Here is a 144,179-nt window from a genome sequence, read left to right as displayed (position 1 = left end):
CGCAAGCAAATAAATACAAGACTACTCGAAACAGTAAGCTGAGTTTTTCTGGGTCCTGGGTGTTGCTATCTTATTTTCCTTAATTCGCCTTCCTACTGCCACTCCTCCGTTTAGAATAAGTCAACTCCCCAAGCGTTCTTTAGGAGCACCGTCACAGATAATTGAGTGTAAATCTGGAACTAGAAGAAGCACGACAAGGCGAGAATATGGGCTCTGGCTCATAGTTTAGATCTTAGGGCGACGTCATATTTATACTTGATCAAAAGTGATCTGCGATTGGTGCTATTTCACTTAGATACTTAAAGCTTTAGGCCTTGTTAGGGTTCAGCGATGAGTCAGGTTCGGTATTGGTGAAGCAGATTCTCAGGTTCCCCAGGCTGGGCTACTACAGGACACGTAGGAAACCTTGGATTTTGAGTTATGAAGGTTCTATTCTATTCTCAGTTGTGGAATTATACTGCACTCCAAATAAACTTGTGATTCTGACTAGAGTTAGTAGGCACGGTGCTAGTCTTTCACATATCGGGTCCATGAGTTCAAGTGCCGTAGCAGTCAATGAAAGTTAATAAGCAAATACTTCCCTACTAGACCAGGTGCCGATCCACGGTGGCTTAAAAATTGCGGGCCACGCTTATTTCTAAAAAAATACTTGTTGTATCCTTCAGCTATCTTACGCAAGATTGGACATCGCGACTCCCTTGGCAGCGGTGCTACAGAAAGAAAAAGAAATTGGTTTCTATGGATCGATTGTGCGTAGTTAAAAGTTCCTCTTGGCCAGGTTTCTAATTCTTCTTTTCTTATTGTAGTGATTAAAATACAACCCGAAGGTTTTGTGAAATGTTGGCGATGTTGATTGTCTTTACCCAAGTTTAGACCATTCAAGTGCTAGTCCAACCATCTCGGGAACGATTTGATATGGTTACGTCTCTTATGAGCTTCTAGGTTAACCATCCGCATCTCTCTGTGAGGTGCTGGGGTCGCCTAAACCGCGAAATATTTATAAGATACATTCATATTTCCAACAGAATTCGCATCGCCTACATGAGGTTGACAAGTGGGTTGGGGACGCTACAAACTACACTGCACAAGGGCGAAATTTGTCATCCATCTATAGTGTGAGAAGACTTAGGTTTCCATTCGAACATTCGTCACTCCCTCCACACTTTTCTCACACGTGAACCATGGAATGCTTACAAACAAAAATCACATGGTTATGCAAACAAACAAAAAAAAAAACAAAAACAACAACAAAGCGCCAGTAAAATTACAAATTCAGTTAATGTACTGGAAAAACGAGACGCAAAACTGCGGCGAATTACAAACAAAAGGAATGTATGCAATAAAGATTATAAGAAGCAAGTTGCTCAAGAAAAAAGTAGAATTGAAAGTAAACAAGTAAGGAAGCCTAAGTTCGGGTGTAACCGAACATTACATACTCAGTTGAAAGCTATGGAGACAAAATAAGGGAAAATCACTATTTAGCAAAATGAACCTAGGTAACCAAGGAATGTGTTTGTATGACATGTGTATCAAATGAAAGGTGTTAATGAGTATTTTAAAAGGGAGTGGGCCTTAGTTCTATAGGTGGACGCCGTTTCGAGATATCGCCATAAAGGTGGACCAGGGGTGACTCTAGAATTTGTTTGTACGATATGGGTATCAAATGGAAGGTGTTAATGAGTATTTTAAAAGGGAGTGGGCCTTAGTTCTATAGGTGGACGCCTTTTCGAGATATCACCATAAAGGTGGACCAGGGGTGACTCTAGAATTTGTTTCTACGATAGGGGTATCAAACGAAAGGTGTTAGTGAGTATTTTAAAAGGGAATGGGCCTCAGTTCTATAGGTGGACGCCTTTTCGAGATATCGTTATAAAGGTGGAACAGAGCTGACTCTAGAATGCGTTTGTACAATATGGGTATCAAATTAAAGGTATTAATGAGGGTTTTAAAAGGGAGTGGTGGTAGTTGTATATGTGAAAGCGTTTTCGAGATATCGACCAAAATGTGGACCAGGGTGACCCAGACCATCATCTGTCGGGTACCGCTAATTTATTTATATATGTAATACCACGAACAGTATTCCTGCCAAGATTCCAAGGGCTTTTGATCTCGCCCTGCAGAACTTTTTCATTTTATTTTACTTAATATGGAAGGTGCCACACACATTTTACAAAGTTTTTTCCAAAGTTATATTTTGCGTCAATAAACCAATCCAATTACCACGTTTCATCCCTTTTTTCGTATTTGGTATAGAATTATGGCATTTTTTTCATTTTTCGTAATTTTCGACATCGAAAAACTGGGCGTGGTTATAGTCGGATTTCGGCCAATTTTTATACCAATACAAAGTGAGTTCAGATAAGTATGTGAGCTTAGTTTAGTTAAGATATATCGTTTTTTGTGCAAGTTATCGTGTTAAGGCCGAGCGGAAAGACAGACGGTCGACTGTGTATAAAAACTGGGCGTGGCTTCAACCGATTTCTCCCCTTTTTACAGAAAATAGTTATCGTCCTAGAATCTAAGCCCCTACCAAATTTCACAAGGGTTGGTACATGTTTGTTCGACTTATGGCATTAAAAGTATCCTAGACAAATTAAATGAAAAAGGGCGGAGCCACGCCCGTTTTGAAATTTTCTTTTATTTTTGTATTTTGTTGCACCAAATCATTACTGGAGTTGAATGTTGACATAGTTTACTTATATACTGTAAAGATATTAAATTTTTTGCTAAATTTGACTTAAAAAAAAAATTTTTTTTTTAAGTGGGCGTGGTCGTTCTCCGATTTTGCTAATTTTTATTCAGCATATATATAGTAATAGGAGTAACGTTCCTGCAAAACTTCATCATGATATCTTCAACGACTGCCAAATTACAGCTTGCAAAACTTCCAAATTACCTTATTTTAAAAGTGGGCGGTGCCACTCCCGTTGTCCAAAATTTTACTAATTTTCTATTCTGCGTCATAAGTTCAACTCAGCTAGCAAGTTTCATCGCTTTATCCGTCTTTGGTAATGAATTATCGCACTTTTTCGATTTTTCGAAATTTTCGATGTCGAAAAAGTGGGCGTTGTAATAGGCAGATATAGAGATCTGAGATGAGTGCCCATGAACCTACATACCAAATTTCATCAAGATACCTCAAAATTTACTCAAGTTATCGTGTTAACGGACGGACGGACATGGCTCAATCAATTTTTTTTCGATACTGATGATTTTGATATATGGAAGTCTATATCTATCTCGATTCCTTTATACCTGTACAACCAACCGTTATCCAATCGAAGTTAATATACTCTGTGAGCTCTGCTCAACTGAGTATAAAAAGAAACAAACAAATCCGCTAAGTGTATGCACCAAAAATTTCAATGTCAGGAGCACGATTTATGCGTCTGTGCGCATGCGCGCGTGGTTTGTTGCGCAGGCGTCAGGAAGGCAATCCCTTGCAATGTTTGCAGTTCGATGACTTGCTGGCTTTTGGTGCTGGGGTTCCAATCTACAATTGCATATTGTGCATTCTATACATGTGGCTCTACGCTTTAAATTGTCGGTTCACGTAACAAGCAAATAAAGCCAAGGATAAGGATGAAGTTGATTGAGTGATTTATGGAAATTGGATTGATTGCTGAGTTGGGTAATGACTGCCTCAATTTTTTTTTTTGGAACGCATTTGAAAGTTATAAAAAATGATTTCAAAGTGTGGCATGTTATATTTGGAGCTAGTATGAGCATTTGAGGTAATTGAAGTCACTAGGAGGTGACCTAAGGACTCCAGGCAGATCGGAGCTCCCCAATTAATTCGCATATTGTAATTGTACGTAAGTGTCGGGCCACGCTGGCGAGCATATGGCATCTAATAATCTCACTTCGCCACTGCAATATCGAAGGATAAACAAATTGGGGATAATATCAGCAGAAATGCTCCGAAATGTGCATAAACGAGGACGAAAGCTCTGTGCGACCACCATTGGGTGATCTTCAAAACAAACCGGGAAAATATACAATTCGAGTAATAAACTTTACATGGACCTATCTGGATTATTGCGAGGCTTCGAAGTCCTTAGAAGCATGTTGGGATAGGAAAGTAACGAACTTCCTTCTCCAATGAAGGATGTGGTAACAGTACTTATCGCTTTCAGCACAGGACTTGCGGTTTTGTACTGATAATAAGATCCCTCTGTCTACCAATAAGAGCCCTCTGCAGTGACTGATTGTTATGAGGCTATGCACTGCAACCTATAGATCTATGGTGTCCTCATTCTCTTCACAGCACCTCGTCCAAACCGAGTTCCATGAGGAAATCCAGAATAGTGCTCGGCGAGTGTGTATGCCCGCTTTCTAATTTCTGATTCTAATGCATCCGCGTCGCGTTTGCGTTGCACTCGAGTAGAATGTGCAGTCTAATCTTCTTTGTCACAGGCTTGACAGAGGCTATTAGACATATACCTATTTTACCCTTGTGGCTTTTTAGTCTGCAGTGACCTGTGAGTATGTCTGTTAAAATACTTAGGCTTGGGCTTTTAGCTTTTTAATTATGACTTTGTACTGCTATTGCGCTTATCAACCCCTTAATTGCCATGACGATAGCTTCGGTTGGGAAAATGCTCCGATATTTTCAAAGTGGTATGGATATTTTAGTTCTGCGCACTAGGATCAACGCTCCAATGCCCCCTGGAGGCTTAGAGCCATCGGTGTACCATAGGAGAGTATGACCCTTGTGGTGAAGCGTCGCTGCTCTGGAAGTGTCCATCGTACATTTATTCACCAGCTCTATTCTGAAACGCTTCTCAAACCTAATCAACTTCCTTCTGTCATCCCTGGGAAGCTGGTTGAGTGGAATCTGCTCTTTCAGTCTCTGTGAGGATGAGGAGAGAGATGAGTTGGTATATCACTTTCCATATCTAAAGCTACAAACAAAACGACTTTTGGGTGAACGATAAGGAAAATGGTTTCATTGGAAGATATTAAAAAATATCTTATTTACGGAACACAAAACCAAAATATCTCTCAGTTGAAATGTTAGAAATTCCCACGCACTTACGACTGATCTAACCTAATTAAAGGCTGTTTGGAAGATCCCCTTTCTTTTTGGATAGACAGAGGACGCGTAAACTCCAGCTTTCAGGTTTGGACTCATCCATTCGTTCTTGCGTAGACTAGCTAGCATGTGCCTTACTAGCACAATGTCACCAAAATCGAATAGATCAGCAAACAAGCCGTCACCGCCTACATCTTTGATGTTTTTGAATAAAGATATTGCTTTTCCTATTTCTTCATAGTCCTGTTTGCCGAACATTAATGCCATCATCTTAGACTCTTGGTTTCATTTCTTCAACCTCTTTCAGTACTTACTTTCGTTGTTGTTATTGCGATAAGGTTACTCCCCGAAGGCTTTGGGGAGTGTTATCGATGTGATGGTCCTTTGCCGGATACAGATCCGGTACGCTCCGGTAACACAGCTCTATTAAGGTGCTAGCCCAACCATCTCGAGAACGATTTATATGGCCACATTAAACCTGCAGGCCATCCCTCCCTCCCCACCAACAAGTTCCATGAGGAGCTTGGATCGCTAGAGCCTCGTCTGTTAGTGAAACGGGATTAGCCGCTCGAAGGTGAGGTTGGCAGACAGACAATGCGTGCTTACAGGAGTCCCTGTCTTCGTAGACCTACCTCCGGTGTAAAACACAGATCAATGTCCGTTGATCTTCGGCCCAACAAGTTGGTACCAATCGGTGAGCTGGGGTGATCAAGTCAACCAGCCTTGGTTTGGCCGAGGAGGACTATCCATCCTCCTCTTCCATTTTCGGGTAATGGCACCCGGTTGCACGGCAACTCCACCGCGAGTTCCGTGCTTGCCTCAGAATCCCTCTTTCATTGATTTTGATATCTCGATATCTGAATAACAAGTTAACCAGATTGAGATATTGTGTTTTTGTCGCAATTTAGGAATGTGACCAACCTTTTCTGTCCTGCAGTGTTACAACAATGTATAAATACATTGTTAACGACGGAGCTTGGTTTTGCTTATATATTGCTTAAAGGGCCGCACTACGTTGACAAACAGAGTGAGCTTGGCATCAAATTATGCTCCGTCTTAAAACTCCATCACAATTAAAATCAAGGGATGTGACCAACCTTTTCCGCACACAGACCTGTGAGTGCCGAGTGCCCGCCTCAACAATGCCCCTCGACATCGCTTGAGGCCACACTACGTTGACAGACATTGTGTGCTATATTGTGCTACTATTGGCTTCCATTTTTGGTACTAATTTCGCTCCAATTTTCACTCAATTACGCAACAATTATGCTCCATTATGCCTCCAAATAAACTCCTACCACAATTAAGGGATATGTCCAACCTTTTCCGCTCACAGACCTGTAAGTGACCGAGTACCTGCCCCAGCAACATCCTTGCATTGCAGTCCGCCACACTGCAGTGATTTGACAACGTCAAATCTTGCCACATTTTGGATGTGGCCATCCACACCGCGAACGCCTCCTATTCGCTTACGCAGTCTAAAGCAGCCTCAAACATCTCAAAAGGCGAGATGAGCACCGGCCCACTCGTACAATTATCGATTCTTTTTCGGCTGACGATAGACATGCGTTCCTTCACCATCTTTCGTCTTCGTTTTACAACATATTTAACCGGCATCTCCGGTTGCCACAAATTAAGGGATGTGACCAACCTATCATCTGCCCCTCAGGGTCAGTTTCTCAATGAAATTGGGATTGCCGTGGCAAGCATGAGACCGAATTCCCTTGGGTTTGCGCGCCCCAAGGGAAAACAAGTCTACTCAGAGCGTGTGTCATAAGTGAACTCTATTTGAAACCACAGCCACCGCGATTCTCCCACAAGGGGGCCATCCGCGTCCACCCTGCTGCCTTTCGAGTAAAACACCTTACTTATGGATTGGGTACCCATGGTATTATGGTCGCCTTTTACGACCGGTATACCTACCGTGGGCATATTCTAACCCCTAACCCACAGGGGGTGGTGAGGTTGGCAATTGGGTTTGGAGAAGCTATATATATTGCGCTGGCAACCTGAAAAGGTTGCGCTACACAACCCCTTGAATCTTGTATTTTAGTCGCCTCTTACAACAGGTATAGCTACCGCGGATATATTCTAACCCCCTAACCCGGTGGGGGTTCAATATATAATCAATATACTGTCTGCACCACGGTCAAAAGGACGACGTTTTTGCTGCAATAAATTTTCCAATTAATTTTTACAAAAATAGTATTCGCAAAAATCCTTCAAGGGCACGGCCAAAATGAGTAAATTTCTGCTATAAAAGTGTATGTATCACACAAAAATCTCATTAAAACTGAAACTTATGTGTGGGTATTATAAAAATTCGCCCTGGGAAATGAGCATACGCTGGTGACTAATATTTTTCAAATTAAAATTTTAAGTTTATGCGCGCATGACTCATACTTGCCTATAACATACTTTGAGGGCGTTAGGAGTAGAGATAATACGGTGCTTCGATTCCAATTCCGTGACATGCGAACTTCCGATTGATTTCCCTTCGACAACGAATGCTTGGAATCGAAGTAATAACTTAAGTCGGTTAATGTGTGATTTTGGGCGAATGACTCATACTTGCCTCTAACATACGTTGAGGAAGTTGGAATCAAAGTAATAACTTAAGTCGGTTAATATTTGACATTAGACAAATGACTCATACATTCATATAACATGCATTGAAAACGTTAAGAGAAGAAATGTTACGACGCTTCAATTCGAATTACTAAACATCCGAACTTCCGAATAATTTTCTTTCTATAACGAATATTTGACATTACATACCTTGAAGACGTTATGAGTAGGGATGTTACGGTGCTACGATTCTGATTCCCAAACATCAGAACTTTCAAAGCTGCAGTGAGTTCGTGTACTTTGCCCCCAAAACACAACAACGATGCTATGGTTACATATGCAATGGATCTATGCACTTTCTCGCCGGTGCCTTCTGGCTCGCATTCGCAGTGTACGGGTCCCCCTCTAAACACTCCTCTAGAAGGTTCACAGCTACATATAGCTGATAATGCATCGGCTATGCTCACACCTACACCCCTCTCTGTGCCTATCCCACCTTCGTTTTCGTCAATTGTTATGTCACCGTCCGCTGTCTGCAGTGACGCCAGGCTGTCTACTGTTGAAAATTCTGGCGCCGCTAATTCAAACAATTTCACCGCCGCCGATAAAGTACATACTGTCGTCCCACAGACTAATAATGATGCCGTCGACACCTCAAGTACCTCTTATGCTGTAAATACCAATGTTAAGCCTTCGACTGCTAATAACATTTCTGTTAACCTTAATGCTAAAGACGTTACCAAAAAAACTGCAAAAACTGCACATGCCCACGCTGCTGCTGAACACATAGCCGCTGATAAGGTAAACACGAATGCTAAACCTACACCCTTGGCTCAAGTTCAAATTACTGCTGTTAATGATATAACAACCATTAATAATGACAATGCTGCTTCCAGCTCCACCTACACTGGTGGTGATTCTACCTCCGCCGCTGTGCGTTTGCCAAATGTTGACAATGGGCAACCGAGGCAGGTGACTGCCGTGCCGCCTCGCAGGACAATTTTTGTATCTCGTCTTCATTCTTCGCTTATGGAAAATGATATTATTAAGTATATAGAAGATAAGCTAGACCTTTCACAACCTATTAAAATAGGCGTTTATAAATTTAATTTTAGATATGATAGGGATATTTCATCATTTAAAATATCAGTGCCAGACGCTTATTTTGATAGAGTTCTTGAACATACATTCTGGCCGGAACATTCAGTTGTGCATTTGTTTACAAAAAAACCTAACGCCGCAGGAGCTTCAAAAAACTCAAAAATCCCTGCGGAAACAGTGAAAAAATAACCATCACGTACCAAAATGTTCGTGGCCTAAGATCGAAATTAAGTACCTTTTATCTGAATAGTTTTATTTTTACTTCTCAAGTTATAGCTTTTACTGAAACCTGGTTAAAAGCTGACAATTTTAACTCTGAACTCTTTTCACGTAAATATGTAGTTTATCGGCGTGATCGTGAATCTAGAGCAGGTGGTGTCCTTATTGCTGTTGACTCGACGCTTCCATCTGAGTTGCTGCTATTGGACACCACAAATGACATTGAATTTATAGCAGTAAAGCTTGCCTTGCACAATTTTAGTTTGTTTATCTGCTGCTCGTATATACCGCCACGATCGGATATACACGTTTATACATGTCATAGCACTGTTATTTGCAGTTTGTACTCGCAATTGCGAGACAAAGACCGCCTAGTAGTTCTTGGTGATTTCAATTTATCATCAGTAAATTGGATCAATACCATCGACTCAAATTTCATGACTCCCACTACTCAGCACGAGTTTTTAAACAGCCTGCTAGATACATCTCTTCTCCAAATTAATAATGTTTTAAATTCCAAAAGGAAAATCTTAGACTTAGTTTTTACAGATGACTCTGCGGGTATTACTCTAACCCGAACTCCCTCATTATCCCTTCCTGAAGACCCTCTTCATCCTACGCTTGAGATAGTACTGGATGTTGTTCAACCTGTGATGCTCGATGTTTCTAAGCCCAATTCCCGACCCCGGTCGAGATGTTTTTCAAAGACGAATTTTAGTGAGCTCAATAATTTGATCTCTGCCCATGACTGGTCGAGTCTTTATGCGTGTACAGACGTTGAAACAGCGACTTCCTTGTTTTATAGTTCTCTTGATGCTTTGTTTGAAAGCTGTGTCCCCCTTCGTTATTCCAGTACCACCACGGGTAAACCACCTTGGTTCTCAAAGCAACTATTAAGACTTGATAATATTAAATCTAGACTCTATAAGCGTTTCAAAAGATCTGGTAAAGCTATTGATTTATCTAAATATTTAGTGGCGCGCTCCAATTTTCATCGTCTTAACCAGCAGTGTTATAAAGGTTACTTATCATGTTGCAAATTCCAATTTACTAATAATCCGAAACGTTTCTACAGATTTGTTAATTCCAAAAGGAAAATTTCTGGTTTCCCATCTACTTTTATTTATGGGTGCAAAAACGCAAATTCTGATCACGAAATCGCTGATTTATTTGCTGAATTCTTTAAATCAACCTATTCATCCCAATGTGTCCAGTCTAATCTTTACCCATATTGCTTGGAAAGTTCTAATAATATTTTAAACCCATTTATTGATAAAGATACTGTTCTTAATAAACTTCTTGCATTGAAACCGATATCTTCGCCGGGTCCGGATGGTGTTCCTAGTTGTGTACTTAAGTACTGTGCTGTCAGCTTATCAGAGCCTATCTTTAAATTATTTAAACTGTCTCTGGAATCCGCATCATTCCCATCTATTTGGAAACAATCGTTTATTATACCTTTGCATAAAAAAGGTAGTAGGTCTAATATTGAGAACTACAGAGGCATAGCTAAGCTCTCAGCTATCCCTAAAACTTTTGAGCAGATAATTACATACCAGCTTCAATACTTGTGTAGCTCTTTAATATCACCTTGTCAACATGGTTTTATTCATCGGAGATCAACTACTACCAACTTGCTTGAATTTACGTCTTTTGTTATGAATGGTTTTTTAGTTTGCAAACAAACAGATGTAATTTACACCGACTTTAGTAAAGCATTTGACTCTGTTAATCACGAGCTCTTAGTTACCAAACTTGATCTTCTGGGTTTTCCAGCGCCTTTATTAAGTTGGATTTCAAGTTATCTTGAAAATAGGACTCAGCGAGTTTTCTTTAACAACAATCTTTCAAAGTCGTTTGATGTAACTTCTGGCGTGCCCCAGGGTAGCCATTTGGGTCCATTACTCTTTAACCTGTTCATTAACGACTTACCAAAGGTTATATTACATTCTAGAGTTTTTATGTATGCAGATGATGTAAAACTTTGTTACACATATCTACCTTCGAACTTGTTCTGTTTTAATCAGCTTCAGGCCGATCTGGACTCATTTCAAAGCTGGTGTACTGCAAATTTACTTTTTTTGAATTACTCTAAATGTAAGCAAATGACTTTTCATCGTGTGAAGCCGGTCCTATCATCTTATACACTTAACGACGACCCCTTGGAGCGGATATCTATTGTTACTGATCTAGGAGTTATTTTTGATCCGAAATTAAGTTTTACCACACATATTTCAACCGCTATAAACAAAGCAACTGGTGTATTAGGTTTTATCAAACGTTGGGCTAAAGAGTTTGATGACCCTTATTTCACAAAGATCCTTTATACCTCGCTGGTACGTCCTATTCTCGAGTACTGTTCATGTGTCTGGTCTCCGATTTATCAAATCCATGTTGATCGGATTGAGTCGGTCCAGAGACGGTTTTTAATTTTTGCATTACGAGGTCTCAACTGGGAATCAAGTACTCATCTTCCACCATACAGGAATAGACTTCTTCTAATTAATTTGCCATCTCTAGAGAATCGTAGAGTATTACTTGGCGTTATGTTCATTCACAAGCTCATCATTGGTGTGATTGACTCCCCTGACCTAATCAGTCAACTAAATTTTGCGGTTCCTGCTAGGGCGTCCAGGCATTTTGTGCCTTTTCATTTACCTCTATGCCGGCAAAATTTTGCTAGAAACAGTCCCCTGCGCCATTGGTGCTCGCGGTACAATGATTTGTATAACTGCATTGGCTTTGAATGTTCGTTTGCTGCTTTACATACTGCTATACTCTTATGTTTAGCCTGATATTTTAATTTTATTTTTTCTTATACAATGCGATGTCAAATGTTTATAACATACAAATTTTCTATGTACCTTTTTTGAATTTTTTAATTTTAAGAATGGCTCTGTATTTTACATATATATCTGTCTATTACAATAATTAGTCGACCGCTTTGTGTTTGCGTCGACTTTAAATAAATAAATAAATAAATAAATAACGAATTTTCGGAATCGGAGTGATAACTTTAGTCGGTCAATGGAAACGGTCTTTGTCAAATGGAAGCAAAACGCCTTCCATTACAGAGTTTTGACAGTTATGAGGTGAATATAGTTTCACTTACTCGCTACTTAGTACTCAACATTTTTTCACCACATTAAAAGATATTTCACCATTGTTGGCCTTAGGCTGATCAACTACTGTTGAACGAAAAGTTGTTTGAGAAATTGAACAGAAAGTTGACTCGTGCAAAGACAACTTTAGACATATTGAGAAAATTATTCGATTTACAAGTGTTAATGATAGCTTTAAAGCAGGCATCGGCAAATTGGAAATGCAGATGTGTTAGTGAGAGCGCGATAATCGCGCACATCACTTGATGCATCGGTTTGCTTAGTTCATTCGCTTATTAGCAAGCGACAAGACAAGATCGTTTGTTATTATATATCTAATGCGCACAATGGGAAGCAAAAGGTTTTTACAATTAAATACATTCAGCCCAATTCTAAACGAAAATTCCGTGCGAGTTTTCTCCCTTCTCCCATTCCTCGTATTCTAAATAAAAATTCCTTGTGAGTTTTTTCACTTCTCCCTTTCCTCCTATTCTGAACAATGTTCGAAAAAGCGGAAACCGGTTATGGGAGAAAAGTTATGAATGTGAGGGAGAGGGAGATTTCTCTGCCATTTCATAGGAGTTTTTTCACTTGTTAAATTAAAGGGAATGCATCAAAATAGTTAAAGGAAATTGGTTATTTTAAGAAAGAACACTTATTTGTACAAATTTGTGCTAAAAGATGTATTTATATTCTACCACAATATTCTCACTGTTAATACAACAACGACTACAACCACAATATTCTTTATTTTAAGTCGAAAAGTATATCATAAGCAACGGTAGAGCTCTTGGTATGCAAATTTGATGCAGCCATCCAGAAATTGCGCAAGGATTTTTTAATAAGGCTTAAATAGATTTTGGCATATGATGAAGGACGAATTCAACTCAACTTGGCCGCCAGAAAATTGCTTTGCTGAATGAAAGCAGGCAACTCCGGCAGATTTGTGTTATGCGGCCGTCTTCTTCTTATGTTCCGCTGTTGATGTTGCTGTGGCACCAATTCATTACTCATTTCAGTGAATACCACATGAAATGCAATAAATACTGTGTAATGTTTATATTTTATTTCTTAATTTCCAACAAATTTGCAACAATAATTAAACTTTTCAATTTTTTAAACAAAATAAGAAATGTGCAACGAAATTTCAATTGACAAAACAGCTGACTTCGAAAATTCGAAATTCCTATTCCCCAATTATTGTTCTCCCTAGGAGAACAGAATTGGAGGATTTTTTCCGCGGGAATAAAAAAATCCGCGAGAATATTTAGAATTGGTCTGATTGTCTTTGCGTAAAAGGGTTGGTCAACATTAGATATTTTTCGCTTGTGCGCATTGAAAAAATTAACAAGCGATCTTTGCTCGTTGCTTGCTTATAACATACGTCAACATTGCGAGCGACGCACACAATTCATGTTACTGCGCCAAATGCTCAGTGACTACTAAACTAAAGACAATAAGAATACGTGTGAATTGAGTGTGCACAACTGTGCCACTAAATGCCGATGCCTGCTTTAAAGTCTCCTTTTGTATGACGCTGTGAGACGAGAGCAACGCAGTCACTCATACTCACATTAAATACTATAAACTTTATAGTATAAAGTACCACCAGGAAGCAGTGTTGCCAGGTTAGCCTTTTCGAGGCTAGATTTAGCCTTTTTTTTTGCCTTTAGCCTCGAAATTTTGTGTTTAGCTTCGTGACTTTTTTCTAGCCTTTTTTACTCCGAATTTATTTTTAAAAATTTCTAAAATAAAATAATTTCAATAGTTCCTGTGAACACCTAATACCTAATAATATGAGTTCTCTACAAAAGATTAATTCTTTCTGCTGAAAATTTCAAAGCCAGATGTATTTTCTTACTTTGAAAAAGAGAAGTATAGTTATTCTTCAAGTCAAATAGCATTAATAGAGCTGCAGTGGCGAAAACTTACAACTATACAATGGAAAATGTACACTCCACCATGGAATTTTGGTTGGAAGTCCGAGAACATAAAAATTAATTAAACGGACCTCCTTTTTTAGAACTTGTCGAATTCATATTTAGTTTTTTAGTATTTAGTTAGTATTTAGTTTTTAGTGGCATGAAAATTCTGAAAACTAAATTAAGGAACAAACTAAAAATTAAAATGCTTAATGCGCTGCTTAATATTAGATGCTCGTTAAAACGCTTATCTAAATGTTGTAATGACTTTTAAATTACCGATGATCTCATATCTATGGTAAATAGCCAAACTTTATACCCATACATAAGCTCTTCTGATTCTTCAGACGGGGAATATTTTATATAAATAATTAGTTTGTAATATTTTTTTTATGTATATACACATATGCAATCATTTAAAGTAATTCCATGTGTTAGTCAAAGAAAATGTGCCTGATATGTTTTGAAACAGTAAGTTATGCTTAAGTTACGTTTATAAGTTTTTATTTACAAATGTGTAAACTAAAATAAAAAAAAAATTTAATGAATTAACCAAAAAAATTCTGGCCTTTTTTTAGCTTCTTTTTTTTCTAAATTTAGCCATTTCAAACCTTTTTTTTTGCCAATCTAGCTTCTTTTTTTGCATCACCTGGCAACGCTGCCAGGAAGTTTTACAAAGGCACTCAGGCTTACTAACATTCACAGAAGTGAGTGTATGTTCTTATAACACACGAATTTTGGTTGACACGTGAGAGATATTACTCACTGCGCCGAGCCATTGATTAACATTATGTGTGTTTTCTTTACATGTATATACATATGCACTTAAATTTTATATGAACTGCTAAGTGCAATACTTTATCTACACTTATGAAATTGTTGCGCAGACAATAAGTACTGCTAAATTTCAGTATGCATTATACTCATTTGCAAGTGTGTCCACGATTCATTGCAACCGATTCAGCTATAGGTTATGCACCATGGCCAAAAGAGGTGCGTACCTTCACTACTACGCCCAACCCTTTTTGTAACTAGTTATTTAAACACTGCATCAAGACTTCAATTTTCTGCCGCTATATGGCTCTCCTAGACATTATCTAAGTGATCATAAGCGTTTATTTTTACCAACAAATGTAGATGTATACACATGTAAAAAAACACGGCTATTATTTTATTTTCTATATTTTATTCAACACCTTCGACTATAAATGCGTCTCTTGTATCCTTCTCAGGCTTCCGATTCCGGTTTCGAATTAGATAAATCAAATTTGTAACATCCAATCCCAATTTCGGTATACTCACTTCCGTATCATCCCTAGCATGGAGCACAAAAATATTGAGGGAGGAAAAAGTATGTGCTTACGTGTAACATTCACATTAAAAATTCAAGGATACTTTCACCCAAATTAACACAAAACTTAAAAGAAATGAAAACGCATTTGCATGTGCCAGTAGACGAAATAATAACTCAGATGATATGGGATAAGGGAGTGTGAGTCATCAGCGGTGAGATTAAAGCAAAGTGAGGGAGTTTGCCAAAAAATAAATTTAAAATTTCCGAAATGTAATGTAGGCATAAAAGGGAGGAAATTTATGAAAATAAAATAAAAAAGGTTACAACAAAAAATGTGTGCAATGGCTTTACGAAGAATGCGAACAAAATTTAAATAAAACAAAATAAGGAGAATAAAATACAAAACACGCAAAACAGGAACTTACTTTTAGAAGTAGAACGCTTAAATCATTACAATTAAGAGTAATAACAACAAAAATCAAAATATTTTGCAACCAACCCCCATTTATTTTATGCAAAAAATGCATATGAGTGAATATTGAGTGCTTGCCACCAAAAGGGTTAATTAAAGTTAAACAACAGCAAATTAAAATCAACAAATATAACAACAAATATTGCATAAAGGCACGCGCGCTAAAAGCTACCCGCTTTGCTTGGCTTTGAACACACTTTCCAGGCGTGATACAATGAATTAAATTTGAGAGCCTCAACAACAACAATGCAAGATAATCAATACACCGCAGGATAATCTAAAGGACTTTTTTTTTGCTTGAGAACAATAGAATAAATTGACTTGACAGTTGGGGCCCAATCGAAAAGCATGTGCTCGCCACATGCCATGAATGAGATAAAATAATGTGCTCGTAAAAGATGATGATGATTACGCTGTTGAAGTATAGGTGAAGAAGAAAGGTAAACAAATATGCCGAGGTGGGGATGAAAGAGATACGTGAGGCACTACTATAAAACCTAAAAAGGTGAGCCTGTTAGACAGCAAAATGCTGTAAGATAGCATTAAACTGTTAGTGTAACTGTAAAGGGAGAAGCAAAGATTCTAACTGCTCATAAATAAAAACGTTTGAAAGAGGCACTAAGTAAGAAATGCATTATCCACTAAAGTTTAAATGCGTATAATCGTGATTTTTTTTCACAATGACCTAAATAAAGCTTTAACGCAATAACTGACTGATTGTGACAATCACAGAACCAATCACAGCTGTTGTCAAGGGAAAACCGTAGTACAAATCACAGTTTCTTTGATTCATATTGGGACAGCTAGGTGTACTGCTCTGAGGAGCGAATTGACTAGAACTGTGATTTACCTTATGAGTAAACATGATTGTGTACTAAGATTACTGTTACATTGTTCTACCTATCAACGTTCACATTCACGGACAAAATCACTGTGACTGAGAAATCGCAGTCCTAAGTCATGTTGGTCCTCAAACAGCACGGAATATTCTGCCTACATTTTTTTTTCATATATTTCTAATATGGAGTAATAAAAGTCACAGCATATAAAAATTCCAACACAATTAATTCAAGTTTATCATTGAAACTCTGGGCCATTCAACAGCCAACCGCTTTAGTATCGGTCTCGTGTAGGATGAAGACGAATTCAAGTCCGGTTTCCGATGGTGTTCAAAGTATATTAACTAACTCATTGATATGGCGGCCACCGTGGTGTGATGGTAGCATGCTCCGCCTACCACACCGGATGCCCTGGGTTCAAACCCCGGGCAAAGCAACATCAAAATTTTTAGAAATAAGGTTTTTCAATTAGAAGAAAATTTTTCTAAGCGGGGTCGCCCCTCTGCAGTGTTTGGCAAGCGCTCTGGGTGTATTTCTGCCATGAAAAGCTCTCAGTGAAAACTCATCTGCCTTGGAGATGCCGTTCGGAGTCGGCATAAAATCATGTAGGTCCCATCCGGCCAATTTGTAGCGAAAATCAAGAGGAGCACGACGCAAATTGGAAGAGAAGCTCGGCCTTAGATCTCTTCGGAGGTTATCGCGCCTTACATTTATTTATTTTTTATTCATTGATATGGGATCATGAGAGGGACGCCAGGTCAGATGTCGTTAGTAAAATTTTCTGTAACGTTTTCATACATTCACATAAAATGGCCTAGCTAGTGAAATTCATTGGGCTTTAAGTGGCTGTGATTTGTTCTTATCCACAAAGGCCATGATTTCACACTGTCCGTGACTACTGGTAGGTTGAGTCAGGTGAGGCAAGATGGGCCTGGATCTTCTACCTTTTCAAGACTATCAAAAAATGTGCACAAGAAATCTGAGTCGCTTTGTCTGTAGTTCTGGACATCCTGATAGCATATTCAAAATGAACTTGATGGTACACGCCCTCGTACTTTTACTTCAAATTCGTTTAACATAAAAAGTAATCTTGTTATTTTTATTCAAACACGGCCATGCGGACCTTGAAATCTCGCAATCTTCCTAGTTGGCTAATGACAATCCGTTTCCCTAAGTGGGTACCGCTCGATTACCTGCATGAGAAAACCAAATGGTGGTCGTACAGAGTAGTAAATCTTATTTGCGTCTATTTCGAAATTTTGCCTGACCACCTCATCTGCAAATTCGTTCTCGCCGTACCGGACTATCATGAAAAGAGATAAATTAAGATATCTTACGTATGGCCGCCATGGTGTGGTGAGCTCACGCCCCGGGAAAAGCAGCTTCAAAAATTTTAAAATAACTTTTTTCAATTAAAAGAAAGTTTTTTTTATGCGGTATCGCCCCTCGGCAGTGATTTGGCAAAGACTCCGAGTGAATTTCTGCAATGAAAAGCTTCTCAATGAAAACCTTGCAGATGCCGTTCGGAGTCGGCGTAAAATATGTAGGTCCCGTCCCGCCAATTTGTAGGAAAAATTAGAAAGGAACACGACGCGAATTGGAAGAGAAGCTCGCCCTAAAATCTATTCGGAGGTTATAGGTGCTAATGACCTTAAGGCAGCCTGGCTGTAACCACTTTTCACTTTCATTCTTCAGCTAAACATCAGGGCCTAACGTTTGTTGTCCATTATCCTATTCCGATTTGCGAAACTACCCTACAAATCTTTGATAATGACGACTTCCTGTTATCAATATAACTGCAAAAGTTTCTATATCAGCCTTCTCTTTAAATAATTTGTCCCTTATACCCCTTTACATCGGCGGCTGCAGTGCAGATTCAACAAAGAAATATCCCGAAAGAGAGTCTCCTTCCAATATACTTTATTTTTTTCATATAATGTGAATGACTAGGTCAATCTCTCCTTATCTTCAGTGGAAATTCTGAATTCTTGTCTTCTCCAAAGACCTCAATTATTTATAACAAAATCATAGCTCTTTTTGTAAAAGTCATATATAAAATTTCAGACTGCCATTTGGCACAACTTTTGCACCATCCATTTGTGCTTTAACTACTGATTCTCATTTACTCCACACCTGAGACAATTCTGTAACTCAAAGCTAGATATACGTACGTAACTACAGGTCGGTTATCCGTAGCAAACTCTCAAATGGAAGGAAGATTTTTGTGCGCACGCAGCAAACCAAAAGAGCACCTAAATGTCTCACAAAGAAAAACTCAGCAGTCAGCACATCTACCGGCACTTCATAAGCAAAACATCATCCCAGTTTATCAATGTTATTGATTTTTCCAAATTCTTCGCGGTTTTCCGTAGCAATAAACGCTTCAGGGTGGCTGTTGAGCACCTGTACCAGATTTTCTACTAAAAAAAAACAACAACAAAACTACAATTTGCTATCAAAACAAAAATGCGCAACAACCCCCGAAATCCTATTTGCAGAACTCAACTTTACACACCGGCAAAGGAAGGAAGGAATTGAATAACAATAGAAGGCTAAAGCAGCTGAAAGATAGTGGGGAAATAGGTTTTTTGTATTTGTACATTTGCAGATTGTAGATTTACTGGGGGGAAATTGTGTCACAAATTTCACAGAATACAATATTTAACACAACAATAAAGCAAAGGAACTGCGTTGTGTGGCATTGTGGGTTCGTTCATGTATTGTTTCCGGTTTGTTTTATTCCTCCATTCATCTTAATGTTGACCTCTTACTGACGAACAAATTAGTGTGCATTGAACTCAATTCATGAGATTTTTATATGTAAATTGGCAGTGTTAGTTATAACGGGCATTTTTATGTTTTTATAAATCTACTACTTGAGTAGTAGCGCATGGGTGATCTTACGGGATCAAGGCTTTTCAACTAAAATTAACTCAGGAGGACACTCAACTAACAGTTAAGCCAGGAAGTGGTAACACATTCTCGAAACATATAGACTGTGGCGAATATTAGTGAAACTAAGTGATACTCACATCACTAATCTGAAACTAAGTAAATAAAGCCACAAAAACAATAAAGCAAGCTGCCACACTTGTATCTACGTAAACAAATTAATCATTACTAGTATCGCCTGTGGTCGAAATTCGACCAACGTGTATTTTTTTCAACTCAGATGCATCGTGTTGGAAATATAGCAGACTGGTCTAACTTACTTGACTTTTTCTGTAAAATTTTGAATTTTATCTAAGACTTTGTACTTTTTGATTTTATTTTCTTAAATTTTCTACAAACTTTTCACATGTAATTATAACGTTTTGGTATGGAGCTCCTTAAACAAAAATATAAAAATTATGTATAATCAAATGAAATTGACATAGAATTATGGTGAAATTACTTGAAATTAAGTCAAGTGAACAAAACAGTTCCATATAAAAACGCAATAAGTGCACTTAGACTTTTTTCCGGGTTTTAATTTGATCATTGTGGAAATATGAAGATTCTAATCTTCGGATATTTAATGTTGGGATTCCCATTGAGATCTATGTACGTAATTAATTTGTATTAAATTTGTAAACACTCCATTTCATGAATATATATGACCATATCTACCATAAAATATCGTCTGTGAACAATATAATACTAAGATATAACAAAGCAGAATAAATTAGAAAGAAAAGAAAAACAAACAAAAACATTGAAATTATTCACGCAAACATATTTACTAAAATAAAATTAATTTCATAACTTTAAGCGACATAAACAAATTTGGGTTAAGGGATCTAAGCATCCGATTAATGGATATATAATCCAACAAAGTTAGCCTAATAATAAATGAAGTGGGTAATATACTGCCTATGCAATACGGCCGCTATGATGCCGGTTGCCGTTTTTTTGGGACCTTTTTTTGTTTTGTTTAATATACAACGTGAAACTTTCCGATTTAGTCAAGTTGCATTTAAATAATAATAAATCAATTTGAAATAAGAGAATATATAATAAAATAAAATAAGAACTAAAATAAATTAGCATAAAAGGCAATATAAACAAGTAAGGAAGGCTAAGTTCGGGTGTAACCGAACATTACATACTCAGTTGAGAGCTATGGAGACAAAATAAGGGAAAATCACCATGTAGGAAAATGAACCTAGGGTAACCCTGGAATGTGTTGTTTGTACGATATGGGTATCAAATGAAAGGTGTTAATGAATATTTTAAAAGGGCGTGGGCCTTAGTTCTCTAGGTGGACGCCTTTTCGAGATATCGCCATAAAAGTGGACCAGGGGTGACTCTAGAATGTTTGTACGATATGGGTATCAAACGAAAGGTGTTACTGAGCATTTTAAGAGGGAGTGGACATTAGGTCTATAGGTGGACGCCTTTTCGAGATATCGCCATTAGGGTGGGCCAGTTGTGACTCTAGAATGTTTGTACGATATGGATATCAAATTAAAGGTGGTAATGAGTATTTTAAAAGGGAGTAATCCTTAGTTCTATAGGTGGACGCCTTTTCGAGATATCGCCATAAAGGTGGGCCAAGGGTGACTCTAGAATGTTTGTACGATATGGGTATCAAACGAAAGGTGTTACTGAGCATTTTAAGAGGGAGTGGGCATTAGGTCTATAGGAGGACGCCTTTTCGAGATATCGCCATTAGGGTGGGCCAGGATGACTCTAGAATGTGTTTGTACGATATGGATATCAAATGAAAGGTGGTAATGAGTATTTTAAAAGGGAGTAATCCTTAGTTCTATAGGTGGACGCCTTTTCGAGATATCGCCATTAGGGTGGGCCAGGGGTGACTCTAGAATGTTTGTACGATATGGGTATCAAACGAAAGGTGTTACTGAGCATTTTAAGAGGGAGTGGGCATTAGGTCTATAGGTGGACGCCTTTTCGAGATATCGCCATTAGGGTGGGCCAGGGGTGACTCTAGAATGTTTGTACGATATGGGTATCAAACGAAAGGTGTTACTGAGCATTTTAAGAGGGAGTGGACATTAGGTCTATAGGTGGACGCCTTTTCGAGATATCGCCATTAGGGTGGGCCAGTTGTGACTCTAGAATGTTTGTACGGTATGGGTATCAAACGAAAGGTGTTACTGAGCATTTTAAGAGGGAGTGGGCATTAGGTCTATAGGTGGACGCCTTTTCGAGATATCGCCATTAGGGTGGGCCAGGGGTGACTCTAGAATGTGTTTGTACGATATGGATATCAAATTAAAGGTATTAATGAGGGTTTTAAAAGCGAGTGGCCCTTAGATGTATATGTGAAGGCGTTCTCGTGATATCGACCAAAATGTGGACCAGGTGATCCAGAAAATTATCTGTCGGGTACTGCTAATTTATTTATATATGCAATACCACTAACAGTATTCCTGCCAAGATTCCAAGGGCTGTTGATTTCGCCTTGTAGAACTTTTTCATTTTCTTCTGCTTAATATGGTAGGTGTCACACCCATTTTACAAAGTTTTTTCCAAAGTTAAATTTTGCGTCAATAAACCAATCCAGTCACCATGTTTCATCCCTTTTTTCGTATTTGGTATAGAATTATGGCATTTTTTTCATTTTTCGTAATTTTCGATATCGATAAAGTGGGCGTGGTTATGGTAGGATGTCGACCATTTTTTATACCAAGATAAAGTAAGTTCAGATAAGTACGTGGACTAAGTTTAGTAAAGAGATATCGGTTTTTTCTCAAGTTATCGTGTTAACGGCCGAGCGGAAGGACAGACGGTGGTCTGTGTATAAAAACTGGGCGTGGCTTCCACCGATTTCGCTCATTTTCACAGAGAACAGTTAACGTCATAGAATCTATGCCCCTACCAAATTTGAGAAGGATTGGTAAATTTTTGTTCGACTTATGGCATTAAAAGTATTCTAAACAAACTAAATGAAAATGGGCGGAGCCACGCCCATTTTGAAATTTTCTTTTATTTTTGTATTGTGTTGCATCATATCATTACTGGAGTTGAATTTTGACTTAATTTACTTATATACAGTAAAGATATTAAATTTTTTGTTAAAATTTGAATTTTAAAAAAATTTTTTTTAAAAAGTGGGCGTGTTCTTCATCCAATTTTGCTAATTTTTATTTAGCACATATATAGTAATAGTAGTAACGTTCCTGCCAAATTTCATAATGATATCTTCAACCACTGCCAAATTACAGCTTGCAAAACTTTTAAATTACCTTCTTGTAAAAGTGGGTGGTGCCACGCCCATTGTCCAAAATATTACTAATTTTCTATTCTGCGTCATAACGTCAACCCATCTACCAAGTTTCATCGCTGTGTCCGCCTTTGGCAATGAATTATCGCATTTTTTCGGTTTTTCGAAATTTTCGATATCGAAAAAGTGGGCGTGGTTATAGTCCGATATCGTTCATTTTAAATAGCGATCTGAGATGAATGCCCAGGAATCTACATACCAAATTTCATCAAGATACCTCAAAATTTACTCAAGTTATCGTGTTAACGGACAGACGGACGGACGGACGGACGGACATGGCTCAATCAAATTTTTTTTCGATACTGATGATTTTGATATATGGAAGTCTATATCTATCTCGATTCCTTTATACCTGTACAACCAACCGTTATCCAATCAAAGTTAATATACTCTGTGAGCTCTGCTCAACTGAGTATAAAAACAAGTAAGGAAGGCTAAGTTCGGGTGTAACCGAACATTACATACTCAGTTGAGAGCTATGGAGACAAAATAAGGGAAATCACCATGTAGGAAAATGGACCTAGGGTAACCCTGGAATGTGGTTGTATGACATGTGTATCAAATGGAAGGTATTAAAGAGTATTTTAAGAGAGAGTAGGCCATAGTTCTATTGATGGACGCCATTTAGGGATATCGCCATAAAGGTGGACCAGGGCTGACTCTAGAATTTGTTTGTACGATATGGGTATCAAATGAAAGGTGTTACTGAGCATTTTAAGAGGGAGTGGGCCTTAGGTCTATCGGTGGACGCCTTTTCGAGATATCGCCATTAAGGTGGACTAGGGGTGACTCTAGAATGTGTTTGTGCGATATGGGTATCAAATGAAAGGCGGTAATGAGTATTTTAAAAGGAAATGGGCTTTAGTTCTATAGGTGAACGCCTTTTCGAGAAATCGCCATAAAGGTGGACCAGGGGTGACTCTAGAATATGTTTGTACGATATGGGTATCGAATGAAAGCTGTTAATGAGTATTTTGAAAAGGAGTTATCCTTAGTTCCATAGGTCGACGCCGTTTCGAGATATCGCCATATCAAACGAAAGGTGTTACTGAGCATTTTAAGAGGGAGTGGGCATGAGGTCTATAGGTGGACGCCTTTTCGAGATATCGTCATTAGGGTGGGCAGGGGTGACTCTAGAATGTGTTTGTACGATATGGGTATCAAACGAAAGGTGTTACTGAGCATTTTAAGAGGGAGTGGGCATTAGGTCTATAGGTGGACGCCTTTTCGAGAAATCGCCATTAGGGTGGGCCAGGGGTGACTCTAGAATGTTTGTACGATATGGGTATCAAACGAAAGGTGTTACTGAGCATTTTAAGAGGGAGTGGGCATTAGGTCTATAGGTGGACGCCTTTTCGAGATATCGCCATTAGGGTGGGCCAGAGATGACTCTAGAATGTGTTTGTACGATATGGGTATCAAATGAAAGGTGGTAATGAGTATTTTAAAAGGGAGTTATCCTTAGTTCAATAGGTGGACGCCTTTTCGAGATATCGCCATAAAGGTGGACCAAGGGTAACTCTAGAATGTTTGTACGATATGGGTATCAAACGAAAGGTGTTACTGAGCATTTCAAGAGAGAGTGGGCATTAGGTCTATAGGTGGACGCCTTTTCGAGATATCGCCATTAGGGTGGGCCAGGGGTGACTCTAGAACGTTTGTACGATATGGGTAAGAAACGAAAGGTGTTACTGAGCATTTTAAGAGGGAGTGGACATTAGGTCTATAGGTGGACGCCTTTTCGAGATATCGCCATTAGGGTGGGCCAGGGGTGACTCTAGAATGTTTGTACGATATGGGTATCAAACGAAAGGTGTTACTGAGCATTTTAAGAGGGAGTGGACATTAGGTCTATAGGTGGACGCCTTTTCGAGATACCGCCATTAGGGTGGGCCAGGGGTGACTCTAGAATGTTTGTACGATATGGGTATCAAACGAAAGGTGTTACTGAGCATTTTAATAGGGAGTGGGCATTAGGTCTATAGGTGGGCGCCTTTTCGAGATATCGCTATTAGGGTGGGCCAGGGGTGACTCTAGAATGTTTGTACGATATGGGTATCAAACGAAAGGTGTTACTGAGCATTTTAATAGGGAGTGGGCATTAGGTCTATAGGTGGACGCCTTTTCGAGATATCGCCATTAGGGTGGGCCAGGGGTGACTCTAGAATGTGTTTGTACGATATGGATATCAAATTAAAGGTATTAATGAGGGTTTTAAAAGCGAGTGGCCCTTAGATTTATATGTGAAGGCGTTCTCGGGATATCGACCAAAATGTGGACCAGGTGATCCAGAAAATCATCTGTCGGGTACTGCTAATTTATTTATATATGGAATACCACTAACAGTATTCCTGCCAAGATTCCAAGGGCTGTTGATTTCGCCTTGTAGAACTTTTTCATCTTCTTCTACTTAATATGGTAGGTGTCACACCCATTTTACAAAGTTTTTTCCAAAGTTATATTTTGCGTCAATAAACCAATCCAGTTACAATGTTTCATCCCTTTTTTCGTATTTGGTATAGAATTATGGCATTTTTTTATTTTTCGTAATTTTCGATATCGATAAAGTGGGCGTGGTTATGGTCGGATTTCGGCCATTTTTTATATCGAGATAAAATGAGTTCAGATAAGTACGTGTGCTAAGTTTAGTAAAGATATATCGATTTTTGCTCAAGTTATTGTGTTAACGGCCGAGCGGAAGGACAGACGGTGGACTGGGTATAAAAACTGGGCGTGGCTTCAACCGATTTCGCCCTTTTTCACAGAAAACAGTTATCGTCCTAGGAGCCAAGCCTCTACCAAATTTCACAAGGATTGGTTAATTTTTGTTCGACTTATGGCATTAAAAGCATCCTACACAAATTAAATGAAAAAGGGCGGATCCACGCCCATTTTGAAATTTTATTTTATTTTTGTAATTTGTTGCACCACATCATTACTGGAGTTGAATGTTGGCATAATTTACTTATATGCTGTAAAGATATTAACTCTTCTTTTAAAATTTGAATTTAAAAAAAATTTTTTTTAAAAAGTGGGCGTGGTCGTTCTCCGATTTTGCTAATTTTTATTAAGCAGACATAAAGTAATAAGGGTAATGTTCCTGCCAAATGTCATCATGATATCTTTAACGACTGCCAAATTACAGCTTGCAAAACTTCTAAATTACCTTCATTTAAAAGTGGGCGGTGCCACGCCCAATGGCCAAAATTTTACTAGTTTTCTATTCTGCGTCATAAGCTCAACTCGCCTACCAAGTTTCATCGCTTAATGCGTATTTGGTAATGAATTATCGCACTTTTTTGATTTTTCGAAATTTTCGATATCGAAAAATTGGGCGTGGTTATTGTCCGATATCGTTCATTTTAAATAGCGATCTGAGATGAGTGCCCAGGAACATATATACCAAATTTCATGAAGATACCTCAAAATTTACTCAAGTTATCGTGTTAACGGACAGACGGACGGACGGACGGACGACTGTGTATAAAAACTGGGCGTGGCATCAACCGATTTCGCCCATTTTCACAGAAAACAGTTAACGTCGTAAAATCTACTCCCCTACCAAATTTCAAAAGGATTGGTTAATTTTTGTTCGACTTATGGCGTTAAAAGTATCCTAGACAAATTAAATGAAAAAGGGCGGAGCCACGCCCATTTTGAAATTTTCTTTTATTTTTGTATTTTGTTGCACCATATCATTACTGGAGTTGAATGTTGACAGAATTTACTTATATACTGTAAAGATATTAAATTTTTTGTAAAAATTTTACTTTAAAAAAAATTTTTTTTAATAGTGGGCGTGGTCCTTCCCCGATTTTGCTAATTTTTATTAAGCGTACATATAGTAATAGTAGTAACGTTCCTGACAAATTTCATTATGATATCTTCAACGACTGCCAAATTACACCTTACAAAAGTTTTAAATTACCTTCTTTTAAAAGTGGGCGGTGCCACGCCCATTGTCCAAAATTTTACTAATTTTCTATTCTGCGTCATAAGTTCAACTCATCTACCAAGTTTCGTCGCTTTATCCGTCTTTTGTAATGAATTATCGCACTTTTTCGGTTTTTCGAAATTTTCGATATCGAAAAAGTGGGCGTGGTTATAGTCCGATATCGTTCATTTTAAATAGCGATCTGAGATGAGTGCTCAGGAACCGACATACCAAATTTCATCAAGATACCTCAAAATTTACTCAAGTTATCGTGTTAACGGACGGACGGACGGACGGACGGACATGGCTCAATCAAATTTGTTTTCGATCCTGATTATTTTGATATATGGAAGTCTATATCTATCTCGATTCCTTTATATATGTACAACCAACCGTTATCCAATCAAACTTAATATACTCTGTGAGCTCTGCTCAACTGAGTATAACAAAGAATCTGTTAAATAAAGACTTATGTATTTACGTGTAAGTGAAATTTGCCACAAAAAATGGGCAGGTCAGAAATTAATTCTATTTAAGATTTTTTGGTACGCTACAAATTATTTTGGAACAATTATTTAGGATTTTGGTAGAGGCTATTATAGGTAAGTGGCAACAATGGGAAACCATGTTTTAATCTTTCACCATGTAGCGTACGCTTATGTAGGTTTGTGTCTTAGAGCACTTACATAATTTGTCCAAAGATGGCGCGCTTTTGTGCAAGAAAGTAAATATCCATATTTGGAGATAATGTTGGATTTACAAAAAACTTTTTCTATTAATTATAAACAAATAGAGTAATATTTGTTAACAAAAATAGGCCTATGCACTGCGGCTGATCTATACGAATTGATTCATATCACTTTTATATGACGTATGCTAACTATGCGAAACCGCCTGTCAATTGTTTGTATGGAAATTTTGTTAGCGTATTAATATATAGATGCCTACACATAAGTCCATACAAGCAGCGGAGAGAACAGCACAAACACATGCATATATCTGAGATACTCCCAAAAGTAGGCAATCATCGGTGGAAGTATCACTCACATATACACGCGCATATGAGAAGCTATAAGGTGCATCTGTAGTTATAGCTGGTATTTTTATAGCTGGTAAACACGTAGCAAATTCTAGAAATAGAAACGCCTAGAAATATGTCAACGAGGAAACCAAAGAGTATAAAATCAGCAGCTGAAGCACGACGAATCAGTTTAATTTAAGCACGCTATCTGTTGAGAAGTAGAAGTGTTATTGTGAAAGTAGTCTAATAAACACCATTTTACATTATTGGATATTGGAGTTATTTATTCAACAGTGACAGTATTAGTGATTCGAGCGTTAGTAGAAGGTTGCAAAGGTTGGAATTGCACTAAATTCGTTACAAGACTTTATGGTGTCTAAAGCCTATGCTTTGCTAGTGTTTATAAGACGAAACACCAAAGAGTTCAAGGATCCACTCACTTTAAAATCGCTATATATTTTTCTAGTCAGGAGCCGCCAGGAATACTTTTCCGTAATTTGGAGTCCCTATTATGTTGTAGACATTCACAAAATCGAACGCGTGCAAAGGATATTTACAAGATTCGCATTATGTAAGCTTCAGTGGAATAGTTTCCTCCCTTCTTATGATGGGAGACGTAAGCTGCTAGGTCTGCAGTCCTTGCATGACAGAAGGAAATATTTCTCAATTATCTTTGTGTATAATATAATTAATAGACTTATCAATTGCACAGCTCTAGAAAATCTGTTCATTTTATATATTCCTCCTCGTAGTTTAAGGAACGTTCGTATATTTGAAAATACAACGGCATTATACGAATTATGGTGATAATGAGCCAATTACTAGATGCATCAAGCTTTGTAATACTTACTCTAATTTCATTAATTTTAATTTGAATATTGATAGGTTTAAATTAAATCTGTTTTTGTTATTTAATTAATAATTAGCTTAAAAAGTTTTCTAATATGCCAATTAGTCTGTAAGGATTGTATTCTGTAGAGTGGATTAATAAATAAATAAATAAATAAAATAATTAGATAAATAAAAATACCTTTCTGAATATGAAGCGGGATCTGTTGAGGTAATATTACACCCTCTCCTACCTTTCATGCCTATAAACAACACATTCAGACTTCAAGGTGTGTGATTGTAAGGCCCGGTTTTTCAGTAGCCGTCATCCAGTGAGTTATCTAGCTCCGTCCGACATCTACTTTTGAAAAACTAGAGTTAATAAGAGGCAGGCAGTGTTGTCAAATAAAAGACAGGAAATTAACAAATTATTGGGCTCACAAATTGAACCAGACTTCTATCTGGATTTATCTGGCTCAAATCGCTGTTATTGCATTTACATGAAAAATTGCTTATCTGGCTTCGGATCATTACGACGGGATGATGGCTAGTGAGAGTTTCAACTCCAGTTAAAGTTGAAAAATTTTATGTTATCGAACAAAGTAGCAAGGATAGTCAAGTGTAAATGCGAAAACTTCACTTCGATATTAGAATAGTCACTTGTAAATAAGAAAGCATCAATTGAAATTTCGAAAGCGTCAATTGCAACTGTCAGTTGTAAATGAGATTAATCAATTGTAAAAGCGAAAGCGTGATATGAAAATGCGAAAGCGTAATTTGTAATAAAGAATATAAAAGTGGTAACAGAGACAAGCTATGTATGTGGCAACGGCCATATCTTCTAAGGAGAACAACAATTCATGAGAAATTGCCTATATTCCCTCTGACATATCTTAGAGTGAGAGAGCATATTAACGGAACGAGATTGAATGCTGGCATGCTCGCGAGCAGTCTTCTTCAGTTGCTGATCTTTTCGCGCCATCGCACACTGTCTACATAAATATTGCAACTGTTGCTCCACATACAACATACGTTTGTCAGTGGTATGTGTGTACCTGCACCTATGTTTTTTACTTATCCCTAGAGAGTCTCCATGGGGATCAGGATTAGCGAGCACAGTTCTAAATGCAGCATTTCCCTTCGGCCATTTTAAGCATCAGCTAACGCTGACTCGGTCCTCGAATGGCATTGTTCAACAAAACTAAGTCGCTTAAATAGTTGGCCGACTCCTCCAATCGTCGACAAACTGACCTTACTGTAGCAGCGCATGCACTCACGCTAAACGGACCCTATGTATGTCGATTGATCGACGAGACTCCATAAACTGATGTCGCGCCGAATAAATGAATGTACGGGCCTCTTGTAATTACAAGTGGCACTTTCGCATATTTAGTTTATGCTTTTTTATTTACAGCTAACTATTATCATTTCTATATAATGTTTTCTCATTACATCGGACGCGTTCTCATTTATAATTAACGATTTTTCTTTCCATATGACGCTATCGCATGCACATCTGACGCTTTCTCATTTCCAACTGACCTTTATCAAATACAAATGACACCTTTGCATTTTCATATGACGCTATCTCATTTACAAATGACTCTTCTCACATCGAAGTTACGCTTTCGCATTTACATTTGACGCTTTCTATTTTACAATTGTCTAATCTAATTTATACTTAACAAATCCTATTTCGAACTGATGCTTTCTAATTTTCAAGTAACTATTATCATTTCCATACGACCGTTTCTCATTTACAATTGACTATTCTAATTTCCAAGTGACGCTTTCTCATTTACAGTAGAAAATGGTGTACAAGTGTCTCGAAGTTTCTACTTTTCGATTTTTTAAGCTTTTTGTAGTAGTACCTTGCATGGAAGTCTATAAGTAGTGATACAAATTTCTGGTTCAGAACTAAACCTAAAGTACGAAATAAGAACTAGTTTGATAGTAACTTGGATTTCTCTATTTAAAAAATTGACATCGTTGATTTTCATATTTTATATATATCATATACTTGTTTGATAAATATACTATTCACAAAAAATGGATCTTCGATATTTCGGGACATTTCATCAAAATCCGGGACATATCCCGGATTTCCTGGACGCATGGTCACCCTATATATATTAGAACATGAAATCTTAATTATATATTGCGTACAAATGTCCCACCCGTGACGATTGAACATCCTCAGTGCCAAAACAACCAAAAGTCGAATGTGTTCCGGCCTTACGTGATCTGAAATTGTCAATAATCCTTGTGTTCCAATGGATGGTGATAAAGATCCAAATAAAAATTTAATATGCAAATCCAACAACAAATAGATTCATATGGATCACTATCCATTGGAACACGTGTTGTTATAAAGAGGGATGCGTAGATTTACGATTTGATGATGCGATAAATTTTAAAACTTTTAGTATTAAATATAGTTATTATTGCTTTATTTTGTACAGTTTTTTACGAAATCTTACCTTTATACGCTATAAAAGATGCCTCTTAGTAATATTTTCGAAAACAATTTGATTTATTCGAATTTTAACTATATTCTTTGGTTATAGCTATATACTGGAAATTTTCTTTTTTTCTTTTTTCAAGAAATGTGTTAACTAATGCCAAGCTTTTTTTACCGCTTAATTTTTTTAAGGTTTTAATTATTATCTTAGATAAAATTTTTTATTTAGTTTTGGAAAATTTATTTATATAAGTTTTTTGAATAAATATTTTTTTAAATTATTTTTCTAGTATAATTATTTTTACTTAAAGTTCTTTGTTTCATTTTAATTTCTTGAACTCAAAATCGTTTTGTTTCTTTTCTTGATTTCACGTTCTGTTTTATACTTATTTATTAATTTAATAGTTCTTAATTTTGATTTAATTTTTTTAATTAATAATTTTTTTTTTTTTTTTTTTGACTTGTTTGCTTCACTTCCAATGCGAAATTGTGGCATAAAAAATTGGCATTTCTCGAAATCTGCAGTGATTTGTTTACTGTAATTTGTGCATTTATTTATATTAACTTAAGAAACGTTTATACGCAGCTGTAAATTCACTTCTTTTCAATGCCCTTTTTTATAAACATTAATTTATAAACAATAACAGTTTATTTGCGTATTTAAACAATTCCAGAAAATTATGTTTCGACGCTGGAAGAAGAGCAAAATACACATTTGCCAATAAAATATATATGATTCAACGTGCGCTTATGCGCGGGTTTCAACAAAAGTTCGCTTAATTTGTAACTCTTACATATTTTTTCTAAACTTCAGAGTGCTGTGCTAAAATTGAGTCAGGAAAATGCATTTCTAACATAGACTAGACCTATGTACAATTACCGAGTTCTGAGTATTCTCTCTAGCGTCATTGTAACCAACTTACTGAAGATCCACGATTGCCGTTATATATGATTGTTAGTGAGTCGGGATTGAAGAAGCAGAAAAGCGAAGGATTCATAGCGCAAGCTCACACTGCTGAAATGCTGCGTAATTTTTCTGTAATCTCTAGCATCGAAGAAATGCAGACCTTACCTTATTTTGTGAAACTTACACAAAGGCAGAGCACGCTAAGTGCCATACCGAAGGTCGTGGGTTCAAGTCCCGGGCAAAGTTACAGTTAAAATTTTTCTAAACGACGATTTTTGCGAGAAGATAAATACACCATACGACCATCTTAAAGACCTCAGGCGAATTCGGCATCACCATTATTAAAAAATAAAGACTTCAAATTATCTGCATCAGTAGAATTTAGAGTAACAGCACTACAATAAATATATATAACAGAAGCTACCCCAGAGTTGGCAATGGGTACTAACATACAAGAGATTGTAGATTGATAACAAAGGATTTAATTAAGAAATAAACGTCTACCTTCACTTGCTCTGCCATTTTTAATCTTGCCTGAACTTGCACACTAAGTCTACGGACATTCTAATCGTGACGTGGGGCAGACCTATGCTATCCACTGTGAATTACCCCTTAGTATTGGGTACTTTACTTGTCTATAACAGATCGCCCTAAAGCTTCTAAATCGATATTGTCTTAATCTTCTTTATAATGTTGCCAAGGTCATGTATTGCGAATGGATTAACGCGCTACGGGTCAGAAGGTATTCCTATCGACACCTAAATTTCACAACAAGGAATGAAAAGAGCACTGATTTTAAGGGTAGTAACGTGCAACTGATATGGCCCCCGAGTTTTTCTTACCTTCCAGTGGTAGTGCTTATTTGACTTTGCGGTCCAGGGCTTATTTAGAAAGAATTTCTCAAAACGGGGTCAACTTTCCGCAGTGTTTTGTTAAAATCTTTTCTTTTTGCTGTCAAGAAAAGTTTGCGGGCAATAAGTTCATCCACCTTAGCAAGTATGTGCCTCTCAGGAAAAGATAAATCACCTCTGAGGTACATAGCGCCAAATTACTGTAACAACAACCCCCCAGCGGGTTAGGGGTCAGAATATACCCGCTGTAGGTATGCCTGTCGTAAGAGACGACTAAAATACCAGATTCAAAGGGGTTGTGTAGCGCAACCCTTTCAGGTCGCCAGCGCAATATATAGCTTCTCAAAACCCAATTGTCAACCTCACCTATCCGTGGCGAATCCTGTTTCACTAACAGACGAGGCTCTGGCGACCCCAAGCTCATCATGGAACTTGGGGGTGGGGAGGGAGGGATGGCCTGAAGGTTTAATGTGGCCATATAAATCGTTCCCGAGATGGTCGGGCTAACACCTTAATAGTGCTGTGTTACCGCAGCGTGCCGGATATGTATCCGGCAAAGGACCATCACATCGGTAACACTCCCCAAAAGCCTTCGGAGAGTAACCTTATCGCTACAACAACAACAACAACACATCGACTAAAGTTACAGACCTGCCGGCACGCAACTCTCCCAACTATTTTACTTACTTATGTGTTTAATTGGCCTATTTGGGAACAGATCGCTTGATACAGCCATCAACAGCATTCCGAATTAGTCGGTCCCTTCTTTCTCAAACTCTCGCCAGGCGTACCTATGCGGTTTTATGTAGCTCAACCACCCAATAACCAGTCTACCACGTATGAAGAACTCAATCTGCAAAAACCGAGCAAAATTCGGATCTGGATATAGTTTATTATTTACAACACCCAGCAGGTTTGGGGGCTTTGAATATACCCGCGGTAGATATTTTTGTCATAAGAGGCGACTAAAATACCAAATTGATTCAAATGGTTGTGTAGCGCAACCCTTTCAAGGGGTTTACAGCGCAATATATAGCTTCTCCAACCAAATTGTCAACCTTACCGACCCATGGCGAATCCTATTTCATTAACAGCCGAGGTTCTGGCGACCCCGAACTCCTGATGGATCTAGGGGGTGGGAGGGCGTCACGGCCTAGAAGGTTTCATGTGGTCATACCAAATCTTTCCTGTGTTGATCGGGCTAGTACTCTTATGGTGCTTGTTACCGGAACGTACCGGATCTGCATCCGGCAAAGGAGCATCAACTCGATAACACTCCCCAAGGCCTTCGGGGAGTGTCCTTATCGCTACAACAACAACATTAGGACATTTATAAATAATCGCAGAGAGGGGATTAAAAAATAGTTGCCGAGCTAGTCGGGAAGCCACAGAAGAGTACCGTATTTCATTCGGAAAGCTGCTGCCCATATTCTAACTCTTCTGACCTACCAATGTCACTACGGGCCAACTCCATGAAACGTCACGTTTCACAAGACTACAGTTAATGTAATGGACTACCGCAACGACTACAACAACAACAAAGTATGTATAATAATTATTCAAAAATTTTCATTCCTAGTCATTTAAACGAACTTTTGTTAGTCCCGTCGTGTAACACACATACATTCTGTATAATAGAGAAAAGGGTGTGTATTTTCTGCGCACTTTAATAACAACAAGAACAACACTGCAGTACGCGCTGCAATAATATGTAACAACAACAAAACGTGCAACAAAATTTTATGCTTTGCCGCTTCCTACTTTAAGAATTTTCGCCATTTCTGCAGCACTTAAATTTCTTTTTTTTGTTTTCAGGATATTTTTATGGGCCTCGCTATATTTCACTTCCGTTACGCAAACTGCCGTCAATCACGCAAAGAAAGGAGCTCAACTGGGAATAACGCACTATAAAATTTTAAACATTTTCTTTACGTACACTAAATATTTTCCTTATTACACACAGCTGCTGTCACGGCTACTGCACGTCAAACGTCAATTACGAACGCAGCTCCCGACCAAAAAAGGCCAAAACTTCTTCAGACAAGCAAATGAACGAAGAATCACGCCGGCTAGCGACGCAATCAGGCAATCAGCCTTAAAAGTAACACACACACACAGTTAAGCACAAGATCCACTTAATCCTTGGTGCACAAAATTCACTTCCTGAACTTTTTACAAATAAGGAATAAATCGAGCTGCCGGTCAACCGGTCGTGATATACGTGACCGCGATCATCCAGCAAAAACTATGCTTACAAATTTTGTAGTTAGCCTAGAAAACTCGGCCGCCCATTCGCCTCAATCTCTTACAACAATATTGCACCCCAGTACCGTTTTATTGCCGACAACAACCGCATATACATATCTATGTATGTGTGTTGTTCCTTCAGTTTCAATTCACACACACGCGTGTTCTCTAAAACGTTACCAATTGAGTGGAAAGTCAATCAAGAACTGTTTGTTGAGCATTGTACTTTTGACAAACTGTGCTCAGCTGTGCGGTCTTGTTTTGCTTATAGGGAGTTGTGTTGCTGTTCGTGCGCACATGTAACGAGTCCCAGAGCAATAACAGCTGTCGCAGAGCGGTCAGAAGTAACGGCAACACACCTTTTGGCTATAGGAATTGTTTTTTTCGCTCGCTTGATGATGGCACAGTGGGTGTTTTTCTTAGGATGGATTTGAAGGAACTGCACATGACGCAACCATACAAGGTGGCAGCACGGTGACATACCTACAAACATAAATAAAAGTTCCATGTACTTTGTTTTTAAAAATCGATGGACTAATGTCAAACTCGTACTGCGCCGGAAGCTGAAGTGTCAAATAATAATAAAAACGTACCAATCAGCTGACTTTCGGCAGTCACGTGTTACTGGTTCCGCCAAGAAACTGCAAAAGCCGATTTTAAAAATCTTCTTTTGAATTGCATTTTTTCCAGATATTGCATATAACGGTTAACCAGAAAAAATAATACGGTTTATGAAGCATAACAACAGATCTACAGAACCAAAAAAGGTCGTTCTCAGTGATACATTTTTATTTTCAAATGTTTTCTCATTTTCACTGAGATCTTGTGGAAAGATTTATTGCCTGGGGTCTTTTAAAATTGTTATTATGCTACCAAAATAATTTGCGAAAATGATATATCTCTCGTCTGCTATTAACATATTGTAAACTTTCCATAAGTTATTGTAGGTTATGCAAATGAATGTTATTCTTCAAAATTTATATTAGAAAAAATACACTATATTTCGTAAATTTCTGGGGGCAGGCGGAGACTATTTCCTGCACCAATTTTAGATTAATTTCTGGGCCGTTGGATCCCTTAAGAAAAATTCATTTACGAATTCGGAAAATTATTGGACCGTTATTAGAGTCGGATTGTTATCGGCATATCGATGATGGATATTTTTTGATAACTTTGCTTTAAGAAACCCGATATGTTTTCGATAACCAATCCAAACTGTTTGACGAAAAAGTGGTATTTCTTCGGTAACAAGTCAGTAACTAATAAAATATCGATAATTTTTCGAAAGCCAATCAGTATTTTTTCCATAGCACATCGATAACATTTTGGAAAAAATTGGTATTTCATGGACGAAACTTTTCGATAACTAACCGATAAATTAACGATAACGTTTACTATCGATAACAAATACGGACTACATATGAAAGCCATCCATATCGCATAGTTTCAAGTTTATTTTCATTTGGATATTCCAACGATCTTGGAGAAGCTAACCAAAATTTAGGCCATATTATTCATAAATTATTTCTTTATTCTCTATACAGATACTCCCAGAAATATTTCAACCACGTCCGTTTATTTTCTAGAATGGGGAATAGGAATCACAGTGGGACAAAGAAAGAGACGAAAATAGAAACCGGAAACTCTTTCCAAAAGGGAAGAGTGATAGATACGATGAAGGAAAAATAAAAAAATAGTCACCGATTCACAGGACAATTTCTTATTATATGTTAAATACGACTAACCACTGGCACCGATCTAACCTTATGACGCTCAAGTACACGGATCCAAAAAAGCTTTGATAAGAGCTAAAAGTTTGTACCAATTGACGATACGCGCTGGACCCATTTAGCAGTTTGGTGAGGTTGAAAAATTATCCAAACCAGTGATGTTCTATGGGTCGTTGCACTGCAACGCCGTATTTAAATATCAGCAGCAAACTCCGTGGGTGACACTATTCTCCGTCGTAAATAAAGGCACTTACCTATATGTTAAGTCGCAGCAAACTCCGAAGGTGCCCCTATTCCCTCTCATGCTAGCAGTTACTTCTCTGGTCGTACTTTGCAATCTAAACCATAGCTGGGGAATAATGATTAGTAATCTTAATGATTAGTAATCGGATTAGAAACTTTTATTTTGGAGAATAATTGATTAATTAGTATTAGTTGGCTATACTAATCGATTACTTATTGATTAGATTAGAACTAGTCAAAAATCTAATCGCGATTAGTGACGATTAGCATATCTAATCAAAACTAATCAAATAAAATTCGATTAGATTTCTCGATTAGTTTTGATTATATTTGATTAGATCATTTGCTGGAATAGTCAATACCCCAAGACCGAATTCATTGTCTGAATTTTCTTTTGAAAAGTTGGTAGTAATGAAGTCGAATATAAACTTTTTGTGATACATATGTAATATAAATCAGCATACATTTAAAGCGTCGAGAATCTCATGTTTTTTTTCAGAACGTGCCTTTAATTTTTATACTACAACTAGTATGAGAAAAAGTGGAGATAGACCCACCAATAAGTGTACCGAAATGACCAGGGATATGCCCCCACAACACAATCCCGTCCTTACTTGTTTAATAAGATTTATGTTTACAGTGAAATTTTGAATAACAGTTCTTTTAAGTTTGTTACTTTATGAATTAAATGAAAAAAAAACAACAAAAATATTTCAAAATAGTGGATCTAATCAAATTTAATAAAAACTAATCGAGAAATTTAATCGAATTTTTTTTTTTGATTAGTTTTGATTAGATATGCTAATCATCACTAATCGCCATTAGCTTTTTGATTAGTTATAATCTAATCAATTAGTAATCTAAAATATTAAAGAATCAAAAAAAACGAATGATTAGATTATTTTATTTTTCTAATCGCAATGATTTCTAATTCTAATAGAAGTTCCCAGCTCTGATCTAAGCCATAGGGGTTCAATATCCAACTGCGACCCAGATATTGAAAAAAAAGCCTTTTATTGCACGATTTCACTAAAATTTTTACTTGATTACACCATAGAATTTGCCGGAGTGTAAATATATAAATATTTAAAGGACAGAAGGAGGGTCAAAACCTAATATTAGGAAAATGTTAAAATGTTATGTGAAAAAGAGGTTAAAAAGGGATTCCGGGAAATTCGACAAGGTTAAAATGAAGTAATCAAAGATAAGCAGCAAAAAAAGATAGGGTAGGCGTGGTGAAATAACCTCGAGGTTCTATCATATTGTTCTCGAGACAGACTGCCAAATAACTTAAAGGTGCTAGTTATCGGAAATTACCTGGTTTATACCCGACAAAAGACTATCAGCATCGATGACACTCTCGAAAATCTTCTGGTAGTATTTTTATCGTTACAACAACAAGGAAAGGTTGTAGTTAATTTGAGAGCTGCGAGAAGGTTTTGTTCAAAGGAAATTATACTTGAAATCCTATTAATTAATGGCATTGTTCGAAGTAGCGACATATCTAGGGTCCATATGAAATAGATTCGCCACGGCATTTTCGATGTTTTATTTTACTAAGAAAAAACCATTCTCCATCCACTGTTCCACGGCACCCAACAGAGGGCATCATCAGTTATTCAAGGGCTCTAGCAAACGGCATCTCAATTAAAATACATGAGAACAGGCATTTGAAAACAACAGCTAAAATTAGAGCTGGTCAAATATGGCAATAAACAGAAACAGCAGAGAGGACTGTGACAGTGTGACAATAGCCGTGTCTTTTTTTTACACGCGTATCGTTTCGTTTGCGCGTGAAAAAAAACGCCTATCCTCGCTTAGATAATGCTTAGGATACCCATCTAGCGGCTGTGGTAAAACAACTAGCTACAGCAACAGGGTGTACCGGAAAGCGGAGACACAACGCTCTGATGGCCATAGGGTATAACATATAGCTGAATCAGTTGCGATGAATTGTGGACACACATAGAATACATAGAATTAGTGTAGAGGGTGAAACAAAGACACATATTTCAGTTTCATCTGAGTATAATGCGTATTGAAATTTAGTAGGACAAAATTTATGCGCAGCAATTTCAGAGGTGTATTTAAAGTTTGTCGCTTATCAGTCCATATAAAGTTTAAGCGTAAACGGATATACGCGTGTTAAAAAACACGGCTAATATGACGCTAACATCCCCAAGTACCTAACATATGTATTTGATAAGAGGGCAACGAAATCAAATTCATAGCAGCATGGAAACTGTAAAATGTAAATCCTATATATTTATGTATATGTTCAAGGATGTAGATACATATCTACATTAGTAAACAAACAACTAAACAAATAACAACATGAGAAAAAACAACCACTAAAAATAAACAACACAAGACCAGCTGCACTGTAATGAGAAAGAATAACATTAAAAATTATTGAGTAAAAAGAGTGGACTGACTGAGAAAGCCATATCGACGAACTCGTAGGGAGCAATAAGATGCTTCCGCAATTTGTTGACGATTGTTTCTATAAGTTTTACAATGTTGTTACCTTCAACTATTATGAAGATTGTTTGTTTATTGTATATGGTATATGGTGAGTTAGTGAGACCGACAAGCCAAATAAACAACAGAGAGGCAGAGAACAATTTACTGTTTTGTGAGCAGATTGGGGAGTTGTTTGGGTACATCTGAGTATTAAATGTTAATTTATATGAAGAGTTGTGTTATACAGGGCCCTGCTAAGCAGTTTACAGTCATATGTTAAACTAACAGAGCTAACGGAAAAATGTCACGGGGAAGATGTAAAACTGCTGTTGATATAGTGAGCGGCTACACTATGCAACCATTACACACGTTTTATATATTAAAACAAAACATGAATTATGTAAATAAAATAAAATTAAACAAATAAAATGAGATAAATAAAATAAAACTGAATATAAAACATTTAAATAGAATAAAATAAAATTAATAAAATTAAATAAAAAATTATATAAAACAAAATAATATAAAACAAAATAATATAAAAAATTAAATTAAAAATAAAATTAATTATTTTATTTTATTTTATTTTATTTTAATTTGATTAAATTTAATTTTATTATTTTTAATTTAATGAAAAATAATAAAATTAAATTTAATCAAATTAAAATAAAATAAAATAATATAAAACAAAATAAAATAAAGCAAATTGAAATAAAATAAACAACAATAGAAAATAAAATAAAGTCAAATTAAATAAAATAAAAACAAACTAAAATAAATAAAACAATAATTATTTAAATAAAAGAAAATTAAATTGAAAAAGTAAAATAAAATAAAACTAAATAAAACCAAATAAAATAGAGTTAAATTAAATTAAATTGAACTAATTTAAATTAAACCAAATTAAGTTAAATAAAATAATATAAATAAAATAAAATAAAATAAAATAAAATAAAATAAAATAAAATAAAATAAAAAAATCTAATTAAATAATATAAAAAGAATATAAAACAAAGTAAGAAAATAAAATAAAATTATATAAAATAAATATAAATAAAATGCAACAAGATTAAACAAAATTATATTAAACAAAAAAACTTAACAAAACAACATTAAATTAAAATTAATAAAAATAAAACAAAACAAAATAAAATGAGAAAATAAAAGTAAATAAAATAAATAATATAATAAATAAAAATAAGTTAAAATAAAGGAAAATAAACTAAAATATAACAAAATGAAATAAAATAAAATAAAATAAAATAAAATAAAGTAGAATAAAATAAAAGAAAATAAAATGAAAAAATGAAATTTTATAAATAAATGAAAATAAAATGCAACAAGATAAAATAAAATTATATTAAACAAAGGAATTAAACAAATTAAGTTAAATTTCAAAAATAAAGAAATAAAAATAAAAATAAAATAAAACAAAATAAAAAGAATAAAACAAAATAATATAAAATAAAAAAATTTTATGAAATAAAATTAAATGAATAAAAACAATTTAAAATAAAATAAAATAAAATAACATAAACTAAAATTTAAAAAAATTAAATACAAAAAAAAATGTATAATAAAATAAAATCAAATAAAAAAAATAAAATAAAATAAAATAAAATAAAATAAAATAAAATAAAATAAAATAAATAAAAATAAAATAAAATGAAATGAAGTGAAATAAAATGAAATAAAATGGAATGAAATGAAATAAAATAAATAAACTAAAACGAAATAAAAATAAAAAATTAAATTAAGTTAAACAAAATATATTAAAAAAGATTAATATAAAAATAAAATAAATAATAAAACAGAAAAAACATATGTATATGAAATAAAATAAAATAAGAAAATATTAATTTTGAAAAAATTTAGTTTGTTTCAATAAGGTGAATATACAAATTGAATGTTTATTGTTTTGTTTCACATTCCAGCTCCAACTCTCCACTATTCCCTTCAAAAGCCCCTCTATTTTGCATTCAGTACAAATTAAGCTTTCCAAAAAGTAAGAACGCAAAATACATTTTTGTTATTAAAACAAAATTCTACAAATCATGTGTTTCGACATGAACAGTTATTATAATGCCCGTACCATGTATCATATGGTATTGGTTGATATTGTTTTTATTGTTGGCGTATTTTCAGTTTGTTTCTATTGCTATGTAAGTGCGTACCAAAATTAGTGAAGACATACTGATTTTTACAAAAAAAAAAATTTCTAATTATTGAATTATATTTAAAAATTGTCCTTATATGTTAATAGATTTAATATTGTGAAGTTAAGTACAAACAATTTTGAAAATAAAAATGCCACATAGTCATCCAACGCGCATCATAATTGTGCCTATACTCATTCTAACCTCAATTTTGGAGGTGAGGTTGAAACATTTTTTTATATCGTTTAGTAGTTACTACTGGAAGTGATTAAGAAGCTATACTAAACATTCAATACTTCTTTTTGTTTGTTTTAACAGCAACAATTTATCGGCATTTCAGCGGAGAACTCAGCTCTATCTGAGGCAAAATTAAAGGAAATCGCAAAAATACGCGCTGAGCTCAATGAAGCTTTAGATACAGAACAGGAAGATGCTGCGGATAAGGTGAGTAGGATTGACAGGATTTTCCATCTAAGAGAATAGCTAGAGTTTTTGATGGACGTGATATTTTTAGTTAGATTCATCCTATGTAAATCCAAATAAAAGTCATTATATAATTAGAAAATGCGGATGAATGAAACTTCTATAGGATTAAGCGGAGCAAGCACAGGAAAGTTCTTTGTCTCATAGCAAATTGCAGCTTATTCAGTCTAGATTGCCCCATATTAAGTATTTCAGAAACAAACAGAGGTCCTTCCCAACAATAAGTTAGATGAGATTTAGCCCGTATCGTCTGAGATATACAAGTTTGTAGGCACTATTCTGCGGCTGGGCTCGATTGGTGACTGCCAAAATCTAATCTACTGCACCTCGTTCACATTATAGGCTATGCTATATCAATTCTAAGGTATGGTAAAGTGAGATAGCAGCTACCTCATAATAAGAGAGCTGCTTGAATGCAATTGCTGTTCCTGTTGATACCACATTGTCTAATAGCGACACTGTATTTGGGTTATTTAAAGAATCAATGCTTGTCATCGATATATTTAGTTACAATAAGACAGACTTCGACTATCTGTCGATATTGAGACAAAAGCTTATCAGTTGAGCGCGAAATTACTTCATGATTCCACCTTATACTCTTCCATACACATGATATAACTGGGGCTTTCCAAAATATTTAGCCATTTTATTTAATGATTTGCTGTTCTGAATTTAATCTCGTTCATGTGGTTGTTGTTGTAGCGATAAAGTCAGTGGGGGATTGTTATCGATGTTGATGGTCCTTTGCCGGATATAGACCTGGTATGTTCCGGTAACAAGCACTATTAAGCTACATGTCCGACCATATTGGAACCGACCATAAAACCTTCTAATAAGCCCCCTAACCCGCTGGAGGCAATCCTCGTTGGGAATGCGCAGCTGTGATCGGCCCTCATTCCTGGCTAAACCCGAAATTTCAATACAATACCTCTTCACTCTCCCCTCCGGCTTTTATCCTTACTTGAACATGTTTACCCTAGTGATCCTCCCACCCCTTTCTTCCGTTCCGGGCATATCTGGGCTAAGAAGCTAGCCACCGCGACTCAATCCAGTACACAATAAACTGCTTTGGTAGGGACGAAGTCCAGAGCACTGGCGTTCATATGGCTGGCGAGTTTATATCTCACATCTGGAACCTAATGACAATCCGTACTGTTGCCATTTTATTTGTTGTAAAAAGAGCTTTGCAATTAAAAGCCAATTAGTGCATAGTTTCATACTTTTTCACAGCGGAAGCATGTTTCTAGAGAATTTCTACAGACCAAAGCTCCTTAGAACAAACCAGTGCACCACCATTGTTGAGATGCGTTGTGTTTTCCTGCGAGGAAGAGTAATGAGCGATGAGGTACATGGTCGTGCAAATAACCAACTCCATGTCATTGCTAGCCCTGTTAAACTGCACACAGGGTGCTCAACAGTTGCTCCTAGTGGGTATTGTCAACATAGACTACTACTTGGGAGGCAGTTTACGACCGCGACAAAAAGGTGTGTTGCTCCACCCTTCTAAAGGTCACAGCTTCTTCTCGCACTGTTACAGCTCTTCTGCCGGTCAAAAGCCTCTTCATAAATACACACAGAGTTCATTCTACTTCTAATGCTAATAGACGTTTTCGATAACCACTGACAAAAACTTCGGCTACGTCATGAAAGACGGTTGCACGAGCTTTTGGCGCCCCTGTCACTTATCTATATGTTTAACAACCAAATATAGAGCCAAATCCATATACAAGGAATTCCATTCCGTATGTAACTATAGTCTACCTCAAACTAACGATAACAACCTCATTGGTCTAAAATGCATTAAAAAGGCGGAAGAACATTATTCTGCCTTTGTAGTGAGAGCGACTTGGTTTATATTCCAATCAAAGGGCTATCCAACTTCAAAAAATTGGCATAGATAGAAGCCAACCAGGAACAGAATACTCCCAGAGACCCCGGAGTAATATATTAGCAACAGCAACATAGACATTTTTGTGTAATATTGGTGAATTTAGTTTCTAATACTCCGCTGACGTTTCAGTCTTTCATCGCTTGAGAAAAAATTAGGTTGAGCTGGCTGGTTAGTAAAGACTTCACATACTCTGAACAAGTTAATATTGTTCACTGTTTTTTGATATCTCAAAACCAATACCTCCAGAGGTTCTCTTGCTAAATGTTAAGCATCTGATGGGTTTATAATTTATTTTATCTCTTTTCAGGGCGTCATTGTACAGCCCGGCTGGACTGCTGGCAAAGAACAGAAAACGGACGCCAAAATTCAAAGTAAAGTCGAAGTAACCAAAGAGCGCATTGAGGAAGTAAAGGCGCTACGCGAGGAAATAAGTAAGTCCCACATACCGCATGAAGAAACAGTTAAGCAGCTGGTTAAAGAGTTCGAGGCACAAAATGCCGGACGCGAAGCACTAGAAAAGATCGTTGGTGCAACAAAGGACACTGTCAGCGAGGAGTTTGTAGGCGCTGCAGAGCAAAGTGACACAAAGGACAAACCGAACTTGGTCAACGCCAGCGGTCAAGATGAAGTACATGAATTCGATTTACGTAAACTGCAGCGGCTGGAGGTGTCAAAACGACGTATGCGTGAGACGCTGATACTCCAATCAGTGGAGGAAGATTTCACATTCAATCTTGGTGAAGATGTACAACAATGGGCGCATATTATGCACAATGGATCTGAATATTTTGTGGGACGGCGTGAGCAAAGTCTCCTTGTAGTACATAAAGAAAGCGCTACCTATGAAAAGGGAACCATTATCGATGTAGGTCAGCCTATTAGCTACTTACTCACCTACTCTTTCTGGAATGATGAGCAAGCGCAAACGGAAGGCATTACGCTGGTGGCGACTGCAGACCGCGTTTTATGGTATCGCGTTAATAATGAGACAAGCAATGTTGAACTCTACTGGCGGTGGGTGGTGGGTAATACAATTACTGGGCTCACTTACTTCACAGTTGAGGGTAAAGATTATTTGGTGGTATCCACGGATAAATCTTCCTACACCGGCTTTTTTATGCTGAACATCTATCAGTTCGAGCTTGCGTCGCGCGAATTTTGGATTGTTCAACGCATGCAGCTGAAGTATCCTTGTGTGGAAACCACACTACTCGATACAGGACGTGATATTTTACTCGCTGTGCCACAAAATGATACAGCAGCTATTTACAGCTTCAATCCACGTGCCGACGACTCGGACCACTTACGTTTCCAACTCAAGCAACACGTACAATCTGCGCTGTGTGAGTATGTCGCTGGTTTCAAAATGGGTGGACGCAGTTATTTGGCCATTGGTGGTGAGAGTCCTCAAATCTTACTCTATCAGCAGGGTGAGCTGGTACAGAAAACAATTTTAGCGCATAACTTTGGTGTTGTAGAGCTCTTCTTTCCAGTGCCGGTACGCACTTATCGTGATGATCTCATACTACTCGTACAACATCGTGTTGATTTTAGCACACATAGTCTTACAGTGCTAGAAACCTTAATATGGGATGGTGAAGCATTTGAGGCTAGCATACCAGTGCCATGCAAGCTTGGCCAGCACACCGTGTATGGCGTGAGTTGTATGCTGGATGTACAACTTGAGGCTGGTCTAAAAGGTGCTGCCTACTTTCGTCGTAACGATGAAGTATCTATTATAGTACCGCGACGCAATGCGGAATCGGGTCTCTTTCGTTTGCACACCCAGTTGCTGGCGCGGAATTCGGAGTATTTAGACTTGCAAGAGATTTTTGCATTCCTAAAAGATTGGGTTAAAGAACAGGATGATTTGATAGCTTTGGCGCAGCAGTACCTCGAAATGTCGGATAATGCTTCGACACAAGCGTTACCAGATCTTTCCGAACTTGAAGAGCTACAAACGCCGGAATTCGTTTTAAACTCTGGCGAGGTAGGCGAAATCTACGTAAACGATTACCACTGGACGGATGCAGACACACAACTTGACCTTAATGAACTGCTAACAGCCATCGAACAGTTGGATACATACGTGCACAGCGCGCGCCACAGACGTGAAGTGATAGGAGATGAGTTGATTTTTGAATACCTCGAACTTGATAGTTTGGATGTGGATGAGCTTTTTGTGCAACAACTTAATGGTGAAAAGTTCTACGTGCAAGATGGTAGCTTATATTTGAATGGAGTTTTGAATACGCGTGAACTTGAAGTTTTAGAGCAATTTGAGGTCCCACGCGTTTTAGCCGCAGACGATGAGAGCCTCGCAGAGGAAAATGAGACACTAGTATTCGATGGCGATATGCAATTTGAGTCTATCAATGGTGTCCGCTGGAAAGACTTGCAGGAGAATATGATTCTTACAAATTCGCCGTTGAACTTTACGGAGCTTCAAGTGGATGGGGTAAGTTTGATATTTATTTAATTATAGCATACCCGGGAAACGTTATCCTGGCCGACAGTTGGTTTGTCTACCGTTTAAGGTGGCTTCTACTACCCCTCCTTATCACTTCCTTTTCGATTCTCTTCTATTTCTCCTTTTTATTTCTGTCCTTCCACTCTATTTCTCTCTCTCCCTACTACTTTCACATCACCAATCCTACTCCCATATCCGCTTCTACTCCTCCTCTCACTCTCATTATTACTCTCACTCTCACTCCCACGTCTACTATCACTCCCACTCGTACTATCATTCCCACAATTACCCCCATTTAAACTTGCCATACCTTCCTCACCTATTCCAAATAATTGCGCAGATGTAGCGAATTTAACTTTCCTTTTCTAAAATACCGAGTTACTAGAAGAGCGTAATAAGGTAATTTCGTCAAGTTCGGCTTGAGTGCATACACAACTTAATTTTTATTCGTAAGATTGGGAGGGGAATCTTTGGAACAACCAGATATTTCTAAATACTTTCTTTTGAACCATATCCGTCCTCAAGTTAACATACTTAGCTTTACGTAAAATATATAGTTCTCTAACTTCCGACAGACTTTTGAGAGAAAGCACACCCAGAAATTTCACTCGTTTTATCTTCAGCCCTGGATATCTAAAAAAGAAGTGCTGAATGAAGTCCTGCCAGCTTTTGTTCATCACATCATCGTTATAGTGTCGTTGCGATATCACAGAGTCCAGAAAATGTTGGTCCGTAGCAAGTTCGTTGTCCTTACAGAGTTTTAAAGGTTATTTTTTTTTTTCAAAAGATCCTCTAAGCTCTCACATCTATTAATTTAAAACCCTCTCTTGCAAACTCCTCAGCGTTCTAGTGCCCTTCGATATTACTGAGTCAAGGAACCCAGCAAGAAGAAATTTTGAGATGCTCTAAAGACGCCAAGGAGACATTGCACTCGCGCTTAATTTCAGCCTTCTTCGCTTTAAATTCAGATACCTTTAACGCTGCCTGGTTTCGGGGATTTTGCCATCTTGTAGCAGTCCAGTAGGTTATTCTTATACTATGAACTCCACCTGGAAAACACTGCAGGAGTCAGTTTTCCTCTTAGGCTATAACTTCCACACCTCTATCAAACCCTTCCTCACGTTCCCTCTCGTAGAGTACTCCTCTCTAGAGAACCATACGTCAATATCAGTCGAATTTCTCGAGATAAAAGTGAAGACCACGGTTTGGGAACTTCAACATTTTTATAGTAGAGATACTCTGCAGGAAACATGGTAAGCCAAACTGACTGCGCCAGTTAATCAAAATGCCTAAAAATCATCAAGATGATGCTCAGATCCTTAGAAGAACTTATACGTGGCCAACACACTATAACATTTAAGTTTTTCGTTCATGGCGTTCGACGATATAGAAAGGAGATGTCGCAACTGTCAATGTTTTGGGAAACTCCCGGTGTAGGAATTATTACATTGAAGTTACTACTGATACTTAAGGGCATAGGTAGTGGAACGGTTACTCCGGGCGAATGATCAAGAGCAAGTTACCAGTTTTTGCTATGATACGAAATTCCTGCATGGCCTGCATGACTAGGTGCAGCAGACTTTCTCCCGCAAGCGCAGCCATTAGCGCCATCCTACGCCTTCATCGTCGACTGCTGGTTCACTTACGTAGCGGTCTCCCACACAAAAGCTATCATCTCTCAAACAAACCACCTCAGAACTTTAGAGATACGCCAGGTATAATGTATTAAAAGAAGTGGGAGTGAGACAAAGTGGTGGCTTCATCTTCAAGCCAATCTTATCAGTCTGTACATACCAACTATCCCAGGTATGTTAACTTCTTTGCAGAGTTGCATCAGCTATCAGGGCCAGTTCTCGTAGAAGAGAAAGCCGGACATTCGATTGCAACACACGCTCTTCTAGCTCTACTTTTCGATTTAGATACTGTATTGATACATGATTGAAACAGAATCAGGGACTCTAACAGCAACAGCAACCGATATTGCTGTGCTACTCAAGGCTGAACGCAAAATGAGATTTTATGACTTTCAGGTCTAGCACAATATTCTGCATTTAGTTAGACTGTTCTACCACGACGCCTGTGAAAAGTTTATTTCTGCGCACCTCACAATCAAGATAGGGCCACCAGCTCACAGTAAGGATGCGCTTAGACAGAAGTTGCCTTATTCATGATAATGTTTACCTTTAATGACACGCTTTCCAGTGCCAATTGTGCTTTTCTAAGCCATTGGACCAAATTTTCTCTTTTTATTCAACCTCCGAAGGTTGTGGGGAGTTTAAGCAACGCTGATTATCCTTTTCCGAATACTGATCCATTACGTTGAGCCTGCTAGGTCATCGCACCCCGTGCTTCCATACGAAACTAAGAATCGCCATCGCGCTAGCTGACACCGGGGGGAGCACCAAGGGTTATCATGTTTTCTGCCCTCTGTTTTCCCCAACAAAGTGCAGATCTTCATCTTCGTCTGCTTCCAAATACGAGTGTCGATAGGAATTCATTAGCTCGTCATTATACCTCCATCGACACTCGCCGTCAACATCGCGAACAGGATCATACATCTCATGGAAAAATTTTCGCTTGCACATTCCAAGGGCCATCCCATCTTCTCTGGGGCTTGCAGTTATGTAAAGAATTTCACATACTGTCAGAAAATAAGTAAAACTCTAATTCCCAACTACCCTTTTTAATAATAAACATTTTGATGCTTTCAGGAAGTAGTCGTAGAGAATAAACTATCACTGAACGCTTTGAACTCCCTCAACTTCCCCGATGATTATCTCTGGTCCAGTGGACCCACCGAGAGCGTTGTGAATGCAGAGAAAACTTTCACACAAACGTTAAGCGTAAATGCGCTCAAAACCGATGGTCTGCTCAACGGCATGAACGCCTCAGATGCTATAACACTAACGGATGCACAAGAATGGCGTGGGACGCCAACATTTGCGGATCTCAAAGTAACGGGAACTTTAGAGGTAAGATCTTATTGAGACAGGTGAAGTCTTTTGCTAAAATTTTATGTTATAGATTGTCAAATTTTCTGCGATTCCTGCCGCTTTTTGGGCTTGTACCCTCTTCAGTGTAATTTTTGTTCAAATAGGAAATGACAGTGACGACAGCGCGATGCTGTGAATGATTTGTTTTTAAAATCAGCTCAAAGGTTTTCATTCGAAACCAAACCTTTTCAAACTTACTGAAGACGGAACAGCGCCGAACCTGGCTTTTGTGATTTTGGTGTTGTGTTATCCTCAGTGTGATATTGATTCAAGCAAAAGATTACACTGAAATTAGTGCAATGCTTAAATCAATTTTTTTCGATTTCGAGCCCAAATTTGTTCGAAGGAAGAATGACACTGAAGAAGGCACTGCGCCGAAACTGTTTTGTGTTCTTGGAATTGTGCCATCCTCAGTATAATTTCCATTCAACCGAAATATTACAGTGAAAATAGCGCGACGCCAAAATCAATTTCTGTTCAAACCCAGTTTCGTTCGAACTATGAATGACTGAAGAAGGCACAATGTCGAAGTGGGTGTTTCTGTAAGACAAATATATTTATAGCGCAAAATGACACTGGAAAGAGTGCAATGCCGAAAATGGTTTGTGGTTTTGGGGTTGTGTCATCTTCAGTGTAATTATGAATAAAACCAAAGATTTCACTGAAGAGTGCGTGATACCGAAATCAAATTTTTCAAATTCACTTTCGTCCAATCCCAATTTCTTTGGAATGAAAAATTACACTGAAGAGGGCACAGCGCCAAAACTAAGTTTGACAATTGCGTACGGAAAATTCTTGCAATATACTTTATTGAACCTCAATCCCTTTTATTTACAAAAACTCTCGCCCAACTCAAACAGCTCAACGGCACAACGCGCGGTCGAGATATTGGTAATATTCCGAACAACCCTTCATTAAGGGATGCGAAGCAAGTGGAAGGTATTTGCAGTTTTCGTGAGTTGCACGTAAACGGACCCTTGGTGGTGAGGGACTCATTAGATGGCCAGCCGTTGGAGTTGGTGCTAAGTGATGTCCTACAGCGACCTTCCGATGCTGAGAGAGTCGTCAGTGTTAGAGCTAAAAAATATTTCGCCGATGTGAATATGCCAATAGACTTCCAAATTTTGGATGGCAAAGTAAACGGAATACCAGCGGAGCAATTTGTGCCTGCACACACAAAGCAAGATTTGAAGTTAGATGTGCTTAAGGCGTATGTTTATTTCGCAAATCTAACGCTAAAAGGCAAATACGATGGTGTGGACATAGAAGAGCTTTTACAAAATGCAATTAAGATTAATGAGCCTCAGACGGCTTTGGATACACATTTATACCTTGCGCATGGTTTGGAAGCGAAGCACCTAGAAATTAGCAGCAGTCTCAATGACGTAACGCTAGCGACAGGTTATCAGACAATTTACGAAGACATGGATCTACCATTTGCGCATTTCGAGCAACTTGAAGCTAAGGAAGCCACTATTCACGGTAATGTAAGTGGCAGCAATGGCGCGACGTGGAATGGCGCAAAGTCTAAGGAAGCAACCGATCTTACTGAAGTAGGCAATATCTATATAGAGGAACTTGAGCTCGAGGATGGAATCGAAGTTGATGAGATTCAAGGCTTAAACGTTTCATTAGTTTGGAATTTTCTCGATGAGGTCGACGACATACTCGAGATGGTGTTGGATGGCAAAATATTAGTTGATCATGTTGTTGTAACCGGTGATGTGCTTGTGCATAAGCTTAATGAACAGCGCTTTGATGAAGATCTACAACTTACCATTATATGGCTAAATCGTCCCAACTTTCTGAGCACCAGTTTGCGTTTCAACGCACCTCTAATAGTACATGAAAAACTTAATATTGAGGGACGCTTTAATGGGCGCGATTTGCCAGCGCTCCTCAATGATATAGTTTTCCGTGAATCCAGGCTTCACACAATTGAAGTTCTAGCCACCAAAAGTTTCACCCAAAGCGTAAACGTTTTAGGTGATACACATGTGGAGGCTTTGAATGGCATTCCCTTCAGCGATATCGCCACCAAAAAATCGATTTGTAGTTTCGGTGGCTCTGTGCGCGTACATGGCAATCTAGTCGTGCGCGATTTGGAGCTCAGGGGCGCACTCAACGGCTATGCGATGTCTACATTCAATAACCTCATACGTTACGATACTGCGTTTGGCGCTTTCATCGTACGCGGCGTGTTGAACTTTACCGAAGCGCCAATGTTTTTACAAGATCTAACTGTGCTCGGCAAACTAAATGGCATGCCCCATTTGGCGCAATTCTTTGATGAATTGATTTATAAAGACCGCGTTTCCATATTGAAGGGTCATAACGCTTTCACAGGTCGTGTTCGCATTGACAAAGGCGCTTACATAGGTCGATTAAATGGCTTGAATTTGTTGTCTCTGTTTGAGAATATCGTCTATGTCAATGAGCCTCTGCCAGTACTCATGAGTGCGCCTGTAGTCTTTAACGATTCAGTTCGTGCCAATAACTTATTTATTGGGGATTCGCTTGCGGCTACGAAATTGAATGGAAATATGCTGGAGGAATGGTTCAACGATACCTTGCGACTTGACCGACCTCAGGAAATAGAAGGTGAGTATTAACTTCAAAGAGCCATAAATTTAGGTTAGGGTAAGATTATGCTGAAAAACCACTTGTTTTGATCGTGGAAACTCTGACTCATGCCGGTAGGCAGAACTGTTTGTGTCCTCTTCTAAAACCTCAACTCAGTCTTGAATGCAGTATTTCAATTATTTAACAAAGAAGGGTCTTCGGCAATTAAAGACGAGAACCTACCAAATCTCTATTCAACATAGTCAAAGTGCACTTAAAAGCTCACGGAAACTATGAGTTAGGCCAACAGTTAGGTTAGTGTAGGTTAAAATAAGAATTTTTCACGCTTCCACTAGGAGACATTTTTCTGTGAGTGCCGGGTGATGGTACGCACATTCAACCAAGTTACTTCCTAGTGGTCCTCAAAGAACCACTTGCTTTCTCTGATGAACTTAAGTAGGCGTGAAAGATCCAACTTCCCAGCCTCTGCCAGACTGTCGAAAAACCGTGCGCCCAGAAGCCGGAGTCGTCTTGTTTGCAGTCCTGGACATCGTAAGAGAAAGTTATGAATCGCCTCCTCTTCTCTCTTATGCTGACAGCTTCTGCAGAGTGAGCTTGTTGGTATGCGCCATAGTCGCAATGACCTGTGATGACACCCGTAAGTATTCTCACTGCAAATTTTATTTAACTTGGGAAGGAAAGTTGTTCCTTTCCAATCCAAACATTGTCACAAGTACCTTGAGAACTCGCAATCAACCCGGTTGATTCAGAGCAAGTCCGTTGTCCTAATTTAATTTACCTCGATTTTCCTCTATAGATAACGGAGTGGTGGTCGAATGAAGTTGTCCGCCTCGCTTATGTCCATTTCAGAAAATTTCCTGGTCATCCTTCTACAAATTCACTCTCTCTAATAGCAGTTTGGCCAGGGAACCAGCAAAGGGACACATTGAGATGCCTTATGGGCGCCAACAAGGCTCGACATCTTCGCACGATATCCGGCTGTATCACGTTGGATTCGAACTCCTTTAAGGCGGACTGGCTGTCAACAAAGATCTGTACATTATTATCTGGAACCGTACTATTCTGGAGCAGTATGGCTGCTCTCTCTATTATATAGACCTCCGACTGGAAGACACTACATGAGTCAGAAAGTCGGCGTGATTTATTTACCTGCAGATGCTTTGAATACATTCCAGCTTCAATTCCCTTTTACGAAAGATTACAATCACTGTTCTTGAGGAGATTGTTGTACTGTTGTATTAAGGCATTAGTCTTTGGTTTACGAAATTTGCATTCAACTGATGGACTCATTTTCCTCCACTCATAATTCAAAGGTTTCTTGTAAAGAGAAGGCTTTGATTATGTTTATTGATCGGTTTCTTATTTCTCTTCTCTATAACTCGAAGGCTGTTGTCGGAAGCACGGAAGCGAGAAAACTCAATCAGGGTAGAGCTTTTAGCTCGAAATATCCTACCTGTGAAGTTTTTTAAGTTGAAAATATTCTTGACGAGCGAAGAGCTATTCAGCGATTCCGTGCGCACTAAACCTCTTCCACGCCGCAAGCTCCTTATTCTAGAGACTGTGAAAGTTACTTTTCTATCCTTCCTTCCTTCTCCGTAGACCAAGGTGACAGTTGTTTAAATCAAGGAAGTTTAAGCAAACTGGACAAGTTTTTTTGTAACTTTCTATGGTAAAAAACGCTACTAAAACACACACTAGGAGTAGAAGTCCAGACATTTGAAATGTTATATCAAGGTTTCCATCGAAATGCATCTAGTATTAGCAAATCAGGTAAAAGCTTCTGAAATCATATCTCTACTGTGCTGAGCAGTTCTCCTTTTATGAGCTTGGGTAAACTTAGAGGACGAAGTCAAACTACGATCAAGTTCCAATAAAAAAAGAAACCCAAACAAAGCCTCGGACATAGAATCTTACTGCGAATTACATACAATATAACAAGCTTCTGAAAGTAAACATCTTATTGTATTGTATTGTATTATGTATTATCTCCTTCTCAGAAGAGCTCTGCATATTTAGCTCCCTACGTATTTCGAATTTAAATTTATTTATCTAAACCATTCCAGATGATCTTATCTTTGCTTCGCGCACTTTGGACGGTAACAGCTTCTTTGTAAATCGTTTAAACGACATTGACCTCTCGGAGATTGTCACTTTATATACAGCACAAAATCTTACTGGCAATGTCTCTTTCTCCGAGCTTCACTTGGATGGTGAAATTAGGGTGAATGGCTCTGTGAATGATGTGGATTTGAAGAAGGAGTACGAGAATACTTTGATGGTAAGTAGACAGTTGTTATATCTCTCATAAAAGGAACTTACGGCTTCTAGATTTTTTTTAATTTTGATGATAACAAGAATATTGTAGAAAGCTTTCGCGAAATTAAATATGTGCGGAGAATATGTGCTTGGAAGCTCTAGGCTTCGTGTATCGCGTGCAAATACCAAACCTACAAGTAGAGTCCTACGATTAGATGATCGCGTAGGCGGGTTAAAAATTTTCCCCTGTATCATTGCCGGAATGATAATCCTTGGCCAGATTAATTTAGGTAAGGTTAGGTTGTGGTGGCTGCACGTCAGCATGACGGAGGCATACTTGGGCCGGCTGGCTCTTTTTGGTTTCGCCAATATGAGGTAGCCTAGTTAGGAAGTGTTTAATACTTTCTATGTGCTTATCGTGCCTTCAACTGAACCAAAAGTCATCAATTGGAATTCCTATACTTTAACTATTTACTTACATCAGGAAGGACTCAGGCCCTTTCCCAACTAGCAAGAGGAAGCGAAGTGTTCCTCGAGTGGATCCACATGATTACTATGGTACAGCTCACTGCAAGCCTATAACGACTGTCCGCATAGAGTATCTGCCTTTTTGCACTGGCTCATAGTCACGGGCCGAAGCGACCTGCTTCACGGCTGCTAGGTCTGACTCAAAATACTGCAAAAACTCGTTACACTTAAGGAAAGCGGTATATATTCCGAGGAGAGAAGAGATGTTCTCCCAAGTGTACTTCAAAGAATCCCATTTCAGAAGTAAAGGGATGCATTATTAAGTCTCCTTGACACAAATTTTCTGGTAAAATCTTCTTAAAACTTGTATGTTTCTTAATGTGAGTGCATTACAACTTAGTTACAGCTTACTATATTACGAGATCTAACAGCTGAATAAAGCTTTGGACTTACTCGTTTCGTTCGTGGTCGTTTTGAATCCATTTATAACAGGACAACGCTATGAAGGCCCATCAGGCAAACTAAAAAACTTGATAGGTAAAAGATTTTGTAGTCGAGGTACTCTTTTGTCATACAATTTAAGGTCTCCTTATAGCCCTTAAACTTGCCAAGCTGCAAGTTTGGGAAATATTGCGACTTCGGAAAGCCAAGAGGCGACCAAAGCCTTTTAACGTGGAAACCCCCAGTCGGATCAACGAACCTTTAGAGAACACTCCGAGTATAAAGAATATTGGAAAAGTATGGATGAATTTTGCTCAGACTTTTGATAAGACTCGAGCCGTCGCTTAAAATCTGATGTAACAAATTTTCTACTCAGAGAGCGGACTATAATATTTTAAGAGTTTGTGCCTAGTGAACTTCTTTATTTTAAAAATAACCTTAACATATTAGGATAATTGAAGTACCGGTTTGGTTCGATTTTGAAGTAGCTCTCTAAAGAGTGAAGAATGGCGTCTCAAGTTGTTTGGCTCGGATGTTGGTATGAAATACGTGAAGTAACTTTTCGAGTAAAAGTTGGCCCTGCTGCACCTATCGGTGCTTTCACATATAGAGCCACATTAACCAACTACCGCATTGACGGAAATGGTAAATTTGGTACAGGAATGCATCCGCACTAACACGAAAACCAACAGCCCTTCTGACACTATCCCAACAAAGGCTGCTTTTACCTTTTGTTGGTACGACGCCAAAATCATCGAAATCTGCTCAAAGTCCTTCTGGCACTACCCGAGTGACGGTGTTAGTGCACCGGCTATATTGGATATATGCACCATTATGGTTCCGACGCCTTGCAGTTCATATGTATTTACATATTCAGCTGCTCCTTTTATGGCCGCCTTTTAACGTGGAAACCCCCAGTCGGATCAACGAACCTTTAGAGAACACTCCGAGTATAAAGAATATTGGAAAAGTATGGATGAATTTTGCTCAGACTTTTGATAAGACTTGAGCCGTCGCTTAAAATCTGATGTAACAAATTTTCTACTCAGAGAGCGGACTATAATATTTTAAGAGTTTGTGCCTAGTGAACTTCTTTATTTTAAAAATAACCTTAACATATTAGGATAATTGAAGTACCGGTTTGGTTCGATTTTGAAGTAGCTCTCTAAAGAGTGCAGAATGGAGTCTCAAGTTGTTTGGCTCGGATGTTGGTATGAAATACGTGAAGTAACTTTTCGAGTAAAAGTTGGCCCTGCTGCACCTATCGGTGCTTTCACATATAGAGCCACATTAACCAACTACCGCATTGACGGAAATGGTAAATTTGGTACAGGAATGCATCCGCACTAACACGAAAACCAACAGCCCTTCTGACACTATCCCAACAAAGGCTGCTTTTACCTTTTGTTGGTACGACGCCAAAATCATCGAAATCTGCTCAAAGTCCTTCTGGCACTACCCGAGTGACGGTGTTAGTGCACCGGCTATATTGGATATATGCACCAGTCTGAGCAGTTCCTGAGCCAACAATCCCCATTCGCTACTACCTCGCTCTCATTTATATTATAAATTAAGTCGAGGAAGACTTTGGAACAAGCTCTCAAAAGTCACATCTTGGCCAGTCCTTCAAAGGGCTAAACTTTTAGACTTTTTCCAAATTCCTCCAAATTTTCTCCTTAAATATTCGGTCCCGTTAATTCAATTTCGCTTTCTGTTCATCTTTTCAGACGCACGGTAACCAACACGTCATCACACCGCTAACTCTACTTCACGCGACCTTGGTACAAGGAAATTTAACTACAAGCGCACCCATAAATAACGATATAGATCTCAGAGAGCTTGCGACACTACAAGGCGATCAACATTTTGAGTCACCGCTCTTCTTTGAATATCTTGAAACCGAGCAAGTCAAAACGAAATTTCCTATATCAGGCATTAATATGGACGTATGGTTTCAGGCGACGCTGCAAAAACGCGGAAAGGAACAACAATTTATTATCGGTAATTGGAGTGTGGACACATTGAATGTTAAGTCTGGGCCGACCCTACCCAGCTATGTGAACAGCTTGCGTCCGAGTTTGCTACCCTTCGATGGACTTGTACGTAGCGCGCGGGAAAGAGACGGCTATGTAGATTTGTGCGAGAAGTTAAAGCAAGCGCTGAAGATGCAGCAGAAGCGCGGTTACTATTTGAAATATTTGGAGCAGAGCTTTGAGTTGAATGCGCAAGAGATAGCAGAAGATGAGACAGCGAATGCGACAATACACACGGTGTTTGCGCTCGCTAAAGATGGCATCAGTTATTTGTTATTAAATATAGAAAATCGAACGCAAGTCATGACATGGAATGCGAAAAAGAGCAAGTACGTCAAAGTTGCAAACATCGAAACTGGTCAGATCGATCAAGTGCTCGGAATATCAGGCGCACCCGCCGAGTACTCAAATTCAATGGACTTTGTTACGAACAAGGCGCGCGAAAATAGCGCGCTACGTTATTGGCGTCTAGCGAATAAAAATCTTACATTGATGAAGACCTTCGAAAATCCTGCAGCAGATTTAATGCTTTCGAAGCGCAAACCCACAAATTTTTATGCCGTACACAACGATATTGTGTATGGCTATGATTTGAATCTTAACTTGCACACGGACACATGGTTCCTGCCCAATTTTCTGGGCAGCGATCAATATCGCTTCGTGCCGCAACACGAGCATGGTTTGATGTTCACCAACGGCGGTATCATTTTGTTGTTCGGCGATAACGATGCAGATGGTGACAACGACGATGAGCATAACATGCGCGATAAACGAACCTCTATACCGCGTTACAGCCTACCGCTCTCCTATCAGCGTGTTATGAGTCCGCAACCTTACAAACTCAACGAAACGCTGCTCAAACCTAATGCTAAACAGCAAACACATCGCTATCGCTTATCAGACTTTCGCAGCGTAATCGGACACATACTGGATGATCTGAATTATCGTTTGAGACTTGAAGTGAATATAACGCAACTTAGCATACCCGAAACAGATTTGAGAGATGAGCATTTATTGCGTGACACCTTATCTATAATGGAAGAAATGAGACTACAGCAAATATATCCGAATATCAGCTTTGCACCCATTGAGTTAGATGGCCTAAAGCGCGCTAAAAACCCAGCGCTCATTTTAGCAGCGCGTACAGCTCAAATTCTATGGCCATGCATTGTCGACATGGAAGAGATACACGGCTACTTGCATAGCAGCGATGATGAGGGTGATGTCACTGTTGAACGCATAATAGCTGACTTTGGTGCTACCGTGCATGATGTACTATCAATAGCAAACAGCAAAGATAATGAATTTGAGTACGCTGATGACAATACGCATGCGCATGAGCTGGCTGCAGTTATAGAGCGCATACGCTATTTGCAAGATCAATTACAGAATACACTGCGTGAGCTTAAGCGGCAAGAACTCAATGAAGCTTTATATACAAAACATGCGCTGTTCGATGATGAAGATTTTGAAATGTCTGCTAACACCCTTGTCAATGCCACGCAGGCGCCACCAGCAAAAGCGCCACCTACCGCTGACTTTGTTACATTGACTTTAGCTGATAGTACATGGTTGAAATATGCCAATAAAAACTTACCCTCTTATGGTAATGGCGAAATTTTATCTATTTTAGTGCGTCCACAAACAATGGCGCCACTTGAGCTTTTGGCCGTCACTTTTAAAGTTTCGCCAGTAGCGAGCGCGCAATCGGGTGAAATAGTTTTGTATTCGAATGTACTTCAGAGCCAACGCTTCCAAACTATCAGCGCTCGTGAAGCGCGCTCTCTTATCACTTTTCAAATTGCCGCCGACACTTTGTTCGCTTACGTGGACGACTGCTGTATGGTACGTGTGCTCATCTATAGCGGCGTACAAGGATTTGTGGAGTTCGCGCGTTTTACGAGTCATGCGCGCGTGCTCAAAATTTTCCATGTCATGCTGGCAGGACGCGAAATGCTCGTACAACAGCCGCACCTAGTCGTCGCTCATGCCGAAAGTTTGGTATTTTATCGCTTCGTTGGCGCGGGATCGTTATTGCATATTCCTGAAAACTTTATATGTAATTAGTTATTCGATTCTTAAAATTTTTTTTGTAAATATTATCAAATCTTTTGTAAATAAAAATTGTTTATCGATTTTTTCTTGTTTAAAAATCGGCTATTTTATTAATTTTATCGCTTATGACTTAAATATTAAGACTCATAATAATTTGACTCAACTTATTCACTAAGATGCACTTGGAAGGTATCTATGAAAGTACAACTGTCCTAGAAAGTGCTCGAACTAACAGTCCCACAAATAGGTATGTTAGCAAAGACATCAGTGAAGAGAGGGCGATATCTCGCTTTGACAAGTCTCCTAAAAGCACTTAACATTACCCAATATTATCTTGAGCCTGCTCGTAGAAAGATCTGAAAAAGTGGCCTCTAAAAAGAAGTCTTCCTTTATGGGATCTCATAGTAACTTTTCTATATGGAAATCGGCGAATGAGCATTCCTAACATGGCCTAGATGAGTCCGCTCAAAGATATGCCTGCCTTGAACGGCCACATACTATATTGGAACAAGGAATCATCGATTAGGAACTTGTGTATTTGGCTCAAGAACTCTTTAAAGACAAGTATTTTATATTTTAAATACAAATCGACAAATGTAAATGCGTGTACGCAGCCTACCCGAGTAATTACGAATCATAACCGAATTATTGATTTGACCGCTCCTGGCTCTTTAAAGAGAACTTTGATTATATTTGTATTATTCTATAATATATTGTGGCGAATTTTAGCATCACTATGCTGTTAGTAAATAATCACAACAACAAAAACAGCAAGCAGCCACACTTATGTACATGTACACATTAAAGCAAGCGGCCACACTTATGTACAAGGCAACGAAGAATATTCCATACATAAAAATAGCACCTTGAAACAGAGAGATTATGTAGCCGGCAGCTAAGAGCAGAAGTTGTTACTCACACGTAGACAGGCATATGGCTAGAAGAAAAAAATAAACTACACAGGCACTTCTATATAGCTAAATAACCAAGCATGAGATACAACTGTTCTAGAAGGTGAAACATCTAGAACTTAGGAGAAATGGGAGAACGAAGTAACCGAGAGTATAAAACCAGCGCAAGCTGCGGAGTCATGCTGTATTATACACGTTATTAGTGAAGTATAATTGTGATTGTGAAGTACTACTCCGAAAGTAGTCTGCATAAAGACCAGTTTGCAATACTGAATAATGGAGTTATTTATTCCACAGTTCAGCGATTCGAACGTTAGCAGAAGGTGCAAAATTATCAGGAACTCCCCAGAAATCGTTACAATATATATTTTCTCCAAATGTTACCATAATAACTTTGAAACTCACTAAGCAGCCTACAGAGTCTTAAGTACCACCGCTGAGATGAGTTAGTAATACTCTTACTTCGAGTAAACTAGTTGAGTGTCGAGGTATGTTTATTTCACCAAGTTTAAAATTAGTTATCTCAAGGAAACTACCCAGGACCTTTCACTTTATCCTGGTGAAGTTTTCTCCCACCCCAGGTTGAACCGACCGGGCTATGTGTGGTTTCACATAACTTTAAACCAATATTTTTTGGATTTCAGGCTCTAAGCTCAGCTATGATGTAGACATTACCTTTCCGAGGACATTTTTGCTTTGGAGTTGCAAAGAGAGTTACGAATCGATGGTCGGAAATTAGTGTCAAGCCGCATTAAGGAAACACCTACTTCGGCTGGTCTGCCGAAACTTCAAATTGAAGCTCAACGATTCCTGGAGAGAAAACTCTTTACTTGAGACGGCCCAAAATACCTCTTACATCAATAACATTCCATTAAACCGAACCTATAAAATATTCTGGCCATTCTCTGAGATTTGTCTTTTTAGTTTAATACTAACCGCAGTGAATTAGCGGGATGTCTGGGCTAGACTAGTGCTCTAAGGGGAATTATTGATACAAGCGTACGCAGAGTTAGTCTGAAACAACGAATTGGTCGCTACAAGTATGTGAGAAAGCACTTTAACGATCTTGATCTATATATCGCTGTGAAAATGAAGGGTGAAACACTTGCTGAATCGACAATAGACGTCCCAATCCGTTTGGGAGAGATCAAAAAGAGACAGGGGCTGCATATGATCCAGCAAGCAGGAATGGCGTGAACAAAAGCCCGGGGCAGCAAAATTTCTAAGATCATGTGTAAAGCCTATGATATTAGACACACAAAGTGGCTCATATCTCTGAAGAGAGAAGACTTAAGGCTCACGATGCGCATACTAACTCGACACTGCCTTCTGGCATTCCATGCTTATAAGTTAGGCCTCATTAATAGCAGATGTGGGAAGTGCGAGCTGCAGGAAGAAACTGTTGAGAATGTTGTGTGTTCATGTCCTGCGCTCGAGCCTGGTACCTAAGTTTATAAATCGCTACAGTTTGCGACAGTCAGTTCAAAGATCGTTTTAGAAAATATGCGTGATATTTATCAAATATATCGTTATGTTCCATAACCAAACCCATTTTTGATTCGGCAGCATCCTCCTAGGGAATCCTTAATGGCGCTTCACTTAGAAGTCGCTGAGGTGAAAATGGAGCATAAATTAGGACCGACCTCGAGTTCCATCACTGCACTAAGCTCCATAAATAAAAAAATCAACCATAGAATTTTTCGGTTGAACAAACATCGCATTTCAGGTCAGCTCCCACCAGGATGGTATAAAGCTTTTTTTACTATGAATGATAACATCGTCGATCAGACTAGTTACGAATTACAAATTGGGGACATAATTCCAATTTTTAGCTGGGTTGCCCTAATATGAAATGAGTTGATCGCTGTCTGCTTCATATGGCCATCAATACTATCCACTTCCTTCCGTCCTTTGCAGAGCTTCAGACCAGCGGGGAAGTTGTCCAAAAAACATTAAGCTTTTCCAGAAACAATTTTTTTTAGATATTCAATAACTTTCACGAAAACAAAACTGATCTCCGAGCCCCGGCGTTCAATTTAAACCTGAATTTTTTTTAGCTGAGAGCTTCATAAGGCCAGAGAACTGCAAAGTGTCACTAGTCTAAGCCGCCACCCTACCCCACAAACTTCTATTGCACTCGACGCCATATAGACCCAAGCAATCTTTTCACAAAAATCGGCTTACAACTAACATTAATTATAATAAATATTTACAAAAGTTTAAAGTTTCGTTCTACTGCTTAGTCTCTAAAGCCTGCCCTAACATATTTTATGGAATTTTAACTGGTATAAATAGCCTAGGATCGCCAATTTTCGGACTCAGACGCACTATCACTTGATCGTCACCATCGCCCACCTCCAAGAAGGAGTTCCAATCAGCTAAAAAGTAAAAACCATTTTTACGTTTCGGTGGCTTTGGCTCCTCCTTATTTGTATCGGTGCCCCCGAAAGAGTCCTCCAAATCGGCAAGCGAACCATTGCGCGACTCTTCCGTAGACGTCGTTGTTGCGCTATTGCTACTACTCTCAGTGCTGTCTTCTGTCGCGCTGTCACTTGAGACAGTGGCTTCCTCTAAGTTGGTATCAGTGCCTTCTGTTGTCACTTCATTTGCTGCACTAATTGCTGTCACTATAACGGGTGTATCGCTTTGACGCCGATTTTGGCTCCTATCATCTGCAAGCGTCTGTTGTTTACGCAATGTTTCCAAGTATTTAGCATCCGCTTGACGTAGCAAATTTGAAGAGACAGTAAGATTGAGACGTTGAAGCTCTTGTAGATTACTGATTAAACGCTGGAGATCACGCAAGTCCTGTCCTATATCAGCGGGCGCTGCAGCTGCTTCTGTTACCTGCTCGTGTGTGTCAACGTTGCGCTTTGTTACTGTTGCATCAGTATGTTGCACACTTGCATTTACTTCCGGCGCTGCCAGCTGATAGTTCATCTCACTGAATTCACCCATCAAATCATCCATGCTACTTGGATCCATGTCCGCATACACGTCTGTATCGGTGCGTCGCTGAAAACTCAGTGATGACTGTTCAGTGGATACGCCGATTTTATTTGCAGCGCGCCTAATGGCGGCCTCGATGATTTTTGTAGCGCTGAAAACTGGCAGATCTAAGGCACTGGAGGTGGTGGTTTTGGGTTCTTTAGGTGTGAGTGACTTTGGTGTGGTCAACGAGAAGAATGCCTCTTTTTTGCTGGTACCTTCTGCTTTTGAAGCGCTTGTTGTCTGTTCCTCCGTTGCTGGTAGTATCGTACCGGAAACCTTATGGTCAGCACTCGGAAATGAATTCAGGAAATCCTCTGGTTTTGCCCTTTCCGCTGTGACAATATGCACTGGTCTTGCAGTAGACGTCTCGAGTTGTATCTCGGCGCGCTCATTATGCGCATGCTTCGTCAGTTTAGTCTCAATTTGTTGCGACAATTCTGTTGGTAGTGTGACACCCAACTTTTCTAACTGCTGCGCATTATTCAAAAGCTTCTGCAGCTCTTCGAGATCACCGTTTTGTTGTCCACCACCATTATTTTGCTTATACACCTCGTTTGCCTTCTGCGTTTCTATGAAGCGTGGCGGCTCTTTTGTCACAGTTTTATAAATCACGGGAGGCTTCATATTTTTGTACGATGCACGCTCTTCATCCTCAAGTTTAGCGAAAAACTGTTGATATCCCTCAAAGTCTTTATCATAGGTTGACCCCTTTGGGTTAGCTGGCGCCGCCATAGCTAATTCACGCAACTCCTCGCTGGATGTTGGTTCCGCCAGTGCACCCGCTTCCGCTTTCTTGCTCACATGCGACTTTGATGGATTGAAGTTTGCATCAGTTGATTGTTGATACTCTGGTTTCAGTATATCTTCGAACGGTTTATAGTCGTGCGCCTTCTGGGCGTATACAATCTGCGCGCCATTGGCATTTTGTACGGCATGCATTTGCACAGAAGCGGAAGTTACCAAATTCGTCAAGCTTGCTAGATCTCGCGTGTATGAGCCAACAGTTGGTGTAGGGGTGGCGGGTTGCAAAACGCCATGCACGCCATGTATCTTCACGCGCTCTAACTCCTGTACTTTACTCAATAGCTTTTGTAGCTGCACAAAATCGCTGGGGTCCACCTCTTGTAGGCTACTACCCGTTCCAGTATCATTAGTGATATCGATAATCTTTTGCGCAAAATTCTGTGTGCGCTTAGCGGAAGGTTTAGATGCAGTTGCCGGTGTTGAAATTTCAATGCGTCCAAAGGAGCCCTGCTCGGGGCTTGCGACCTGCTGGTAGAGTTCTTGCAAGTGCGCAAAGTCATTCGACGACGAGTGGTGGTAATCTTGAGATTTAGTTTGAGGCGAGTTAACTTTGCGCGTAGTGAAACCGACGAAAGGTATGGGTGTGTCCGTTGTGGTTGCGCGTACGCTGTTCGCAATCTTTGCTGCATTCATTCGTTCGAGCTGTTGCACGCGATTGATGAGCTCCTGTAACTGATTGTTGTCCACCTCCGTCTTTTTGGGTTTTTGTGAGCCTAGACTACCTGTGATGCGCTGCGTTATATAAGCTGAACTTATCACTGGCGTGGATGGGGGAGTTGTTGTTGTTGTAGTAGATGTTGTTGTTGTTGTAGGTTTTGGTGTTGTCGTAGTTGTGGTAGTGGTTGTAGGTGGTGGTGTTGTCGTGGTAATCGTAGTGGTAGTAGTGCTGGATCTCATGCGCTCCAATTCCGCAAAATACTTTTGTAGTTGCTCGAAATCGCGGTAGCTGGGCGCTGGTGTGCGTGGCGTTGTAGTGCTTGTCGTAGAGGTCGTGGGCACAACCGTTGTACGCGCTTGATCAAACAAACGTTGTAGGTCATCATCAGTTAAACCACCAAAAGGCAAAGCACGTTGCGTCGTCGGTGTAGTTGTTGATGGGGGTTTAAGTGTCGTCGAAACCACAGATTTTCCAGCTTGCTTAGAGCGCGCTTGTTCATACAAACGCTCTAGCTCACGATCATCGGTTAGCAGCTTTTGCAGATTCAGTACATCATTGCCGCCTAGTCCACCACCAAGACCGCCGAAACCACCAAGCCCACTGAGTCCACCCAATAGTCCACCTCCAGCCTTCACTGGTTGCGTTGTTGGTTTTTTAGTTGTGCGCGCATTCGCCTGTTCTAGCGTCTGTAGTTGTCGCAGCACTTGTTGTAGCTGCGCAGCATCTGTTAGTGTTGTGCTGCGTGTTGCTTGAGTTGTCTGGGACGCCACCTCGTTGAAGCGGTTCAGCAAACCTGCTGTGCGTTGTGTGGGTGTTGAATACTGCAGCGATCCTGCACGTGCCGCAATCGCTGCGTTCGCTGTGGGCGCAATAGTTTTCAGCACATTATCGGGGTTGATGCGCAATTTTTCAAGTTCTTGCAGATTCTCGAGCAGTTTACTCAGTTGATCTGTAGTCGATCCTTCAGTCTGATGATTACCTGTATTACCAAAGTTAATATCGAGATTGGGATCGATGCGTCGTCGAGGTTTCTTTGCTTCAATCAACAAAGGCGCACCATTTGTTATCAAACTCGGTGTTATGGGCGCGCGTGTAGTTGTGGTTGTGGTTGTTGTCGTGCTGCTTGTCGTTGGTCGTATGGTTGTGGTGGTACCCAGTGCTTTGGGGTTAACATTCAAGCGCTCAAGCTCTTGTAGGTTTTGTAGTAACTTCTGTAATTGACTACTTGCCGAGCTGCTCGAATTTGCGGGTATGCCGCGTCTGGGTAATTTTGTAGCAGAAATCTCACTTTCACCCACTGTGAGCTCTGTTACAAGTCCTTTCACATTATTGCCTTTTTTTAAATCCTTACGCTTGCGCCCACCTACAATGCCGAAGCGCGTTAAATAGCCTTCCACCTCGGGTTTAACGCGTATCTCTTCACCAATATTCAGTGGTTTGAAGCTTGCATAAGCGTCGGGTTTGATTTTCGGTGAGAGACTATATCCGTGCAATTCTTTAAGTTCCGAGAGCCCAACAGTTTGTGGCACATAAGTCGATATCACCGGCTGTGGCGCACTCTCCGCACCGTAATAATCATCAATCGTTAAGCGATGTCGCGTTTGCGCTTGTCCCACAATACCTAAACTCTCCAAAATATCAGCAACTGGGCGCACAGTTGACGTTTCGGGTTTTCGTTTGCGAAGTTTGAGGAACTCTGCATTCTTGGCGCTATAATGACTGCTGTAGCGGTGTACCGGTTTCGGTGTTGGATTACGTTCCACATTCACATCGTATTCCGCGTCGTTTATGCTATTAGTGACGGGTTGAAAATCAGTAGCTCCATTTCGCACTGGTGCAGTCATTTTGTACATAACATCTGCTGGTGGCCTTGGATGATATGTCGTAGGATTGGGTGCAAAATTTTGCTGCGTTTTTCGCGAAAACACCGGTTTATATGTGGTCGCTTCGAAATTACCTATGGGTGCAGTTTCAGTTTTCAACGGCGCATTTGGATCGTGTGTCAGAAATTTGATGGGCTGATGTGATGTATACGCATCGATGACCTTCGTCACAGGTGGGCGCGTGTAGAGCTCCTACGAAGAGTAATGAAATATATTACTTCTGAAACACATACGTACAAAGGAATACTGATCTTACCTGCATATTCTCCTCCGTATTATTGTCCGTATTGTAAGGTAATACCAACATGAGCGCACGCATGCTATCCGCTCGCCCAATATCGCCGGCCGCAATACTCTTTTGGTACTCTTCTCGTGTCACCTTCTCATAGAGTTCCTCGATTTCACCTCTGCAATGACAAATGGTATATTTATTGAATGAATATTGCCAGATCTTGGTTAGAGGAATATCCAAAAGTGTGTGTCAAATAGTTTTAAAAATACACCAAGGTTCTTCTACTACTTTCCTTAACTTGCTCCATCAGATGGCAATCTGTTATTGTTTCGATGTGCTGTTGCTAATTTACTCCTATCGATTCGCATAGAGCTTGCAGCTTTTTCGAGATTCACCGCCGACGACTACCTCTGGAAAGGCAGCCACTCTAAAAGATAAAGCCGTACAGACCTCCGCAACTGCGACCGTTTGCCGCCCGCTATCATACCACAGCCCAACTTTTGCCATCGTGATACCCATTGCAAAACGGGGGCCGGTTTTCGCTTGCCATCTTAATGATGCCTAGCTTTTACTGACCACTGATCATCACGCCGTAAGAATAACCTGCTATACCCTGCACCCAACTACTTTTCTATCGAATAGGCTGACCCAGGCCATCTCGCTCTTCACTCTCTTTGTACGGAAACCTGCAGCTCTCCTAGAACTCTGTAACAATGTCTAAGCCGTCTGATAGTGGACACTTTTTGGGAACAGAATTGGTTTATGATATAAAAGAAGTCCTTCAGGAACTGATACTCGAATTGAACTTTTTTCTAAATAGCTATATACCGAATACCGTATACTCACAATCCTTCTTTCGACTTTATGATTATGGGCATCGCTTGGCCCAAACGGGCACATTCGAATCGTATGTGCTCGTCAGAACTTCGCTCACCACTTGCATGAGTGATATTCGTATAAGCTTAACAATGGCTCGGCTTATAAAACCTCTTGCCAAATATCTTTGTTAATATGGTAAAGGTTTTGTTGGCAGTCATTGCCGGATATGAATCGGAGATGCTGCCCGTGCAATATTTGTTTACCCCTGGATCTTTCGCGTATGTGCATTTAAAGCTCAAATGCGGCAGGTACGCCTAACCGCAGGGGCTTGTGTTAGTGTCGGAACCCTGATGGAGGATAAGGTGCAGGTATGTGCATTGAGATAATGAAAGGTCTTTACAGCAGCCAGTACGCGTGATGGGGCTCAATCTTTTGAACATTCCCATCAACGTCAGTTTCCCAGATTTGTCAAAGCCGAGAAAATATTTCAGGTGAAATTTCATCAAACTCTCGTCAGCCTTATTGCCAATCACTGATTCCCCAAATAACAGGAAGCCCATGTACAAATGTGTCTCTCTTCATTTCAGCCACGGCCACTTAACCTAATATACCTGTAAGGTTGTTGCTGTAAATACTGTCATCGGTACCTTTGAAAAGCCTTACTGATGCGAGGCGGGACGTAGGCGTGATATGTAAGATAGGCAAGCTAACCCTCTTCGACACTGCGAAGTGACTGAAACAAGCTGGTAACACTCGACTAGATTGGCTGAGTTGCCCATATTGAGCAGTGGCTAGTTCGCCGGAGCATTGCCTTAGGAATATGGCAATAGATGTACCGACAGGTTTATGCTTCAACAGCGACGCTCAAGATAAATTACAGCCCGATATACTCTCACGTCTTCTGATACGAATAAACAAGTCACCGTACGTAAAAGCTATTCCTTTCCTTGGCAGCCGGTTCTACTTACAGATTTCTGATCATTGGAGAAGTTTCATGAAGCCGAATTGCTCCTAAATTGCTTGCTACGGGCATGGTTGCACGAATCCTAAGCTTTCGTATTGACTTTATCTATTCAGGTTGAGGATGATACCCTAAAATATGTTTCCCGGACTTGACCCCCTTGTGGGAGTTGCTATTTTGCTACTTTTGACTACATTTTCTAACAGCTACACTTTTCGCAGCGCCATGTCTTCTCAACAAGCAGTAGATATGCTGCTGAACAGGCCATATCAGACTCGTGCCCCACTGCACATGCAGATTCTTCGTCTGATTTACATAACTGCAACGTAGATGATACGCCTCTACGGCTAGGGATAATAAAGATCAGCGGCCCCATCACCTACTCATTCGTTTTTGTCAAGAGGGAGAGCGAGAAAGAAGGGAAGAAAAGGAGGTAAAGGGAGCGGGACGGGGACAGGGTCAAAAAAACTGGAGGTAAATTTAAAGAAAAACACACATGGACAGGAGAGGAGCAGGGGCTGGTACGGGAAAGAAAGGGGTATAGGGGAGGAACCGGAGGAGAGCAATAGGGATTTGGGGGACTTACGCAGAGAAAGAGAGAGAAAGAGAAAAGGAAGGGAAATATATGGGGTTGGCATAGGTTAAGGTATAGGAGAGAGCGTTTGACAGAGAAAGAGAGAGAAAGAAAGAGGCAGAAAGAGGTATAAGGATACAGTAAGGAAAAAGAAGGAAGAGAGAAAGTGGCAGACACAAGATAGGAGAGTATTAATAATAATAAGCAAACGCGCCGGATAATAGCAAGTATCATATAAAAAAACCGCGTTTATCTTATTTATAACCCCATCAACTCACCTGGTCAGCCGCGGCAGTGATGAGTCCCGTGCTAATATTCTTTGTACCTCTTCGATAGTTTCCTCCAATTCGGGTGGTGTGAATTTTGGATGCTTTTCATTTTGTCTCAAATAATTACGAGAATCAGGAAAAGTTTGTTCAATGGTGGGAAACGTGTTAAACTGTTGGATTTGTAGTACAAAAAGGTAGAGTAGCAATATTTTTGGACGATGATACATTATGGCTGAAAAGAAGAAGAACAATATCATAAGGAAAGAGTAAATCGAATACGAAAATAAGCTCTTAAATTTTGAAATGTAAATATTTGTATGTAGAAGGTGTGTACGACAATGATGAACGCTAAAGCTTCAGAACAAAGGAAGGATGAGAAAAACAAGGCGATGGCATCGTAAGCCGGGGAAGAGCAAAGCGTTGTCAGCGATGATTCGGGCAATGATAACGATGCTAATGTGCAGTCAGTACGCTCGATAAAGGAGCGGTCTGCCAGTATGGACAAAGAATTAACGTTAGGACGGATATGAGACAGGGGTGTAATAGAACGCTCTCACAGTACAATGACAAGGACTTTGCTAGAAGCAGTCCTCAACATTGCGAAGGTATCGAGGAGGAAGAAATCCCGAGAGGCAAGAGGCAAAGATCGGCTCAGTCCGACTCCTTCTTTTAAGACCCAATCCCATAATCAGGAGCTGACATAGCCAGAATTACAGGAACTGCACCTCCAAATCTGCAAAGTAGAGCAAAGATTCCAAGTACTGAAAAGCCGTGTGCCCCAGAAGCTGCAATGTAGAAAGGGCTATAGGTAGGTAATGATCAGACAGCAGCTTAATTGGTGATAATTAAGAGTGATAATTAAGAGTGCTAACGGTTTTCAGCGAGAAAAAGATTAAAGATGTGGCGAAGCATTCCCTGACTATCGTACTAGTAGACTGTAGCAACCGAAAAGGGAGATGTCTACCGAAAGGTGAAGATCTGTAGAAAGACAGCTGATTGATGCATAATGATTCAAATAAACCGCTACCACCCTTCGAACTAGTTGGATGATACAATAGCGTTAAACTGATGCTCTGCCCCAATAACATGACTTTAGAATAGCTGCAGAGAGTTGCTCGAGACCTTCAAAGTCAAGAAAACGCAAGGTTGAAGATTGTGAATAGAGCCCCACGATACCAAAAGGCAAGGTTTCGATACCACGTAGTGAAACCGGAGGATACGCTAAACATACTGCAGTGTAAAAATACAAATATATCAATACGGGAAGGTATTTAACAAGTTCCCTGTCCAATGGGTCATATGTGACTCACAAGCGCGTATTGAAATAAGTTCACATGTGACTCATTTCTTTATACAACTTAAAGGCGCTTTCTTGGATGAACGTGTCGTTATATATTTGTGAATCCTATGTGAGCGTATATCAAAACACCTAAACTTTAGGAAAATGAAAGAAAATTTCGAAATATTTTTTCTTATACCTTTTACTCATTTTCTTCAACTTTTGTATATACTTCTAAATTCAATTAAACAAAAAAGCATACTAATACACGCTTTTGACATTTATATATCAATTTACCGTTATTGCGATTCGAAAACTTATTTTATTTCTTATGGTCCTATATGTTCATATGTGAGTTATTGAACGTGGTAAACAAAATTGTTTTTGCTACGTTCAGGAGTCACATTTGACTCACAAAATAAAATAGCCAAAATAAGGTAAATATATGTCAAATTATTTATAAAAATAATATTTTATAATATATATTCATATTATTCAATTAAGCGATACAAACAAATAATGGGCGTGGGGCATTCTCAAAGCGCTTTGTATGGGGACAGGGAAGTTGTTAATGTATCTAGACACACGAAGGGGGCCAGCACTACATCCTCCAAATCAATAAAGAATCGGGGGATGTATTGCACTAAGAGGTGGGGAGAATGTCTTGGGTGTTTAAAGTATTTATATGCACCTTAGGAAGAGGAGTCTTAAAGATAATAGCTTCAACACGCTAAAAGCAGGTTAGTTGGAAAGGTACTTAGAGAACTTTGAAGTAGCGGCAAATGACAAGTGTATAGCCGTACAGGCTGAGGTGTTGGAAGTGGACAAGCAGCTCAATGATGTTGCGAGTCTTACGAATTACCATAAGATGCCATGAAGACGAAGAAGAAACGGACCTCCAGAACCTGAAATCAGCGTCAATAAAACCATTACGAAGAACTTGAAGAGAGACAATCAGCTCAATGGCGCGGTGCGTCTTATAGATAAACATCCAATACAGTAAAGTGGTGGCAAATGAGCTCCTCCTGATTCTTGAGGAGGCTTCGTTTGATGTCGCGCTGATACAAGCAGTAAATGCGTGGAAAAAGGCGCGCGGTTGCAAAATTTCTAACATCATATGCAAATCTTACGCTATCAGACTCACAAAGTTGCTCATATCTCTGAAGAGAAAAGAATTAAGGCTCATAATGCTAACTGGGTACTGCTTTCTGGCGGCACTTGTATGTAAATTGCGTCTCGTTAGCAATGAACTGCAAAAATCGAGCACAACAACGTTCGATTACATTCGGCAACATGATCGTGTTCAATGATCCAACTTGCTTAAACGAACATAATCGACATTGATTTAAAATCAACCAACTTATTGCATGCGTGAATATAATCAATTCAGGCGTTTGCTCGTTTGACTCAACGGCGATTACATTCATCGGAATGAAAAGGCATATATGAAAATTCCATGCGTCTGAATATTTGCATGATTCTTCTGCCCTTACGTCCCGGCGACAAGCTACATATAAACACACATATAAACATTGCCTACAATTCTGTTTGTTTGCCGAACTAAACGATCTCGTGCTTTGATTTTATTCTCCGCTTGCCTTCGTTTGATTAATCCCATCGTACGCAAAACCTGTTCGGTCATTCGAGCGCAATCATGCTAAAAGCATCTTGTAAAGACAGATGATGATTTTATTCAATTACGAGTTTATTCAATTATGAGTTTATTCGCATGATTGAATGTGAATGCAAATTTTAGTGCGCTTGCGAGGTCATATCTCCAGCGGCTAGGGGTGCCAGAGTTGCCAGATCTCAGGCAACTATTCAGCTAGATCCTAGAAAAGGTCTAGCATTTGCCAAGACGACGGAGTTCTTTTATAACAGTCCTGGTACCTTTTTGTAATTTTTCCGTTTGGTTTTCAACAAATTCTGTTAACGCTATGGACATATTCAGTCTATGTGAGGTTTTTATTGACCGGGTAGTTCAATTTTATCTAATTTACCCCATACTCAGTTGTAGCTGAGCTTCAATCTAGAACAGGCATCGGTATTTAGTAGCACAATTGTGCACACTCAATTCACACATATTGTTATTCTCCTTAGTTTAGTAGTCACTGAGTATTTGGCGCAGCAACACCGATTGTGTGCTTCGATCGCAATGTTGACGAATGTTATTAGCAAGCAACAAGCAAAGATCGTTTGTTAATTTTTTCAATGCGCACAAGCGAAAAATATTTATTGTTGACCAACCCTTTTGCGCAAATACAATATATTTAAGCTGGAGACATTGGTGCTTTATCGGTAACCGTATCGTTAACCTTTTAACAGCTGATTCGACCAACCTTATGAAAATCAATGCAATCGATTATTGGTGCCGCTAAGGTCGTAACCGTATCGCAGCCAACCAATTGGGTTTTGGTTTACCGTCGTAACGATAAACAGCTGATTACGTTAGGGATACGACTACATCGATACGATAAACGGCACCAATGACTCCAGCTTTAATTGTATAAACCTTTTGCTTCCCATTTTGCGCATTAAAAATATAATAACAAACGATCTTGTATTGTTGCTTGCTAATAAGCGAATGAACTAAGCAAACCGATGCATCAAGTGATGTGCGCGACTATCACGCTCTCACTAAAGCGCCAAATACACGACACGAACATTTCCGCGAACATTCCCGTTATGTCATGCTTCTGCGACCTTTTCTGTCGTGTATGGTGGTGTTTGCCAGTTCGCGCAAATGTTCGCCAAAAATCAAAATATTTTAATTTTTGGCGAACATTTGCGCGAACTGTTCGTGCGTGTATGGCGAAATAGCTCTTAATCGCAGTAATTTCTGAACGGAACAGACGTGCGCGGAAAAGTAAAATGGACAATAAAAAATTTCTGAAAGAGAACTAATGGTCGGCCAAAATTTCGTATGGTGTATGGCCAAAGCTGCGAACAAGATTGCGGAATGTTCGCGGAAATGTTCGTGTCGTGTATTTGGCGCTTAACACATCTGCATTTCCAAAATGCCGATGCCTGCTCTAGAACTCATTTCAGCTAACCGTCTTAATTAACAACAGAGCAATTCTCTCAAAAATGCTCACTCGCTATAGTAAGTAAATGAGCAAAGCCTAATCGACATAATCGTACATACAAACATATTATCAATGCATACATACGTACATACAGAAAATGCCGGTATTGGTATTTCATAACATGTCAAATGCCAATCATAATTTTTAATAACTTTTAATAACATTTAATTTTAGTTTCGAGTCAGTGGTGCACAACGCCAACAGAGCTTCGAATACAAACGTAACGTTTTTTGTGGTAGTATGTTTGTGTGTATGAGATGTTGACAGCTTGAAGTACTAGAGCTGGATTTCGATTCGATTCTTAATCGATTTAATCGATCTTTTTTTTAGAAATGTAGAATTGATTTTTTTTTTTTTTTTGTAAATCGTTCGATTCTTACGCATCGAAATTTACATCACTATCTACTTTACGAACGCTTGAGGAAATACATATTCTGTAGTTTTTGTTTTCATAAATTTAGCTTTAATGTTTTGATGGCTTCCAGGGAGAGGAGAACGATGAAGAAATTTCTGCGCACTTCTGGTAAGCAATATATGGAACATGTGTTTATCTATTTTGTGGTATGATCATATACGTAATACTTGACCAGGGCAAATACATACGCTTGGTATACAAAATTCTTCAGGAACAAGTGATGTGTAAAAACGTCTGGAATATATTTTAGATTCTTTAAAAAGTACAATAGAAAGAAGGAATTAGATTTTTTCTCAATTTGCAGCATTAGTGCGTCTAATTCATGGTGTTCTTTGTATGTATACAACCAAAACTTATACGGACTATGAATCTACAAAATAAATTATTTGATTAATAATTAATAATATTTAAAAGAAAATGTTGTCATAGCTATCAAGGATATATGCAAAAAAAGGCTTAAATATATTTTGTTTGTTTTTAAAGTCAATACATTATTTGCAATATTGTTTTTATGACATAGACAGACAGCAGCAAACACGAAAACAGAAGAGTAAATTTTTATGAAATTTCGTCAATTGAATTCCTTTTTATTTTTTATTTTCAATAAGTTAAGAAAATACTTCCATAAAGTTTTTAACTGAAACTACACAAACCATTGCCACGCACACACAATAGCCACTCCGATGAAAGGATCAAGTGAAGACCTATGAGAGAAACTGGCAAGCTTTATTTGTCGCAAAAAATCGAGTAAATGATTAAGTACGTAAGTAAGTACACTGTTACAAAGAATAAGCAAAATTAAAATAAACTTTGTTCGATTCGATTCAATCGATTAAATCGATTTTTTTCTGGAATCGAATCGAAAAAATCGATTCTTAACAAAATCGAATCGAATCTGGCTCTATGAAGTACAAGCCTAAACTGATTTTTTGTTTACTGAATCTCTGTCGCTGCGCTCACACGACCCTCGTGTTCCAATGACACATGAACCAGATACGGATAGAGATTTAAATTGCAAATGCAACAACAATGTGATCCATATGGTTCACGTTGTTGTTGCATTTGCATGTTAAGTCTCTATCCGTATCTGATTCATGTGCCATTGGAACACGAGGGACATGTAGATGAACGCCGAATAGTTTTCCGAAGCTCTACAAAGCTCCTGAGTGCATCACTGATTTGAGTAAACTCAAAAGCGCTGCATCATATTAGAAAAAATATATAAGTGTGTTTGTTCATAAAAATATAGTTACTATGTATGTATGAATTTATGTTTTCTGCTGAGCTAGACTTAAAGCAGTTGGACTCTACTCAGCATCGATCGTTAAGATTTTGCGCCAGTTTTTCAGCATCAAGACGCCAACAACAGCAAAGTAATCCGTGAACTTAATCGCCTAGGTACAAAGTGCTGGAGTTTTTTGCTATGAACTGCTAACAGCAAAAAAATTTAAGATTTTTATGTTGTTAAAGTATTTGATGTGCCTAGTATTGCCTTTAAACATAATTGCACTATGAATTAGTGTTGATAGTATGCTTCTAAAAATAGTTCCCATTAAAGACGTAAATAGCCACTCTACTGATTACCTACTCCACTCAAAATAATATCTGAGTGCTAGCTGTCTTCTTTAAGCAAGTTCAATAACCAAAATTTGATAATAAAGGAGGTTCCGGTCAAATGTCAGACCTTACCCCCGTTCAGTCAAATGTACGTGAAAACCATGCATATTTAGCATAGCTGCCACACTCTACGACAGGTAGTGTTATTTTTGTTGTATCGATAGGTCTTGGGAAGTGGTTTCGATGTTGATCGTCTTTTGTTAGGATATAGATCCGGTACATTCCGGCAACAAGCACCATTAAGGTATAAGCCCAAAGATGTGAAAATTTAATATGACCACACTGAACTTGCTAGCCATTCCGCCCCCAACCCTTAGTTAGGTGAGGAACTTTGGAGAGCCAGAGTCTGGGCTGCTAAAGAAACAGGATTTGTTCCGGGTAGGTGAGGTTGACAATTGCATTAGAAAAACTATAAATTGTGCTGACATTCTCTTGGGTATTATAGTGCTTTTTACGACAGGCATACATGCCACAGGTATATTTTAAGCCCCTAACCCGCTGGGGTTACGACAGTTAGTTCCTCAGGCAAAACTTGAAACTGTGCGCCATTATTTTTTCTAGGGGTCTTTTTGTAGTCTTGATTAGCAATGTATTACTCCCAGAATAGGAATACGAATCGGAATAGAAATAGGAATAGGAATAGGAAAAGGAGTTGGACTAGGCATAGGAATTAGAATTAGAATTGGAATAGGAGTAGGTACAGATCAGAAATATGAATAGGAATAGGAATATGAATAGGAATAGGAATAGGAAAGGAATGGAAATAGGAATAGGAATAGAAATAGGGATAGGAGTAGGAGTAGGAATAGGAATGGGAATAGGAATAGGAATTGGAATAGGAGTAGGAATTGGAATAGGAATAGGAACAGGAATACGAGTACAAATCGGAATAGAAATAGGAGTAGGAATAAGAACAGGAACGGGAATTGGACTAGGAATAGAAATAGAAATAGGAGTTAGACTAAGAATAGGAATTATAATTAGAATTGGAATAGGAGCAGGTATAGATTAGAAATATGAACAGGAAAGGAATAGGAATAGGAAAAGGAATAGAAATAGGAATAGAAATATATATATATTTCTAGGAAAAGGAATAAGAATAAAATTAAAATAGGAATATGAATAGGAATAGGAATAGGAAAAGGAATAGGTACAGCAATAGGAATAGGAATAGGAATAAGAATAGGAACAGGAATAGGAATAGGCTACACCTCCCAGGGGCTTAATGGGTCATCTCCGTAAGCATTATGAGGAAATACGGCACCTGAGAAAACAGCCGCCTGAAGCAAAAAAGCACAAGCAGGTCCTCAGTTATATCCACAAACAGGCGTCGGACCTCTATGTCGGGAATTGCCCGGCGAATCCAGTTCTTAAAGAAAAATACTCGCAGACTAGGAACGCTCTCTCCCTAGGGAAACGCGCGTCACTCTAGCTCAACTTCGATCTAGATACTGTAGCAGCTTAAACTCTTACCTATCCAGAATCAACTCCGACATACAAAATATTTGTCCTCCTTGCAATGTGTCCCAACATGACACCAACCATCTCTTCAATTGCAATGTGGAACCAACGCCTCTAACACCCCTCTCACTATGGTCCATCTCTGTTGAAACTGCAAGTTTCCTTGGACTCCCGTTAGAGGACATTGATGACAATTTGTGACCGGTCGCACCTATTGCATAGGGCGAAGCACTGCTACAACAACAACAACGAATATAAGTGAAAATATGAGTATGAACTTAAAGCATATATAATTAACTGTTCCACATTATGGAAAATTGCTTTGACATTTAAATGCTTAATAAAACGTTTTAATTAACTGGCATTTTTACGTCATTAAAAATGAAAGTAAATTGTGCCACGCCACTTTTAATAACAAAGGCAGCATTCATAAATCGAAAATAATACTCATCTTAAAGCGGAGGGAAGCGTTGATATTAACACTTTCTCGAAAATAAGACCGAAAAAAACTACTTAAATACGTAATTACAACAACTACTTACACGCAGGTGTGTTTCTAAAGTATACAAGTCATAATAGCAACAATTTATAAAAGCGTAATTATAGGCAGCTGAGGTTAACTCATCAGCAAATCACAATGGAATGCAGAGGAAGTAATCCAAAAAAAAACTCAAAGGGGATTTTTAACTTCTTTTTGATAGAAAAACAGCTTAGGTATAAACGCTGAAAATATTTGTTCATATTACATACATATATAAGATGTTCAATTAAATGTTTTGGAGAGCACTTGCGCATGCGCAACACTGGTGTCATTTAAGCGTGCTACCAAGCGTGAGCCGAATTCGGCGAAATACGGCAGAGAACTTCAATTTATTGCTAGCAAAAACATGCATAGTTCAAGAAATTAATGCTAAGGTGAAACTTTTCAGGGCGCACGTTTTTTTTTTTTTCTTTTTTGTTTTGGGAACAATTTTTGGGATATGAGTCAAACATGTTTTTGACGGTAAATCAATCATGCTTTCATTGCATTGAGGAAGTTATGTTTAGAATTTAAATTTCGTAAATGAGTTACAAGGTTTGACTACTTACCTTACATTTTCTTCTACTTTCCTTTTCCTGTGCCTTCTCCCTATCCTTCTAAGTCTATTTACACTTTCCAATTTTGTTTTTCCATTACTTTCTCCTTTTCTTATCTTCCTCTCTCCATTTGAACTTCTACACCCCCTTATACTTCTATCTCTACTTCTAGTTCTACTTCTATATCTACTTTTCCTTTAAGTAGATACTACTGTTTCTTCTGTGAGTTACAAGGTTAGACATACTTACCTTAGCTTCTCTTTTACTTTCCTTTTCCTACGCTTTCGCCCTAACCTCCTTCTTCTATTTACACTTTCCACTTCTTTTTCCAATTCCATTTTTGTTACCTTCTACTTTTCCTTATCCTCTTCCTTCTATTTGAACTTCTACACCTGCACCTACTTCTACTTCTACCTCTACTTCTAACTCTACTCCTATATCTACTTCTTCTTTTCCTTATACTTCCACTTTTAATTTTACTTGCTCTTCTACTTTCACTTCCTCTACTTCTATTTCTACTTATACTTCTCCTTCGCTCCCTCCTTCTTATTTTCCTTCGCCTCCTCCTTCTTCTTCTCCTTCAACTTCTTTTCTTCTTTTCCATATTCTTCTTCTTTTTCTTCATTTTCTCCTCCACTTCCTTATTCCTCTTATTCTTTTCCTTCACCATCTCCATCTCCTGTTCTTTCATTTTTAACTTCCCATTCCCCTTCACCTTCGCCTATGTCTCCTTCTCCCTCTTCTTGTCCTTCTTATTTTGCTTTAACATCTTCTTGTTCACCTCCTTCTAAATCCTTTTGTTTCTTATCTTTCCTATTCCCATTCTTCTTCTCATTCCTCATTCGTCTTCCATTTATTCTTCTTATGATTATTATTCCTTTCCTTCGCCATTTCCTTCTCCCCTTCGTTCATCTTCTACTTCCCATTCCCATTCACTTATCCGTCTGCTTCTCCCTCTTCTTGTCCTTCTTATTTTGCTTTTACATTTTCTTTTGCTCCTCCTACTACATCCTTTATTTTTCTTATTCTTCCCATTCTCCTTCCCCTTCTCAATCCTCTTCTCATTCCCCTTCGCTTTCGCCTTCTTCTTATTCTTCCTCTTTTTATTCTTCTTACAATTATTATTATTAGTTTCTTCTCCATCTCCTTTTCGTTCATCTTCTACCTCTTATTCCCATTCACTTCTCCGTCTCTTTTTCCCTATTCTGGTGCTTCTCCTTTCGCTTTAATATCTTTTGCTTCTCTCTTCTATTTCTTTTTTTCATACTGCTTCTGGTAATAAATCTTTTCCTTCTTCCCATTCTTCCTGGGCTTTCGATAGTTCATCCCGTCTTGCGCTTTCCACCCGACTAGAAGTCTTTACTTTCAAATGAATGTTTTGTAAACACCACGGAAGATGTTCGCGGTATTCACAAAAGCCTGTAATTCTTTCAGTAGGCTGTCTTGCGGCGTCTTTTTTAATCTCTCGTCTGCATTTACTCTAACCTCTGTTCTCTCTGGATTTCAGAAGCAGTATATAGTAAACAATGACCTGTCCATCCTGCGTGCTACGTATAAGATCCAGAGCCTTCTTAAAATTGACCAATCTGATTTCAAGATAGGAAAGATGAATGTGGTGGGAAGTGTTGCAATGATTCCCTAGCTCCTAATCCACAGGACAATTTGCATTCGTAATGGTAAATAGAATATTTTTGCTTTTCAGTCAATAGCACTAGCTCCATTTTAGGGTGATTTGCCTGATCCCGTTCTACCATGCATATCATAAATTGTTTACAAAAGGTTGAACAGTCATTGGCATAAATCTTACCTCATCACTAACTGAATTTACAGTGTATCCTACTGATCTCGTTCTCTCTGACTCTTACTTACGATGTTGGCTCGGTAGCTCCTTTAGTTGCGTGATGAGAAGTCAATGTTACTCCTAAATATGGCCAAAAATATTACGTTAGCAAACATAACTTTAAGGCCTCGTGACAGCTTTGACTTACACAGTCATGTGGCCATAGCATTGTATATAGGGCAAACGAACTTCAAACTGACTGCAAATACGTATTGGAGAAACTTGCATACCGCGTTCACGTTCGTAAAGGAATAGAAAGTAACGAAAAAGTCGATGAGTTTGCAAAAGAGTGTGCAACACTCGATGGAACGACGGTAGACGTCCCAATAAGTTTAGGAGAGATCGATGGATGATAAAAAATGCATATAATATATCAAAGAGGATTAGGTGCAAATCATACGTCATTATACCAACAAGTTTGCTCATATATCTACAAAGAGAAGACTTTAGGTTCACGATGGCCGTATTAACTCGACTCGGTGTCACATGCTTATAAGTTAAGCTTCGTCAGAAAGAGCATATGGTGTTGTTGTTGTAGCGATAAGGATACACGCCGAAGTCCTTGGGGAGTGCTATCGATGTTGATGGTCCTTTGCCGGATGCAGATAGGGTACTTTCCGGCAACAAGCATCATTAATGTACTAGCATGACCATCTCGGAAACGAATTGGTATGACCACATGAAACCTTTCAGGCCATCCCGCCCTCCCACCTTATAGATCCATAAGGAACATGGGGTCGCCAGAGCCTCGGCTGTTAAATAAACAGGATGCGCCTCGTGTGAGTGAGGTTGACAATTGGGTTGGAGAATATATAGCTTCTCCAACCCGCTGGCAACTGCTTAAAACGGTTGTGCTACACAACTCCTTGAATAAATTTGGTATTTTAGTCGCTTTTTACGGCAGACATACCGGCAGGCGGTATATTTTAAGCTCCTTAACCCCTGGGGTGAATTGCTAAATTGCTTCTAATGAATTCAGCAGATGTAGAAAGTGCGAGCTGCAAGAAGAAACAGTTGGGCACGTCCTCTGTTCGGGTCTTGCTCTCGCGAGGTCTAAAATCCAGGTACTACGGCGGCAGAGGTGCCAGATCTTGAGGCAGCAATAAAGCAAGTTCCCGGAAAACTTCTACTATATGCCAAGAGAACGGAATTATTCTATAACATAAGTCCTGGTAGCTGATTCAAGTTTCTCCGTTTGACCGTCAAACAAATTCAGTTAGCACTATGAACACATTTAGTCCATAAAATATTTGTCGTTTGCGGGTTTTATGACCTAATAACTGGGATTAGTTTTTAAACAGATAAAAATTTTTGGAAAGAGAACACTGAAGCCCCAAACTACTTTAGAGCAGCCCTATTTCTTTGCTGGATTACGTCAAAGCTCAGACTATCGAGTATGAAGTAGGGATGAGACAATTTCATTTGTTTTGTTTTTAAGTAAATTTGATTTTCAAATTTAAGTCCCCTTCGAGCTAAAAGTTTAGGCAGCAAAATTTAGCTTCGGTTTAATTAAAAATTCGTATATTACAACACAACAGTTTGGATCTCAAGCAAACTTATTCCAAATATCAAAATCTTCGCCAACAACATTTTCCCAAACTGCTGCCTCCAAAATGATGTCGTTAGAGATCTTTTGGGATGAATACAAAAATGTTGCAGTAGACGAGAAACAGCGTAATGTACTCATACGTGATATACCACAAAAATGGCTGCTGCGTATCTGTGAATATATGGTGGAGCACTCATTTCGTCCCAATCGCATCTTCCAACACTTAGGTATACTCGATATACCAAATGTCGTTGATAATTATCGACGCATTGTAATGCATCTGCTACGCGACGAATGTAGTCTTATGGTAATCGATGTGAACACCGAAGAAATATTGGGCGTAGCCTTGGTCAAGCTAATGACGAAAGAATGGCGTTCATGGATCAGTTGGTTACAGCTGTTGGATATGACATCTTTATATGGTGAATTTATGTTGCTGCAACGTATGCTCGTGCTCAAATACGACAATGAAAATTCCGAACATCATATCGATAGTTTGCATCTCTTCGAATATTATCTAAAACCCGAACTGTCCAATGATAACATCTTTATGTCAAAATTTTTTAATAGTATTTGTACTACTGCACGTCATATGTTAATGTCGCGCGTCTCTTTTATAGCAGTTACGCTCAAAGAGCAACAACAAGCTGAGTTGTTTAATTTTGAGACACTCACTTTTCTCATTTATTCGCTAGTAGAGCATCAGGGCGTGCGTCCGTTTCAGTCATTGCGTGATATTGATGAAATGTATTTGATATTGTATGAACGTCAGGTGAAACCGTTAACGCCATTCTACCGTATGCCACCGCCAGATGCGTATGATGAGGCAGATCGTTTGAAGCATGAGCCGCATACGGCGCTAAAGGATAACACGGACGATGAGAGTGTCAACTCAGAGTTACATAGACCGGTTGTGTCGACACCACTAAAGTAACGAGCGGAGATGGTACGGTGTTCTTCAATGGATAGAGAGGTTTTAATTTGAATAAATCTTCCATGAGTAAAAGTTAAATTTAAGTAAATAAAGAAATTCTAATAGCAATGTTGAAGTTTATACAACAGCGAAATTCACAGAGGGTGCCAGTCCAAAGAGATGATTTGCCCAGCAGATATAATGAGATGGCTTGAAAATACATGGAGGCCCGGTCCAGCATTGCAATAGAGTATATAGTGACAGTATCAGAACGAACTCTTTCGTACCACCGAAGCAAACGCGTTGATTAAGAAGTTAGAATAGCAAGCTAGATAAGGTCATGCGACTAAAGTCGATTTAGTCGCCACTACTTTGTATGCGATCCCTTTCAGCATGCATCAATTTCGTCATAACTATAAAGGCCATCTTGTTCACAGCAGTCCAACAATCTATTTGTCCGCACATTCGGGGAACTAAATTCCTAATGGAAGGCTCCTCTTCAAAAAATCTGTGTACAGAGGGTCTTTCGCCGTGAAAACGAGGACAGTGAAACATTACATGTTCTGCGCTTTCCAATTCGGATGTACAGTGTGGACAGAAAGGATCCTCCTCTATCCCACGCTTATGTAGATATTCCTTGAAGCCGCCGTACTTGCGCAATATCTGTGTGAGGTGGTAATTTAGTTCGCCGTGTTTTTGCTCATACCGTTCCTCTATATTCCAAACTAGCATGAAGGTCCAGCGCCCTTTTCTCGATTCTTCCCACCGTGCACGCGACCTAAATATTGTTCGTGACCTTCCTCTTGCCTTAGCGTATTCAGATGGTTGGCTGATTCCAATGACATGCAGATCGGTCATTTCATCTGAGAGTAGATCTACTGGGATTTTCCTGGATAAAACATGGTTCGCGTCGTCGGACACCGTCCTATAAGCACATGCTACTATATATCTTTTTGGTGGACCAGTTTAGATCCGTGCCATATTGGTGCTGCATATAATATTATAGAGCTGGCTACGTTGGATGATAGCTGACGGGTAGCTTCGCCTAGGCCGCCGATGTTGGGCATTATTCGTGTTAGGGCTCCACTAACTCTAGAAACTTTCCCCCCACCGCTCTAAAGTGCTTCTTAAAAGTTAGTTTTGAGTCAATGATTACTCCTAGATATTTCAAGGATGGCTTTGATTTTTTTTGATAATCTCCTATGGTTAGGACTAACTTATCCACAGTCCGCTTTGAGCCAAAACCACTTCTGTCTTATTGCTAGCCATCTCCGACAGCTTTGACCAGATATGCGTATCGGAGTTGAATATGTGATACTACATGTGGTTGGTTGGTTGGTTGGTTGGTTGGTTGCTGTGTTGCCCATCGACTAAAGATGTGAGCCCAAGTAGCGTATGAGAGCGTCATTTTGATGCACTTTCTCCTAGAATCAATTACTGTTGATTTTTAGTCGGACTAATCGGTGCTCACGTCCAACCATTTGGTTCGGTAATATATCTGAAGTTCCGACAGTATATAACAACTCGTAGTTTTAAACTTGTTATGTGCTAAAAAAGGGGATTCGTACATGCAGTGCACAACTATTTTTTCGCAGCCTTTCTAGACAAATCTTCTGAAAATGTTGTTAAAAGTGATCCCCATTATCTAACCATGCGGGCACAGCGGCTAGTGTTCCGTGATTGTGGCAGTGGCCCTACATGTTTTCACCCTTTGACCTCTTCAGCAGGACCTCTGTTCTCGTACCATCGTAATTTGGCCAAGTTTGCAGGGTTATCTTGCAGGTGTGCTAGTAGTACCAATTGGAGACCACTGAGCTTTGAAACTGCTAGATATGCTTCTGTTGATTGACGTGAGTAGATGATCAATTTCGAATGCCTCCGCAGCATAGCAACAGTGTCCCTATCTTTGCGAAGTGCGTCTGTCATGTTGTTGCTCTCAATGTTTCTGTGACAAGAAACTCAAAACAGCATGAAGCGACCTTCATGTGGTACTTGTATCTAGACAGTGCCGTGATGTTACCAGTGCGTTTATAATACGCAATGCTTGGAGACGAAATAACCCGAAAATTACACTGAAGATGGCACAACGCCAGCACTGTTTTGTCTACAAACCGTATTTATCAAGGGATGACCTCCCAGGACCATAAGGAGTCATCACTGCAAGCACGAAGAAATTCGGCACAAAACAATTGAGCTGTTTAAAGCAGATGAGCATAAGCACAAAGAGTCGGACAAGTGTTATGCAGAGGAGGAAAGCAGACCTCCTGCACATTTGACCAACCAGATTACGTCCTAGCAGTCCTCAACGAACCACTTGCTTTCTCTGATGAACTTGAGTAGGAGCAAAAGCTCCACCTTCGCAACGACTGCTAGACTGTCAACAAACCGTGTGCCCAGAAATCTGAGTCATCTTGTTTGCAGTCCTGAATATTGGCAGAGAAAGTGATTAATTGACTCCTCCATGTCATCCTGACATCGTCTGCAGAAGGAGCGTGTTGGTATGCGCCACCGTCGGAGCATTGGCGCAATAGTGAAATGACCTGTGATAAGTATTCTCACTGCAGATTTGCTTAGCTTGAGAGCGAAGTTAGTTCCTTTCTAACCCAAACATGTCCAAAAGGACCTCGGCACTTCGCAGCTATTCCGATTGGTGCACAGCAAGTCTGTTGCCCTTATCTCAAATTCCTCGTTTTTGGTCAGGAGATAGCCCAGCAGTAATTGTACGGTGCCGTCCGCCTAGCTTATGTCCATTTCGGAACCTTTCCTGGCCATCTCATCTGCAAATTCATTACTTCCATTGTCACTGCGCCCACAAATCCAGCAAAGAGTGATATTCAGATGCACTATAGACGACAGAAAAGCTTGGCACCTCGGCATGATATCTGACGTTATTGCATTAGATTCTAAAACCTTTATAACGGGATAGCTGTCTACAAAGACCGTTACATTGGTGTCTACGATACGGTACTATCATGGGGCAGTCTAGCTGGTCTCTCAATGGAAGACACTGCATGAGTCAGGAAGTCAACAAGTTTGAAATTTTTGCTAAAAAGAGCAAGAAAAAGAAAATTTCTAGAATTTGAAAAAATTTGTCCAAAATTCGAAACGCAAATGCACAATGGTTATGATAATTTCGAAAATCAATTTGTTGTTGTGCTTTATTTTATTTGTGTGGCAACGAACGCATGACTGACTGTCTGTCTCTCTCTCTTCTTTTGTGTAGCATTCGAGCTGCTAATGAAGCCAAAGAAAAGTCTGCGTTTTTTGCTTGAATGATAATGGCAGCATCGATGATGATGGTAATGGTTATGTGGACTAAAACATAAACTCAATTACTGATAATTACTTATATTTATTATTGCTATGGCAGCGTAACTATGAGATGAAAATATTAACGATGTGGGGGAAAAATACTAATGGTGTAATGGAGACAGTTCAATGAGGTGGAATTCTTTATTAAAAATTTGGAGAATCATTCAATAACACAAAGGAACGCATTGACAGAGTCTTCAGAATTTGTGACTGGAGTCAACTAAACTCCGATTAGGTGGACCAAGCTATATCGCGAGCTCTGATCTTTAAACTTATATCGATTGCGATATCCAGGGGGATAACGTTCTCCCAATACGTTTTTTTAGATTACAATCTACCGTGAGGTGAGCAAATTTATATTATCCAGCTGGTTTGATGGGTTAGTTGGTTGTGAAATAAAAGGTTTAGTTAGGTTATGTTAAACTGGTCGATCAATTAGGAACTCACATAAGCTGAATGTGTCCAAAGTGTTACCACAATTTGTTTTACCTCCAAACGTTATAGAATATTTCCGTCATCTTGGCAAGCACTAGAAGCTTTCTAGGACCTAGCTCAATTGCTGCCTCGATATCTGGCAACTTTGTCGCCTCTAGTAGCTTTAGCTTGGAGCTCGGCAGCGCAGGAGACGAGCACAGAACGTACTCTTCCTGCAGCTCGCACTTTCTACATCTGCTGTCATTGACGAGGTCCTACTTTTAAGCAAGTGACACTAAAAGGCAGTGTCTAGTTAGGTATTCTCTCCTTAGAGGTATGAGCGAATTGTGAGTCTAACATCGTAGGATATGCACATGATCTTAAAAATTTTGAAGCCGCACGCTTTTGTCCACGCCTTTCCTGCTTGATGGATCATATGCAAATCCTGTCGTTTATTTTTTTTTTTTTGATTTATCGCAAAAAGATTAGGACGTGAAATAAAATGGTTTCCAAGCCACCTAGGAGGGCACAGACTTTTCCCCGCCAGAAAAATTGCAGCTACTACCTGAGATTTTTTGATCAACACCAGTGGGCAAGTGCAGAGAGACGGCTTTGCAGGAACCTTCTCTGCCTTTCCGGCATCAAGAGCCATGCCACTGTATTGGCTAAACGTTTCATTGCATGCTAAGAGCCTACGGTGAACAACATACGAAACGAGTTTTTTGAAATGTAAAACCTCCTTCGAATTTTTGAAGGACTAAGGGTTGCTAATAAAAACTACTTTTCTTCGCAATGTCATCTGTCATTGATTATTCCCAACAGATAACAGTCCTGTCAGGACACAACCAAACATTCAATTGCTTATGAGTTGTGCCGTCTTTATGTCGACATGGCGCGAAGTTCGCATAGTATCGCGAGATGTTGTGGAGGTTTATGGCTAGTTCGTTTGCACGGTCCCAGCAGCTCAGCTTCCCGGGATATCTCAGAGCTCTGACCAGTCTGTCGTGAATGCACTTATGGTACCTCTTTCGAGCCGACGATTGGGGAGCGCAATGGCTGAGTACATAGGGCAGGGTCTCCAAGACTCTTCAGCGTTTATCCGCATCTATTAGCGACTTCTGTGGGGGCGTTCAGCGGTAGGATGATTACGCGTGTCCGGCGTGTATAAAGAGCCAGCCGCAGAGGCGGGTGAGTATTCCTGTTCGGAGAAAGTGATTCGATTCTGGGGGTTTCCTTGTCCCGTAGTCTTTGTGTTGGTTTGGTTTACTTAGCAGTCATCTCGTAGTACTGAGTAGTTTATGACACTGACACAAATAAGACCAGATATTATCGTTTCTGACTCGTAGGACAAAATAACTAGTATATTGGCAGTATTGTTTGTATCGAGCTGTACATAAGCCATTTTTGATCCATACGTGGAAACTGAAGTACAAGCTTGCATTGAAGAATGCTTACTTACTTAATTGGCGCTTAACCGTCTAAACGGTTATGGCCGTCCAACAAGGCGCGCCAGTCGCTCCTTCGCTCCGCCAACCGGCGCCAATTGGTCACACCAAGGGAGTTTAAATCGTTTTCCACCTGGTCCTTCCAACGGAGTAGGGGCCGCCCTCTACCTCTGCTTCCATAGGCGGGTTCCGATAGAAACACTTTCTTGGCCGGAGCATCATCTTTCATTCGCATAACATGGCCTAGCCAGCGCAGCCGCTGCGTTTTAATTCGCTGGACTATGTTGATGTCTGCGTATAGCTCGTACAGCTCATCATTAAAACTTCTTCGGTACACGCCATCGCCAACGCGTAGAGGTCCATAAATCTTTCGAAGAACTTTTCTCTCGAACACTTCCAAAGCCGCTTCATCTGCTGTTGTCATGGTCCATGCTTCTGCCCCATATAGCAGGACGGGTACGATAAGTGACTTGTAGAGTATGATTTTCGTTCGCCGAGAGAGGACTTTACTTTTCAATTGCCTACCTAGTCCAAAGCAGCATTTATTGGCAAGAGTGATTTTTCGATCGATTTCAGAGCTGATGTTGTTGCTAGTGTTGATGCTGGTTCCCAAATAAACGAAGTCCTTTACTATTTCGAAATTATGGCTGCCAGCAGTAGCGCATATGCGCTGACTCTTTGCTCGATGACAGCAGGTACTTCGTTTTGTCCTCATTCACCATCAAACCCATCTTTACCGCTTCTTTTTCCAGTTTGGAGTAAGCAGAACTAACAGCGCGGGTGTTTAGGCCGATGATATCACTGTCATCAGCATCTGCCAGTAATTGCACGCTTTTATAGTATATTGTTCCAGTGCGGTTAAGTTCTGCAGCTAGTATAATTTTCTCCAGCATCAAATTAAAGAAATCGCACGATAGGGGGTCACCCTGTCTGAAACCTCATTTAGTTTCGAACGGCTCGGAGAGGTCCTTCCCAATTCTGACTTAGCTGATGGTGTTGCTCAACGTCATTTTGCACAGCCGTATAAGTTTTTCGGGGAAACCAAATTCAGACATAGCGGCATATAGGCAGCTCCTTTTCGTGCTGTCGAAGGCGGCTTTAAAGTCGACGAAGAGGTGATGTGTGTCGATTCTCTTTTCACGGGTTTTTTCCAAGATTTGGCGCATTGTGAAAATCTGGTCGATGCTAGATTTACCAGGTCTGAAGCCGCACTGATAAGGTCCAATCAGCCGGTTCACGGTGGGCTTCAATCTTTCGCACAATACAATTGAAAGGACCTTATATGCGATATTAAGAAGGCTGATTCCACGATAGTTGGTGCATTTTGCAGTATCCCAGGCATAGGAATACGGGTCAATTCAACTGAAATTTCTGTCAATTTTTATCCATTCCGTTGATTTTACCAGTATTTTTCTTTCAGTGTGAGCACAATTTTGCCTAACCTGATGTTGGCGACACAAGAATTGGATCCTTCTCAAATATGGACCACAATCTGAACATATTTGGCAGCCAAGTACACTAATTGGCCTTATGAAGTTAGTGGAGGCGTACCAACGTCACAGTATTGAATTCAAGATTGTGGAAAAGGCCCTTGTGCACGTGCTCCACTATGTCCGAAAAAAAGCTTTATAAAACGGAACCACTGCATTTTCTTGAATTGGTATCTTGGGATAGGTACTTATCACGGACCTTTATTGACCTCTGTTCTTTTTAAGCGTGAAAACGCATCAAAAATACCAAATTTCCCGTATTGTTATTATTTTCTTAGCAGAAATAAACAATTTAGGTTTTCAAATCAACTCGCACAGTTTTGACAGCTTCTTCCTAAATTATTGAAGTGCTGGAATGTTCCAGTGGAATATTAGTTTAGGTACCTAAAATTTAGGCGAACTCGCACCCAGCCTAAATACAATAAACTCTACATTGTTAATCAGTTATACAGAGCAGGCCAATTTTGGGCAGTTGTTTATTTTGCATCAATGGTAATCTGTTGAGGCTATCTTAAATTGAAAATAATATTGTGTCTCAATTCAATGCGCATACCTACATATGTACATATGTACACTATGGAGCAAAACTGAACACTTAAGAATCAATTTTGCTGGTTATGTCATGCACAAAACGTAGTGTTGTAATATGATAGAAATCAACCAGGCTATTAGCATTGCCATTGTTTTTGGTGCAAAAATTAATTAATAAACAAAAACAACAACAAATGCATTTAACACAATTCGTCTTTAGGTAAGGATAGGTATAGTTTTCACTTTTGCACTCATTGAAATTTTTTGCATTTGAATAAAGTAGGAACGTCGTTTAATACCGTTATTCGGTATTTTACTAAGATAAGGGGTTGACTTGGTATTTGCTATTCCAGCTATGATCAGTTTGTCCTAGTTCGCTGTGAAAAGTGGAAATATTAACCTTTATTTACAAAATGAAGCCACGTAACAACAAAATGATTGCGGAGGTAGAAAATCTGCTCCAACTGGGCAAGTCTACACGGGAAATTGCAAAACAACCTAAACTCTCTCAATCACAAGTGCTGAAAGTGAAGAAATTTAAAAATTTGGCCTCTCAGTATTGCAAAAATGACCGATCAAAGAAAATAAAGAGTAGCGAAGCGAAGCTTCTGCCACGTTCATTAATGACCGGGAAAGCAAAAACAACAAAAGAGGCAGCGCAAAGTATTAATTGTGAAGCTAGTGTGTGGACTGTCCGGTGTGCGCTTAAAGGAGTTGGTTGTTTTCCTGTAAAAAATGCCCAAGAAGCTCAAGCTTTTGGCAAAAAACAGATAAGCTTGGATAGCGTTTGAAGCACGTCTACATAAGTCGAACAAAAATTTACCAATCCTTGTGAAATTTGGTAGGTGCATAGATTCTATGACGGTAACTAGCTTCTGTGAAAATGGGCGAAATTGGTTTAAGACACGCCCAGTTTTTATACACAGTCGACCGTCTGTCCTTCCGCTCGGCCGTTAACACGAAAACTTGAGCAAAAATAAATATATCTTTACTAAACTCAGTTATCTGCACTCACCTTATCTTGGTATAAAAAATGGCCGAAATCGGCCTATGACCACGCCCACTTTTTCGATATCGAAAATTATGAAAAATTAAAAAAATGCCATAATTATATATCAAATATGAAAAAAGGAATGAAACATGGTAATTGGATTCGTTTATTGACGCAAAATATAACTTTAGAAAAAACTTTGTAAAATGTGTGTGACACCTACCATATTAAGTAGAAGAAAATGAAAAAGTTCTGCAGTACGAAATCAAAAGCCCTTTGAATCTTGGCAGGAATACTGTTCGTGGTATTACATATATAAATAAATTAGCGTTACCCGACAGATGATGTTCTGGGTCACCCTGGTCCACATTTTGGTAGATATCTCGAAAACGCCTTCACATATACAACTAAGGGCCACTCCATTTTCAAGCCCTCATTAATGCATTTCATTTGATGCCGATAACGTACAAACGCATTCTAGAGTCACCCCTGGTCCACCTTTATGGCGATATCCCAAAATGGCGTCCACCTATATAACTATGGCCCACTCCCTTTTAAAATACTCTTTAATACCTTCCATTTGAAAACCATGTCATACAAACACATTCCAGGGGTACCCTAGGTTCATTTTTGTACATGGTGATTTTCCCTTATTTTGTCTTCAAAGCTCTCAGCTGAGTATGTAATGTTCGGTTTCACCCGAACTTAGCCTTCCTTACTTGTTTTTTTTTTTTTTAAATACTGCCAAAGTCCCCTCTAGTACACCGCATATATTTTTGGAGCAGTATTTAGTGCTAAAAAAGTACCAAAACCATCTTTCTTTCCGCAGATTCAAAGCTTTGATATTACCTGCTTTATTACTTCTGAATTCGACAAAATCTTGTGGGATATTCTTATCGTCACGCGGTGGAAAATTGTACGCTATATTTTATCTGCGTTCAAGCATTTTTGATAAAATCGCGCTAGGTGGCGCACGGATCGAAATAATTAGATGAGAATTTGAAAAAATTTTAATTTTGATATATGTAGGTTTTTAAGTAAGTTCTCATTGAGCTACAAACGTGAAACTCCAGAGATAAGTTAAGACACCGTGACAAGGGAACAAAATGAGAAAAAAATCCGTTAGGTGTCGCACGGATCGAAATAAATAGGTGAGAATTTGGAAATTTGAAACCGGATTTTAAGAAACTTTTCGATGAGCTAGGAACTTGAAATTTCAAACCTAATTCAGAGGTCGATGACAGTATTAAACATAATACAGAAAGTTTCGATATGGGGCGCACGGTTTGGGATCGTAAGAAAAATCGTACGAAGGGGGAATCTTGCGACCAATTCTTAAGAGACTTTCCATTGAGCTACAATTTTGGAACGGTTGCATTTTTTTTGCTAAAAACTTTTGAATATCTATAAAATAAATAAATTATTTGAAAATAACTTAGCACATATCGTATACCATTGTATCGAGCGTTCCACGGAAAATATTAAATTTTTGTCGATTTTCGAGTTGAACTTCTATTTATGTGTGAATGACAATATATTTAAATTTTAAAATATGTCACACCCCAACTTACCGAGGAAGAAAAATTTGAAATTTGTATTAACTTAAAAAAAATTGCAAAAAATAAAATTAAATGAGTGCGTGTACTTCATTTACTGGTTCACCGATTCACCTGCAAATGCTTTGAGTAAAATCCACCTGCAGTTACCTTCTCCATTTTCGAGCCGTCTTTGCAGACTGTTGTGCCTCTGCCACTGTCTCCAGCCACCTTTCTCCAATTCAAGTCAAGAAATGCAGCTAAATGCTCGTGGTCGAATATAAGGTCAGTTATAATCCCGTTAAGTCGTCCCGTTTCATGTTATCTAATATTTTAACGCGTTCTTAACGAATTTCACATGTTGGATTATCTTAGTCATACAGTCAAACCCTGCACGATTACTTGTAGCGGCAGTGATGTGCGCCCCCACTGTGCCTGACATACCCAGACATGCTATCTTTTGCACCTTCCCAAGCTTCTGTTGATTGCTCTTTTTGTCTAGCAGCTCCTCACCAGGCAAAAGCTCCATGGTTTGGTATAGGTCGAAAGAATGTGTTTTAGATGCTATAGATGATGCGCGGTGGTAGTTCCTACATCTCCTTCTGAAAAGCCCACTACTTCCTTCCGAAAGCACCCTTGTATGTGTGATATACAGCCAAAGCTTTCATCTCAACTCAATGTTCCTTTTCCATCTTAATTTGTAGTTGTTGAATCATGTCAGGATATTTGGCTTCAAAAGAGAGCTTTACGGTTATGCCGTTTAGTTTCGCAAATTTGAAGGATGGAAAAAAGAAGAACAAATTTTCTTATGAACATGACAAGTTTTGTTTTTGTTGGATTTGCCGTCAGTCCGCTTTGCCCTGCCCATCGCGGAATGCCGATAAGTGCCGTTTCCATGAGCTCACTAATCCCTGACAGGACTTTACCTGTTATCAGAATTGCTACGTCGTCAGGGTAAGCGACTACTCTCGTCACCTCTGCCCTGAAGATTTGTAGAACTCCGTTAACTACCAGTATCCACAGAAGAGGTGCTAGCACGGTCCTATCTCAGCAAACTTTTGATGGACGTCCTAGACTTGGTTTCAAAAGAGGGTCATCTCAATATTATTTCTAAATCTTTTCAGCTCTAAATTAAACAGAAAATTAGAAAATTTGCAAAAATTTTGTATCCCAAATCAGCAATTTATTGTGCAATATTTTGCATCGAAATTAACGAACGTTTTTATGTTAGTAAGCAAAAATTGATGCATAATCAACTCCAAATCAGCATAAAATCAATTAAGAGTTGTTTAACTAAAACAAAAAAAAAAAAACTAGAGTATCACAAGTTGTTGTTTTTTTGACAACGAAAATTGAACAATTTTATGCATTGAATGGAGTTTGATTTGTGTGTGAAAAAAAACACAGATTAAGTTTCGATGGCCTTTAACATAAACTAAAGCAAAATTAAGTAGTATGCAGACGTAAAAAAATATTTGCTTCTGCATACACAGCAGCGGAGAAAAATAGCAGTGACAAGTTTTTTTCCTTATATTCGATATTTTATAAAAAAACCTTCTATAAAGTTTTTAACTGAAACTTTCCAAACCAATTTCAATAACATTTTCGAAAATATTCGAAAATTTGAAAAAGTTTCGAATTTTTTTATGGTTCTTTAATAATTTGCAAAAAATCGAGATCAGGACGAAAAATGCGACAGCTGCTTCGATTATAACTTGTAAATCTCGTCAAAGCCTTTTCCCCCGGGAGTGGGAGTCGAGCCCGCACTCCTGCAATAATTGTTCTGTTTCATTCATCCAAAGCCATGCCTTTGTTGTTGTGCAACTTCTCCCAAAAACGTTTTGAGAAACTTTGATAAAAAATTTACAAAAATTTCAAACTTTTTATTTGGAGTTTTCTGAGTTTTTTTTCAGTATGCAGTTTCATAGCTTAATCTTAGTCTACCAAAATTCGCATTGATTTTTGACAATTTTTTTTTTTTTGAAAAGTGTTTAAAATTTTCTTCCATATAAAAAAATTTATCACACTTTGTATGGAGGGAAATCTTAAATGCCCTTCGGAAAAACAACCGTCGAAAATCAATGCAGATTTTGAGACTATATTCCACTTAGTCAATCCAGAGTCGAGAAGGCATCTTTTTACTGTGTTGGCGGTATTTGGTACAGACGTAGACGCACACACCGTGGCGGCGAATTTTATCTAGTGTAATATAATAAAAGGGGTGACAAGCGTAGGATCTATAAACAGCGTTCGGCTACCGGCGGATTCGGCGTAGAGGCGGCGGAAAACGGGTGAACGATCTATCGGTTGACAGACATTTTACGGTTGCTTCTATAATCGGTGAACACTGGCTTTGCAGCGGAATAGGGTTCCATCGTTCAGTAGAGGGGGTAACAATGATTGTACTGGCGATTAGTGGTGCTGATGTCTTGGGGATGTACAGGGAGGGCCACACTCAATTGGACGGGTGATCGTTTTTCAAGCAAACGGTGGTTGGTGAAATCGATGCGCCGCAAGTTGTACATGACGAATAGGTGGATTACTGGATGTCGGTGGATAAGATTGGAGAATCGACTACGCGCAGATGGCAAATGGTTCGGTCGATTTCCAAGCAATTGATAATAAGTAGATGTCGGTAGATCGATTAGCGAGCAGCTGAAGGTTAGTAAAATAGCCATCTGGAGTACCAGGCGTAGAACAGGTGGATCAATGTACAAGCAAACGATGGTGGGTGAACTCGCTGATACCCAGGTTATTTATACGGAGGCACTTGTGCCTGTGAGAAAGTGGTTGAAGAAACTAGGTTCATTCTCGCACAATCTTCAGACACACCATACAAGTATTGGGCGACCGAGGTCCCCGACTGATCAAAAGTGGCGGGCCTGTGCAAGATAAGGGAATTATATCTGTTCACGCAAAGGGTTTTGCGGTACGGATTTCGCTTCTTGTAGGTAGCGCCTGCGATCTCAACCAAAAACAAATAGTTTCTACTTAGGCCAATGTTACGCGAATGGAATGCTTGCAAGAGATTACTTGCATTTAGTCTGTTCTCATTCTCGTTCGCTTGCTAATCGCTGTTGTAGTGGTAACTATATGGGTGTGGGGTGGTGATACTAAGAAATCCTTGTGATGCTACTGAAAGCGGCATTATACTACCAAATTACACAAAATTTTGGCAAATATTTTTCGAATCTGCAATTTTTTTTAGAAAACAAATTTTTTGTTAATTCGTTGTAGTTCTATAAATCATGGGCCTAAACTGTTATTCCTTGTATAGTATAATTCCTTCCCAAACTATTAATTTTAGACTTTTAATATATTTGGATCAAGATAAAAATTATTTTCAGATTTTTATTACCTGAGTCCGATAGAACTAGTTAAACTCGGACTTTTAAAAATAAAAGTCCGGAAATAAAAGTTAAATCCGAATTTTTATTTTTTAAGGTCAAAATAAAAGTCTGGCTTGATAACAAAGAAACGACTTATCCGAAATAAAAAAAAAATTGTAATTCGGATAATCCGTTTCATTGTTATCAAGCCGGACTTTTATTTTGGCCTTAAACAATAAAAGTCCGGATCTAACTTTTATTTCCGGACTTTTATTTTTAAAAGTCCGAGTTTAACTAGTTCTATCGGACTCAAAAAATAAAAATACAGATTTTACTTTTATATGTTGACTTTTATGGAAAAAGTTCGAAAAACAAAAAGGATGCATGACTCGACATGATATTGCTATAGGGATACCTGGGAACTCAAACATTTTCACCTAGGACAATTTTTTGACCAGGACTTTGTCCGCTCCGAAAAATAAAATAATAAATATTTTCCTGTCCTAGTCCCTGCTATAAATAGAACAAAAAGGAACAACACCAAATTTCTTTGAAACCGCCTTACCAACGCATAGATTTACTGCATGATGCCATACGAAGTACGGACTATGAATAAAGAAAAACATGCAAAGAAGGCAATTGGGAAAAACTTTACAACAACTAAGGCATGACGTGGCTGAATGCGTTTGTAACATTTCAAACATCGTAGGAGTGAGGGTTCAAATCCCACTCCCGGGAGCAAAGGCTTTGAAGAGATTTACAAGGTATAATCTAAACAGCTGTCGCTTTTCCGTCCTGATGTCACGTTGTTTAAATTTTTTCCAATCATTAAATAAATTATAAAATTTAAAATTGCTTCAACTAAATGTTTTCATACATTTAAAGCAATAAGAGTATTCCCCGCTTAAAACTTATAGAAGTTTTTGAGATTGGTTTGCTTAGTTTCAATACGAAATGCATAGCAGGGTTGACGCCAAGAGGTAGAAAAGAGATAGCAAACCATTCACGTGCACATAAATGGCTCCAAATTAACGGAAGAGGTCGCATTTCTTGCTGGAAATCATAGCCGTGAAGAATGAAGCAGAAAATCTGGAGGAAGCAAGCTTAAGCTGCAGTCGCGTCAATATATATATTGATAGTCAGGCAGCGATTAAGGCAATAATCTCACACAGTACTTCATCAATAAGCGTTCTGGAATGCAAAGAAGCATTGAAAACTTCGCTCAGGCCGGACCAATACATTTATACTCGGTTCACGGATATAAATGGATAGAAGGCAACGAAAAGGCCGATGATTTGGCAAGAAAGGGTGCAACGCCCCCTGAATCGTTGGTAAACGTGCCAATCCGTTTGGGAGAAATTAAAAGAGACAGGAGTTGCATATGATCCTCCAAGCAGGAAAGGTGCGAACAAAATCGCGGGAATGCAAAATTTCTAAGATCTAGGGCAAAGCCTACGATATAAGACTCACAAAGTGGCTCATATCTCTAAAGAGAGAAAACATAAGGCTCACAAGGGGCATACTAACTGAACACTGCCTTCTGGCGTCACATGCTTTTAAGTTAGGCCTCTTCAGTAACAACAGATGTAGGAAGTGCGAGCTTCAGAAAGAAATGGGTAAGCACGTTCTGCATTCGTGTCCTGCGCTAGCCAGGTCAAGGCTCCAGCTATAAGGGGCAGCAGAGTTGTCAGATCTCGAAGCAGCAATTAAGCTAGATCCTAGACAACTTCTAGTATTTTCCAAGAGGGCGGAGTTATTCTATAACTGAAGTTCTGGCACCTGATCGGGGTTCTTCCGTTTGGTCGTCAAACAAATACCGATAACACTATGTACACATTCAGTTTATGTGAGGTTTCATTGACCGGCCAGTTCAACCTTACCTAACCTGACACTGCTATTTTGCTGCTCGCTACTGTAAATGCTTATGTGAATGAGAAACAAAAAATCAAAAAAAAAAACTGAACAAAAGTCAATGTCTTCAATGTCAGCGCACTAAATTGACTTAAAAAACGAGACATTTTTTTTACCGAGGAAATGCATTTTTTATAGATTTGAATAAATTGAAAATTATTGAACATGAATTCACATACACCAGCTTACGCCCAAAAAAATCGACACAAACACATGCATACTCACTTTCGATATCAAAGTTTATTAGCATATTATAGTTTTTCGTTTATTTTTATGTTTATCTTTCGTAATATGCAAATATATCCATATTTATATATATTTAAAATTTTTATATATCAGCGCTTAAATTGATCCAATTTTGAGGTCATTTGCTTAGTCAACCAAGTTCAACTACTTTCTAACTAGTTTTCAAACAACTTTTAACAGAAATTGTTTTGAAACAAAATTATGCATTGCGATGTACCGGAAGTGAATGAGAAGTTGCTTTGATAAAAGTTTTTAAACGCAACAAACCCTTTTAAGACATTTTTTGAAGAAAAAGTTTAGTTTGGTTTAGTTTATTCGGTCTATGATTCAGACTAAATTGATAATAATTGGCCACCGTTTTCTCGTTAACCACATCCACTTCTCTAAATCCATGCACAGGCTGATCAGCCATCCATCAATTCTGCAATCCACCATACAACACGCCGCTCATTTCGTCATCAGGTTTAAGCGTTACCCTACTGCTTTTCTCCTCACAAGATGCAAGTGATTTATTTAAATAAAATAAATAAGTGTAAGGCGCGATAACCTCCGAAGAGATCTAAGGCCGAGCTTCTCTTCCAATTTGCGTCGTGCTCCTCTTGATTTTCCCTACAAATTGTCCGGACGGGATCTACATGATTTTATGCCGACTCCGAACGGCATCTGCAAGGCAGATGAGTTTTCACTGAGAGCTTTTCATGGCAGAAATACACCCGGAGCGCTTGCCAAACACTGCCGAGGGGCGACCCCGCTTAGAAAAATTTTCTTCTAATTGAAAAACCTTATTTCTAAAATTTTTGATGTTGCTTTTGCCCGTGGTTTGAACCCAGGGCATCCGGTGTGGTAGGCGGAGCACGCTACCATCACACCACGGTGGCCGCAAAGTGATTTATTTATTAACCGATAATCTCCCTATCATCTCAGCTGCCTAGTTATAACCCTCCGCTATAGTTTGTGTTGTTGTGTGTGTCTTGTTCAAATAACACCGCGAAATTAGTATACACTAATAATGGTATTATTATTACGCGCCAATAAAACAGTCAACTCTCGATTTGCATAGCTCTTTCACTGTCCGAGTAGATGTTAAGCTCCATAACAGCATCACGTCCACTGCGTCCTTCCGCTTGAAAGACGCTGTAGTGCTCAGATAGCCTAAACCGTTAGCTTACTCCATGCTCCTGACAGAATGCGTCCCTCCCACTTTACTATTAAGCTTGAACCCATCCGTAAGCAAGTTTACCATACCTGTGCCTCTTCCTTCGAGGTTCCCAACTATGCCCATCGGGTGTATCTTTGAAGTATCCTCCAGAGCGAAAGTTGGTGTTGGGCGAAGGGCTCAGCTGATTTCAATCATTCGTTTATATCCTTTTGAGATTGGATACCGTATCCATTGCGTCTAACCAGATTAACATTCGACAGAGGAATAAGCACCCTTAGGGATGGCCCAACGTTTGCCAATGGCTCCGCGGCAGCAATACAAACCGGCTGAGGCATTCCTGGTAAGGCCCATTCTAAAGCTTAAATTCAAGTATAGCGCTGAAGGTCTTTAGCCCTTTCAGCCAGTAAAAGTGACACCTCTTGTACCTCTTAGTAAAATGAGCTCAATTGTTTTATAGTTTACCGCTGGTCCACGGAACATAGACCACCTAAGCCACCGTGTCCACGTATCATTGCAAAAGGCCCGAATATATATTAGCAACCGCTTGGAAGCCTCCTTACAGCAATCTCAGGCGATTGAGGGACTGAAAATATTCCCGCCGTGGGCATGCTTGTCATAAAAGCCGACTACATTCCACAGGCCCGAAGGTCGAGGGGTGACATAAAAATGCTCTCAAGGCAATCAGGCTAGGTTAGCTTAGGTTCAGCTGGCTGGTCCATGGGACCTCCTATAAACTGAAGGAGTCTGTAATGTTACCAAAACTTTATTTAACGACCAAACTGTAAAACCCTATCAAAAACCACGACCTATGTTATAAAATAACTCCGTCCTTTGGCAAATACTAGAAGCTTTCTAGGACCTATGCCACTTGCTGCTTCTAGATCTAACAGCTGTATCATTCCTAATAGCTGGAGTGTTAGACTGGCAAGCGCAGCGCACGAGCACAAAACGTTTTCGGTCGCTTCCTCCTCCAACCCACACTTCCTACATTTGCTATCACTGACCAAGCCTAATTTAAGGGCATGTGACACCAGAAGGCAGTGTCAAGTCAGAATACCCGTCATTAGTCTACAGTCCTCTCTTTTAATGATAGAAGCAACTTTTTTAGTCTAAGACCTACACATAATCTTCAACACTTTACAGCCCCGCCCTTGGTCGATCATGTACACCACTCGCTTTCTTCCAATCTCTCCCAATCTATTTGGGACGTCTACGGAGCAAACCTGAAAGGATACGCCCTTTTTAGCTGGTTCATCCGCTTTTTCATTCCCATCTATGCCCATATCACAGACCCTACTGCTTGCACTAGTTTGGAACCATCTGTGTACGCATTTATCACCTCGTCCGCCATTTGAGTAACCTTGCGCCAACCATCCACCTCTATTGTGGGTTTAGGAGCCCCTTCGAAGCACAGATAGGGAATAGGGTAGACTTTCCGTCATGTAATTTATGACGCTATAATACTATGGCCGTATAGTCTGCGCGATACCAGAAGATAATTGTGCCGGAGCGTGCCGGATTCAATCCGACAAAAGACTGTCATTGTTTTACAATAGACTAACCATTAAGTTACTTTCTCAATGGGCATGCTGGGCAGTATGTCCAAATCAATCTGTGACTCGTGAGGGAACGTGACGGCTCTTTTATATTGTCACGGATATTAACATCACAAAGTTATACCATCACTAAGGCGATGCCAAGGCCACGATAAGCAGTATTTACGTCAATAATCAAATCATGTATACACATATATAAGGCAGCCGAAAGATGTCACACACAGATGCATGTATCTACATAAACGAATAAATAATTGCGTCTACACATATGTACGTATACGAGCAGCGGAGCGGCAATGCACAAACCCATGCATATATCTTAACTGAGTTGTCACAAGAGAGAGCAATAATTTGTGCACGTAGTTGTGGCTGGCGATTTTGTAGCCGAAACTAACTAGTAACTTCTGGAAATCGAAGAGCCTAGAAGTATGCAGCGTAAACTATAAAAGCGGCACAAGCGAGTAAAAAGTAATTCAGTTTGAGTTGAGTTATCAAGCCAGCGAGTAGCAAAGTATAAGTGTTATTGTGAAGTACTTTAATAAAGGCCAGTTTTCCATTGTTCAACATTGGAGTTATTTATTCAACAGTTTAGTGATTCGAACTTAGCAGAGGATTGCAAATAAGAGGATTTGCAAGCAAATTCGTTACAATTGGTGTCAGAAGAGGAATTGTTGAATAAATTCCAGAGGACAACAAGGACATGGCAAAGTTCAGTGAATTGAAGATCCAGCAACTAAAGAAGGAGTTGGAGAGCCGTGGATTGAATACAAGCGGCGTTAAACTTGAACTTCAGGTACGGCTGCGAGAGGCAATGGAAGGAGAAGGAATTGATGTGGAAGAGTATGACTTTCATCTTGATGGCGAGGAAATAACAAAAATGGAAGAAACACCGCAGACAATGGCGGACACAGACTTGAACATGATTTTGGCTGCAATATCTGCTCAAACATCGACAGTGGCTTCTCAACTGGAATCACAAAGGACAGATATAACATCTCAACTGGCATCTCAACTAGAAGAACAGAAAACGTATATGTCATCTCAACTAGAAGAACAGAAGACGTATATGGTATCCCAGATGGAATCACAAGAAACGCGTATGTCAGAAATGTCGACACAGATTACATCGAAGATGGAAGCACAAGAGGCACGGATATCCGAAATGTCGGCTCAAATTTCAGCACAGATATCATCGCAGATCTCTGCTCAACTGGAAGAGCAAGAAGGACGTATTTCCTCGAAGTTGGAGGCGCAAGATACAAAAATTTTACAGTTTGAAGAAAAAATCGAGGCCGAGGTGGATGCTTTGAGAGGACGTATCGAGCAGTTGCAACTAAATCGTCCAGCAGTTTCAACTAGTAATCCAAAGGTAAAAACACCATCCTTTGACGGTTCTGTTCCTTTCCAGGTCTTTAAGCTACAGTTTGAGAAGACCGCAGCAGTGAACAACTTGAATGTGGAAGATAAAGTTGCCGCACTCTTCGTAGCATTGAAAGGACCAGCTACCGAAATCTTACAGACTATTCCAGAGTACGAACGGAACAGTTATGACGCATTGATGGCTGCTGTAGAACGGCGATACGGAAGCGAACACAGGAAACAGATATTTCAAATAGAATTGCAAAACCGCTACCAAAAAGCTAACGAGACTTTGCAGGAGTTTGCTTCGGACATAGAAAGGCTAGCACATTTAGCGAATGCGGACGCACCCGTGGAATACACTGAAAGGGTAAAAATCCAGAGCTTCATAAATGGTATACGAGATGTGGAAACGAAGCGGGCTACATACGCAAACACAAAGCCAACATTCGCAGAAACGGTGTCACAAGCCCTGATTCAGGAAACAGCGTCGCTTCTGTGTAAGCCAGTTTTCAAAGCACGCCGTGTGGAAGTAGAAAGACCAGAGTGGGTAGACGAAATATTGGAGGCGCTGAAAGGATCGCAAAAGCGGAGTGAAAAAGTTATCAAATGCTTCAAATGCGCGAAGTCCGGTCACATTGCACGTCATTGCGATCTTGGCCTTAATAGTTCCAACAATGTGGGTGGGCGCAAACGCAAAGTTGGAGGAGATGAGCAAGAGCGAGTAAGAGGTAGAGAGCTAGATCCAGCTAGTGAATGCCCTGTGATATCTGTGTCGCAAATTGGTAGAAAATCGAGCAGTCTTACCATCAGAGGGAATGTGGATGGCAACGAACGAATACTGACTGTAGATACGGGCGCACCTCATTCCTTGATCCGATCTGACTTGGTCAACAGGAGAGTGAAACCGTTACCTGGAGCAAAGTTGCGTACGGTCACTGGCGAGTATAACCAAGTTCAGGGAGAAGTGATATGTGAAGTATTGATTGGGAAGGTCATGGTTTTGCACAAATTTGTTGTGGCGGAGATTGTTGATGAAGTTATATTGGGAGTGGATTTCTTGGTTGACCATGACATCAAGATCGATATGCAGAGAAGTATGATGCGTTATGAGAACCAGGATATACCACTTAACTTCAAGTTGGAGAAAGGGTTCAGTATTAATCGAGTACTGGTGGAGAAGACTCGACAAAAACCACGAAAGTCAAAGGCAAAGGTTAATAGGTCGAATGGGCCAAATAAAGCAAAATCAAAAGTACCTGCGAGAGAAACACTGGCATTGACAAAACCTAAAAGACGCAGGAAAACGAAGCAACGAATTTCCGAGAAAGAATGCGAGGGCAGTTTCAAGCCGGAGCGCACTACTGTTGTGAAACGGGGGAACGATACTGATTATGCGAAGCCAATCCGTCAAGCGCAAGCTCTACGAAGTAGTTCATTGGCCAAGCAACAGAGTGCGAGGGAACCATCCAGGATAATGAGAGTAAGATGAAACACAGGTACGACAAGGAAAATAATTTGGAAAGTTTCCGGGAGGGAGATTTGGTACTGTTATACAACCCTCACCGCCGGAAAGGTGTTCCATCCAAATTTCGGTGCAGTTGGGAAGGCCCATAAAAGGTTGTGAAGAAGATCAGTGATACCATCTACCGCATACAAAGCATTGAGAAACCACGGAGTAGAAGAGTGGTACATTTGGCGATGCTAGCCGCGTTTAGATCGAGAGATTTGTCTGATCGGGACGATCAGACTTGGGTGGAGGGCAGTGTCACGGATATTAACATCACTAAGTTATACCATCACTAAGGCGATGCCAAGGCCACGATAAGCAGTATTTACGTCAATAATCAAATCGTGTATACACATATATAAGGCAGCCGAAAGATGTCACACACAGATGCATTTACTTATACGCCTATGTGTGCGCGAGAGACTGTAAACTACACACATTCCCATCAATAATTCAATCATTATGTATCTACATAAACGAATAAATAATTGCGTCTACACATATGTACGTATACGAGCAGCGGAGCGGCAATGCACAAACCCATGCATATATCTTATCTGAGTTGTCACAGGAGAGAGCAATAATTTGTGCACGTAGTTGTGGCTGGCGCTTTTGTAGCCGAAACTAACTAGTAACTTCTGGAAATCGAAGAGCCTAGAAGTATGCAGCGTAAACTATAAAAGCGGCACAAGCGAGTAAAAAGTAATTCAGTTTGAGTTGAGTTATCAATTAGTTTGGTTATTAAGCCAGCAAGTAGCAAAATATAAGTGTTATTGTGAAGTACTTTAATAAAGGCCATTTTTCCATTGTTCAATATTGGAGTTATTTATTCAACAGTTTAGTGATTCGAACTTAGCAGAGGATTGCAAATAAGAGGATTTGCAAGCAAATTCGTTACAATATGATTGCAGTATGTTGCCTATGTTTCGAATTTACTGCAGCAAAAATCAATTTTCACTCAATCGTCTAAAAAGATCAGCAAAAATATCTTTATGTGCATACTTATTGCCAGCAAAAAATTCAAAGTAAACTGAATCCTAGCTCCAAGAACACCATTTCATAACTCAGCTCATGATTGCATGTCATTCAAAAGTCATACACATTGACCAATAATAATGATACAACCATCAAAATGATCGCAGATAACAAGTGAAAAGTAGCCGTTCATGCTAAAGTTCACTGAATAGACCCTGAGCAAGTAGGTAGATTTCAAAGGCACGTGCCAAATGCAACGGCAACAATCGTGACTGCGGCACACGTGGCAAAGCTACAGCACAATGCATGCCAAAGTGCTGAGCCTACAATACTGTTAAACACAACAATTGGCGCAATAATAAAAAAAAAGTACAAAACAAAACAAGTAAGGAAGGCTAAGTTCGGGTGTAACCGAACATTACATACTCAGTTGAGAGCTGTGGAGACAAAGTAAGGGAAATTACCATGTTGTAAAAGGAACCTAGGGTAACCCTGGAATGTGTTTGTATGACATGTGTATCAAATGGAAGGTAATAAAAAGTATTTTAAGAGGAAGTGGGCCATAGATCTATAGATGGACGCCATTTAGGGATATCGCCATAAAGGTGGACCAGGCCTGACTCGAGAATTTGTTTGTACGATATGGGTATCAAATGAAATGTGTTAATGATAATTTTAAAAGGGAGTGGGCCTAAGTTCTATAGGTGGACGTCTTTTCGAGATGTGGCCATAAAGGTGGACCAGGGGTGACTCTAGAATTTATTTTGTACTATATGGGTATCAAATAAAAGGTATTAATGAGTATTTTAAAAGAGCGTGGGCCTAAGTTCTATAGATGTACGCCTTTTCGAGATATCGCCATAAAGATGGACCAGGGGTGACTCTAGAATTTGTTTGTACGATATGAGTATCAAATGAAAGGTGTTAATGAGTATTTTAAGAGGGCGTGGGCCTTAGTTCTATATGTGGACGCCTTTTCGAGATATCGCCATAAAGGTAAACCAGGGGTGGCTCTAGAAGTTGTTTGTACGATATGGGTATCAAATGAAAGGTGTTAATGAGTATTTTAAAAGGGAGTGGGCCTAAGTTCTTTAGGTGGACGCATTTCGGAATATCGTTATAAAAGTGGACCTGGGTTGACTCTAGAGTGCGTTTGTACAATATGGGTGTCAAACGAAAAGTGTAATAAGTGTTTTAAAAGGGAGTGGGCCTTTGTTCTATGGGTGGACGCCTTTTCGGGATATCGCCATAAACGTGGACCAGGGGTGACTCTAGAATGCGTTTGTACAATATAGGTATCAAATGAAAGGTGCTAATGAGTATTTTAAAAGGGCTTGGGTCTTAGTTCTATAGGTGGACGCCTTTTCGAGATATCTCCATAAAGGTAGACCAGGGGTGGCTCTAGAAGTTGTTTGTACGATATGGGTATCAAATGAAAGGTGTTAATGAGTATTTTAAAAGGGAGTGGGCCTTAGTTCTATAGGTGGATGCCCTTTCGAGATATCGTCATAAAGGTGGGCCAGGGGTGACTCTAGAATTTTTGTGTACGATATGGGTATCAAATGAAAGGTGTTAATGAGTATTTTAAACGGGTGTGGGCCTTAGTTCTATAGGTGGATGCCCTTTCGAGATATCGCCATAAAGGTGGGCCAGGGGTGACTCTAGAATTTTTGTGTACGATATGGGTATCAAATGAAAGGTGTTAATAAGTATTTTAAAAGGGGGTGGGCCTTAGTTCTATAGGTGGACGCCTTTTCGAGATATCGCCATAAAGGTAGACCAGAGGTGACTCTATAATTTGTTTGTACGATATGGGTATCAAATGAAAGGTGTTAATGAGTATTTTAAAAGGGCGTGGGCCTTAGTTCTATAGGTGGACGCCTTTTCGAGATATCGACATAAAGGTGGACCAGGGGTGACTCTAGAATTTGTTTATACGATGTGGGTATCAAATGAAAGGTGTTAATGAGTATTTTAAAAGGGAGTGGGCCTTAGTTCTATAGGTGGATGCCTTTTCGAGATATCGCCATAAAGGTGGGCCAGGGGTGACTCTAGAATTTTTTTGTACGATATGGGTATCAAATGAAAGGTGTTAATGAGTATTTTAAAAAGGCGTGGGCCTTAGTTCTATAGGTGGACGCCTTTTCGAGATATCGTCATGAAGGTGGACCAGGGGTGACTCTAGAATTTGTTTGTACGATATGGGTATCAAATGAAAGGTGTTAATGAGTATTTTAAAAAGGGTGGGCCTTAGTTCTATATGTGGACGCCTTTTCGAGATATCGCCATAAAGATGGACCAGGGGTGACTCTAGAATTTGTTTGTACGATATGAGTATCAAATGAAAGGAGTTAATGAGTATTTTAAGAGGGCGTGGGCCTTAGTTCTATATGTGGACGCCTTTTCGAGATATCGCCATAAACGCGGACCAGGGGTGACTCTAGAATGCGTTTGTACAATATAGGTATCAAATGAAAGGTGCTAATGAGTATTTTAAAAGGGATTGGGTCTTAGTTCTATAGGTGGACGCCTTTTCGAGATATCTCCATAAAGGTAGACCAGGGGTGGCTCTAGAAGTTGTTTGTACGATATGGCTATCAAATGAAAGGTGTTAATGAGTACTTTAAAAGGGAGTGGGTCTTAGTTCTATAGGTGGACGCCTTTTCGAGATATCTCCATAAAGGTAGACCAGGGGTGGCTCTAGAAGTTGTTTGTACGATATGGGTATCAAATGAAAGGTGTTAATGAGTATTTTAAAAGGGAGTGGGCCTTAGTTCTATAGGTGGATGCCCTTTCGAGATATCGCCATAAAGGTGGGCCAGGGGTGACTCTAGAATTTTTGTGTACGATATGGGTATCAAATGAAAGGTGTTAATGAGTATTTTAAAAGGGCGTGGGCCTTAGTTCTATATGTGGACGCCTTTTCGAGATATCGCCATAAACGTGGACCAGGGGTGACTCTAGAATGCGTTTGTACAATATAGGTACCAAATGAAAGGTGTTCATGAGTATTTTAAAAGGGTGTGGGCCTTAGTTCTATAGGTGGACGCCTTTTCGAGATATCGCCATAAAGGTGGACCAGAGGTGACTCTAGAATTTGTTTGTACGATATGGGTATCAAATGAAAGGTGTTAATGAGTATTTTAAAAGGGCGTGGGCCTTAGTTCTATATGTGGACGCCTTTTCGAGATATCGCCATAAACGTGGACCAGGGGTGACTCTAGAATGCGTTTGTACAATATAGGTACCAAATGAAAGGTGTTCATGAGTATTTTAAAAGGGTGTGGGCCTTAGTTCTATAGGTGGACGCCTTTTCGAGATATCATCATGAAGGTGGACCAGGGGTGACTCTAGAATTTGTTTGTACGATATGGGTATCAAATGAAAGGTGTTAATGTGTATTTTAAAAAGGAGTGGGCCTTAGTTCTATACGTGGACGCCTTTTCGAGATATCGCCATAAACGTGGACCAGGGGTGACTCTAGAATGTGTTTGGACGATATGGGTATCAAATTAAAGGTATTAATGAGGGTTTTAAAAGGGAGTGGCCCTTAGTTGTATATGTGAAGGCGTTTTCGAGATATCTACCAAAATGTGGACCAGGGTGATCCAGAACATCATCTGTCGGGTACCGCTAATTCATTTATATGTGTAATATCACGTACAGTATTCATTCCAAGATTCCAAGGGCTTTTGATTTCGCCCTGCAAAACTTTTTCATTTTCTTCTACTTAATATGGTAGGTGTCACACCCATTTTACCAAGTTTTTTTCTAAAGTTATATTTTGCGTCAATAAACCAATACAATTACCATGTTTCATTCCTTTTTTCGTATTTGGTATATAATTATGGCATTTTTTTCATTTTTCGTAATTTTTGATATCGAAAAAGTGGGCGTGGTCATAGTCGGATTTCGGCCATTTTTTACACCAAAACAAAGTGAGTACAGATAAGTACGGGAACTGAGTTTAGTAAAGATATATCGATTTTTGCTCAAGTTATCGTGTTAACGGCCGAGCGGAAGGACAGACGGTCGACTGTGTATAAAAACTGGGCGTGGCTTCAATCGATTTCGCCCTTTTTCACAGAAAACAGTTATCGTCCTAGGGGCTAAGCCTCTACCAAATTTCACAAGGATTGGTTAATTTTTGTTCGACTTATGGCATTAAAAGCATCCTAGACAAATTAAATGAAAAAGGGCGGAGCCACGCCCATTTTGAAATTTTCTTTTATTTTTGTATTTTGTTGCACCATATCCTTACTGGAGTTGAATGTTGGCATAATTTACTTATATGCTGTAAAGATATTAACTTTTCTTTTAAAATTTGAATTAAAAAAAAAAAAAATTTAAAAAATGGGCGTGGTCGTTCTCCGATTTTGCTAATTTTTATTAAGCAGACATAAAGTAATAAGGGTAACGTTCCTGCCAAATTTGATCATGATATCTTCAACGACTGCCAAATTACAGCTTGCAAAACTTCTAAATTACCTTCCTTTAAAAGTGGGCGGTGCCACGCCCATTGACCAAAATTTTACTAGTTTTCTATTCTGCGTCATAGTCTCAACTCAACTACCAAGTTTCATCGCTTAATGCCTATTTGGTAATGAATTATCGCACTTTTTCGATTTTTCGAAATTTTCGATACCGAAAAAGTGGGCGTGGTTATTGTCCGATATCGTTCATTTTAAATAGCAATCTGAGATGAGTGCCCAGGAACCTACATACCAAATTTCATCAAGATACCTCAAAATTTAGTCAAGTTATGGTGTTAACGGACAGACGGACGGACATGGCTCAATCGAATTTTTTTTCGATACTGATGATTTTGATATATGGAAGTCTATATCTATCTCGATTCCTTTATACCTGTACAACCAACCGTTATGCAATCAAAGTTAATATACTCTGTGAGCTCTGCTCAACTGAGTATAAAAAAATGATGCTAAAAGCAATAAAACTTGACTACAACTTAGGGGAATAGCGAAGGAATGAAGTAGGAGTGGATCACAAAATGCATACAACGTGCAGGCAGACAGAGCTAAATATTTGAAATGCATATGTATGTGTACCTTTGTCATTTTGTGCAAGCCCTGTTGTCACACCAACTAGTTTGAAGCTACCTAACAACTAGTATCACTGCCTAGACAAACTCGTCAGCCATTTATCGATTTCTAAACGAAGCGAATGGTACTTTGAAGATGTGAATATCCCAATATTATGTTCTACAGATGGAAGCTACACTTAACAGCCGTAAGATGTCTGCATTCTCTTACTTAAAGCTCATTTTACGGACAGTAAAGCTGGTTACCAACTCTCAAATAGAGTAAAAGGCTTACGGGTCATTATTGGCAGAGAAAAACGGCTAGCAACAAAGCTCACCACCCTCAAGTGAGCGTAACGGACTTTGTCTGCTGGGTCTAACCTTATATGTTACAGTACCTCTACCGCTCGGGTAGTAAGGTTGTATTGAAACCAAAGTCAGGGAAACTCGACCAACTGCCCTTATCGTATCGACCAATTAGACCCAGTTCTTTTCTCCTCGAAAGTATGGAGAACAATTTCTTTCAGCCCATTAGTCAGAAAAATCCAAGAAGATGGGTACGCATGACCTCTCAGAAAAATTGAAAAGGTTTTGGAGTCTAAAAATATACCCCTCTGCGTTTTTATTGGCATCTCCAGGGGTTCTCGATAACACGAGACATGAAGCTATCGAACAAGCTGTGGCAAGGATATAAGCGCAATTATCATTCGGTAGGTGTTATTGAGATAGGAGGGACAATTGAGACAATTGTGGCTACTGGGGGATGCCTTAAAAGGGGAATGCGCTCACCTCTCTTTTGGAACCTAGTCATATCTCCTTAGCTGCTGATCTCCTTAAGTTACTGAAATTCAACGGATTTAGCATTCAAGTGTATGCAGATGACTTAGTAATCTGCATCACAGGTATACACAGGGAGACAAACAAGCGCATTATCAAAAATTGATGTGATGCCAAAGGACTATCTATCAATACTAACAAACAATCCTTATGCCTTTTACCTGGAGATGAAAACTATCCATGACGGAATCATCACTGGCTGGGAACAAAACTCGACTTTGAGCGGAAGCAAAATAGCTATTGATTACACTGCACTGAGGATTTCGTGTGGATTGCTCATCTAGATGCTACCTTAAACAAAGCAACAAGAGCTTTCTTCCCCTGCACTCGACTCTACGACTCTAGGGAAAAACATAGGCAATATCTCTCAGAATGCATTTAGTATTGGTTTGAAGCCAACAGTTACCTATGCTTACTTAGTTTGTTGGCCGAAGACCACGCAAGGAATAGCAATAACAAAATGAAGCAAACCGCATCAAGTTATTTGTATTGCCATAACTGGTACGATGGCAACGTCCTCTGTTATTGCACTTCGTGCCTTGGTAGCAATACCTTTCAAGGCGAGACTTCATGTACTAGGTTTCAAAACATCTCTGAGTTAAAGATGACAGAGCATGGCATTAAATTACAAGAAAATTTAAAAAAAATCCTTTCCTGAAACTACGTAATGCAATGGCCTCTTCGCTCAGAATTTCCCTGAGGATTTAGGTGTCTTCTAAGCAGTGATTCATGTATTCTAAATGGCCATGAAGGTAATGAGAAAGCAGAGTAACGACCCAAGCAGGGTGCAACAGCGGCATTCTATGGCCCAGAGCTGTTCTGTGCACTCAAAAAAGCATACTAAGGAAACCACAAGTAATTGGATAACAAAGCTCTTCAGACCCAGTGCAAAAGCAGGCCAAAGTGTTTATACTCCCAGCAACGACAGTATCAGCCAAACTCATTAATTTTTGCAGAGAGGTCCTTCGAAATCGTACTGCATACTATACGGGACACTGTAGTCTACGATATCACCTAAGTACATTAAATCTATCTGATACACAAATCTGTCGCTTTTGTGAGCTGGAGGATTAAATCTAGGTTCATATTCTCTGCGAATGTGTTGCGCTGGCAAGGCAGAGACTCTCTCATATAGATGGCGTCACTCTTCGATTTCTTCGCGATATGGAGTAAAACGCCCGAAGGGGTAATAGGCTGAACTGTCAACCAAAATATATCTTAATAAATTGACTGAGCCTTGGTTTGTTTAGACTCTGGGCTTTTTATTATTGTGGCGAATGTTAGCATCACTACTATACTAGTAAATAATAACAACAACAAAAAAAAAAAAAACCGCGACACTTATGTAAATGTTCAAATTAAAGCAAGCAGCCACACTTATGTACAAGGCAACGATGAATATTCCATACACATAACCAACAGCTTGAAACAGAGAGATTATTTCACATACATATATGTAGCATCAACTAATAGCAGAATTTATTACTCACACATACCCACGCACATAGGTAAATACCCAAGTATGATATACAACTGTTCCAGAAGGCATGTTCGTGAAAAGTCTAGATCTTAGGAGAAATCTGAAATGGAGGCAACAGAGAGTATAAAAGCAGCGCAAGCTGAGGAATAACTAATCAGTTCGATTTAAACACGTTATTAGTGAAGTATAGTTGTAATTGTGAAGTACTACTTCCAAAGTAGTCTAAATAAAGCCCATTTTGCGATGGTGTTTTTTGCATTCATAGTATTTCAAAAATTCAAGTTGCAAGGTAGTATTTTTTTTCCTGACGAGATTTGTGTATCACTGCTGCTCTGAAGCTTGAGCCAGTCTCATATTGTACAAAGTCTTTTAGTTGCTAGTCTATTGTAGGCATGTGTGCCTGTCTGTGTGTTTGTGTTCATGATTGTAACTCATTTTCTGCTCAAAATTACGTTTTAAAACGCTTGCATGCCACCGACACAGCGGCAACTAGCAAATTGTTTGCATTTTTGTTGTTATTATTATTTTTTTTCATGCTTTTCGTTACACGCACGCTCGTTTGTTGATGTAATGTTTGCAAATTATTTCATTTTAAAGTTGTTTTAATTACCACTGCTCCTAACGTACTATTCAATCGGCTTTTTGAGCTATTTTTTGCCACTTAAAAATTTATTATTAAATAATTTGTGGATTGTTTGCGAGCGCATATTTTGTGACAATTATATAAATAAATATTTTAAGCGAATTTTTGTGCATTAGCACGCAATGATATTTAAATTTATTATTTTTTTTTTTTCGAAAAAAAAAAAAATAATTATAAACCAATTGTGACATACATAACAATTACTGTCTAGTATGTTGAGCGTATGAGCTTGCCTATGCACAAATATGTTATGCAATCATGTATTTATATCACAGTTATATATTTGCAATTGCATTTATTAAGTAATCATAAACGCACTTGTTTATATAAAAATGTACAGACTGTTGTTCAAAGTCAGTCTAAGTTTAGTATTAAGGTCTCGGGCATACAGATAAAGTTCGTTGCTTAAGTCTTTCGTTCCATTTTATGCATAAACTTGCGCTGACACAATTATTTAGTCCATTATTTATTAAATGCAGCCAGAAGCAGCTGAGTTATTTTTTAATCTTTTTATTCTGCAATCTGACTTTGTCGCCGAACAAGTCCACGGCCACTACATCGACGACGTGAAAGGCACACATGACTCAAAACCGGACGTTTATATCGATGGCATTAAGCTATTGACTGTCAAGGTTAAAAGGGTATTCATATCATACCCAGTGAAATCCGAGCAACTGCACTCGTCGTATCGACCAACTAGCTTCAGTTTGTTTATCTTAAAGGGTATGGAGAAGGTCTCACAGCAGCATAGTAGGAGTCAACTTAATCCAACTCCATCTGTATAAGACTCAATTTGCCTATCAATTAGGAAAGACCATGAAGTTGGCTATTCATGGCCTCACGGAACAAACTGAAACGGCTTTGGTGTCTAAAGTAAATCTCTCCGCGCTTTTATTGATATCTCAGGGGATTTAATTAACACAGCACATGAAGCAATCGAACAAGCTGTGATTGCCAATGATATAAGCTCAATGATCGTTTGCTGTGTGCTATTTATGCTAAAGAGAAGAAGAATCAGTCTTGAGCTGAATGTGAAAACTGAATCAAGTGTGGGCACTAGAAGATGCCCTCAAGGGGATGAGCTCCCTTCTTTCTTGTGCACGCTAGTCATTGATAAATTCCTTCAGCTACAGAAATCTAGTGGATCTGACACACAAAGCTATGTAGAGGACTCAGTAAACTGCATCCCAAGCATGTACGAGGAGACAGTAGTCAATGGCATACAGCAAGCCCTGCGCGTCGTAGAAAAGTGGTGTAATATCAAAGTTTTTTAATAAAATTGTCCTTGTACTCATTACCCGCTGAAGAAAACTATCCATGTCAGAACCATCCCTTGGTTGCAACCAAATCGATTTTTATTTGAACCAACTACCTAGAGGTTACACAGGAGAGAACGCCCACGTGAAATATTCACATAGATGCTGCCTCGACTCTATGGCAAAACACTTATCTCATATGGTATATTGGAAAAATAAGCAAACTGCATCTACTTGATGGTGTTGGCATAACATATGCGATGAGAATGTCCCCTGCTAACGCACTTAGTGTCTTAATTGTTATACCATATCCTAAGAGAAAAAGAGACAAAACTCGCTGCTTTAAAACTTCAAAATAACTCTGACCAAAAGGAAGCAAACATGACAAGGCATATAAAAGTTCTAAGACAATTCATAGGAAACCTCACAAGTACGTGATGCAATGGCCCCTACGCTCAGAATCTCACGGATTTGGAGGTGTCCATTGTGGACAGAATTTTTTCGGAAACAGGAAATATACTGACCTTGACTCGGAGTACGGATTTACGGGTGAATGAAATTTCAGACGGAAAAACAGGAACTGGCATCTATGTGCCGAACTTTAAGAAATCGATATTAATGGGAAGCTACTCCACTATTTTTCAGGCGGAAACCCATACAATAAAAGTTTGTCGTGGACAATGTCTACGGAGAAGCTTATCCTCAAGCATTATCCACATTATGTCGGACAGATAGGCAGCCTTACGTGCCTTGCAGTCTTACATAATTTATTCTAAGCTAGTGGATGAACGCATTGGAGTGCTATATAATCTGGGAGACAAAAACAAGGTTATGTTAGGATGTGTTTCCCAGGCATCAGTGGCATGAAGATATTGGGCAGGTAGACTACCAAGCCAAGCAGGGTACTGTTGTTGTTGTTGTATCACTGCTTCGCCCCATCCAGTAGGTGTGACCGATCACAAATTGTCATCAATATCCTCTAACGGGGGTCCAAGGAAACTTGCTGTTTCAACAGGGGTGGACCATAATGTGAGGGGTGTTAGAGGTGTTGGTTCCGCATTACAATTAAAGAGATAGTTGGTGTCATGTGGGGACACATTGCAAGCAGGGCATACATTTTGTATATCGGGTTGATTCTGGATTGGTAATAGTTTAACCTGTTACAGTATCCAGATCGAAGTTAAGCTATAGTGACTCGCGTTCCCTGGAGAGTGTACGTTCCTCTTCCGCAAGTTTTGGGTACTCCACAGGGAAACGCGAGTCACTCTAGCTCAAACTCAAGGGTACTGTAGTAGAACTCTATAGTTCAGAGCACTTTTGTGGATTCATAACGGCAGACACTTGGGAAAAACGAATGAACTAGGAAATAAAACCGTTCAGACAATATTGGATCGAATACCAAGGGCAAATACATGCCAAATTGTTTATACTTCCAGCAACGAATGTATCAGTAAACTTATATATCTTAGCAGGGTAGACCTACGAACTCTTATTGGGTACTATACCAGACAGTGTAATTTACGATATTATTTTAGTAAGTTAAATCTATCCGATACACAAATCTTTTGCTTTTGTGAGCTGAAGAATGAAGCGTGGGTTGAGATTATCTGCGAATACGTCGCTCTGGTAAGGCAGAGATTCTCCCACCTAGGTGGAATGACTCCAAATCCCTGCGTAAAATGGAGTAAAAAGTCTGATTAGTTAATTAAGCTACTTATATTAAAAGCCCAAACGTACAGTTTGCAAGTTCAATCACAATGGATCTAAATAAAGGTCGCAGTGCACCGAAGCCTAATAATAATAACAATAATAATATCTTAATATATCTGTCCTTCCTTTTTTCACGTATGTATTGAAATACTCTTCTTTCATTCTTTAATATTTAGCTGTGTTGTCTTTTTCGCTGGAATTGCCCAAGAGTAAAATCAAAATTCCCAATGTATTTTTTAACCTTTCGCGGTGCAACTTAGCCTCTTATCTATAGCACACATACATACACGCGCGCATAGATGTGCATGTATAACCAGCAACTTAAGATGCAACATATAAAGTAAAGTAGAGCACTTTTCGTTTTTTTTAACTAAATTACGTCTAAAATTTACATAATAACAATAAAAGCGCCGATTTCCAACGAAATAAAAATCAAAAGCAATAAAATCAGCAAATAAAATAAAACTAAAACGGTAAAAAATTTACACAAATGTTAAACACCAAAAACAAATAAAAGATGTAGCTGTTCCAAGTATGTTCGTGTATGTGTGCGTGTGTGTGTGTGTGTGTGTGCAAGCACCAAAATATGCGCAACGCTTACCAACTTAATTCACAGAATTCAAAACAGAAAGTTTTAAATGCACAACAAACAAGCTAAAGCAAATAAAATTACAACAAAAACAACAACATACACAAACACATTAATAAATTATTTACGACATGCATTCGGGCATTTAAATGAAAATAAAAGTGACAAAGGCGAAAGTCAACAACGAATGTGGCAACAAAACAAAAAAAAAAACAAAAAAAACGTGTACGCATGCGCATGTACGACCCTCACAAGCATATTTTGTTTTTGGCTGAGTCACTCGCCTCTTTTTAAACGAACGTTTTACTTGACACTCAGCACTTGAATAATAAACAAATAAAAATATTTCCTACACTTAATTTTACCACACCTGTTTTATTATTGCTTTATGACTTTTGTTGGTTTCTTGTCATATTTGCACGTCATTGTTATTGTTGTTTCAAGCGCCGAAAATAATTATGCCCATCATGTTGCCAGCAGTCATCACTACAATTTACCGCTGCGCCGGTCGGGTGTTAAGTGGACGTCGTTTTGTAACATTCAAGTGTTAATCACACTACCTTGTCTTTTTATGAAATTATATATGTTTTTTCTTCCTTTTCTATTATTATTGTTGAAAAATTATGTGACTGATAGTGAAATTTTAACACTTAAACAATTTTTGGTGTTTTAATACTAAACATTGGACCTAAAGCCGGTTAAACAAATACCTTGTTCATTTACTCAATTTGTAGACGATGAGTTGATCATTTGATAAAAGATTTTAATTGATATTTCAACAGAAATTACACGCAAACGTATCCCTACCAACTATAAAGACGGGTACTGGTGCGTATACGTAACATTTTGTTTTTATACTCAGTTGAGCAGAGCTCACAGAGTATATTAACTTTGATTGGATAACGGTTGGTTGTACAGGTATAAAGGAATCGAGATAGATATAGACTTCCATATATCAAAATCATCAGTATCGAAAAAAAATCTGATTGAGCCATGTCCGTCCGTCCGTCCGTCTGTCCGTTAACACGATAACTTGAGTAAATTTTGAGGTATGGCACTCATCTCAGATCGCTATTTAAAATTAACGATATCGGACTATAACCACGCCCACTTTTTCGATATCGAAAATTTCGAAAAACCTAAAAATGCGATAATTCATTGCCAAAGACGGATAAAGCGATGAAACTTTGTAGGTGGGTTGACCTTATGACGCAAAATAGAAAATTAGTAAGATTTTGGACAATGGGCGTGGCACCGCCCACTTTTAAAAGAAGGTAATTTAAAAGTTTTGCAAGCTGTAATTTGGCAGTCGTTGAAGTTTCAAGATGAAATTTGGCAGGAACGTTACTACTATTACTGTATATGCGCTAAATAAAAATTAGCAAAATCGGATGAAAAACACGCCCACTTTTTAAAAAAAAATTTTTTTAAAGTCAAATTTTATCAAAAAATTTAATATCTTTACTGTATATAAGTAAATTAAGTCAAAATTCAACTCCAGTAATGATATGATGCAACAAAATACAAAAATAAAAGAAAATTTCAAAATGGGCGTGGCTCCGCCCATTTTCATTTAGTTTGTCTAGAATACTTTTAATGCCAAAAATTTACCAATCCTTCTCAAATTTGGTAGGGACATAGATTCTATGACGGTAACTGTTTTCTGTGAAAATGGGCGAAATCGGTCGAAGCCACGCCTAGTTTTTATACACAGTCCAACCTACGTACCACCGTCTGTCCTTCCGCTCGGCCGTTAATACGACAATTTGAGCAAAAACCGATATATCTTTACTAAACTTAGTCCACGTACTTATCTGTACTCACTTTATCTTGGTATAAAAAATGGCCGAAATCCGACTATAACCACGCCCACTTTTTCTATATCGAAAATTATGAAAAATTAAAAAAATGCCATAATTCTATGCCAAATACGAAAAAAGGGATGAAACATGGTAATTGGATTGGTTTATTGACGCGAAATATAACTTTAGAAAAAACTTTGTAAAATGGGTGTGACACCTACCATATTAAGTAGAAGAAAATGAAAAAGTTCTAAAGAGCGAAATCAACAGCCCTTGGAATCTTGGCAGGAATACTATTCGTGGTATTGCATATATAAATAAATTAGCAGTACCCGACCGATGATTTTCTGGATCACCCTGGTCCACATTTTGGTCGATATCGCGAAAACGCCTTCACATATACATCTAAGGGCCACTCGCTTTTAAAACCCTCATTAATACCTTTAATTTGATACCCATATCGTACAAACACATTCTAGAGTCAGCCCTGGTCCACCTTTATGGCTCTATCTCGAAAACGCCTTCACATATACAACTAAGGCACACTCCCTTTTAAAATACTCATTAACACCTTTCATTTGATACCTATATCGTACAAACAAATCCTAGAGTCAGTCCTGGTCCGACAGCATGACTCAAACGGGCACACCATTATTAAGTGAGCTAATTAAGCAGGCGTCAGCTGCGTTAAATCAGCAAAACCCCCCGGAGAAAAAAAGATGACCAAGCTAGGCAAGGCGATTGAGGACTTGATGCAGTTCTTCATAGGGCGTAATAATATACACGCGGAAATCAAGCGCTTGGCCTCCGTAATAAAAGTGCTGTACATCGAGTCGGCCCTAGAGGTAAAGAATTTAGAACATAAATTGCGTGCAAGCGAATGTGCCAAGGATAGACGTCCATCACCCCCAGGAAAGCGACCGAGGAATAATTCGTACTCGACCAAGGAGAACAACGTGGTAAAACCCACTACTACACTAAAAGACGTCTTGCCAGGAACGTGGGTGGTCACAAACGACGGCAAGAAACGCAAGAGAAGACGGAGGGGAAAGAGGAAACTGCAGCCCAAAAGACGGGAGAGTGGCAGTTAGCTAAAAAGAAGAGCAAGAAAAAAGCACTTAAGGCTAGGCCGGATGTAATCATCATTTCCAAGGCGGGGGATGCGACGTACGCCGACATATTGCGTAAAATGACAAGATGCGACGAATTAAAATCCCTGGGTGATGACGTCAAAACGATTAGAAGAACGGCGAAAGGAGAGCTGTTACTAGAGCTGAAAAAATCGCAAGATGGGAAAACAAGCGCGTACCAAGCAGAAATTGAAGCGGTACTAAAGGACTCGGCTAAAGTTATAACAAAGTCCCAAATGGTCACACTACAATGCAGAGATCTCGATGAGATTACTACGCCCGAGGAGATTTGCAACGCCCTCCACCAGCAATGCAACATCAAACTTCCAGATGTGGCTGCCATAAAAAGCATACGCACAGGGTACAGTGGCACGAAGTCGGCACTTATAAGCCTTGCTGCGGATAATGCAAAGGCGGTTCTTAATATGCAAAGAATCCGGGTAGGATGGGTTTCGTGCCGAATTAGAGAGCTCAAGCAAGAGAAACGCTGTTATAGGTGCTGGTCTAGCCTGGAAGGTCATTAGGCTGCAAGTTGCGAAAACGCACCGAAATGCGCGCTATGTGGGGGACAACATTCAGCAGGCAGTTTTAAATGCCCACAACGAGAGGGCAGCAAGATGACTGTCTCATGAGAGTATTGCAGCTCAATTTAAACCATTGCGAGGCAGCCCAAGAGCTATTATCCCAAACAGTCTATGAAGGAGGATATGACATAGTGGTACTCTCTGAACAATACAAAAATCGCCAGGAGCAGGGTTGGCTCTCAGATTCAGCAGAGAAAGACTCAATTTGGGCACCAGGGAAATTTCTCCCACAGGAAATTAGGACGCCAACGGTAGCAGGATTCACGTGGGAAAAATCAACGGTATATACTTCTTCAGTTTCTATGCCCCTCCGAGCATGACCATCGCCGAGTTCGAAGACTTGATATACGGAATCACCATTGAAGCACAAGGTAAACACCCGCTTTTAGTGTGTGGAGACTTCAATGCATGGTCATCTGTGTGGGGAAGTAGATGAACCAACGAAAGAGGGAGAGTTCTTCTCGAAAGCCTTACTTCTTTGAGGCTAGAACTCCTAAATGAACCAGGGATATATACCTTCGATACAGGTACCAGACGATCCATTATAGATCTCACCTTCGCTAGCAGCGAAATAGCAAGACGAGCAAAATGGTCCATAAGAAACGTCTACACACACAGCGACCATAAAGCTATTAGCGTAGAGCTGCTCGAAACTCCACGAACGGTAGCAGCAAGACATCGACAAAGTAGGACATGGAAACAGCACCTTTTCGACCCACAAATATTTGACATTATCTGGAAGGACGCCATAGTACGATAATCGCATTCGGAAGACCAGTCGGTTCAAATCACTAAGTTGCTATGTATGGCATGTGATGCTGCCATGCCCAGAAGTCGCGGAAAAGCACAGCGCACTCCGGTATATTGGTGGAATGGTGAAATTGCGGAAGAGCGTAGAAAATGTCACAAAGCACGAAGAATAGCGCAGAGGGCACGCTCATCACCACGATATGTAGAAAATGTCACAAAGAACGAAGAATAGCGCAGAAGGCACGCTTATCACCACGATATGCGGAGCTACACAGCACCTATGTCGCACAAAGAAAGGCACTTAAAAAATGCCATAAAAAAGAGCAAGAAGTTCTGCTTTAGGGAACTGCTGGATAATGTCGACCTAGATCCTTGGGGATCAGCCTACAGAACTGTGATGGCCAAAGTTAAAGGACGGATATCACAGCACCTACGTGCTAGATACTGATGAATATTATTGTTGAAACACTTTTCCCGGCGCAAGATCGCTGGACTTATCCAAGCGAGGATCTAGAAAGTACGGAAATTCCGCAAATAACAGAGCAAGAGTTGCTGGACGCTGCAAAAAGAGTTGCTGATAACAAATCCCCAGGACCCGTCGAAGTACCAAACATAGCGCTTAAAGCCGCTATCACAACTAGAGCTACATTATTTACTGATCTTTTTAATGCCTGTATGCAAGAAAGCGTGTTCCCTCGCCCGTGGAAACGACAAAGACTTGTCCTATTGCTGAAACGTGGTAAACAGCCGGACCAACCATCCTCATATAGGCCAATTTGTATGCTGGATTCCCTAGGGAAGATTTTCGAGCGTATAATTAGTAAGCGCCTACAGCTGACTCTAGAAAGACCAGGTGGCTTATCGAATAGTCAATATGGATTACGCAAATCAAGATCCACTATAGATGCAATACAAACAGTCGTCAATATAGCTAGAGAAGCTATCTCTGAAGACCAAAATAAAAGAAAGTTCTGTGCACTGATTATGTTGGACATCAAGAATGCTTTTAACACTGCGAACTGGATGCAGATAATGGCAGCGCTGCAAAGCTTCGGCACTCCAGCTTCCTTACGCAGAATAATAGGTGGCTATCTTAAAGACAGAGTACTTCTTTTTGACACGGATCATGGAGCAAAAGAGTACAAAATCACAGGAGGCATCCCACAGGGATCTGTTCTCGGTCCAACGCTTTGGAATGTAATGTATGACGGGGTGCTAAATATTGATCTACCAGAAAACACGCAAATTGTGGGATATGCTGATGATATTGCAGTGGTAGTAGTGGCCAGGAAATTGGACCTGCTTCAAGCATTATGTAATGACGCCGTAGCAAGAATAAAGGAATGGCTGACCAATACGGGACTGGAGTTGGCTAGCCAAAAGACGGAAGTGGTATTAGTAAGCTCCAAACGGTCGGCGAACGAGTTAGTCTTAACTGTCGGGGATCACCAAATCACCTCAAAGGATTCCTTAAAATACTTAGGAGTGCACATTGACTCTAAGTTAACTTTCAAAGAGCACTTCAGAGCGGTGGGGGAGAAAATTACCAAAGTTAATGGATCACTTATGCGAATAATGCCTAACATTGGTGGTCCATGCGAAGCTACACGTCAGCTATTGTCCACAGTAACCAGCTCAATAATATTATACGCAGCACCAGTGTGGTATGGATCTAAACAGACCCATCAAAAATATATATTAGCAGCGTACCGACTTGCTTCTTTAAGAATAGCAAGTGCTTATCGGACGGTGTCCGACGACGCGATCCTGGTTCTAACCCGGCAAATCCCAGTGTACTTACTGGCAAGCGAAATGGCCGATCTGTATAACACTAGTATCGAGCGACCATCTGAAGAAGACAAGACAAGAGCAAGGACACAAACAATAGCTAAGTGGCAAGAACGATGGGAGGCCTCGAGTAAAGGGCGTTGGACTTTCACACTAGTTTGGAACGTAGCTCAATGGAATGAGCGGAAGCACGGCGAACTGAACTACCATCTCACGCAGATAATGAGTGGACATGGCGGTTTCAAAGAGTATTTATGGAAGCGTAGGATAGAGGAAGATCCTCATTGCCCAATGTGTACCATGGAGTTAGAAAACGCAGAACACGTCATGTTCCACTGCCCCCGTTTCCACGAAGAAAGACTCACCTTGCATGGAGTCTTTGGGGAGGAACCTACCACGAGAAATTTAGTATCACATATGTGCAACAGGAAAGAGTGCTGGACTGCAGTGAGCAAAATGGCATTTATAGTAATGACACGCCTGATGGATGCTGAGAGGGAGCGCAGTGAAATGCGCTTGCGAAGCAGTGGCGATTAAATGGACACTCAGAGCAAATAGCGGGAACCTGGACGCAGGGACAACAGTAGGCTCTTAAAAAATGAGAAATATGGAACGCCACCCTGAAGTAATGCGGAAGTGGTGCCGGGGTGGGAGACGGTTCCAGAACGGGGATGTTTTTTAGTCTACGCACACACGGTTGCTGCGACAGCAGCAAATATGGTGCATTAGGAATTTTTCAGCCTCCCCACAAAAAAAAAAAAAAAAAAAAGAGTCAGTCCTGGTCCACCTTTATGGCGATATCCCTAAATGGCGTCCATCCATAGAACTATGGCCTACTCTCTCTTAAAATGCTCTTTAACTAGGTTCATTTTCCTACATGGTGATTTTCCCTCATTTTGTCTCCATAGCTCTGAGTATGTAATGTTCGGTTACACCCGAACTCAGCCTTCCTTACTTGTTATTATTTGGTTTAGAAGCAACATGAGAAAAAATATGAGAAACTGAAAGCTCACTAAAAACTAAGCTTGGAAATCGTCAAGTCTTTAAAACGACCAAATTTGAGACTTCGTCGCTTAAGATAGCCTAACCAAGACGAATTACTGCATCACTGAGATGCACGAGGAAACAATATGCAATCATACGCAACAAACCTTACACATCATGGAAAGGGTGGTGTAGTACCAAAAGATTGTCTTTCAATCCTTAGAAAGCTGTCCTAGAGCCTTTCTCCCGGAAGAGAAAACTGCTTAAACTATCCCTGGGTGGCACTACAGTCCGATTTTTACTCAAAGCAAATTATCTAAGGGCTACACTGGACAGAACTCTCACAATGAATACTACCTTGAACAAAGCAACAAAACCTTTCTTTGCTTGTACTCGGATATATGACAAAACACTGGGTCTATGTCCCAATTTGGCACTGTTGTTAAGCCAATAATCACCAAAGCTTCCTTAGCTTGGTGGCCGAGAACCACGCAAAGAACAGCAATAGCAATTAGCCAAACTGCATCAACTTTGTAGTTTGTATTGGCATATTGGTTGTGATGAACACGTCCCCTGCCAATGCATTTAGTGTATTAATAGTTATTCTATCCTTGCCTATCCTAATGGAGAGAGAGGAAACATTTCCTGCTTGAAAATATTTCTGAGCTAAAGTTCGAAGACTTGACAGGGCATATGAAAATTCATAAGAAATCCCATATTGCAACAACGTGATGCAATGGCGCCTAAGCTCAAAATCTCACGTAACTTTGAGGTGACCATTGTGGACAGAACTCTTTAAGAAACAGGAAATCCATACACTGACCCTAATACAGAGGTCTGGTGCACGGATGTATCGAAGTTTGATGACGAATAAACGGGTATCTATTGGCTCAACTTAAAGAAATCGGGATGGAAAAGTGGAATGGGACCTACTTGTTTTCTGCCGACTCCGAACGGCATCTGAACTGCAGATGAGTTTTCACTGAGGGCTTTTCTTGGCAGAAATACACTCGGAGTGCTTGCCAAACACTGCCGAGGGGCGACCCCGCTTAGAAAAATTGTCTTCTAATTGAAAATCCTTGCTTCTCAAATGTTGATGTTGCTTTGCCCGGGGCGTGAACTTAGGATCTTAGGTGTGCTAGACGGACCGCGCTACCATCATACCACGGCGGCCGCCGTTAAATGTGCAAATCTGTTGCTTTTGTAAGCTGGAGAATGGAACGCTGGTTCGCACTCTCGTACGCGTCTACCTTGCAAAACAGTGACTTTCCCATTCGTAGTATGGAGTTAAACGCCTGAGGAGGTATTTAGATTCATTACAAGCCTCTACATCTAGTAAGAGGCTGAAAGGCAAACATAGATCTTAATAAAGGTCATATTCATTAAAGCCAAATAATAATAAAAATCAGTATAGAAGTGAAATTTGATATCCAGAGTGAGACATTTTTCCGATTCTGTGGGACGTACGTATGACCCAGTCATTTGAGTATAGTTTGAGCAGCCAGTTCATCTGTTTGTTTCCTTCGGGCACCCAAACTTTAGCGACTGACGGTTAAAATTCCCACGCGCCTTTATTGATAGATATGATATGAGCTTACTTGTCGTGGCGAAGAATTCGCCGGACAGGACCTACATTTTTTACGCCGACTCTGAACGGCCTTTGAAAGGTAGTTGAGCTTTCACTGAGAAGCTTTTCATGGCAGAAATATACTCAGACTATTTGCCAAATCACTGCCGAGGAAAAAAATTATTCCAAATTTTTGATGTTGCTTTAAACTTGAACCCAGGATCTCCGGTGTGGTAGGCGGAGCGCAAACCCTCTCTGAGTTTAATATATATGAGTTTCTTGTAGCCCTAACCACTTGCTCAAGTATACAGCAAATCGGCCAACACAACTCATACATCCAAGTAAGGTTTTTATACTAAGCAATTAACGCTTAATAATTTTTTCAAATTTTCCTTGATGTATCAATTGCAAAACTGACGTTTCCTTCAGAGTAATGACGTTTCTCTGAAGCAAATTCCATATGAAAACTACCAAACAAATTTGTAAAAACCATAACTACCAATTTGCAACTATACTCAGTTGAGCAGAGCTCACAGAGTATATTAACTTTGATTGGATAACGGTTGGTTGTACAGGTATAAAGGAATCGAGATAGATATAGACTTCCATATATCAAAATCATCAGTATCGAAAAAAAATTTGATTGAGCCATGTCCGTCCGTCTGTCCGTTAACACGATAACTTGAATAAATTTTGAGGTATCTTGATGAAATTTTGTATGTAGATTTCTGGGCACTCATCTCAGATCGCTATTTAAAATGAACGATATCGGACTATAACCACGCCCACTTTTTCGATATCGAAAATTTCGAAAAACCGAAAAAATGCGATAATTCATTGCCAAAGGCGAATAAAGCGATGAAACTTGGTAGATGGGTTAACGTTATGACGCAGAATAGAACATTAGTAAGATTTTGGACAATGGGCATGACACCGCCCATTTTTACAAGAAGATAATTTAAAAGTTTTGCAAGCTGTAATCTGGCAGTCGTTGAAGATATCATGATGAAATTTGGCAGGAACGTTACCACTATTACTATATATGTGCTAAATAAAAATTAGCAAAATCGGAAGAAGAACACGACCACTTTTTAAAAAATTAAGTAAATTAAGTCAAAATTCAACTCAAGTAATGATATGATGCAACAAAATACAAAAATAAAAGAAAATTTCAAAATGGGCGTGGCTCCGCCCATTTTCATTTAGTTTGTCTAGAATACTTTTAATGCCATAAGTCGAACAAAAATTTACCAATCCTTCTTAAATTTGGTAGGGGCATAGATTCTATGACGGTAACTGTTTTCTGTGAAAATGGGCGAAATCGGTGCAAGCCACGCCCAGATTTTATACACAGTCCACCGTCTGTCCTTCCGCTCGGCCGTTAACAAGATAACTTGAGCAAAAACCGATATATCTTTACTAAACTTAGTCCACGTACTTATCTGAACTCACTTTATCTTGGTATAAAAAATGGCCGAAATCCGACTATAACCACGCCCACTTTATCGATATCGAAAATTACGAAAAATGAAAAAAATGCCATAATTCTATACCAAATACGAAAAAAGGGATGAAACATGGTAATTGGATTGGTTTATTGACGCAAAATATAACTTTAGAAAAAACTTTGTGAAATGGGTGTGACACCTACCATATTAAGTAGAAGAAAATGAAAAAGTTCTACAAGGCGAAATCAACAGCCCTTGGAATCTTGGCAGGAATACTGTTCGTGGTATTGCATATATAAATAAATTAGCAGTACCCGACAGATGATTTTCTGGATCACGCTGGTCCACATTTTGGTCGATATCGCGAAAACGCCTTCACATATACATCTAAGGGTCGCTAGCTTTTAAAACCCTCATTAATACCTTTAATTTGATACCCATATCGTATAAACATTCTAGAGTCACCCTTGGTCCACCTTTATGGCGAAATCTAGAAAAGCCGTCCACCTATAGAACTAAGGATTACTCCCTTTTAAAATACTCATTACCACCTTTCATTTGATACCCATATCGTACAAACACATTCTAGAGTCACCCCTGGCCCACCCTAATGGCGATATCTCGAAAAGGCATCCACCTATAGACCTAATGCCCACTCCTTCTTAAAACGCTCAGTAACACCTTTCGTTTGATACCCATATCGTACAAACATTCTAGAGTCACCCCTGGCCTACCCTAATGGCGATATCTCGAAAAGGCGTCTACCTATAGACCTAATGCCCACTCCCTCTTAAAATGCTCAGTAACACCTTTCGTTTGATGCCCATATCGTACAAACACATTCTAGAGTCACCCCTAGCCCACCCTAATGGCGATATCTCGAAAAGGCGTCCACCTATAGACCTAATGTCTACTCCCTCTTAAAATTCTCAGTAACACCTTTCGTTTGATACCCATATCGTACAAACATTCTAGAGTCACCCTTGGTCCACCTTTATGGCGATATCTCGAAAAGGCGTCCACCTATAGAACTAAGGATTACTCCCTTTTAAAATACTCATTACCACCTTTCATTTTATACCCATATCATACAAACACATTCTAGAGTCACCCCTGGCCCACCCTAATGGCGATATTTCGAAAAGGCGTCCACCTATAGACCTAATGCCCACTCCCTCTTAAAATGCTCAGTAACACCTTTCGTTTGATACCCATATCGTACAAACATTCTAGAGTCACCCCTGGCCCACCCTAATGGCGATATCTCGAAAAGGCGTCCACCTATAGACCTAATGCCCACTCCCTCTTAAAATGCTCAGTAACACCTTTCATTTGATTCCCATATCGTTCAAACACATTCTAGAGTCACCCCTGGTCCACCTTTATGGCGATATCTCGAAACGGCGTCCACCTATGGAACTAAGGATCATTCCCTTTTAAAATACTCATTAATACCTTTCATTTGATACCCATATCGTACAAACATATTCTAGAGTCACCCCTGGCCCACCTTTATGACGATTTCTCGAAAAGGCGTTCACCTATAGAACTAAAGCCCATTCCCTTTTAAAATACGCATTACCACCTTTCATTTGATACTCATATCGTACAAACACATTCTAGATTCACCCCTGGCCCACCTTAATAGCGATATCCCTAAATGACGTCCACCTATAGAACTATGGCCCACTTACTCATAAAATGCTATTTAATGCCTTTCATTTGATACAAGTGTCATACAACCACATTCCAGGGTTACCCTAGGTTCATTTTCCTACATGGTGATTTTCCTTATTTTGTCTCCATAGCTCTCAACTGAGTACGTAATGTTCGGTTACACCCGAACTTAGCCTTCCTTACTTGTTATTTATAATTTTCTTGCATGCGCCACATTTTGTAGAATTATGCATGGACGTAATAAATAATAGTAATAAATTTTTTTGCCGGTAAAATGCACTGCAAGCCAAAAAAAAACGAAAGACTTAAGCGACAAACTTGATTTAACATATACGATGCTTATGTATGTATGTAGTTAAAATAAAATATTGCATTTAAAATTTTGTGGGAAAATGCGAGACAAATTATCAAATGTAATTTAGTTTAATCAAGGACTTGACATGTCTGCCATTATAGGAAACGTATTTTGATTTACATAGATGCGTGAACTACGATTATGAAAGAAATTCAATCGCGGTTTAGTTGTGAGAAAATTTACTTCATAGAAAGGAAATAATCACTTGCGCAAAGTGCAACAGGTACAGAGTGAAATGTCAACTTGAATTTTTTCGCGTAAAACACGCCGAGGGTCTGGGGTTTGTGTTTACTGGAGTGATCTCCACTCTTACACTTGTGAGAAATTTCTTTACGCTGTGCAAAAGAGGTGATGCAAGAAGGCGTACATAGTTTAAGCACTGCTTATGCGGCTCAAAGCTGTTTCAAAAACTTTTCGATCACGCTATTTACTCTTGGCTGCTGAAGGATCGAGGCAGACTCACACCATCTTTAGCAGCAGCTTCTCTTGCAGCATGAAAAGAACTGGAGTTGTTCATGTGTTCCTTTCAATTGCACATGGACTCATGTTTGATGAAAATTATCAATACTACTTCAATTTCAAAATTGTTGCTTTCTGTTTGGTAATGGTATCGATTGTTGAATCGGCTGATTGGACATTATCAGTGCGGTTTCAGACCTGGTAAATCTACCATCGAACAGATTTTCACAATGCGCCAAACTTGGAAAAAAAAAACTCGAAAAAACAATCAACACACATCACCCCTCTTCGTCGATTTTAAAGCTGATTTCGGCAGCAAGAAAAGAAACTGCCTATTGCCGCTATGTCTGACTTTGGTTTCCCCGCAAAACTTATATGGCTGTGCACGATTTAAACTCCCTTGGTGTGACCTATTGGAGCCGGTTGGCAGAGCGAAGGAGCGACTGGTCTACCTCGTTGCACGGCCATAACCGTTTAGACGGTTAAGCGTCAATTAAGTAAGTAAGTAAGTCTTTGTGTTAGCGCACATGCCACATTTTTTTGGGTAAACTCCAATAACACAAATCATTTAGCAAAGAACCGCAGTCGTTATCCCTTAACAATAGCTGATGTCAACCGGGAGCACCTCTGCTTTTTCCAACTCCCTGAAGTTATATAAATTCAGATGTCATGGGTCCTACACAGTTTGGCATGAAAAACTTGATGGATTTATGACGGATTTAACAGATTCCAATTAAAATGGGTGTTGGGGCGAATTTTCGGTGTTCAGGGCTCAGTGTTATCGACTTCGCTATTTCCATTGACTTATATCAACGACGAAAAATGTTCCCTTTAAAACTTAATTAAGCTCTGCACCACTCAAATACAATGAGATTCTGAGCGTTGGGTCGGTCATTGCTCACCCAGTTGCAATACGTGATTTTCTATGAATTTCTTCACTACTTTCATATGACTTGTTATATTTCCTCTTTTTATATATTTCCTCTCTTTAGCACAGAGTTATTTTGAAATCTTAGTGAGCAAGTGTTGCCCCTTTCTCTCTATGAGAATAGGGAAGGAGGTTTTCCCACGCAGGGACTAAGTACATCATCAGTGGAGGGAGCGAAGAACCAAGACACGGTAGAAATATTTTTTCTTTCACAGAGAAGAATGAAGTTTTGAAAAGTTTACCATCATTTAAGAGTTCTTTTCATATAAACCACAATTTCTGGCTGATTAACCTCACTTACCGTTTGTGAATATGAATCCAGTTTCCTTTTGTTGTTTTTCTTGCTTCTATTCTGAGCTATGCAGCTTTTGTCGTTGGTTTACGTGGTTTGCATTAAATATAAATGCATTGGTTTTAATTAACGGTAATTGTTAGATGCACCTTTATGTATGTATGTTTGAGGTATATGATTTAATATCTTGTGGTTTGCTGTCACTTTTGCAATTTTAAATTACTAAGACACTACAAACAAAGTTGAGTGCTGTTGTTAATGCTGTCGGCTGATGGAAACAAAAAATAAATAAAATGAAACAAAAAAACACAGGCCACTCAGCTTCAGCAACAGCAACACTGCAGTTGCTCATGGAAATTACTATGCAATATTTTCTTTTTATTTTTCTTTCACGCCGCAACAACAAAAAAGTTGCAAATGCTGACAATCTCGTAATACTTGTCGAGCATTCATCCAGTTAGACAATTTTTTTTTTTTTTTTCATAGCGAAAATGCGGATTTCCTTATCGAGCAAGAGAAACGGGTATGAAATTAAGTTGATAAATATGTATGCGCAAGCAAGTAAAAAAAATGGATGAATAAAGTGGCAACAGGCAGTAATTAAAATGCACACATACAAGTACAAATATGCACAAATATTTTTATATATTTTATAGAAAAATATCACTTGCTAAATTTCTGCCGTAACTGCACATACACACAACTGTAAATTCGTTAGATATAAGGCCGCCGCGCCGGCAGCAAGTTAAAAAACCAATTTTATTGCCACATATGCTACTACACTTACTTATTACACTAACTATGCAATTTTGTGTTTGCTTTTGTCACTACTAAGTCAAAAGTCACTCACAAACAGCCGTAAGCGCAAAACACTAGATTTATGCAATTTTTATGCTTTTTTTCAATTTATTCATTGCGCTTGCGCGCTGTCATTTAGTTGCCTATTGCAGTTTTGTTGTACCAAAATTTGTGCTGTTTTTGTTATTTTGTAACTGGTGACTGGACCAAACACACGCCTTTCCAATTTTCAAATTCAGTTTTAGGTATTTTTTTTTTATTATTATTTTTTTTACTCCTTTCAGCTAAATCTACACATTCAATTTTGCCCGGCTTTTCAATTTTTACTCTGTGAAAAACCAATAAATTTGAATATTACCAAATGACTTGAATAACCGGCGGCGCGTGAATAATAACTTTGGAGAGTTTAACAGTTTAAGTTACATTTGGGGCGAGCTCATTAAAACTAAGCAACTCAATTAGTCATAATTGCTGAATTTGGGGTATATAAGTATTGATTATTTTAGTTTTATTTCTTTTATTATATTATAATTTATTTTATCACAACAAAAATTGTTAATACATCCCAGAGCACGGGGAAAAAGTATCAATAAAATATGACACTATGGCGGCATTGCCATAAAACAAGTCCAATTTTCACATCCATTCTGCAACAGATGTCGCAGTGTTGTGAATATCAATTGGCACGAACCAGAATAGAAGTAGGATTAATGAAGACAAACAAAAAACCGCTGTGATGGCTGAATGGTTATAGCAGCGGCACCTAAACGTTGCCGATGAAGGAATATAGCAGTTCCCGAAATGGATCTATACAACGAGCTTTGGCAGTTGTCTAAATTTTTTCTTTCTTCTATTCTAACTTAAAAATTTTTTCAATTAAGAAAAAATTTATCATAATAATAATGATAAAAAATTATTGTTAGGCCTTGAGCTCGATTCGAACCCGCGATCTTAAAATCAGTAGGCCGATATAACAACAAAAATTGATTTATTTTATTTTGTTTTATTTTATTTTATTTTATTTTATTAGATATTAATTTATTTAATTTTATTTTTTTATTCTATTTTATTTTTTCTAAAATTTTATTTATTTAAATTTCAATATATGTTATTTTATTTAATTTGGTTTGTTTTATTTTTTTATTTTCTTTTCTTTTATACTATTTTTTTTTTTTTTTTTTTTTTGATTTATTTTATTTTGTTTTGTTTTATTTTATTTTCTTTTTTTTCTTTTCTTTTCTTTTCTTTTCTTTTCTTTTCTTTTCTTTTCTTTTCTTTTCTTTTCTTTTCTTTTCTTTTCTTTCCTTTTCTTTTATTTTATTTTTTTACTTTATTTTAATTTTCTAAAATTTTATTTATTTTATTTTATTTTATTTTATTTTATTTTGTTTTATTTTATCTTGTTTTATTTTATTTTTTTAATTTTATTTTATTATATTTTATTTTTTTTTATTTTGTTTTATTTTATTTAAATTTTATTTATTTTGTTTTATTTTACTTTATTTTATTTTATTTTATTTTATATTATCTTTTTTATATATTTTTTTAGGATTGCGTGTTCGAATCAATTTCTTTTATATTAGTTATTTATTTATTTAATTTTATTTTATTTTATTTTATTTTATTTTATTTTTCTTTATTATAATATATTTTATGTAATTTAGTTTATAATTTTTTTGGTACTTATTTTAATTCAATATTTCATAGTTTTTTTTTTTTTATTTCATTTTCATTTACATATTTCGATATTTCAATTCGCTTCATTTTATTTTTATTTTATTTTATTTTATGCTATCTTATTTATTATTTTTTTTAAGATTTCGGGTTCAAATCGAAATTTTTTTATAATATTTTTTTTTATTCTATTTTATTTTATTTTTTTATCAGTTTATTATTGAATTTTATTTAATTTTGTTTTCTTTTATTTTGTTTTATTTTATTTCATTTTATTTTACTTTATTTATTTCTTTGTATAATTTATTTTTAGTTTTATTTTATTTTATTATATTTATTTTTTTCTTTATTTTATTTTATTTTATTTTATTCTATTTTGTTTTATTTTATTTTATTTTATTTTATTTTACTTTATTTTATTTTTATTTACTTTATTTCATTTTATTTTGCATTTGATTTTATTTTATTTCATTTGATTTTACTTTACTATAATTCATTCTATTTTATTTCATTTTATTTTATTTTGATTCTTTTTATTTTATATGAATTCATTTCATTGTATTTTAACTTATTTTTTTATTTTATTTTATTTTATTTTATTTTTTCCTTTTGCTTCGGTTTTTGGTTTTATTTTATCTAATTCTGTTTTGTTTTAATTTATTCTATTTTATTTTACTTAATTCTATTTTATATTTTGTTAATTTTTTTATTTATTTTATTCATTTACATTTCTTACATTCTGTTTTATTTTATTTTAATTTTAATTTTATTTAATTTTTCACGATATTTTTTTCTTTATTGAAATATTTTTCCTTTTTTTGTTGTTGTAGGTATTCTTTTATATTTTTTATTAATTTTTCAAATTACATTTTTGTATTCACTTTCACTTGGTGATGTTTGTAGCCTTTAAAACAAAAATTAGCAGCTCACGAAAAATTTTTGGTTCTTTTTTTTATCCCTTTTTAATTTATTTTTGCTAACATTTGTGTGTATTAAATTTAACTGTTTTTTCTTCAATCACTCCTTCACCACCGGCCACATTTATATTAATTATCATTCATTAACATTATTTGCGCATTGAACTGCTGACCAAGTCAAGCATTGCAAACTGTTTCGAGACCAAACAATTCAACCGTTACCAACAATGCAATCGACCATCAGACCATTAACCAAGTACTGCCGTTTGTTATGGCGAACTACGCCACCTGCCGTCGTCATTCAACCAACAACTGAGGTATGCCCTCACAGCAAATAAACAACAACAGAAAACATAACAATCAAAGAATTTCGATATATTTATGCAGTCCGCTTTCATTAAATCGCTCCGATTGGCATGCCAACAATAAAATAAATAGTTTCAGTCACAATTTGTTATTTGTTAGAAAGATGGAAAAAATGCATGAATAAACATAAACAGTTTGATTTTTAAATGTAACGCACATACACAGACATATATTCTTATTAACATTTGAACCTTTACGCACTTAATTAACGGTTTTATTGCTTTCGTTTATGCGACGACGCTCTGCCTTCGTAACTTGATTGCTATTCTTTTGTTGCTATAAAGTAGCATTGTTTTTGTTGTTTATATCAGATTACTTATTGACTTTATTAGCTTTGATTTTTCATGCACTTTCTGGGTCGTGGCCGTTCAACGTTTGCCTAACTGAGCTACCAACAAACACTCTTAAATAACTTAGTTTTATCAATATTTACTTCACTTCCAGTTTGTATTTGATTTATCTTTGTATTTCGTTTTAACCGCTATTCGTTTTCGTTTAAACCGCTCACTACGCCGTCAAGTACTTAACTATTTTTAGCGGCTTGAAATTGCATTATGTTGGGCTTCAATATCAAGTTATGATTGTAGTTTTGAGTTGTTGAGTAGACTGCAATAGCATTGAGTAGAATTAAGATGAGTAAAACGGGCTTAAATTTTCCACTCAATATATAAGTTTTATAAAACTGGTAGCTGGATTTAAGCGTATGTACTACATGTTTCAATAGCAAGGCTCTCCGGGCGTAGAGCTCTTTTTTCTTTTGCAGAGCTGCCAAGTAAAAACCTCCCATGATTTTTACAGTTTTCTGCGCCTGTTAAGAGCTTAGTTTTTCTACGCGCATGAAAACGTGCTTCCTGAGTGGCACGTGTTTCGTACTGACCGTGTGCTATCTGTTCTTCGATAGGTCATCTTAAGAGTGAGACTGCCAGGTGATAACTCGCTTTCGTTTTCAAGTAACCTACGGATTCAAGTCGGGAATTAAGCTTTAGGCACACTTTTCTGCTGTACTACTGCTTCGCTGCTCTTTCCATTGTTGGATCTTCTAGGAGCCATATTTTCGTTTAGTTCTGCACAAAAGTCGTAAACTCCATTTCCTACCTCTGCGAGAAGATATTTCAGTATTGTTTCTGCAAAAATTAGGACAGCTTTTGCGGAAACAATGTGATAAGCTTAATTAGTTCTGCCGTGAACCGAGATAGAAGCGGTTCGCTTTTTTTTCAACTTTTTCAACAGTGACATATTTCCTTCTTCAAATATTGGCTTTACACTCCCATTTATATCTGACAGATGCTATGGCAGCTTAGAAATCAAACGGAGAATAACTCTTGGCAACAAGTGCTACTTTGGACTGAGGAGGCAACGAGCAAAAGCCACGCTTTACAAGTCGCTCATTATATCTGTTCTGATGTATGGCTCGGAAACATGGACGGTGTCGCGAGCAGATGAGATGCCTCATGTAGTGCTCGAGAGAAAAGTTCTTGGAAAGATTTATGGCGCAAGTGCTCGTGAAGTTCGATGTGTAAACTTACAAGTTTACGTATTTTTTTAAACTGAAAACTTATCGACTTCTTAACGCGGTGTTATAATCTGTTGTCGGCGTGTTATCAATTGGCTACCGCTGGCTAATCGGTTTGTTATGAAAAAATCGATGTCACATCTGTAATCCGTCAATTGCAAGCCGATAAGAAACCAATAGAATGCCGTTGATTCAGAGATAGCCAGCCGATAACAAATTTCTTTCTTGTTACTTTTGTTGTGGCTTAACTTCAATACGTGGGTAGTTGAAAAATAAGTAACTTTCTGATAAAAGATCAAAAACTTTATGGTAACGCATTTATAACGCAAAGATAACAACTCTATAGCTTATCGGAAAAAAAGTTGATAGTTTTGTAAAAAAAAGTCGATAACCGTAATAGCAAACCGATAGTTTTTAATAACACGTCAGTAATTATTCGATTTATAATAAATAATTTTTCGATAACTTAACGATAACGTTTCGATAATTTATCGATCATTTTTCGGTAACTTTCGAAAAAAAGGCTTTAGTTTTTTGAAAATCGATAACATGCCGACAACAACTTTATAACACACCCATATCAAATTTGGCGCTTTTCGATAGCATATTGGTAACATTTTCGAAAAATAATCGTCAACTGTTCGATAAGAAACCGATAAATCATCAATAAAATTTTTTTTAATTTTTGTTATCGGTTGAAAGTTTATAACACTTCAATACAATGAACCATACCTCTTTTTTTTTTTTTTTTTTTTTTTTTGCGGGGAGGCTGAAAAATGCCTAATGCACCATAATTGCTGCCGTCGCAGCAACCGTGTGTCCGTAGACTAAAAAACAGCCCCGTTCTGTAACCGTCGCCCACCCCGGCACCACTTTCGCATTACTTCAGGGTGGCGTTCCATATTTCTCATTTTTTAAGAGCCTACTGTTGTCCCTGCGTCCAGGTTCCCGCTATTTGCTCTGAGTGTCCATTTAATCACCACTGCTTCGCATGCGCATTTCTCTGCGCTCCCTCTCAGCATCCATCAGGCGTGTCATTACTATAAATGCCATTTTGCTCACTGCAGTCCAGCATTCTTTCCTGCTGCACATATGTGAAACTAAATTTCTCGTGGTAGGTTCCTCCCCAAAGACTCCATGCAAGGTGAGTCTTTCTTCGTGGAAACGGGGGCAGTAGAACATGACGTGTTCTGCGTTTTCTAACTCTGTGGTACACATTGGGCAATGAGGATCTTCCTCTATCCTACGCTTCCATAAATACTCTTTGAAACCGCCATGTCCACTCATTATTTGCGTGAGATGGTAGTTCAGTTCGCCGTGCTTCCGCTCATTCCATTGAGCTACGTTCCAAACTAGTGTGAAAGTCCAACGCCCTTTACTCGAGGCCTCCCACCGTTCTTGCCACTTAGCTATTGTTTGTGTCCTTGCTCTTTTCTTGTCTTCTTCAGATGGTCGCTCGATATTAGTGTTATACAGATCGGCCATTTCGCTTGCCAGTAAGTCCACTGGGATTTTCCGGGTTAGAACAAGGATCGCGTCGTCGGACACCGTCCGATAAGCACTTGCTATTCTTAAAGAAGCAAGTCGGTACGCTGCTAATATATATTTTTGATGGGTCTGTTTAGATCCATACCACACTGGTGCTGCGTATAGTATTATTGAGCTGGTTACTGTGGGCAATAGCTGACGTATAGCTTCGCTCGGACCACCAATGTTAGGCATTATTCGCATAAGTGATCCATTAACTTTGGTAACCATACCTCGTAAACACGCAATCTAACCCAGGGCCGTTTCGACCCCTGGACCACATTGTTAGCGAAAAAGGAGTTATATGGGCAATCAAGTTCTTTAAACCCTTCAAATCTCCGGGGATGGATGGAATATTTCCCGCTGAGTTGCAAGCTGCAAGCGGTCTTATAAGCCCGCTGCTAGCTGAAATCTACAAGGCTTGCCTCAACTTGGTCCATATCCCCACGGAATGGACCAATGCAAAGGTAGTTTTCATACCCAAAGGAGGCAGGATATCGGGCAACAGTCCAAAGGATTTCTGACCTCCTTCCTCCTAAAAGTTCTAGAACGATTGCTGCACGCCTATATTAGACGATCGGCAAATAACGCACTAATCTCCAACAACCAACACGCCTACTCTAAGGGCAAATCCGTAGAGACAGCTCTACATGCTATCACTACTAAGATAGAGAAGTGTCTTGCCTTTAAAGAATTTACGCTGTGTATCTTTCTCGACATAGAAGGAGCCTTCAACAACGTTCTCCCAGCAGCGGTCACAAAATCTTTACGCTCACTAGGGGTGGAAGAGCCTCTTGTGAAATTCGTCGAGCTCCTTCTAAGAAGCATTATCTTTGAGCTGGACAGCTCATCGTTAATAAGGTATACCAACAGAGGAACCCCCCAGGGGGGCGTTCTTTCTCCTCTACTATGGAACCTGACGGTGAACGCTCTGTTATCTATACTACAGCCCACCGGATACCAAGTCATTGCATATGTCGACGACATAGCCTTGACAGTTACCGGCAAACACCTTCCGGTGCTTGGCGAACTCTTGCAAAATGCTCTTAATCTAACAAGCACTTGGTCTAGGGAATGCAGACTCAGCATCAGCAGTGAAAAAACTGAGATGGTACTTTTTACCCACAAACTCATTATACCGGAATTTACCCTCCCGTCCCTAAATGAGAGGGAAATCAAACTCTCTACCGAGGTTAAATATCTCGGAGTTATTCTAGACAGGAAGCTTGACTGGAAGCGAAATGTGGGGGAACGATCCAGGAAAGCCACAATGGCTCTCTACGCTTGTAAGTCGGCAATCGGAAAAAGGTGGGGTCTCCAGTCACGCATAGTCCATTGGATCTACACGGCAGTGGTGAGACCCATACTCTTCTACGCTGCCACCGTATGGTGGACGGCACTCGATATCGAATCTAACAAGAGCAAAGTAACGAGAGTGCAGAGGATGGCGGCAATGCTTACAAGCGGTGCCCTTCCCTCCAATTCCACCAAAGCTCTTGAAACCATATTATTCCTTCTCCCAACTGATCTATATGGTAGATACTGTGCCTCCTGCAACGCGGCAAGGCTCAACGCTATCGTACCATGGAGGGATTGCAGGTTTGGTCACACCCGGCTCCTGAAGCAGGTCCCCGAAACCTTCTTGAAATTGGACCATACAACATCGTCCCCTTGCTGTGACAACAAATTTTCCACAAGAATCCCAGAGAGGAACGAGTGGGCAAACGGCGTGGAGCCGGCATCTCACGAAATCTCCATTTTTACAGATGGCTCTAAACTAAACAACAGGGTCGGCAGCGGAATATTTTCGGAGAAGCTCAATCTAAGCGGGAGCTTTCGCTTACCCGACCACTGCAGGGTTTTTCAGGCTGAACTCATAGCTATCTGGGAAGCAGCCCTCTATCTTGCCAACCTGCAGGTGACCAATTCTATTTCAATTTTCTCTGACAGCCAAGCTGCCATAAAATCCCTGCAATGCAGTAACACCTCGTCACTAGTGGCATTGAAGTGCAGAGAAACCCTCAACAAACTAGCTGAAAATTGCAACCTAAGCATAATATGGGTTCCTGGCCACTGTGAGATGTCAGGAAACTGCGCCGCGGATGAGCTAGCTAGGGAAGGGACCAACCTGCAAACAGTAACCTCCGCGGGTTGGGCCAGCCCTCCTCTAAACACTTGCGAACACTGCCTGCGATCTCTTTTCACGGAACAGGCAAACGACAGATGGGCCAAGGAACCTACTGGTAGTATATCCAAGCAAATCTGGCCTAAGCTGGATGAAAAGAGATCACAATCGGTGATATTGTTAAACCGTATCTCTATAAGCCAACTAGTGGGCCTTCTTACAGGTCACTGTCTCATGGGCACTCACGGTGCCTATATGGGCCTGCAGACAAATGACTTCTGCCGCAGCTGTAGGGACGAGGAGATTGAAAGCGTAGAGCACTATCTGTGCAACTATCCCGCACTGTCAAACATCCGGTACCAATGCCTCCACAGACACTCCTTTGGGTGCCTTGCGGAGCTTGAATCTATAAACCCAAACGACATCTTGCGTTTCATTAGGCAAACGCGCTGGTTTAGATTCACTGGGGTCTAAACTTTCTTCTTCTTCGAAAGTAGGGTAACAGGAAATAGGGCCCCCCCGCGTGGTAGCACAAAGGGCCACAACGGCCTACGTGAGTCTCCGCTCGGACAGCGAAGGCAGCCACTTTAACCTAACCTAACCTACATATCTATAACTCATATGTGCCTTGTCGATAACACAGCAATAAAAGACCGATAATTCGCATACCGTAAGCAAAGATGTTTAGACATCAGCAATTTTTAAGTAACATTTTTGAAATGGTAGCCGAGATAGATTGATATACCTATTAGGCGTTTATATATTGTGGCGATTATTAGCATTTCTAACAGCACTATGCTGTTACTAAATAAACACAACGACAGCTAGCCATTTACACACATACATACATAGAAAGCGACGAGGAATATTTCACACACATAACCAGCAGCTTAAAGCAAAGAGATTATCTCACATACAAATATGTAGTCATCAGCTAAGAGCAGAAGGTGTTACTCACACATACATACGCATATAGCTAAATAACCAAGTATGAGCATGTTCACGAAAAGTCTAGGCAACGGAGAGTATAAAATCAGCGCAAGCTGAGGTATAACTATTCAGTTTGATTTAAATACGCTATTAGTCAAGTATAATTGTGAAGTACTACTCCCAAAGTAGGTAAAGACCATTTTTCAATACTGAATATTGGAGTTATTTGTTCAACAGTTCAGCGATTCTAACGTTAGCAGAAGGTGCATAGTAATCAGAAATTCAAAAAATCATTATAATATTGTGCCACACATCACATTGCGCAATAAGTACTTGCATGCTAATTAACGGTAGCTGCCTACCTTGACCATACACTTGTCATCAGCAGCATCAAGGTTTATTCAAAGAGGGTACTACTTACATATCTATCTACTTGAAATGTTTATTTGTTGCATCAATGGGCAGTAGCAAGCTTAAATAACAATCAAACAAATGCAATCGCAAAATGGACAGAGTTTGAGTGCAATGCCCTTATAAGAGCATTTGAGCGTACACTTGGCCAAATCAGAAGCCAATGGAGCCAACAAAGGGCGTTCGACTAAAAAAATTAGTAAATATTTTATAAGCTCAAAAACTTGTAATTACATTAGTCTTTTAGTGAGCAAGAGTTGAATATAAATATTTGTGTGTATTGAGTGAGCGTGCAAAAAGCGAGTAAAAAGTTGCTCAAACATTCCTACACTCAATAGCTCTATGCCAGATTTACGTCCATCATTATGTTTGTTCAAAAAAAGCCAACGTCTGGCAGGTGAACACCTGTTGAGCTGAAAATAGTACATAAAAATATTAAAATCTGGTAACTTATAATAAGTTGTTAACATGCATGGCTCAAGTTTCACGTTATTTAATCTTCTCTTTTATGATTTATTTTGGCTAATTTGTATATCGACGTGTTTCTATTGTCATATTTTAATTTAAAATATTAGTGACTTGACATTTTTGGAGCAGAAAATTAATAACTAACAAAGGGAAATATGATAGCCTAGTATTTTTTTGCCGCTGTACTGTTTTCACGTTAGGTGGGGTTAGATTGAACTGGCCGGGCAATAAAGGCCTGACATGGACTGAGTGTGTCCACAGTATTACCAGAATTTGTTTGTCTATACTTATGTTATAGGATAACTCCATCCCCGCGGCAAATGCTAGGAAGTTCTCTAGGGCTGGCTTTATTGATGTCTCGAGATCTTGCAATTCTGCCGTCCCTAGTAGCTAAATCTTTGACCCAGTGAGCTCAGGATAGAAACACAGAACGTGTTCCACCGTTTTTTCCTGCAGCTCGCACTTCCTTTATTTGCTGATATTGACGAGGCCTAACATATAGGCATGTGAAGGCAGAAGGCAGTGTCCAGTTGGTATGCCCATCATAAGCCTTAAGGCTTCTATTTTTAGAGATGTAAGCAATTTTATGGGTCTAACGTCTTACGACATGCACATTATCTTAGAGATTTTGCAGCCCGCGCTTGTAGTTCCTTCTTGATGGATCATATTCTAGTCATGTCTTCTTTATACTTCTCACAAATGAATTAGGACGTCTACCGTCAATTCTTCGAGTGCTGCACCCTTCTTTGCAAACTCATCGGCTCGTTACCTTCCATCCCTTATGGCCGGAAACCCAGTATCGATGTATGGTCTGGCCTAAGCGAAGTCTCCCAATGCTTCTTTGCATTTCAATACACTTCATGAGGGTGAACTGTGTGATATATCTGTTTTCATTTTCCTATGAACCTGTCTTAATCCAGCCATCTTGTTCGATATATCCAGTCAAATTGGTCAATTATCCAGACCTGTGCGGACTGAAGGTATCATGTGTTTTTCCCATTTACAGCTTCACAAACTCAACTTATCAAAATATTCACAAAGATATTGATCGTACCCTTTTTCTTGTGTAATCAGTCACAAATTGTCTTCGATAACCTTTAACGGGAGTCCTAGGAAACTTGCAGTTTCAATAGGGTTGGACCAAAGAGCGGTAGCGACGTTAAGTCCCCATTGTAATTGAAAAGATGATTGGTGTCATGTGGGCACTCGTTACATGCAGGGCATACATTACATATGACGTGGTTGATTCAGCTAAGTAAAAGTTAAAGCTATAGCAATATCAAGATCGAAGCTGTGCTAGAGCGACGCGCGTTTCTTTACATCAAGTTTCGGGTCTTGTACACTAAGGACGGCGTTCGCCAAGCTATTTATCGGCATCTCCTTTAGGATAAGGCTAAGGTCCTGTTTATGCACATTTGGATCAAACGACTGGATACTTGTGTACCGGATTTCCGTATAGTTTACTCGGAGAAGACTCCAGTACTGCCCCCGATAATCGAAGTAGTGGAAATATTTAGTTTCGGGCTCAGGAGTACCCTAAAATGTCCAACTTTGTGTCAAGTGGTAAGCGGTTTAATTTTTAGCAATTCACGATGTAGCTCGGATTTAGCCATTTCTTATATGTATAAACATCTTCGCTCACTGAATGTGGGAATCGGAAATGTAATTGTAAGGCTGGTAAGTGTAAGTATAAGTGTAAGCATACAGTTTGGAAAAGGTATGCCTGAAGGGTAGTAGAGAATGTGAGCGTAGGCTTAATATGTGAGGGTGGTTTGCTGAATGGGGAAATATGGGCTATCAATTTTTATCGACGAGAAATCGGTTTGCTATCAAAAAGTTATAGATTTGTTATCGAAAATTCGTTGTTTTTTTATTGAAAATTTATCGGTTTGTTATCGAAAAATTATCAGTTTTTATCTAAAAGTTCTCAATTTGTTATCGAATCAGAGTGTTATAGATGTGTTATCGTTATTGGGTTGTAATCGGAGTGCTTAGAATTGTTATCGCCGAAATATCGATTCATTATCAAAACATTATAGCGGAGTTATCGATTCGTTAGCAAAGTGTTACATTAGTTTCCTAGATGTTTCTCGTGTTTATGTTTCTCACTCTCGTTTTTGCGGTCGGTGTTAAAGAATGCTTAATGCACCATATTTACCGCCTTCGCAGTGCAATTGACTGTCTGTGGACTAAACAAACGTTACACTTTTTGGAACCATCGTACATCGCGGACCTCCTTTTTTACTTTGTTTCTAAGAAGTCACCGACTTGATGCCACTCTTCTGAACAGCACAGCATTCTGACTGTTTGTTCGAGCATTTGCCGGTTCTGCTTTCTCGAACATTTGGAAAGGTCTGTCCATCATCGACTTCATCTTTCTCGCCGTTAACGCACAAAATATCTTCTTCCTATTTTATTCTGCACATGTATTTTGTGAAGTCCCCATGTCTAGAGAGCTTTTGGGTGTCATATTAGGTTAGCTCACCAAAGATTCTGGTGCCCCATTCCTTAACATCTGCGCTTGATTTCCCTTTCATCTTCGCAGCTTTCTCCAAAAAATTTAGTTTTATTAACTAATTTAATGCTGTTACTGTCCTACATTCATTTTTAATTTTACGCTTCACACTTTAATAAAACTGGACATAGTTGTTTTCTTTTATATAAATCCATAACCGCTTTTACAAGTTAAAATTTTATTATTTATTTCAATGTCAATCAACAACTCTCCATTACATTTCCTTTTAAAGTAGCATTACGCTTGCCATTTCCATATCAAAATTGAGTGCTAATGACATAAATAAGCAAAACTCGCATCAAAATGAAAACAAACCAAATATGCAAAGAAAGGCGCCAGCTGCCAACAAAAACAAAAAAAAAAAAAAGTTCGTGTCTTAAGTCTTTTGAATGATCTTTGATGCTCAAGGAAGACAACTGGTTTTGATTAATTTATTATTTGTTTTTACGCAAAATGTATTAAAAATTAAAATAAGGAAAAAACTAGATGTACATTACATTTTTCGCTTATTTGAGAAATTTATTATTGTATTTGTTTGTTTGTTTAAAATGGTAATGGAGCTGTGGACTAACGTTAGCGCCTCTATCATACATACATTCACGCGTGCAAAATAAGGAAACAAGTCAAAAATGCAATTTGATGCGTAAAAAATTAAAATTAGCTATTGACTAAACCTTTGTATGTATGTGTTGGTGTTTTTAAGTAATATATTCATATCTACGCATAATGCGTACGAAAAGCATTCAACGTATGCTTCAAGTGCCATTATTGCCCATTAATTAACGCAAAGTCATGATTATTTCACGTATATGCGTTTTTCGGTTGAATGGTTATTATGTAAGAGATTTTTAGACTCCATATACAAAGTTGAAAGTAGAAATAATTGCATTGTTGCTTCTTCGCACTTTTCTCGCTGCCGTTCAAATCAAAGCGAAGTAACGATCCATTATAGAACATGGTTATCAATTTTTCCAACCTTTGTCTGCCTTCTGATGCCCAAAATACCAATGAAGTATACTTGGCAGCATGCTTGGTTTGTTTACACCTCATTCGATGTGGCGATCCTGATTTCAGGTACACTCCCTTCAGTGATGAGTGAAATCGTGGGAAGAATGTTGATAAAACTAACTAAGTAGATGAGGGCAGGGATGTGACATTAGGCTGAAATCGGAGAAAAGAGATCTAATACCCTTCACGAGGAAGTACAACCCCCCCTCTT

At 39.0% G+C, this 144,179-nt stretch overlaps 3 protein-coding genes across 10 annotated transcripts; 2 read left to right on the top strand and 1 right to left on the bottom strand.

Annotated features, from left to right (window-relative positions):
* Positions 1–41,440: 41,440 nt before the first annotated feature.
* On the top strand, positions 41,441–59,392 carry fs(1)N (female sterile (1) Nasrat). Of its 3 annotated transcripts, XM_067781290.1 has the most exons (8): positions 41,587–41,627; positions 41,729–41,838; positions 41,940–42,065; positions 44,303–46,453; positions 49,177–49,437; positions 50,319–52,059; positions 54,105–54,319; positions 56,934–59,392. In XM_067781290.1, exons 2-8 carry the CDS (start codon positions 41,773–41,775, stop codon positions 59,304–59,306), a joined length of 6,933 nt encoding a protein of 2,310 aa, XP_067637391.1. In that variant the 5' UTR covers positions 41,587–41,627; positions 41,729–41,772; the 3' UTR covers positions 59,307–59,392. The 3 variants fall into 3 exon arrangements, with proteins under 3 accessions (XP_067637389.1, XP_067637391.1, XP_067637390.1); XM_067781288.1 differs by lacking the exon at positions 41,729–41,838 and having other exon boundaries at positions 41,441–41,627; XM_067781289.1 differs by lacking the exon at positions 41,587–41,627 and having other exon boundaries at positions 41,634–41,838.
* On the bottom strand, positions 59,381–135,737 carry LOC137249625 (uncharacterized). 6 transcript variants are annotated; one of them, XM_067781291.1, is made up of 5 exons: positions 133,328–135,737; positions 129,726–129,984; positions 69,406–69,628; positions 66,798–66,948; positions 59,381–66,733 (listed from the first exon to the last, which is right to left on the bottom strand). In XM_067781291.1, exons 3-5 carry the CDS (start codon positions 69,621–69,623, stop codon positions 62,474–62,476), a joined length of 4,629 nt encoding a protein of 1,542 aa, XP_067637392.1. In that variant the 5' UTR covers positions 69,624–69,628; positions 129,726–129,984; positions 133,328–135,737; the 3' UTR covers positions 59,381–62,473. The 6 variants fall into 6 exon arrangements, with proteins under 6 accessions (XP_067637392.1, XP_067637393.1, XP_067637394.1 ...); XM_067781292.1 differs by having other exon boundaries at positions 133,332–135,737; XM_067781293.1 differs by having other exon boundaries at positions 133,673–135,737.
* LOC137248483 (uncharacterized) lies at positions 81,785–82,654 on the top strand. Its single transcript, XM_067779408.1, has one exon. The coding sequence runs from the start codon at positions 81,785–81,787 to the stop codon at positions 82,652–82,654; it is 870 nt and encodes a 289-aa protein (XP_067635509.1).
* Positions 135,738–144,179: the final 8,442 nt, after the last annotated feature.

Source organism: Eurosta solidaginis, chromosome 4, assembly GCF_040869045.1.
Source record: "Eurosta solidaginis isolate ZX-2024a chromosome 4, ASM4086904v1, whole genome shotgun sequence".
Classification (NCBI taxonomy): domain Eukaryota; kingdom Metazoa; phylum Arthropoda; class Insecta; order Diptera; family Tephritidae; genus Eurosta; species Eurosta solidaginis.
This window is presented reverse-complemented; position numbering and strand designations above follow the sequence as displayed.

Coding starts and splice junctions, on each gene's coding strand:
- LOC137249625 (XM_067781291.1), bottom strand. CDS start 69,623: ATGTATCATCGTCCAAAAATATTGCTACTCTACCTTTTTGTACTACAA. Junction 66,949..69,405: donor TCACTGCCGCGGCTGACCAG/GTGAGTTGATGG, acceptor TTGTCATTGCAG/AGGTGAAATCGAGGAACTCT. Junction 66,734..66,797: donor ATACGGAGGAGAATATGCAG/GTAAGATCAGTA, acceptor TACTCTTCGTAG/GAGCTCTACACGCGCCCACC.
- LOC137248483 (XM_067779408.1), top strand. CDS start 81,785: ATGATGTCGTTAGAGATCTTTTGGGATGAATACAAAAATGTTGCAGTA.